Source organism: Nuphar pumila, chromosome 12 (genome assembly GCF_984573655.1).
Source record: "Nuphar pumila chromosome 12, dmNupPumi1.hap1.1, whole genome shotgun sequence".
In the NCBI taxonomy this organism is placed as follows: Eukaryota; Viridiplantae; Streptophyta; class Magnoliopsida; order Nymphaeales; family Nymphaeaceae; genus Nuphar; species Nuphar pumila.
Window position 1 is genome coordinate 7,285,503 of NC_143260.1, and position 130,029 is coordinate 7,415,531.

The following is a 130,029-nucleotide window of genomic DNA, read 5'->3' on the forward strand; positions in this document are numbered from 1 at the left end:
TTTATGAATCACTTCTTGGAGCATTTGAGGATCTACAATTTTCATAAATTTTTGAGGCTCCAGATCATTTTTTCATTCAAAATGTATGATCCAAGTGTTGATTTTTATTTAATCAATCATGCTGAACACATCTCAGGGGTCAGAATTTAAAAAAGAACAACGAAAATCCAATATCATGTTTCATTTAGTACTGTGCCCATTTTGTAGGTTTTCATTTTCACACACACACACACACACACACACATATATATATATATATATATATATATATATATATATATATATATATATATATATATATATATATATATATATAAAGAATCTTGCCAAAGGAACTCTTCCATTGCCGTACTCTACAGAAAGCTATGACCAAGTTTCATGTCTAAACAGATCTGTGCAACGTATTGGGTACCAACAAATTGATTTGAGTTCCATTACCAATGCTAACCTCAGGCCTCTCTTCCATCCATAATTATGCTACCATTATCAATGAGAACCTTTAAGGCCCCATTTGGATAACAGGCTGATAAACCAGTTTTTTTAAAAACTTGGTTTTGATGTTTGATAGTTTTGTTTTTTTTATATTTACACGGAGAAACCACCCTCAGGATCAAATACCTAGCTGTGCTGGCTTGGCCTACTGTACTTACGGTCCATCTCCTGGCAGCGTAAACCTCTGTGGGCTTATTACCCCTGGCCCCTAGGGAGTCACCATGCTTCAGCTTGTGCAAGGGGTGAAGTCCATGAGATTTGAACCTAGACCACCTGCCTAGCAGCCTAGGTCCCAACCCACTATGCCAAACCCCTTTCGAACGACATTTGGCAGTTTAGTAACTTGGTTTTGTGATTTTTATGCCAAAATAATATCCATATTTATAAAAAATATATAATATTATGTCTCATGTTGTATATAATGTTAATTTCCATTTGTATATTATATAACACAAAAATAACATTAATATTAATAGTTATGAAAAATGTATATGATAATGTATACATTATTATATAATATTAATATCATATATTATATAATATACCATAATTATTATATATAATAATATATTATATTACTTAGTTGAGAGAGAGAGAGAGGGAGGGGGTCGATGGGAAAAGGGCTAGCATCCCTTGTTCAACCAGAGAGACACGGAAAGACAGACATAAAGAGACTCCTCTCTGCATGTTCTCCAGTATGAGCTCCAAAATGCTTGTCGACCTCTTGTATTTGTGCAGGGCTCAACTAATATTTTAGTTAGTGTACTCATTTCCATTTCTATATTGACTACAAATAACAGTATTTGGGATGCCTGGGCTTTTTTGGATTATAAGTTGAAGATAGGTATTGATGCTACCAGCTGCTCAATGGAGAGATTAAATCTTAATAGTTGTGTGTAGGGCTGGACAATGGGTGGATTGGGCTGGCCTGACCCATTTAGTGGACGGGCTAGGCCTGGTCGTTGACTGGCCAGGCCTGGTGATGAAGACTGATTGTTGACCAATAGGGTTAGTCCTAGGCCCAGTCCAAGACACGCCTAGGTATGATGCAAAGTCCATGGCCAATCCGTTTTGGCACATGTGCCTAATTCTGACTCGTCCGGCTGAGTTGCAAGTCATTGTATATTGACAACATTTCTCATTCATTTTCTTGAATTCATAGCTCCTTATGAAAATGTGAAAATGCAAAAGAATAGATGAGATCTAAGATGGATTCATTTTCTTAATCACATGACGCGTATATATGTATATATATACCCCAATGAAAAACCCTCCTGCTTTATTCGATTTTTGTTGTTTATTTTTAAATTCTCACCATATAGATGTGATTTATATGAATCAGTTCTTGCAGCATTTGATTACTATGTAGGGATGGCAGTGGACAGGGGGACAACGGGTCCCACCCCGCCTTGCCCCATTTGGATCAGGGATGAAGGCTAAATCTATCCCCGTGCAGGGATGGAGAAGGGAATGGTCTTATGCTTTCCCCCGCCCCGCCCCGCCCCGTCCGCCCCACCCCGTCTCCAATCCTTCAAGGGATGACTATAGACCGAGGGGAAATGGGGCCCCGCCCCGCCTCGCCCCCGTTTGGATGAGGATGGAGGACTTGAAACAGGGATGGAAGCAGGGGTGGAGGTTAAAATCCATCCCCGTGCGGGGATGGAGGTTCGGATTTTGAGACTGGGCGGGGGTGGAGACCTTGTCCCCCCCCCCTATTCCTATGTATAAAAGGGTTTTTATAAGTTTCAAAATCAATGGCCTACAATTTTCATAAAATTTTGAGGCTCCATATATCATTTTTTCTATCCAAAATTCATGATCCAAGTGTCGATTTATAGTAAATTAATCATGCTGAACACACTTGGACAATCAGAATTTTAAAAAAATATATATAAAAAAATTCATTGAGGTTTGGGAGGGTTTTCATTTCCACACACACGTGCGCGCGCACACACACGTGCGCGCGCACACACACGTGCGCGCGCACACACACGTGTATATATATATATATATATATATATATATATATATATAATTGAACATATTAGGCCCCATTTCTAGTTCTGCCCCATAGGTTTTAAGTGTTTTGTCATGTGTTTAGCATGCTCAATTTAGTAGGAATCTACTCCTTGATAATGTTTTTTCGATGAAAATTTTATTTTTCTAAGTCGGGAAAAATTGGTACCTTCATAGGCATTGTTTTTGGGTCACGGGAAAAACCTGTATAAAGGTCAGATTTCGGCTATCCAAAAGCCGCTTTTCACTAAACAAAACCTATAGATCACATCTATCGTGTTAGATGTGAGAAAAAATACTTAAAACTATAATTTTTGAAGGGGCCTAACGAGACCTAATGAAAAAGGAGGCTTAAGGATCGCATTACTATATATATATATACTCCTGCTCCTGAAAAAGAATAAAAAAGAAAAAATGAAGTGGATTAAGATTCCTGCCACAAACTCTGCATCTTTCCATACCAAAGAGAAGGAGCCCTATTCTTGATTGCCTAATCCTCATGTAGCCCTTCTTTTAAAAATATTCTTCCTAAAGTAGCTGTAAATACAAATAATAGAAACTCTCTTATAGCCACTTTTGTATACTCAATGTACTCAATGTATATATATATATATATATATATATATATATATATATATATATATATATATATATATATATATATATATATATATATATATATTGCCAAAGGGACTCTTGGATCGGAAAGTATCTGCCGCAGTCTGGTTTCATAAGCATATATTCTGGGCTTTTCCTCATATCTGTTCGGGTGAAAACCTTGAAAGATTTTTAATTGAGAGTCCCTTTAATAAGAAATACCTGTCACCAATCTGCAACCAATAATGTTGGGTGAATCTTGCTAATATTTATATAAAAAGATTATATATTAATTTAGTATAAAACTGATTTAAAACTATCGATTCAAATTTATCTCTTAGTGTTTAATGTTTCAGATTCATGATATAATCAATTTTAAAAAATTCATAAGACGTACGGATATAAGGCTGGTAAAGCTTACATTTCTATTATTAGTTTATTTTATATTTCAAAACATTTTAAAACCAGTTTCTTTATATTTTTGCAAGAAAATTAATGCAAGACTTATTAATTTCTTACCTTTTTTTAAATTTGTAAGCTCCCGAGATTTTACCAACAAAAACCAACATTTGAAAATCTATTAAAAAAAATTCCTCGGTGAGAAATTACCTTGAATAATACATATGCTTGCAACTTTTGTCATCCTAATGTATGATGTCATAAACAAGAAAAAAACAACTGAGTCATGGTTAGTTTCAACCAACTTTCATACCTCAACACTAAGCTAAGTTGATTTGAGTCATGCACATCAAGTTGTGGGTTTTGTCATGGTAAGAAATAGTCACACTTGGCTTGATTAAATCGGGCAAGGCAGCACTAAGTGTACAGGAGGTCATGTAGACTTGGGTTTGTGCAAAGGCTCTTCGAGTGTGTAGACAGCTATAGATGAAACCAATCTTGTTCTAGAGACAACAATTGTAGCTTCTGCTCAATTTATTTAAGAATTCCCGATTCTTCTTAATTGTGCCAAACTAGAATTGATTGCCTAGCTTCAACTTTCATTGACCATGTACCACCTCCTTCTGCTTTGTAGGAATGCACATATGTAGGATATCTAGTCTCAATCTCCATTGTAAGGATGTCAGGACATATGTGGGCATCATCTTGTTAAATGTAACCAAAATTCATGAAAAACTTTTCTACATGAAACAACACTAAATGCACGATAAAATGTTGCAATTTTATCATGATCTTATTGTTTTACAAATTTGCGCTAACTCAAATATATCAGTGATTGCACTGATATTTCTAATTAAAGTAGTTCATGAAGTTAGCCATCAAGACTGAATGTACCCTTAAAAGCCAAAATTCGATAATTTCCTGTCCATTTTGGATATTTAATAGTTGATCTTTCTGATGGATGGTTATCACCTGTTTTCTATGCTTCATGGCATGCTAACATGATGGATCATCCTTGATATCATATTTCTTTGTATGACATAGAATTTAATGTTCTATCTTGGTCAGAACTGCCACAAAAAATAAAGAATGAAATAATCATTTAAAGTTAAAATGTAACAGTTTACAACATTATGTTCAGCATCAATATTCCCATCAGTGGAATTTAAGATTCTGAAAATAAGTTCCTTGATTCAATAGTTAGCATCATTGCCAGTACATGGACAACAAGGAGCAGATTGCTTTAACTTTAACTGAGTAGAGGATGAAGAGCCTGAAAAAAAGAGAGAAAAAAACATAATGACAATCAGCACAGATGTAAAAGAACCTGATGAAAAGATAAAAATATCAAACTCATGACTAGAACTGCTTCTTTTGTTTGATTTGCATTGGCGAGACCTCATTCTGAGACTTGACAGGTGCTATTTTTGCTGGAGTAGATCGTTCCGATTGAGTGAACAAGATGAATACATGCATAACAAGTGTGATGAGTAGTAGAACAGCTACAACACATGAGATCCCCTTCCACGTAGACAGAAGTGAAGTCCACGCAAAGAAGAAGAAAGCACCAACTAGAAGAATGCATGACCACATAAGAACAACCTGTTTGATCACAAATAACTCAGGAGAGTCACATATAAGGTTCAAAAAAAAGGTTGCAGGTTGCATATTATTCATAATTTAGATAAACAAGATAGGATAATATCATATTCATCTCGGGTCATCCAAGTAACATACTAATAAACACGTGTATATATATATGCATTCAGTCATTCATATATATTTATGTGTGTTTTGTGTGTGCAATTATGTGCATGCATGCATGCTTGCATATGCACACAGTATAGGGGATCATCTGAACTGAGCTATTTCCAGGTAGTCTCCAAGAATGAAGCTCCAACTAGGATTGAACAGTGTGGTAATTTTGATAAAGTATTGTTCATTTAATATCACATACATCACATGTTTAAAGTCATGTTCCTTTTTCCAACTGAGTAGTGATGTTTCTTCCCTTGATGACTATTCATCTTTGCATCAACCTTGGTGCTGTGTTCTTCTCTCATGCTTATATGTTTCTCATTTCATCACTTTGATCAGAACCAAAGTTTTCAGAAGTCGAGAAATTAGACTTATGTGTATAATTGTCCAGATTATTACTTCCATCTGAAAAGAAGCATGTTTGTTCATAGGAACATGTGAAACAAGCTTTCCAAAAAAAAAACATCTATCCATGGCGCAGGAACCTCATTAATTCAGGCAGCACATTGTTTCAGACACATTGACAAACACAGTAAAATAGATGCAGCGTGTCACAAATGGAATAATCTAACTTATCAAATCCTGTCCATTAAAGGACTGAACTCCATATATGATGTATATACTTTAGTTGATTGAGGTGTACTACTACAGTCAACAATTTATATATATATATATATATATATATATATACCAGTCCCTTGAGCAAAAAAATTATAGATGGTCTAGCATTGTCATGTGGAATAAGCTTAAGTTTATTTTTTTTCTGCACTAAAAAGAAGGGTGTGATTTGTAGGGATCTTGTAATGTTTGGATCTTTGAATTTTTCAAGGCTGCAATTACCAATCAAACACTTGGTAACTAGTTTCATCATTAGACTTAGCTAGTGTCTTTGCAGTTGGACATAATGAGATCAGCTAGAGGGATCAAACTTGCATTGCAAGCGACAGGCTATGGTATATTAGGAATTGAATACAAATCATGGCATCTGTCTCTGGGTGAATTTCATTAAATAAACCACGTTGAGCAGGCTAAAGATACCCATTTTTCCAATAAGTGACTGTAGAAAATGTCTTATAGGGCCCATTTCTCAATCTAGATGCAGAGTGATTATCTACTAGACTACTATCACTCCTAAGACATCACAAGGCTGACGTATGTTTGACTCAGTCCTTCTTGGAGGGTTATAGTACTCATATACAACTTTAGCTAAAAAGCATGAAATATGACTCAACCTATTTATGCTTAGTGAAAAAGAGGTCTACGTTCTACTCACTGTAATGTGACTTTTAAAGGATCTATGAGTGCTCTCAAAGGTCATTGGGGAGGAAGACAAGAAACAGCTAAATTTAATCTATATAACTTAAAATGTAATTTTATAATAGAAAAGTCGAAAAAAATGCCAGTTTGTATGATATTTGTCTGTTGGGAGCTTTAAATATTACCAGCAAAGATCTCTTTGGCCGACCTATCACTTGAAGGTTTTGCTCACCGAAAGTATTCTCAGCTGCATGTTTGTCTAATAAAAAATCCTGTTTTATCATAAACAGAAAGAGTTTTCTTAGCATCAGAGAAAGCAATACTAGGATAAAGTGGAGAAGATTAGAATTTCATTGGTACAAGACGATGAAGTATACATGAAATAAATTATTGCACAAAATATTAAACGTTGGGAATTAACTAAAAAATCTACCACATACCTTCTCTACAAATATATCTCTACACCATTGAGCAATTGCAATGTCTGTCTTAGGCAGTTCATCGATTGAGTGTCGTTTGATATGGACATGTATCTAGGAAATTAGAAACAAGAAAGAATAGTCTCAAATAAAGAAATAGAAGCCAAAGATCAACCTTATGTACAAGATCAAGGGGAAAGAATGATCAACCGAGTAGTAAGCCATAGTGTATAAATATGAATATTATCACCTCACTATTATATTAAAAAGGAACCATCTAGTGAAGCAGAAAAAATAGTACTGTACAAGGCCTATAGAAGGATAGCAGTCATTGTATGTTCTGGACATTTATTCACTTTTTTATATTGATAAATTCTGGGCGCTCAGAAAATGTAATATTAATCTTGTGCCATGATAACTCATGTTACTCCATTTAACTGATCATACTTGTATTTCGAACTGTGATCGTTACTTCACCTAGTTTAAGAAGTGATCAAATCTGCTCTGTTGCATCCTTCCATAAGCACACCATGATAGGAGAGGTAACCATCAGTCAGGTTCTTCCTCTATGCTGACATTTCAGCCAAACTATATAATTTTATTAAGCTCTGAATAAGCTCAATATGTGGAAAAATAAAACATCTTCCTCCTAATAAATGAAGTTGTAGTGGGTCAACATTGCAAGCATCAAGCTTTGTTTATAGTAATCCTACACAAATTCAATAACTATTACTATTAATAATATATTTTTTGACAATCTTGGTAGTTTGACAATATGGATATACCCAAAAAAGTGAAACAAAAAAGGGTGTTCAAATATAAGGGTGTTCAAATATAAAAATCAAGATTAGATGGTTTAGCACTAGTTCTCCTAAACATTACAAGTATGCAGGTTGATGGGCCAAGAAATATTTATAAAATCCAAAGGAGAAAACTAAAGAAGTGAGACAGGTAATATATGTTAACAACCACAAAAGCAGCTGTTGGGACATGCAGGTATATAGCATGCTCATGGCCGGCTGGCCTCTTTGAGATTTGAGGCCACCGCCTAGGGCCTCAAATGAAAAAAGAAATGTAGCACTTATATTTCACATGTTGAGGGCCTCCAATGAAACATGGGACGTGCTGAGGGCCTCCAATAAAAAAAAAATGGAGAAATATGGGCCTCCAATGAAATATGCCTAAAGACTCAACTTCTCTTGAGCCGCCCCTGAGCATGCTTTGCAAGAAGGAACAATGATACAAAAGTGACAATGATGATAATGATGTTGCTTCTTACCACAGAATACTGCCTCTTCAAAAGACCGAGCATTGTGGGTACAGGTTGATTTTGGGGAACAGCCACAGTGACATCGTAAATAGCAGGTACGAAAGATCGTAGTATGTTTATTGTTGAAACAAAACCCTGAACTCAATATTAAACATAACAAACCATGTCAAAGAAGAGTGCTTATATAGGCACATTCAGAGAAATGCTTCTGGGGAAGAAAAACAAACATTGCATATTTTGAGCAGCAATACAAAAAGAAAAGAGATTCAAGTGTAGGCTAAAGACAAAATGTCATAAAAATAGTGAAAAATGTTAAAATTTGAAGTATCCTAGTATGAGATAGTCATCCAATATACATAATAAAATCACATGAAGCTTTGCATCCTAACTAATTATGGGAGCAAATCACTGTCTTATGATCATAGTAACAAATATAGTCAATATTTTGAAAATATAGAGATAATATCACTATAAATTCATAAAACTATATTAAAGGCAAAATATCATGATATTTTGAAAATGACAGACATTTATATATATATCATGATAATATCACAATATTATCACGATAATATCAGGATATTATCATGATAACATCACATTACTATCAATTACTTCATACTTTTTTTTATATTTACACGGAGAAACTGCCCTCAAGAACAGAGACCTAGCCGCGTTGGCTCTGCCTGTCTTACTTATGGTCACTGTCCTGGCAGTGTAAAACTTTGTGGGCTTACCCCTTGGCCCCAGGGAGTTGCCACACTTTATCTTGCGCAAGGCGTGACACCCATGAGATTTGAACCTAGACCGCATGCCTAGCAACCTAGGCCCCATCCGATTACACCAAACGCCATCTGGGTTTCTTACTCTTTTTACTTGTTTTCTATATCTTAAGTACGTTTTTCTTCTTTCTTTTATATTTTTTACTTATTTCTTTGATTACATGTGTATTTTATTATCTAAATATGTTATTTTCTTACTTATTTCTGCTATTTTTATATTTTTAAAACATTTTAAGCCCCAATTTTTTTCCCGAGATTTATCAACTAAACTTATATTATCACGAGAAATTGCCTTGCCGAGATATAGCCGAGACCGGTATTTGTGACTATACTTATGATAGAACACCTCCTTAGGGCTTAATAGTTCATATTTTTAATGAACATCACTTTTTTCAACAAACAAAAATATAGAAACATGAGAGTTGCAAAATAATCTAATGTAACAGTAAGAACCAGGGAAATCTAGTAAAAGTTTTAAAGCATAAGCAAATATAGCTTCAACAGGGTATTCAATGAACAGAAAGAAAGCAGACCCTTGTTCGAGGAACTAGAACATTTCTAGGAACTGGTAAGCCTGCAGCCATTGCATATTGTTGAGCAGCTAAAAGCTTGGCCTCTGTGAACCGTGTACCTTCAACAAAAAGAGCTAACCAAAAGGGCTGATGAAAATCTTCTAACTTTTGCAATCCAGACTGCATTGTTGGAAAAGTATACAATAAGAAATTAGTAAATTTTTTGCATATACAGTGTTAAATATATCACCATTTTTCTTGTTCATAGCAAGTAGGTGGCTTATACCTTCAATGTGCTTTCATCCTTAGACCAGCTTCTCTCGAGGAAGACATATTCAGAGAAGAACATTGACCAACCAATGACCTACACATGTCAAACATGCTTAAAGAAACACACATTAGTGGAAACATATGAAAGACTGTGCAACCGAACATGTGATATTTCAATTTAGTTTTAAAAAAAAAATCATGCACATATTATTTTGTTTTTATTATTGCTTCTGCCACCAATACCTCATCTGCTATTAATGTTACTACTGCTACTGCTACTACTACTATGAGATGTACTAATTGCTAATTTTTCCAGTTCTCAGAGTGCACTCCATCTTTTATTGTCATAGCCAAGGTAGGTGGAAACCATTATGAAAAACAGTGATTCAAAAACTTTATGGTTAAATAGACCCATAACTTCCTATGGAAAACAGGACATAGAAGAAGAAATTTTTGAGAAAACAAAAAATTCAAAAGATATGTACTTCAAAGTCAGTATAGAGAATTCCCTCCCCAAACTAAGTACATTCTCTATAAAATGACAAGGAATTATAAACATCAGATAAAAGGGTTACCGGAAGGTATTTTGAAGACTTCTTCATGATAGCAATTGCACTACCAAGACAACCTGAGCGCTGCAATAAGCAGATTCATTCAATAGGTATTGTTACTCGAGAGTCATCCCAAAATTTTTGAAAGCATTAGCATCCAGTGCTGGCCAAAAAAGAACTAAACAATGTGTTTATCTATCTGATAGTGCAAATGCACAGTGCAAGTTAACTATAGAGAATAACTGAGTGAAATTAACCTGGGCTAGAATCCATCCCACAAGCCAATCAACATCACTTCTATGATTACTTATGAGAAGGGCATGCTCCTTTCCTGCAAAAAAGGCTCCATCATACACATCAAACCTGGAACAAATCTCTTTCTCTCTCTCTCTCTCTCTCTCTCTCTCTCTCTCTCACACACACACACACACACACACACACACACACACATACACATGCATGCAGATGCATGGAAGGGCATAGAAGACAATAAAATTTCATTCTCACCCATAGCCTGGAATGTATCATAATCTGCATATAGTTGAACCTGAGAGAACCAAAAAAAAGAAAGATGCTCATTCATCATGAGGATACAATGAATTAAGTTGAGGAACTATTTATTCCATTCTATTCAGTAACCATGAACCAAACACCTACATTTCTATGCTAGTAATCAAAATGCATCTACTTATCAGGCTACAAGCATATTCACAAGGCTTACATAATGAGCAGGTACACCCATACACATGAATAGTTGCACTTAATTTCTAGAATAATAAGACAGAAACACGAGTTTCCAATAATTGTACCAACCAGAGCAGCAAACTGTTCTTGAAAACACAGTACCTTGTGTGAAATGCCGCAGTTACAAGTGTGCAAACTTAGTTAAGGAACTAATAGTGCTGCTGATCTATTTGAGGTATGAGAGACAGACACACACACACACACACACAGAGAGAGAGAGAGAGAGAGAGAGAGAGAGAGAGAGAGAGAGAGAGAGAGAGAGAGAGAGAGACCTTAAACCCTCCCCACCAATCAAAAAGCCATACTACCTCCAACCACAATAACTCCACCACAGATCTATTGATCCTCCTGTGCAAGCTCTTTGAAAACGGGCGAAATAGAACATAGCAAATACCCTGAAACAAATGCAAAGAGAGATAAGCACTTGCATCTCTCTCTCTCTCTCTCTCGAGGAAAAAGAAATCCCAGATCCATACAATTCTCATTTCTTATATAACCATATTCAGAAAACTTTTCTTTTTTTGAAAGAAAACACATTCAGAAAACTTGGATTCAATGAGATAACAAAAACAGAAACCCAGATATTTGACATCAAAGAAGAAGTTCAAAAAACTCTCAACTAAAGTGCATCAATTAGAAAAAAGCCAAGGACAAATAAAAGGAAACATGATCAGGATAAGCAGATTAAACCATTTTCAACAATTCAATAGCTTCAAGTAGAGATAATTCTCTCTCTGTGTGTGTACGTATTAGGTACCTCCATTCCTATAAGAAAGAAAGATGGGGTACCTGTATAAGATTGACAATGAGACCGGAAAGAAGAAAGAGAAGGCCCAATGGAAGGATGACTATGGCTGCAAAAAGAGACATCTCTGCATTAAAGAACACAGAGCTCAGAGATGAACCAACAATTGAACAAAATTGGAAGAAGAAGAAGAAAGACCGAGAGAGAGAGAGAGAGCGCGCGTTGGTTCTTGAATTCTTTTTTGAACGCTGGGCCGCAGATATAGGAAGGGAATGCTCCATGTCCTCTCGTTAACAACCACAACCACACAAGAGAGAGATCACCGCCCCCATTTGTTAACCCCCAACGGCTAACTTTTAAGTGGGTTACCAAACTGCCACCTTTCTCAAGCACAATACCTGCCTTCCTGCCCCACCCACAAACAAGAGTCTCTCACTAAATACCGACCACAATCAGGAATTGAGATACTTCATCTCAACTGCATCCAAGTTGAAAATGGCATAAACTTCCTTGTTGGTATGGTTCTCAAATACTGAACTTGGTCTGGGAAGATTGTGTTTGGTTAAGTTGTTTAGTCAAGTTTAGTGTTTGGATTGTAATATGTACATGTTTGTCATCACATTAATATTGGAATCAAGATCTTGGTCATGTCTAATCTTGGGAGTTTATGAACTTGGTCATGTTTCATGTGATGCCCAGTATACCCTTAATAAGTTTCATGGTTAATAACTTTGTGCTTCACTTGTACGGGATTGCATTTACTGATGCAGAACAAAGGAGATGCAGGTTACTATTATTGAATATGTGTGCCACTCATCCTTGAGATGGATGGCACAATGTGGGTCATCTGACTTAATGAATACCTTGGTATATTCCCTTTTCATTCCTTCCTTTTCTTTTTTTATTAGTAATTCTTTAAATTAACAATGGCCTAGACTGGGTGGGCACCTCAGCACATGCCACCTCGTATCAGACATGTCAAGATGAGCTGGTAACAGATCAGCTAACTTTCTGGATTAAGTTATAATAGCTGTAGATCTATACTTGACCTGACATTTGAATCAATATTTTTCTTAGTAGTTTTCCCATTTTCTTTATTTTGCAACTTCCCATTTTCTTTATTTTGCAACTTCCCATTTCATGGGCATGCCCAAGTAAGTCAAGACTTTACACTCACGAAACAATCTTATGAATTGCCAAAGGAAATTTTAGGTTTAAGGATGATTTCCATATCTGCTGTATGGAAAAAGTGAGACAAAGGAAAACTTCACGGCCACTAATGGTGTCACACTTGGAACATACACCACGGCTAGTTGAGATCCAAATTCAGAGTACCACCATCAACATCATGCTCGAATTCATGGTTTTGTTTGATCTATGTGGATCTCACAACACCATCATCATCAACCGGATTGTGGTTGATATAATCTCTGTGCATCTCAATACCATGATCAAAGTGCATCGCGCCACAGAAAGGGCATATGCGGGGGGGCATCACGTGAAACCGACTAAGTTCATTAATCACAAAATGCGTTTAATTGTAGCATAAGTTGCCAACCAAAAAGCAAACTCACAGGGGTCTGCTTTACCGCCTCCTGTGATTTGGAATCACGTGAGATGAAATCAAATGTGGTTAGAAGTCATATGATTTCAAATAACATATTCAACCGTGATTTAGAATCACATGAGAGTCACTTCAAATGTGATTTCAAATCACATTCCTTCTTTGCTTGAGATTCCAAATCACTTGTTTGGTTATATGTGCAAATGTGATTCATTTTCTCATTTGCATGAAATTTCAAATCACATGTTTGCTTAGTTATTCTCTCATTTGCATGAGATTTTAAATCACATTGGAATGCAACAAAACATATTAAATTCCAACCAATAAGGTAGCATTTGAATCCTCAGATCTGAGATCCAAGGGAATCAGATTCAGTATGGTCCTTACACCAAATTCAAGCTATTCAAATGCTGAATCCTATATCCTCATTGTTTGAGGATTTGAAATTCATTTTTTGGTGTAAATTCATGGATTTTTTTCCACTTTTTTTTTTTTTTGGGGGGGGGGGGGGGGAGGAGGAGGAGGGATAAGCCAATCACGTGACAGCATTTAATGTGACCCGGAGCAATCAATTGGTTGCCGCACTCAAAACGCTGTCACGTGATTGACTGTGGTGTAAAATATTCCTGAATCCCAAAGTGGAAGCACTACAACAAAACATGTCATTATCGACTATATTTATTATCTTTTATATGATTTATAATTGACAATAATATAAATGATGATAAATATCATTGTCAAATGCGTGAGTCTTCTTTTACTGTTGTTTATATTACTACTTTTGATGATAATTATATTTCATCATTTTTATAGAAAATAAATTCGATGATGGATATAGTCAGTATTGTACAATTGACTCTAGGATGTCGTCCGTATATATTACCCTTAAAGCGATGATTTGTAGTAATTAAATTTGATGATAATTATCGCCGATTCTATTTAACATCAATGACAGTTCTTTATTAAAGGTGATGATAATTATCGTCATATTGATATTGAAAATTTATACCCGATAACAAATATCGTCAACTATGTAGTTGAAATCGTTAGCTATTATTTTAAGCTGATGATAAATATCGTCGGTTATATATTAAAGTCGACCATAATTATTGTCAGTTATATATTGAAAAATTATATATGTTCAAATAGCCAATGATAAATATCATTGGTTATATTATTTTAAGCCAATGATAAATATCATCGGCTATATATTAAAGTTGATGATAATTATTGCTAGTTATATATTTAAAAAACATATATTCAAATAGCCAACCTCAGTTATATTAAAAAAACTAATGATATATATCGTCAACATTGATTGATTTTTTTTTTTTTACATATATATATGAGCTCCGAATAGTTTGGGGCTCAAATACAAATTTTAGATTCACCCACCTATTAAAGACAATGAAACAAAACAAACACAATCACAAACATCAAGCAATGAAATCAAACAAACCAAAAGAAATGCATCCCAAGCAATAGGAGAAATTATAAAAGAGGAATTTCAAAAAATGTAGTTGCAATTCCATGACACATGAAATAACTAAATCACAAAAGATATTAAGTTAATTAACCTAAAATACTTGATCATTTGCCAAAGAAGAGAATGCACAATATACTAAGTCATACATCAAAGAAGATCCTCCCTCCCTCCCTCTCATTCCCATGCATTGCTAGTTTATACACAGTGTCTATGTATATATATCAGCAGAAAAGGAGAACAAAGAAAGAAAAATGACATACTAATCCAATATACGATACAAATCCTAGGGAGGGTCTGACTGCTTGAAGTAGCTTTAAGTTTCCCAAATACATGAAGATGGTGATTATGATAAATATGAAGCCAAAAAAAAAGGCATCATAACTTTCTTTTAAGATAGTTTTTCTCCAAACTCCTATTCAACATTAAAAGCCCAATTTAGAAAATAAACCAAAAATAAATAAATAAATAACAACAGTTTCCTTAGAATGGCTTTCAACAACTAGAGAATTTTCTACAACATAATGTACAACAAATTCATGTTCATCAGAAACTTTTGGTTCATCCTCCTGTATAAAAATATAGAAGGATACACAAAAACGAGCAGTAATACATTGATATGTAACTGATGACCAAATTTATAAATCACTATATACCAAGGAGCAGGTACTGTTAAAATCAAGAAAAGCAATCAGAAAATTGCTTTAAGCAACAAAATAATACAAATAGAACAAAGCTGTAACTGCAAAACTCCTCCTAACTTAATTATCCTGACTAACCTTTTAATTTTAAGGTGTTTCCTCCCTAGTCAGATTTGTCATATGGAATTTTATTAGAAAAAAAAAAGATATTTTTGATGTATCTACTGCCCGTCAATCCACCTAAACTATGTTACACAGAGTCTTCGAGTTAGGCCTCACATGTCCAGCATACTACACCAGTAGTTATCTCTCTAGTTATTTCTCTTAAAATCATCATATTTTCTTCTTTTTCTCCTTGATTAAGAATTAATGATACCAAAGCAAAGCAAGGAAACCCTCTAGGGTTGAAGTCCTAATGAAAGGCTGCTATCAAATATGTCTGCAATAATCATATCAAATCATGTGATTATATGAAAGGTTACCCTAACAATCATATGCCCACCAACAAAGAAATTGTGTGATTACACAAGGTTACCTGTAATGCAGAAACAGCAAGGTTGTTTATAATGATAAGCATACTTCTTTAAAAAACCCACAAACTGATATGAAATCATGTGACCATATATGTTGTCGAGATTAATGTATTATTGAGGATGGTAATTTATCATCGCGATATTTAAGGTCATGACGTGTTTTCTTGTAGTGAAGGGAGGTTGGGCTTCCCTTGGCATCATAAGTAAAACATATCACATCAAGTATTTTGAAGTTTATACCGTTCATCTCTGATTGTGTTCCTTACGCATTCGTTATAAGAGTGTATTAGGCTTTGTTTTGAGAGCCTTGCACCGGGATGGAAACGCCATTTCTATGTGCTGGCCAAATATGTTGTGTTAAAAGGTGGTGTTGCCAAAACATGGTGTCGCCAAAATACGTTATTTGGGATGTTGTTGTCAAGAACATCCTCTTGTAAATGGTGTTGAGGTTGCCAACTACATTCTCATATAGTGTTTCTATTACATACAAACGCCTCTGGATTGCCATGCACAAGTTTTTTGATCCAATTTAATGGATTCAACATGTTCAAAATAGTAGAAAACAGCTTTGGATCATATTTTTTTGATGAAAAACATGATTTTTATGACTTGAGAAAGTATCACACATCGTAGGGCATCCCCATGAGTCATAATCAGATAATTCAATAGCTCCCACAATGTAAAACATATAGATGACATTTGTAAAATTAGTTTCATGAAAAACAACCAAAAAAAGTGTTTGTACCTCATGATATATATATATATACAAACCATTCAAATCACTTGCATATATCAATTGGACCAGTGCTTTTTGTCAAATCTGATCATACAAATGCAATCTCCATGGTTGAAAACCTATGAACCAAACCTTGGTTCAAATTTTTTGATGCATGAGAGAGTATTTATTTGCTATAGAAGTTTACACCATGCTAAATGTAATTAATATTTTTTATTTTACTTTGATTCTTTTTAGCATCTAGTATTAAATGAGTTATCATAGCCATTAGATGTTAATAGATAATATGGCTGTGATTGGGAAGTAGGCATTTGGGGAGCATATAATGACCCAGCCTTGAGAGCCAGCCAACTCCTTCATAAAGGTATTAACGCTGGACACCTTGAGAAACAACTATTGGATCAAGGATGGCCCAACAACTCATAATTATGTACTGGGATAATATGGTATACGCACGCACACACACACACACACACACACACACACACACACACACATATATATATATATATATATATATATATATATATATATATATATATATATAATGACCTAAGATCTCATGGTGCATGTAGTTTTGACTCAATCTGACCCAATAAATGAGTTCAACATGGTTGATCTATTAGGGTTCAATCATTGGATTATGTTTCTTTTAACAAAAATTTACTTTTTTTTTGTCATCTGGTGTATTTATATATATATTTTTTTGGATAAGCAAGCAGGGGTTAGGCAAACCCCTACCAATACAAAAGTATAAAAGGAAAATCCAAAATGATTAGACAAAATAAGACAACCTTGATGAAAGCATTATAAATCTGCAAGGCTAGGAAACCATGATGGAGGCTTATCTTTCCAAATCTTATTGACTCCATTGGCAACAAACTTGGCTAGTCTATAAGCTATATAGTTAGACGACTTCGAAACCCATGCACATCTAATAGCAGAAAATTGATGGATAACATTCATAAGAGGTGCTGAAAATATCATACAAGATCCACATCCTTCTATCACATTGTTGAATGCTGTAACTTGTTCAACATTAGAGGATTGGATCTCAACATGGTGATGCAATGGAATTTCATGCAGAATTGAATGCCATAAATGCCATTCTGTCTGAGAATAAGACCCTTGATCGACCATCCAACCAATAGCTAAAAAATGTGCATGACCATCCCTTATGGCAAGTCCCACTTGACACTGGTGATTAAAATGGTGCAGATAATGTTAAGGTGAATATGGATCCATATCAGATCCAAATAGATCCACTAGTTCAGAGTGACATATTGACTCCAACAACTCTGTTGACTCAAGATTCCCAAGAAGATGACTCTCAAAACTAATGGACGTAGTTAATGAAGATAAGGTTAGGGTGGACAGACTCTTGCCTGAAAAAGGCACGCCTAATGAGACCAAGAAGGATAAATTCCTTCCTCAAGAAGCTCCTTCCAAAGATGGGACACCCAATACTAGAAGATTCCAAGATGAGCATGAGTGAAACTCATTAAGAAGACTAAGTCTCCTAGATCCTTGTAACTAAAAATTAATTTAAATGAAACCTCTCATCTCTATTGGGGGTGTAGAGAGATAGAGAGAGAATTCATGGACATAGACCACATTGGTCAAACCATGTTAATCTTGGTGTCCTTGTGTGCGTGTGAAATCAATTTGATAGATAAGAAGATCCAACCAAGAGGAGGAGGATGTCACCTATTAGCATAAAACCATGTGGTGTGGCGAAGACTATTGTTGGGTCACTTTAAAGAAGAAAAAGTACCTGCAAACAAATTATGTTGAGAATGTCAATGACAATCTTCTCCTGGTACTATGCTTCCCTTCAAAGAGTATTTTTGCGCCATTCCCATAGTCCTCTAATAGCTAGTTGAAATGAGACCATCCAAGCACAAAAAGTGTTGTTGCAATAAGAAAATATGGATGTGATCGAGGCACGAAAAAGAGGATTGGACCTGGTTCAACATTAGAGGATTGGACCTCAACCTGGTGATGCAATGGAATTTCATGCAAGATTGAATGCCATAGACGCCATTCTGTCTGAGAATAAGACCCTTGACCGATCACCCAACCAATAGCTAAAAAATATGCATGACCATCCCTTATGGCGAATCCCACTTGACACTGGTGATTAAAAATGATGTAAATAGATATCCACGTCAGATTTTAATGGATCCAAATAGATTCAATGGCTCACGATGACATATTAATTCCAACAACTCAGTTGACTCAAGATTCTCAAGAAGACATGACTCAAAACTAATGAAAAATTGTGAGGTAGCTAATGGAGATAATATTAGGGTGGACAAAACTCCAACACTCCTACCTCAAAAGGCAAGAAGCTCCTTCCAAAGATGGGACAGATAAGCATGACTGTAACTAATTAAGGAGATTAAGTCTCCTAAATCCTTGTAACTAAAAATCTATTTAAAGGAAACCTCTCATCTCTGTTGGTCGTTGGATGTGTAGAGATAGAGAGAGAATTCATGGACGTAGACCACATTGGTTGAACCAAGTTAATCCTGGTGTCCTTGAGTGCGTGTGAGCAAGTGAAATCAATTTGACAGATAAGGAGATCCAAGCTGGAGGAGGAGAAGGATGCCACCTGGTGAAGACTATTGTTGGATCACTTTAAAGAAGAAAAAGTACCTGCAAACAAATTATGTTGAGAATGTCAATGCCAATCTTCTCCTTGGTACTCTCCTTCCCTTGAAAGAGAATATTATTGCGCCATTCCCAGAGTCCTCTAATAGCTAGTTCAAATGAGACCATCCAAGCACAAAAGTGTTGTTTGATAAGAAAATGTGGATGTGATCCAGGCATGAAAAAGAGACTCCAAACTTTGAAAATAAGGTTTGTGCCTTGCAAATAATGATGTAATGTGATCCCATATGGAATTAGCAACGATACAGGTGACAAAGATATGGTCTGTAGTCTCGGAAGCTTTATGATAAAAGCAACATTGAGAGGCCAGAGATGTCCCTAATTGTTGTAACCTGCTACGTGTGAGAAGCTCATGGCCTAACGCCAATCTGGAGTGAGTGCAGCTATCAGTCTGTGGCCTCTTATCCAGATAAAAGAATAATTTGGGTAGCAATAGAGAAATTACTATCGCCATTCCAACATATGGAATCTGCATATCTTGTAACTCCATGCACCTGTTGAAGAACTTGCACAGAAATATTAATACCACAAAGAAAAAGGATGGTAAATTCGAGGTAGAATTGACTGAACTGAGGCCCTGTTTGAAATCTAGAAACTAAAATAGGGCTTAATGCATTTGGCAAAAAGTTGGTCAAACTTCCACCTGGTGGCTGTTTGGAAACTGGTAGCTGGGATGAGAGTTGATACATTTGGGATGGGAAGTGGCATTGTATTTACAGTAAGGCATGGAATTGACAGCTGCCACTTCCCATCCTAGCTACTAGTTTTCAAACAAGGCCAGAGTGAAACCATAGCTGGCGATAGAGTTCACTGTTGAGGGGAGCACCCAACAATAAAGCTATTGGTAAATGTTCAGTCTATGCATGGATCATACCAAAACTCAATTTTCTAATCATCCCCAACCTTCCATAAGGCATTCTCATCAAGTACAAACATGCTTGATTTAATGCTCTTCCAACTATAAGAGCCACATAAATGTAGTTTCTCAAGCCAAATAGATTCCTTAGAAATATATTTGATGTACATTAATTTGGACCATGGATCTTCACTCTTAGATGCCAACTTAGCAAGAGGGATTGTATTGATATCCTGCAACCATCTAATGCCTAAGCCACCTTCAGACCTTTGTCTGCATACATCATCCCATTTCTTGAGATGAATCATGTGCTCTCGATGGCCATTCCATAAAAAAACCTCTCATAATTTTTCCCATATGCATGATAGCCTTATATTGTATACTAAAACACATTATCTAATGTTGAGGAAATGTAGACAAAACATACATAATCAGAATTACTCTACTTGCCATAAAAAAAAAGTGACTTTTCCAGCTTGACAAATGAAGTTGGAATTTATCAATGAGTGGAGCACAAAGGGAAAAATATAATTTTCCTGTGATTGAGATTTAGCCATACTGACTAAAAGACTTGATTTTCTCTCAAAATTGTGCATCAACGCAAGAAAGTTCTCTACTGACTGGACCTTGTTCCGAATAAAGAAAGTGAATCATCAGCATAAAAAGTATGACTCCAGGTGAAGGATATTACAGAGGCAGGAATTATCTGCCGACGTGCCTCAACTCCTTAGAGAAGTCTTGAAAGGTACTGTTCCATGAGCAACAAAAACAGATAAGGAAAAAGAACGTCTCCTTGACGAATGTCCCGAGAACTGAAAAAGATATCTCCAACTTGTTCGTTCACCAACAGAGTCCGAGTTCGGTTGGTATTACTTTCCAAAGGAAAATAGTTCAAAGTTCACACAGAGAAAACGTAGTTAAAAAAAAAATCTTTATTCTTATTCCAATATCTCACTTTCTTTACAATGTTCATCATTCATACCAAAGGAAAATCAATTACATATTATTCAATGACATAAAAAAAAATCTACCAAATGCTCTGCCAAAAAAGAAGAAGTTGATCAAGTTATGTCTCTGCTAGTGTGCCTGCAACCTACAGTTGTAATTAAACATGTGGGTGAGTTTACAACCCAGTAAAAAATAATTATAAACAAATAAACACTTAAACTTACAACTGTAGTGGGCTCTAAGCCCCTAATCTTAGTTTAGTTTTTGACACACTACACAAGTTTGTATATTTTAATTACGTTTCATTAACTTTCTCAAACACTTTCTCACAACAACTACCACTACATTGGCTATACCTGTCATAGTCGTCTATGAGCATAGTCCCGTAGAACACCCTAATTCTACATATTGGCTAGACAATGAACCATACGCTCTCAGTGGTTTCCAGACCATCAGGCACTGCAGTAAACCACCACGGGGACCCCACCAATAGCTAGTCGGGAGGTCAAGCTCTCAATTTCGGTATGGTTTATGCTACATCCTAACAAATATAGTTATCAAACATCCATGGTCCTCCAGAGTCCCAAACCCGGTGTGAGTGTGACCCTAAGTCTTGACTAAGTTCAAAACATTGAACCACATTCTCAAACTCGCAGTTCACTCATTATCTTACGAGTGATGTCGTAAACTGAACACAATGAATCTCATTCTTAAATCTCATGATGACCTTAGGACTCACACACATCCCTCACTAAGCACACAATGATGTAGTGTCTCTACATCATTAAATCACCGGTGACCCACTCTCCATGGTGGTTGCACTTTGGCTATGAACCAGGTAGCCCTTACTGCAGGTCGCCACTTTCGAGATTTAAGGGGTCCTGCATACTGATATCAAAATATTCATTCATACAACATGAATAGAATAAATGAGACTCCAATCTAAACATAATCTCATCACAATGCATGATATTAATAACCAATAAACATGCGTTCACAAATCTAATCTCTTTCTAACATGCATGACACAAACCACAACTAACATGCATATCACAACATACATGTATATGAATTCAACTCAGAATGTCAAGCATAAAATTTTTCTGATGTCATGATCTCACTCAAAGGCTATCATGCTACTCATATTCATTTACAACATTACAATAACATGCAACGTAAAAAATGTTTATTCATATTTAAAATTACTTATAATATCTCTTACCTCAAGCGTGAATACTATGCTTATGATGCAATCGAGTCTCAAGGTGCTCTAACAGTAGGATCTGATCATTACACCAATATATTTGTATCAATGAACAAAACTTCATGCAGAATTACCAAAAATATCCCTCCTTAATTGACTCATGAAACCTTGATTTTTATATCACTAATTTAACTAAAACTAATGGATAAATAGATTTCCCTCTATAATACGAGTCCAACGCACCAAACTTTACTCAATTCAGAGTTTGGGGTGCAAAGTTATGTCCATTTTACCAAAATGGATATCGGGTACTTAAAAGGTAATTTGGTCATTTCAGATTTTAGTATAATTTTATAATTACCCGATCTAGATTCATTTATGATCTGTATCCAATACAGTTCAACTTGATCCAGATCCATTACTCATCTGGGTCTATAACTGTCTGTCTGGATCCATATTTGTCTGATTGGATCCAGAATATTTTGACCGGATCCAGAACAATCTGACTGGATCCAGACAATTTAACTGGATCTAAACTCAGTTCTGATATAGATTCAGGACTGATCCAATCAGATCTAGAGCAATTAGTTTGGACCCAAAACATGTCCAAATCAAACTGGATCTGAACAAATCTGACTGGATCCAGACAATTTAACTGGATCTAAACTCAGTTCTGATATAGATTCAGGACTGATCCAATCAGATCTAGAGCAATTAGTTTGGACCCAAAACATGTTCAACTCAAACTGGATCCGAACAAAGAACCCAGATCCATTTAAACCGAACCAATTCAGTCTGACTTGGGTTGATCCAAACCGGTTCAGCTCAGACCCAATTCGGCCTGAATCAGTTTTCCATGAACCGGGTTGGTCCAAACCGATTCAGCTAGACCCGATTTGGTCTGAATCGGTTCGACCTAAACCGGTTCAACCAACAAATTTTTTTTCTATCTGGATCGGTCTCGGTCTGGGTCGCACCCAGGCCGAACTGTCCACACTTTTTTTTTTGGCTAACTCGGTCTGGGCGTGACCCAGACCGACTGGGCCTCACTTAAAAAGGAACCGAAGGGCAAATCCCTTTTCAGTTATAGAGAGGGGGCGGCCACCCAGCCGACCCTCTCCCCTGCTCCCTTTTGAGCATGGGTCAGCCGCCAGCGCTGGCCAATCGTGATAGAGGGATCGACCACTGGTGTTGGTCGGCCGACCCTCTCTTTCTCTCTAAATCCTCTTTCTTTGTCTTTTTTTTTCCTTTTTTCCTGCATCTCGTCGGCAACAATGGTTGCCAGTCTCTCTCTTTTCCAAAAAAGAAAGCAGATTGAAGAAGAAAAAGAAGATGAAGAAGGTGGAGGAGGGTTTTACCTTGCTGCCCACGCCAGAATCCGGTAAGTCCTCAGAACTTTTTTTTTCTTCACTCTGTTTCTCTCTTCCGTTTTTTCTCTCTCTCTCCCTCTGTCGTTCACTCACTGCGTGGCGGAGGGAGAGGGACTGTGTGAGAGCTTTTATAGCCCTCACGAAGGGTGAGGGATGAGGATAACCCTCACCCTCCTCCCACGAATTTGGGGGTGAGGTTTATCCTTACCTCTTCTGAAAACGCAGTTTCTTTGTTTTTTCTCTTTTTTTTTGTGTATTTGTCAAATCAATCTTGAAAAGAATGCAGCTCCACTACTGCTGATCATTCATCTCAACATTTCTTAAGATGGATAACGCACCCATCTCGAAAAATGCCAAGATGAATAGTTGCCCGGCAGGTGGCTGCACTGCATGCCCACCGTGATGTGCAGTCTTAGAAAAATTCCACGCCTTATCATTGGCACTTTGTTTATTAACATATGAAAACCAAACAATTTTACAATGGCATTCTAAAAATACATGGTGGCAATGCCAGCTGAAAAATTATAAAGAATCTAATTGTTGGCACCCATTACACTTGTTTTCACTTTTATAAGATTATTGTTATCATTATAGATAAAAGAGTCTCTCTCTCAAGAAAAAAGCCCGAAAAGAATCCAAAAACTTATCAGAAAACTGGAATATGTAGGAAATTAAACTGTCCAAAAAATGCATGTTATCAATTATACTACTTTGCAACCAATGGAGGCTCTGCTTGTCTGGTACGAGCATCTAGTGCACGTCACCTTGTGTTGGCACGGTGCAGGTTCAAAACCCAATGGTATAGTTGTATAATTGGCAGGGTCTGCCTAACCCTAGCTTGCCTTCGAAAAAAAAAATCCTACTTTGCAACTGATCACCTCCAACCATCCCAAGCTTTGAGCAACCAAACACCACAACCGCAATCTTATTCCAAGTTTAAATCGTCCAGGCGGGTGGTGTCCCTTGCTGCAAGGTTGAAGCTGGGTGTACTTTTGGGTGGGCAGGGGAGCTCAAGGGTTTTATCGACCAGAGGCCAGTCAATGTGCAGTGGGTGATGAGGGTTTTATCGACCAGAGGCCAGTCAATGTGCGGTCGGTGATGAGGGTTTTCTCCTTGGATTATCCAAAAGAAAAGTTTAAATAGTCCCGACGCTGTCATTCAACTTGATAATAGTTTTGTAAGTCTGAATGCACTTATTATCTATCAAACAGGATAATTCAGGATATTTTCCAAACTTTTCCCATTTTTTTATGGATCAGAGATGCCTTCAAACACTCCCTTGGAAGCACTCTTCCAAATCTAAGCTAATTTCCGAATCATTACTGGTCTAAGCACTGCATTAAAATTTTATGGTGCACCCAAAAAAGATAATCCCAGATTTCAGGATAAGTGGTTTGAAACAGAGATTCCGAATGCGGTTATTTTCCAAGATTATCCAAACATCAGAAAGAGTTCTCCAGCTTCGATATCTTCTCTTCCAGTACACTTCAACCAGTCCCGCCAAAAAAAAAAAAACTCAAAAACAGGAAAGAAGTGGAAAAAAGTGGTCTCATATTAAAACTGCGATTCATCAGCCCATGTATTTGCCAAATTTTTATATAAAAAGTTAAGAAAAATAAAAATTTTGGTAGAAGAAACCGTCCAAGTCGGAATGGTTTCGAATTCTTCGATTTTTTTGGAGGGAATTTTAATCGAGTTTTTTGCCTTCCTCTGATTCAGTTCTGAGCGGCACTGAACATTCGTCTTCTTCGTTCTCCATCGCTCAGAAACCCTAGAATCGAAAAATCCCTCCGTACGGTATCAGAGAAGAAGAAACCCTAAGATTTCGATCCCAATCTCTTTCCTTTTTGGGGATGACCTCGGAAACCCTAATTCCCTAGGGTTTCGGGAAACGTGGCGTCGCCATGACCCGGAGGGTCTTCCAACACCGACAATCGTGGCTCTCCTGCCTCCGGAGGCCGGTGGTCTCGCTCTTCTGCATCGCCCTCGGCGTCGTCGGCATTGTCTTCGGTGCCATAGGCGTGTCGCGGCCGATCTCCGGCTATAGGTGAAAGGAATTCGAGGTCAGGACGGTACGGGTATCGCTGGACGCCGACGATCGGAATTCGGGCGAGCGGAGGGTTGTGGGGACGGAGAGGCGAAAGGTGATGGGGTTCGTCGGGATCCAGACGGGGTTCGGGTCATCCCGGAGGCGGAGGTCGTTGAGGAAGACTTGGATGCCGTCCGATCGCGAGGGGCTTCAACGGTAACCCAATCGCCGATTATGTGATTCAAATTTCGTCATTTCCCTATTTTGTTGTTCATTTCAAACTATTTTTTTTTCGGTTTGGTAGAGAAGCCTCGAAAATTGGATAAATCAGATTCTGGCGGAGTTTCTTCTTATTCTTCTTTCTTTCTTGTTTTCTCGTTTCTTAGATGTTGATTGTTGTAAAACAAAATCGATCAGGCAGCCTGGCAGGTTTCCGGCTTCGTGGAACTGGTGCCATACAGCCCGGATCTGCCTGATTCCGGCCATGGCCGGAAACTAACTGAGGAAAAGGAAGGTTTCTGGCAATGCTCTTTCTTTTTTTCTTTTGCTGAGTTTCAGTTCTCATTTACAGTCCGATCAAATTGAGGTAACAAAGATGGTTCATACACCAATTTACCATGATTTTCGTTCAAGAACGAATGTATAACGCATCATTAATGCGTTGCTTCTCGAACAGAAACCGAAAAGAGTTATTTATTGACGGTGCGGATGGTGCCCTATGAATTTGGTATCAATTTGTAAAGTGTCATTACTTCATTTCGATAAATCTGGTCATGCAGATTGACATTATCATGGTTCATTCACTTTAGAACATAGTTTAAACCAGTACAGCACGGATTGCACCAAAAGCTAACCATAAAAAGTGCTGCTCACGTCCAAATTGTTAGATGAAAAACATGACTTGTACTAAATGGAACATGCTAACCCATCTATGTGGTCTGACTTTTTTCGATAAGTATGCTGGGGGTTTGCCCCCCTTCCATTGCTATAACACTTATGTACAGCCCAAAAATTATATAAAACCGCTTACAAAACAAAATTGGGATCCAGGTATGGATCCCACTCTCTCTCTTTGTCCCTCCACCTAAAATGGTCTCCCATTCTCATGGGCAATAACAAAAGAGTATATATAGGAAGAGCTGGATGGGACAGCGAAATGCTCAAAACCTCGGTGAGCTTCCTAATGTTAACAAAATCAGGGTGTATGGGCTTCCGGCCTTCTTGGATCACCCTTAACCATCCTATCCACTGTCTGTTCGAAGCATAAATAGAGACCGGCCCAAACTGATTCCCAATCTCTCCTAGTAGCTGGTCCAAAAAGCCTGTCTCTGGAAGGAGCAGATGACTTTCGGTTAAAGAGACTCCCGCCTCTATGAAATGACCCTCATGGTCCCAGAGGCCATATGCAATTTTCTGACGCCGACCCCTATGCATTGATGCAATCTGGACGTTCCACCTCTTGACCCCTTCAGGAGGCCAATCTCCTGGTATGATCTGTGTTCGTGCCCAGACTCGGACTATCTATGTGGTCTGAGTTGCTTGAATAGGGGAACTTCCATCCATCCACAGTACACTAACATAGATATATTTCATTTCCTGGCTCTTCTTGCACACACATCATTTATGAGTGAGTATCAACCAATTGGTAATGCGAACATTTGAATCTTACAGGCTTCCTGCATTCCTTGTATTGCACTGGCTGTATGTGTACGAATGCTGTCTTGGTTGGCACTGTTTCGTTAGGATACTCCATGCTTTATAGGAATGGCAGATCCCTCAAAAGTCTGTGTTTCAAGAATACTGATGACAACTTCAATTTATGTTGTTTCTTATTATGCGAAGTTTTGTACTTTGGACACTTTGTAATTACATCGATATTCTTTTATGGTGGGTGTGGTCATCTTCTTGATACTTTGTGGTCCAACTTCTGTGATTGTTTACTTTTCATGGTGATAGGAAGGTCTGTCCTTTCCTGTTTCCTCCTCTCTGATTTCATGAATTCCCCTGCAGTTTGGAAGAAACAACAGGATTGGTGTTCAGGTTTGTGATTGGAAGAACTAGTGATCCAAGGAAAATGTCAGACCTTAGAAAGGAGGTGGAGGTATACGATGACTTCATGCTTTTAGGCATTGAGGAAGGATACAGCAACCTTCCTCACAAAACGTGAGAAACTGTTGACTTCTGCTATTTGGTACTTGTATTATGTTGTTAACATCAACTCTTATGCAAGCTTGTTGTTCTAGGTTAGCTTTTTTCAAGTCTGCTTATGCACTCTATGATGCTGACTTCTATGTTAAAGCTGATGATGACATTTACTTAAGGCCAGGTAATTGGTCCTTGGAACTGCGATTTTGCCTTGTTACTTATATAACCTTACTTCAATATGTAATTTATCTTTGGCCCACTAAAGTGTGCACTCACTGGACCCATATATTATTTCTGTGGCTGTTTTGGCTTGAGGCACGATGGTTATGGTTGGAATAAGCTCAGGCAGCAGAAACCAACCAACTTGGGTTATGCCTGAGCCAGTTTTCCCAGCTGTGAGTGCCTGCATCAAATAGTGGGCTAAAATCAGATTTAGCTTTGAGCTAATAGTTTCTTATCAGGCAATTTTATATTTTTCATGTTTTCAGATCGCCTCTCAGTTCTTTTGGCAAAGGAGCGGTCTCACCCTTTAACTTATTTGGGATGCATGAAACAAGGTGCAGTTTTCACTGATCCAAAAATCAAATGGTAGGATTTCTAATATTCTTGCTATTTGGACTAACACTGTGCAATTGTTTTTTTCTTCTTCTGAAATTAAGATATATTATGAACTTGTTTCTTGTAGGTATGAGCCCTTATCACATTTGCTTGGATCGGAGTATTTTCTTCATGCTTATGGCCCTCTATATGCTCTCTCTGCCAAGGTTGTTGCCAACTTGGTGGCTTTGAGTAACGATAGGTATGTCTGTTCTGCTTTATTCATGTACTCCGTTTGCATATCACAACTAAGGGTCCACATGCAATAATTATCACTTCCCTGTATTTTTTAACTTTAGTGAGTTCAATCCAATCAATATCATTTTTTCCCTGAAGCCTTAGTAGCCTACTGTTGTATGTTGCTAATGTAAGTTTGCTAGGTTTGGTGGCAGGTGGTTGCCTTGTTTATTTTGTAAGTTAAGGTCTGCAAGGAAGGCAATCGTGCAAAGTGCAAATTAAGAAAATGCCAACAAAGTCATAGAAGTGTAACCTGGCAAGAAAGACATTTTCTTCGCTGGACCACTTACCTAAAGCCTTGCCAGCCATCTTCTTCCATTTTCATGTAGTATGCTAGAGTTATATCTGTAACACTACTGGATTGGTGTGGGTTTGAACCCATGACCTCGTTTCTCGGGCAAATATAAACCATTAATAATTGTGTTCACTTCTCCGCTTGGCTTTATTTCCAAATAACCTTATAGACCACTTGCTTGATTCCTTTTTGTGCAAATTGAAGTGCAATGTTTAAGTAAAATTAAGATGCAGCCCTTAGTTAAACTCCTCAATGAAGTTTTTCTCATATGTAATATAAAAATATTCTATGCTAACTTTGGAGAATAACAAAGGAACTCGAAATTAGTGAATTGTGGTCCCCACAGTTCATGGCTAGTTGCAAATTTGCAACGTCTAAAAGTAATACTGTCAGATTTTCTTAAAAATGACAAAAGTAAAAAATAGGGAAAATTTCCCAATCTCCAGTTCCAGAGAGGTATCCCTGTTATACACAAAGAACCCACCAATTTTTCAAGTAAAAACATAGGGTATCTGATGAACCATTTTAGCTTGGATTTGGTTTGCAACCATTATAGATGTTTACTCGACGTAGCCAACTTTGTCAGTGTTGATCAATATGCCACCTTGCCATAAGTTTAAAACATTGTTTTCGAAAAAAAAATTTTGGTGTCGGAGGGGTGGCCTCTTAATTCCTCAGAAGTTATTGTACCTAAGAAATTTTTTAATATGGATTATAATAGTCGTTTCTCATATACCATTATCTTCCTAAAGCATATTTGTTGTCAATCTATATATGTTTAGTTCTCTAATTTTTTGCCTTTGTTATACGTCATCATTTAGGTTGTGTTTGGGAACCTTGCATTTGGATGGGAGAAGCCATTTCCATGCATTGGCAAAAACACAGTTTTGAAAATTTTGATATTGCTAACTCCATGAGCTGTTTGGGACTCTCCTCATTTTCTGGTGGTTTTGTCAATGCAAAGAATTGGTATTGGAAAACAAACAGGCATGGTTATTTGGAGGGATTGGGATGAAACGAAGATGAAAAAAAGGAAAAAAACTACTCATTGAAAGGAGGGACTGTGTTCTCTCTATAAATTCTTCCTGTAAAGTTTAGGAATTAAGGGAGGTGGAGGAGAAAGACAGAAATGGGGAAGACGGAGAGGGATTTGATATATCTATACCTCATCTACGGGATGGAGGAAATAAAATCCCTCATCTTCCTCTTCCTCTCTCTCTGTAAATTCTTCCTATAGGGTTTTGGGGATAAGGGAAGAAAGGAAGCAAGGGAACAATCCTCTTTGTAATTTTGTTGTATAGAGTTTTAGGATTTAAGGGAGGAGGAGGAGGAGGAGGAGGAGACAGGGAGGGATTGGATGCAGCTATACCTCATCTACGAGATGGAGGAAAGACAATCCCTCATCTTCCTCTTCCTCCAAGCCTGCTTCTTCACCCTCCTGCTTCTAGCCTTCTTCAATGACTCTGCCTTTCCTTCCACAACTGGTTCCCCTTCCTTCCCTGGGGGGGTGCTCCGGTTCAACGCCTGTGCTCCTAGCTGTCTGCTTCTTTGTGGCTTCTGCCAGCATTTGGAACTTCAGGGTGGTGCTCCACTTGGAGATGACACAGAGGATGGTGGCGATGGTGGGCAACTGGTCCAGCATCAAGGATGCCCTCGTCTTGGGGTGCGGCTGGGGGATCCAGCTCAACACGATGGCGCTCTAGCTGAAGAAGGCGCGCGTGGTGGGCCTCCACCTGAGCGTTGGACAGGGCGTGCGTCCATGGAATCGGCAAAAACCACCTTCATATTTGGGCATCGATTTTATGCTTTGGGAGGGGTTTTGGAGTTCCCGTAACTCTTCCCATCATCCAAATTTTGTTAAAACAGTGTATCCAAACGTCGGAGTGCATCGGGATTCCGTAACCCGATGCCATGTACTCCAACATGATATTCCCAAACACAGCCTTAGTGGTTAAAAGCTTTTGCATTGTATTGAAAGTATATGTAATATAAAATAGTATAAACATGTGTAAAGTAAGTTTATAAAGTTATTATGTATATAGTAAAGACTTGTTTTTTTATATTTTCTTTTGATCTACTTAAAATGGTCGACCGTTTTTAACATGTAAGAGAGTTATCTCAAAGATTGAGGATAATGAAATAAATGAACTTCGTCTTCTTCTTTGTGTTCCATTTATGAAGCCGTAACCCTAACGCAGCTTCCAGTTTTCACACATTGAACAATCTTTAGACGTGTGTTTTTAATGATCTTCTACTTTGCCATCCACACATGCATGACTCTATACAAATGACAGTATATGCAACAGAATACGCCACTTGTAAAAGCTCCTGACAACAACCTACTTTTCTTCAGTTATATTTCTGGTGCTTATCAATGTGCAACATATTTGTTCTCTTGGATGTGTTATGCTTTAAACCTCATACATGCACGGTTACAAGTTTTAAATAAGAGCAGACAAGGATAAGTGTTGTATTCTTGCAACAGAAGATTGATTTTGTGATGGACTGAAGAAAATCACAAAAAAAAAAGTTATCAAATTTTTTTGGCTAGTTTAATAACATCAAGTTGTCAATACATGCCAAAAGAAAAAGAAAAGGAAATTTTTTTGGATAATCAAAGAGAAGGAAAAAACTTAACCTCAAAATTTGTAGCAGAAAAAAGTGGGCTTGGTAATTTTGGGTTCTTCTTGATTGGTAAATTTTGTTTTCCTGTTCTTGCCAATTTTGTGTTCTTGTAGAGGAGACTTTCACATCCATGTGTGGCTTTTTGTTCTTGGTAATTTTGGGTCCTTCTTCTTACTTGGTAAATTTTGTTTTCCTGTTCTTGGCATTTTTGTGTTCTTGTAGAGAAGAGACTTTCACATCCATGTGTGAAAACTTGTTTTAGTAAGAAGAAAAACTGAACTTTCTAATTCTATCATCATTTGCATGGTTTTGGGATATTGGCTTCTCTAGAGCGTTATATGTGGCTTTGCCTTATTATACTGTGCCTGTTACGATGAAGTTTTTCTTTTTATGCTTTTTAGTTGGAGGGTGTTCAGTAACGAGGATGTCACTGTTGGTGCATGGATGCTTGCAATGAATGTCAGCCATGAGCGCCATATGGCACTGTGTGAGAAAACTTGCTCACCCTCCTTCATTGCTATTTCGAATATTCCAAAGTGTTCAGGTTAGTTCTTTTACTGGAACTCTTTCTCAAACAGTTAGCAAGTATTAATCTCTCTCTAAATAATCGTCTTTCTAAATAAGATCTTTGCTCTCTCTCTCTCTCTCTCTCTCTCTCTCTCTCTCTCTCTCTCTCTCTCTCTATATATATATATATATATATATATATATATATATATATATATATATATATATATATATATATATATATATATATATATATATATATATAAGAAATCTGCGGATTAGCGACATACGCTATCCGATGATAATCCATCGCAAATCTATTTAGCAACGGATTGACGGCGGCTTAGCGATGGATAGCGTCCCTCACAATTTCCTGATCATTAATTAGCATCAAAACTGATCTGTTGCTACTTTTGTCGCTATTTCACGATGGATTAACGAATGTCATGATCCGTCGCTAATTCATTGTTAAATAAGGACTGATTTGGTTTTGCGACAGATATGTATCCGTCGATAATCCGTCGCTAACATTTTATGATGGATACATTTTCGTCGCTAAATTTCATCGCCCATTTAATGACAGCTTAGCGACGGATTACATTCTATCGCAAAACATCGGTTGATTCAATTTTTAAGACAAATTAATATTAGTTCTTATTTTGTTGCTAAATTCACGACGAATATTAGCGACGGATAATATCCGTTGCTAATCCATCACAAACAAAAAAAAAATTATTTGAAATATAAATATCGAGATTTTTTTTTTTCGTTATACAATTTATATAACCTGTGTATCAAAAACAAAATACACATAAAAAAGACATATACAAAGCAGGTGAAACAAATTTAGCATAAGCTATAAGTGAAACAAATTTAACAACTCACTATAATCCTCGTCAAGTTCTAATTAGTTACAAGTGAACATATACAAAGAGTTTCGTTTGAAACAACAAGTACGTGAAACAAATTCAACAGATGAATCTAATCATTGCCAAGATTTGGAGCATCATCATCTTCATTGTCTCGATCTGCTCCTTCATCCATGCCTCAATCAGCTCCTCTACGCTGATCATCTCCAGCATCCTACAAGAGAACCAAAATGTTAGTATTGATAAACAAAATATAATGAAATAAATCATATGCAATGCACCTAATCTAAGGAAATCAAAGTAACATGGCTGAATGACACATATATTAGCAATAAAGTGAAGAACATTAACATAATTCAGATATGTGTTCTAAGGCTGACAAAAAAAATACATCGTGATTCAATCATGCATAGTGATTCAAGCATGCATATATGGTTTATAAGGCTGTCAAATAAATGTTTTATGTATCACACTCATGCATATATGTGTTATAAGGTAGTAAAAAAACTTTCATAGTGATTCAAGCATGCATATATGTGTTATAAGGTAGTAAAAAAACTTTCATAGTAATTCAATCATGCATATATGTGCTATAAGGCAGTCAAAAAACTTTCATAGTGATGAAATTATGCTTATATGTGTTCTAAGGTTGTCAAAAAACTTTCATAGTAATTCAACCATGCATATATGAGTTATAAGGCAGTAAAAAAACTTTCATAGTGATGAAATCGTGCTTATATATGTTCTAAGTTTGTCAAAAAACTTTCATAGTAATTCAATCATGCATATATGTGTTATAAGGCAGTAAAAAAACTTTCATAGTGATGAAACCATGTTTATATGTATTCTAAGGTTGTCATAAAACTTGCATAGTAATTCAATCATGCATATATGTGTTATAAGGCAGTGAAAAAACTTTCATAGTGATGAAATCATGCATATATATGTTATAAGGCAGTAAAAAAACTTTCATAGTGATGAAATCATGCATATATATGTTCTAAGGTTGTCAAAAAACTTTCATAGTAATTCAATCACGCATATATGTGTTATAAGGCAGTAAAAAATCTTTCATAGTGATGAAATCATGCTTATATGTGTTCTAAGGTTGTCAAAAAACTTTCATAATAATTCAATCATGCATATATGTGTTATAAGGCAGTAAAAAAACTTTCATAGTTATATGTGTTATAAGGCAGTCAAAAAACTTTCATAGTGATGAAATTATGCTTATATGAGTTCTAAGGTTGTAAAAAAACTTTCATAGTAATTCAGTCATGCATATATGTGTTATAAGGCAGTCAAAAAACTTTCATAGTGATGAAATCATGCTTATATGAGTTCTAAGGTTGTCAAAAAACTTTCATAGTAATTCAATCATGCATATATGTGTTATAAGGCAGTCAAAAAACTTTCATAGTGATGAAATCATGCTTATATGTGTTCTAAGGTTGTAAAAAAACTTTCATAGTAATTCAATCATGCATATATATGTTATAAGGCAGTAAAAAAACTTTCATAGTGATGAAATTATGATTATATGTGTTCTAAGGTTGTCAAAAAACTTTCATAGTAATTCAACCATGCATATATGTATTATAAGGCAGTCAAAAAACTTTCATAGTGATGAAAACATGCTTATATGTGTTCTAAGGTTGTCAAAAAACTTTCATAGTAATTCAATCATGTATATATGTGTTATAAGGCAGTCAAAAAATTTTCATAGTGATGAAACCATGTTTATATGTATTATAAGGTTGTCATAAAACTTGCATAGTAATTCAATCATGCATATATGTGTTATAAGGCAGTGAAAAAACTTTCATAGTGATGAAATCATGTATATATATGTTATAAGGCAGTCAAAAAACTTTCATAGTGATGAAATCATGCTTATATGTATTCTAAGGTTGTCAAAAAACTTTCATAGTAATTCAATCATGCATATATGTGTTATAAAGCAGTAAAAAATCTTTCATAGTGATGAAATCATGCTTATATGTGTTCTAAGGTTGTCAAAAAACTTTTATAGTAATTCAATCATGCATATATGTGTTATACGACAGTAAAAAAACTTTCATAGTGATGAAATCATGCTTATATATGTTCTAAAGTTGTTAATAAACATTCATAGTAATTCAATCATGCATATACGTGTTATAAGGCAGTCAAAAAACTTTCATAGTGATGAAATCATGCTTATATGAGTTCTAAGGTTGTCAAAAAACTTTCATAGTAATTCAATCATGCATATATGTGTTATAAGGCAGTCAAAAAACTTTCATAGTGATGAAATCATGCATACATGTGTTCTAATGGTAGCAATAAAAATTCATAGTGATTCAATCATTCATACCTGACGGGCACCAAAGCTCATGTTGAATGCAAACGAAGTTTCCCTGTCCCGAAAAAAGTTGCACAACTCATTATGGACAAGGTTGGGAATGACTTCATGTAAAAAATCACTCATTGTGTCTTAAAGAAGCTGGCAGACACCATCCCAAGAAACAACAGGGTCAATCAGACAGTGGGAGTTGATGCTTGTGGGAGAACTCTGAGAGCCCTAACTGCAAGAGGCAACGACTAGTGTGGTGTTCATTTTATTCCCAAACCTGAACACACGACCCTTTTTGGGTTCACCGGTTGCAGTCACCCATACTGCAGGATCAAAAGGCGGATGCTGAGTAGAGTCATCGCCATATCACTCTACCATTTGTTGCTCGCATGACTCTTACAAAATAATGATTACAGTAGGAATTAATAATTAAAAATTACAATATTTATGATAATGTAATTCATGGTAACTTGTATATTATAATGTTTATTAATACAATAAATACATACCGTTGTCGTTCTCGCCTCCTGTGATACGAACTCTCACGTGCTCTTACGTTTATGTGTTTCAACAAACACATCCTTGTAAGGCACAATTCCTCGACCACTGGGTGCTCGACCACTGTGACCTTCATGAACCATATTCTAACAAATAAAAATGTTATTTGGATCAGTTACATAACTTTTGATCTTAGCATGGACATGACATATGCATGAAATGTAAAAATTTAAAGGTCCTACATGAATCAGTTTTATAACTATGCATGAATTATGCATGTACGTGCTAAGTATGCATGGAATGTAACATGATATGCAATTCCATGAACATGGATACATAATCAAATAAAAAATAACTTTATGCAAGCATGAATACAGTCAAATCAAATATTGCAATACATTCAAATCATTCATATCACAACAATGTCAAACATGTACCTATAACAAACACACTCTAATATCCCGCTAACTACTATCATGACTAACATGGACTTTGAGCTACAAAAATAAGAGCACATGAGAAAGTGATGTGGTATGTATTACAAAATATATTTCACTAGCTCGAGTATTCTTCCTCATCACTTGTTTTACTTTTATATTCTTCTTCCTCTTTGTCTTCTTCTTCATTGGGCGCCCATCCACTTGGTATATTATTTAGATCACATTCTTTCATACGTGTGCCATCGGACAATGAAGATGTGACATGCAAACCATGTGTGACATCGTGACCCTAAGAGAAGTCATACATATCATCTGATTGATAGTAATCACCCTCTTCAGCAATCTTGTCTTCTTGTAACTGATCATACTCGGGGTATAGTTTAGACTTCACCTTGCAAACCGCCCACCATTCATTTCTATCTGACTTCCTTGTATTCAGATATGAAATATAGTATACTTGTTGAGCTTGCGAGACTAATATGAATGATTCATATGTTCCAAACCTTAATTTATGATTCACCTTCACAATGCCTGAGGCTTTATCGACTCTTGTTGCTGTGGGATCAAACCAATGACACTTAAATAAAGTTATCGTGTTATTTATGCCTAAGTAAGTCAACTCCACTATTTCTTCAATAACACCGTAGTAGTCAAGTTCATTTGCACCATAACTGCTACCCTTGACACACACACCACTATTCAACTTTGACTTGTTTATACTGTAGTCTTTTGTATGGAATCAATAACCATTTACGATCTATCCATTGTAACATTGCATAACTTTAGTCAGACCATTTTGTAAATCACATATTCCTTGATCATTAACATCACCATGGCGGACCTACAAGCATAAACAATGATTGTAATCATGACCAATTAAGTAAGATATTATTGTTTACACGAAAAGAATGCATGTCATCGTCCTTACCAACTCTTTGAACCATGCCCCAAACTTGTTTTTACGTTCTTTATGTACTTCTGAATTAGTGAAACGTAGAAGTTCTCTTCGCAACTCCAGATCAAATCGTTTGCACATAACAAATATTTATATTACCATACCATATACGCACGTATAAAACTTAGTGTTACATATTAAGTATACTTACTCGATGTAGGGGTCGATCGCTGAGCAATTAAAAAGAATATAGATTTGTGTTGCGTCTTGCTCTCGATCTTCCAAGAGTCATGACCGGCAATTACCAAAGGCATGCCCAAGTGGTTTAAATATCGATAGTTTGTCAACCACAGTAAATTGTTTTCCATCATCATTACGAGGTGGGCAAGTGTAACATGTTGGAATGTGAGGTTCAAAGTACATAGATGAGAATTTTGAAATCTCTTTTAAAATGTACGCCTCACAGATTGAACCCTCCACTCTTGCTTTATTCCGAACATTTTTTTGAGGTCAAATATGCATCTGTCAACAATATATATCTCGTAATACAATAAATTCTCAATAGAATTAGAGAGAAAAATATAAATAAAAATATACCTTTCAAATGGGTACATCCACCGCTATTGCACATGATCACTAACCCTAAGTTCATATGGCAAATGTATAATCACATGTTCCATAACATCGAAAAATGCTGGCAGAAATATCTTCTCTAGCTGATAAATAGTAGTGACAACAGAATCCTCAAGATTCTTTACCTCAGTTACTATAACTTCTGATGCACATAATGTTCTAAAAAATCTACTCAACTCGGATAATACCCCTCATATAGGTTTGTCTAACATATCATGGAATACTAGGGGAATCAACCGTTGCATAATGACATGACAATCATGGCTCTTCAACCCATATAATTGTCCATCGTCTATCTTCACAGCCCGAGCAATGTTAGAGACATATCAATCTGGAAATCTCAACTGTCTCAACCACTAACATACCTGTTTTACTTGATTTGGTTGAAGCACGTACCTTGCCTTTGGTTTCAGTACTTTGCCATTGTACTCTTGGAGTTTCAATTCTGGTCTTTTACATATTACTTTTAAATCCATATGAGCCTTCGTATTATCCTTCATTTTCTCTTTGATATTCATTACCGTATTGAATACATTATCAAACACATTTTTCTCCACATGCATGACATCGAAATTATGTTGTATGAGTAAGGTTGACCAATATGGTACTTCCCAAAATATAGATTTTTTGTCCAATTGTGATCCTTCCCAAATCCAAGGAAGGGCGTTGGACTACGGGCATTTGTCAATCCATATGAAAAGTATCATAAATGTCTTAAAATCTCTATGCCAGACAACCGTGTAGGTGGACCTTCTATTTCAGTTGTGCATGCTCGAAACACATTTCTTTGTCGTCGGAACGGATGGTCGCTGGGTAGAAATCGACGATGACAATCAAACCAGCATAGCTTCATTCCATGCGTCAATCTAAAAGATTTTTTATCCTCCATGCAGTACGAACATGCCAACCTCATATGTGTGCTCCAACAAGATAACATACCATACGCAGGAAAGTCACTAATTGTCCATAGAATAACAACCTTCATACTGAAGTTTTGTTTTTTGTGGGCATCGTACGTTAGAACACCGTCATCCCATAGTATTTTCAGTTCATCAATCAATGACGTTAAATATACATCAAGATTTTGGCCCAGAGAGGTCAGACCAGGGATCAATAGAGACAAGAAAAGATTTTGACGCTTCATACACAAGCTTAGAGGAATGTTGTATGGGGTGACAAATACTGGCCAACACGAGTACGAGGTTGATCTACCCCCAAATGGATTAAATTTATCTCTATATAAACCTAGCCTAACATTTCTCACTTCCATTGCGAAGGTCTGATGAGTACGATCAAAGTGCTTCCAAGCTTCTGCGTCAACAAGATGCGTGATCTTGTCTTCATCATGTTGAACTTTATTTTAATGTCATCTCATGTGTTTAGCAGTTCTCAAAAACATACAATCATTGCAATCTAGGGGTGAGAGCGAAGAGCGGAGTGACTTGTATGACACTTCTTTTGACCTCGTATTAGCATTGTCTCTTGTCTTTGGTTTAAACCGAGGATGCCCACATGATGGACATGATCTGTTATTTTCTTGATCTTTGAAATACAACATACAGTGATTTAGACAAACATCTATCTTTTGATACCCAATACCTAGAGCACTGACCATAACCTTCGCACGATAGAAATTTTATGGTAATTTCTCATCTTTGGGCAAAATAGTCTTCATAATAGAGTACAGACGGTCAAAACATGATTGACTCAAATTATACTCGGACTTAAGTTCAGTAATTGAAGAACTGCAGACAAGATAGTGTGACTCTCGCAACCATTCCACAGTGGCTCATCAGCATCTCTAAGTAAGTTATAAAATTTACTAGCTGCATCGTTTGCTTCTTCTTCCTCTACCCCAGTTAGTACATCACTAGGACCCATAGCAGAACCCAGTTCTGGTCCTGCGACATCAAATATCAAATCCACATATGGATTATCATGCATCACATCCACTCGTACGTCAAAATTATCCCAAAATTCTTCACCATGAAACGTCCAATTCGGATAACTACTCACAAAACCCTTCCTGTATAGGTGATGTCTAACGCCATGAGGTTCTACAAATCGATTGTTCTTACACATCGTGCAGGGGCACCTGATCCGATCGATGAGATCCACTGTACTGATACTTGTCGTTGCAAATTCAATAAAACTGTCAACACCATCCATATATTCAAGCGATACCTCATTATCAATTATCCTACGATACATCCATTCATGGTTTGTAGCCATTTTATCCTATAATGTTAGGGATATTATCTTCACCAGTTAAAAGATAATCATAATAATACGTCGATGAAAAAAATATCAAATTTATCATGCATTGTTGGTGGATATATATATATATATATATATATATATATATATATATATATATATATATATATATATATATATCACAAAGATATTTAGAAAGATGAAATCATATTTATAAACATGATACATTCAATTTAAGCATGTTTTCATAATACAATTTCACATGGAGAGCATAATTAATTCGAAAATAACTTCATGCAAGCATGAATACAGTCACGTCAAACATTATAATATATTCAATCATTCATATCATAATAATGTCAAACATGTACCTGCAGCAAACACACTCCAATATCCCACTAACTACTACCATGGACTCCGAACTACAAAAATAAGAGCACTTCTATTTTCATACATTCAAATCATGCTCAGCATGATCTCCGAACTCCAACAAAGCAGTCTTAGATATCCACAACTAAGTGAGTGTGTGAACAAGAAAGTGTTGCATCCAAGAAAATAAATAACATGCGATGCGCTTGCATCACTTACTCACTACGGTATTTACCCGATTTGCATTACTTTTGCCTTTGCATTTTTTTCTTATTTCTTTTTGCATTGCATTTTTAACCGCATGTGATGCTTAACACTAAGCATCGTGTAACTAGCTCAGTTATGTACCTGCAATGCACATTTATATACGGCAGGGGCAACGCTCCGCCACCGCCTGACAGAGAGAGAGAGAGAGAGAGAGAGAAAGAGAGAGAGAGAGAGAGGCGGTATACCTACAGACTCACCAGTGAAGGGTATCCGGCCATGGGTCGGCTGCAGAGCAATGCTATCGAAACAAGAGGACGACCGACGACAAGGTCACCGACGTGGGTCAAGGGAGAAGAGAGCGATTGAGGCTATCGAAGAGGGAGGAAGACGAGAGGGGGAGGAAGAAGTGGAGGTCAGCGAGGGAGGGTCGCAGGTGGGGGGGACTTCGATGGCTGTCGGCCGGAGGCTGGAGGTATGACGGGAGAGGATAGAGGGCGAAGAGGGCGGCAGTGAGAAGGGAGGCGCAGTCGGGGAGAGAGAGGAGGAAGGCAGGTTCGCCCCTTTATGGCCTATTAAGTGCACGACGAGGCTTCCGGAGAGGGAGGAAGAAGTAGAGGTCGGCGAGGGAGGGTCGCAGGTGGGGTGGGGGGACTCCCACAGTATCCAGTCGGAGGCTAGAGGTTGGACGGGAGAGGAGAGAGGGCAAAGAGGGACAAGGGCAGAGAGGGTGGGCCGGACGCAGGGGACGAGGTCTCCGGAGGGCGTCGTCGGTGGGTCATCGGAGAGCGGTTGTGGAGATGGCGAGCAGCGCGGCGGCAGGGGGCGGAAGAAGAGGAGGTCGGCGGGCGGCGATGGCACACGACGATGGGCGACAGGCGACGATGGTTGACAGATGCACATGATGGTCGGCGGATGAAACAGAAAGAGAAAGAAAGTGGCTCGCATTAGGGTTTTACGGGAGAAATTAGCGACGGAAAAATTCTGTCTGAAAATTCATCGCCAATTAGTGACTAAGTCACGACAGAAAAATTCTGTCGCTCATCTGTCACGAAGCTAAGACGGAGTTTGAGACAGAATTTTTTCGTCGCTAATTAGCGACGAATTTTGAGACAGAATTGTTCTGTCGCTAAGTCCGTCCCTAATTCCAATTTTAAGGACGACTCATTTTCTCTAGCTAATCTGTCGCAAATTTGCGACGGATTATTTCCGTCTCAAATTTTCGTCGCTAATTAACGTTTTTCTTGCAGTGCTCTCTCTCTCTATATATAGTGATTCTTGTAGTTTTTATCAGATTCATAAAAGATTCCATGTTTGTGAGCAGTTTCTGTCGATGCTAGTACTTCTAAATATTTCAAAAACTGTTTGTTGAGTGCCAACCACCAAGTACTACATGCTTGGTGCTTTATAGTCGTCCTTCACATGTTGTTACATCTCCTGTGAAACTGGGAGCATGCAGAGTCACCTAGGCCGTCATGGCAGCACTTAAAATCCTTGAACAGGTTGACAAGGTGTTTCTTGTGCTTCTTTTCACAGTTGGACACCTCATAAATTAGCAAATTTGATGATTTTGCTATTTTCGAAGTATGTACTACTAGAGCCCCAACAGAGGTGCTCACCTGGGCAGCACACTGCAGTAAGGTCATCTGGGTTTCGCACTCATCTCGGCCGTGGCCAATATCTGGGTTTTCCATTGGCCTAGCCATAAAAGAATAGTTTGAAGAACTACTAGAAGCCTTAAATGGCGATGAGGCCTAGTTCTTATTATAGGGATCTTTTGGGGCTACTGCAAAAGTGTGGTAGATGGAAAGTTATCTGAAAATGGTGGAACGAATCTGTGATTGATTGACCCTTTTAGAGTCGGACATCCTCATGATCGATCTTAAATGTATTGCTTGGTGATTTTTCATCATAATTTTGCCCCAATTACGTAATCTTTTTCCTTTTTTGATTAAAAAAAAGCATCCCTAGTAGGAGCTTCTGAGTCTCTTGACACGTTCTTAGCTCATTCAACCCATGTGTTTAGATCATTGATATTAGAAATTTGGGTATGACATTTCTTTCGTACAGGGCTCTGCAATCCAGAAGAACAAGTACTGGCCCTTCACCAGATGGACATTTGTTCGGGAACTCCAACGACTAGCTGATTTATGACACCATCAAAGGAAGAGTTAAACTCCATGTCTAAGAATTTCCTGCTCTGTAAGATGAATTCGCAGCTATCCGATACAATTCATTCCTTTAGAGTTTTGTATACTGCTTTCTTCTGTTTTTTCTGCTATTAATTATATATTTACTGGACCATTGGGCATCCGTAGGGGGTGCTGATGGGAATGAAATGCAAGGATGCTATTATTTTAATGTGGAAAATACCATTGTTTTTTGTTCTGCACTTTCTGCACAATATTCCCACCATGAGATATTGAAAATCTGCGAGATTTTCGAAGGCTGTGTAAGGCGCAATATTGAAATGAGTTTTTTGAAATTAAGCATATTTGAAATATAAAAAACATGTGCTTGATGAAGATAAAAATGTTTGCAACCGATACTTCTTAATGTATCAAATTATAATATTTTTCATTGAAGCTTTGTTTGTGAGCTCTGCACAGGCAGGAGTTTGTCAAATTGGTAGTCAATTTTTAGGTGATTAAATAAAGGTGCAAAATTTTAAATAAACCCCTTAAGTCCCTAAATGCCTCTAGCACCCTTCACTTAAATAGCTCATTTATGACGATTTGGACCAGCTCCTTCCAGTCTATGACTCCTAGCCCGATTTCCAGCCCAGAACATAGCCAAAAGGTTGTGGGGATCGAGTATGGGGTGCTCTATGAGGTAAATAGAACTATTTACTTAGTCTAGGTTAATAATTCTAATTTAAAATTTACTTTTGTGTGTGTATTCTAAAAACAGCTAGGTTGATTATGATAGACATCGTCTAGACGTGGTCGTTTGGGTGGAGTCTACTTCTTTAACGAGAAAGCCGTGAGAGAGACTTCTATGGACAACAAATAAAAGAGATGATGTTGATAATTTTAGAGTACGGGAGTAGGGAATAACTGCCTACTCCTATCCACATCCACCACCAGCATACTGGGCTTCTGAAGGTTTTTTTTTTATTGTTTTTCTCAAATCTGACCATACAGGTGTTTAGATGTGTTTTACATGCTTGATTTTATAAAAATAGATTCTTAGATTGTCCGATTCATGTATATAGGTTTTATAAAGTCGAATAATAGACAGTCTAAAATTTTCATAAATATTCAAGCTTAAAAATTAACATTGTTTCATTGAAAAAAAATGATCTAAGTATCGTTTTCTAGCAATAGTCTATGTTGAACACATCTGAGTGGTCAGATTTGTGAAAAACACTCCAAAAACCCCTGTTCGCTCAAGGTAGGCACCTCCTTCTCACTCTGAATAATTAAAAGTACTAACTGAAATTGAGATTGAGAGAAAGATCCATGTTAAAAACAAGAATATGAGCAGAAGGGTTTTGTCACCAAGGACTTAGCAAAATTGCAAGGGCAGTTACAAAATAAGGCTTGTAAGAAATTTCTCATGAAAACTATACAGAGTTTTGTCATTTGCAAAATTAGCCCCCCAAAATTTATATCCCACCCGTCAGTTATTTTCATTTGCTACTTTCCACAAAAAATGAAAAGCAACATGCATTTAAAGAACCTTACTGACCTGCTGTCACCATGTACTGGATTTGAAAACACAACGGAACCGTGGACATAACTGAAATTTGAAGAAAATAAAAAAGCAGAAGAAATTCACATGTCAGATCATTTTCATTGAAGGACAAACTGTTAGGAAACCTACAATCAGGGTTGGTAAACTAACCGAGCAGCTCGTGACTCGGCTTGGTTCACAAACTCGTTCGTGATTGGTTCGTATGACTGGTGAGCCAAGCCACAAGCAGCTCATTTAGCTTAAACAAGTTGATCCCAAAGGCTCGGCTCGGGAGAGCTTGTATTGATAAAGAATATATATTTTTATGTATAATATATATTTTAAGTGTAATATATAAAAAAACAATGCATAAAATATATCTAAAAAGAAAAGGATAATGAAAAATATATACATAAAATATGAACTATTGAGAAATAAACATATTCTGAGTGTAATATATGAAAATATATATTCCATGTATAAATAACACGACTATAAATGAACACGAGCCAAGCCACGAGCTCAATCCACTGGTAAACGAGCCAAGCCCAAACATGCCCCGTTCAGTTCGAGCCGCCCTAGCTACAACTCTTTGGCACAAGAAAGAAAATACAGGAGATGAGTGAATCAATCAAGAACTCTAGATTTGACATTCATAATGCAGGTTTCAAAATCCAAAAAAAATAATTTCATGCCCACCTTACGGAGTTAATCATGGTTAGAAGGATGAACAGTGATAGCCTGAGTGGCAGAGGCATGGAAGAAGGTGTTGTGCCTTTAACTGCTAGGCTCAGTAAGAGCTTAGGTGTCAGTGACCCCACCAGAAGTTTACCTCACGGGAGGTGGGTCCACTAAGTGACCTGATTCTCGATGATGATTCCTCATTATAAAAAATAATAATAATAATAATAATAATAATAATAATAAAACCAACACCATAGCTGATATATGGATATGACACCCTCTGTCACATGATCAGTCTCTAGATAATTTTTTTATGCAGATGCATTACGAGTCCTCTCCCTAAGATTGGTTCTAATAAACACTTGCCTAACTAACCAAATTACTAAAGAAGTATGGGAACTGAGGCTAAGCCCATGCCCTAACTTGGACGAGCTCGTGCAGTTCCACAGTCCACTCATACACTCCAAGTATGTACCATCCATTTTCATGGCCAAGACAGGCCAGTTTCAAGTTTGCCCAGTGCAGTTCTTCTGATAATCCATCAGCTCACAAAAGCACCCAATGCAAAAAATTTAACGGGCTAACCATACATATATATTAGTGAGTTGATAGCCCCCATTAAGCATGCCAAGGGTGATCTTATAAATAACAGAACAAGACTACATCAGCACTAATCCATTCGACAACAGTGTCCACCTCAAAGTGTTCCTTTCCAAGCTCAAAGTCCGAACTAGCACAAATTCTCTTCCTAGATTATAGTACTTTGACTACTTTACCATCAGCACTAATCCATTCAACAACAGTGTTCACCTCAAAGTGTTCCTTCCCAAGCTCAAAGTCCGAACTAAGAATAAATTATCTTCCTAGATTATAGTACTTTGACTACTTTCCCCAGAACAACACACAAACACATGCTCAACCATTGTTTAGCTTGATTGCCGCAGCTCTGGCCTTACAAAGTCTGCATCAGCAGTAACAGAGATGTCAACGGTCGGCCTCAGCTGAGCACAGACCTCTATGGCACCATGTACGGGATCAGACAAGAAGTTGCTAAGAAGGTCCTGGTTGATTGGTGAATCCTTGTCCACAGCCACAAATGCCTGCAAAATAAAACCAATCAGATTTTCTTGGGGTGAGGGGTGTGGTGTTTAGGGAATCTTGGAGAGAGGGAGATGAGCTCAAGTTCAGCTTTACTGCATAGCCAGAAAAACTGGGTTCATCTCATGCCCAGTCCCAGTTAGAACCTAATGGTCCAATCAATTTTCTGTACAATAAAGGCAAAATGTTTGTACCTGCCTCTACTCGACGGCAGATCAGGTGCAACACTGCAACCACATTGCACACTTTAACGTGCTGCTGCACCTGATCTGCCCCACATCTTCTCTTGGGCCCCACAGCTGGAAGGCTCATGGAGGGCAGTCAGGTGCAGCAGCACACTAAAGTGTGCAATGTGATTGCACCTGCGCCGGCTTCCTCTTACTCCTAGGAATGAAAATGAACTGGCAGACACCTTTGATGACTGACCACAGTTGGCCAGGTTTGATCCAAACATTTAAGCCTAATGGATGAGCCCTTCCTTCCACCTACTTTCTAGACATTCTATGCTCAGGCCTTGTGTTGCACAACTGAAACCTGAAGGCCTGAGCTACCTGCCTGGTTGATCCCACAGGTGAGGTCATCATTGATTCTGGGCCTGGACCAGATTCAATCATTGAGCAGGCCTTAGCCATGCTACAGTACAACTGGGTCATAAGAATAATACTAATAAAAAGAAGCGAGATGGAAACAAATTTGCAGCAGAAGATACCTGCTGGGTGAGTATGTAATCAAAACGAGGAGCCCATTTTCTTGACCCCAGTCGTGCTGTTGTCGAACAGTTATCAACCATGAACGAGACTCCACGGGCATGCATGAATGGGTTCAGAGAATCCACAGCTTCAATCAGACTCTCATTGATGATCTCTGAGTACGAGTGTCCCTTCTTTCTTAGCACTTCAATCTGCATCAACCGCCACAAAGATCAGTAACCATATCAAACTTGTTATAATTGTAATAGGCAACAGTAAACTCCCCGTGAGATATCAAAAGGAAACAACAATAACCACTCCCAATACAAACATGTATGCATAGACACACATACATCTCTTTGCATATAGTCAAAATGTCTTCAAATTTTTTTCCGTTTTTTGTTCTTTTTCTAAAAATTCAACTCGGCTTTGCTGAGCAAAATGATTATGAAATATTCCTAGAGACTCCCTAGACTCCCTTGTGGAGAATACCTAGAGAATGCAGCTCTCTCTCCTCTCTCACAGACACACACATGCATTCACCATCACAACAACAGAGGTAAATAGACATGCAAAAGAAATAAAAAACAACAAAGAAAAGTGTAAATATTTTCTACATCTGTGGAAACTTCATAGAAAGACTTTCTAACAGTTTCCCATAAAGTGATTGCATCCACGTTGTTGAAATTTGCAATTCAAGCCCCCAATCTTCAGATGTAGTGCATATGTGCACCAGAACCTTTCCAAAAATCTGCTATAACATTTTTTATTTCAAAATCCCACTTCTGTACACATGGCACCACTCCATCATAGGCTCTGAAGCCACACTGTCAACACTTGCAAATGGAGGTTGGCACTGAATTAAATCTAGACTTCATAACACATTTTTTAGGTACGGATTAGAATTCAATTGACACCTGAATTAGTTTAGCACAAAATGCTTGTTGGAGCAGCATTGCTGACTGACAATTTTGGGAAGAATCATCCAGTAAAGATAAAACGAAAGAAAGGATGCATCACCTGAGCCATCATGAGAGCAACATAGACACCTGCAGTGAATGGATGCAATAGACCCAAGTCACCAGATGGTCTGACTGAGCGGACTCGCTCCCCAACTTTCCACATCCGAGTCTGATCGATTTTGCCCATGGGAAAAGCTGGTAGCCCATCCTTTTCCTGTTGAAGACAAATGCTTCATCAAAGATCATAAAGAAAAATTCCAAGACCTTATGAAGACACTAATTTATATAGAATATATAAACTTTGAGAGCAAAAACCTAGACTGTACTGTTATAGACTTATAGGTTGCATAGGATGACATACGGTATACCTAAAACAAATTTTTAAAACAATTTGCAACTATCTTGGAAAAATTTAACATGCTAACTTACCTCCAAACTAATCTAACTAAATCTAGAAAGAGGAAGGATATTACAATGATAATCAAAATTACACCTTTCCATGATCAACAAGATGTTCTTTCACCATATTTATGTGGTTTAGAAAACACCCATACAGATAATATAATCCCACCCAAAAATGATGGAACATTTTTTCCACAGAAAGACGCAAACTACACACACAGAGAAATAGCTAAAAATTGTGAAGTTCCACACTGTCTAATGAAAAATAAATTTAGCAAGCAGGAGAATGGACATACAAAAAAGCGGCGACCAGCCAAGACGACACTACGGATCTCATTGCCGCAAGCAACATCTTCATAGCACTCGTACAATATGTCCATACAGGGGTAGTAAGATGCACTGTATGCAGCTTCAAATTCCTTTTTGCCTTCTTCGCTGAGAGAATTGTATACAGCCAGCATACCCTATTCAACAAAGAAGTATTCATAAAAAGTAAATCCACTACACCATGGTGTATTTAAAAACCAGTAACCCAACTGGAACTCTGGCATCAGATTGATTGGGATCAGCTTTCTAGCATGTATAATTCAGCACTAAGTCTGGAAACAGACAACTTTGAGACATGAAGCTGATATACAACGCAATTGTAGACTTCTAATTAACCACACCAGACTCCAAATACATCATCCAATTTAGACAAAAGAGTAAAAGGGTATTAGCTTCAGAAGGAAGACCCACCTTTGTTGAGATGGTCTTTGATATTATTCCAGTGATGCCCTCAACTGTGTTCTTGTAAGCCAGTTCTTCGCTCATCCCATTCTCAGTGTATCTTCTAAACAATGACTCAACAATTCCATGAACAGCTCCAAGTAATATCCCTATAATAGGTAACAGTCAGACACCAAAACACGGAAACTGGCAGAAAATAATATCTATGATTAAAACCATACCTCGCTCCCCAAAAATGTCACTTTTGTACTCCTGCTCCAAAGTAGTGGCAAAAGTAAATGGCGATCCAAGTGCTACCGACCATCCCAATGCAACATCTGTTGCTCTGCCATCAACATCCTGAAGAATAAACAGCAAAACAGAAGTTCTACTATGGGTCAAGTAATCAATTTTGTACATATGTCTGACCTGTGTGTGTTGAGAGAGAGAGAGAGAGACCTGATGAACTGCAAAACTGGAATTGATCCCAGCACCATTTATCTCCTTTCCCTGAACATACAGCCTCCTTACAGATGGCCCCATTCCCTTTGGGCATACAGCAATCACACTCATGTTCTTTGGAAAATCCAGTCCCAGTGACTGTAAATGTCCAAGCAGAAACCCATGTGAAAGCCCAAGAATACTGTTTGGCTTCATGTGAGAGAATATTTTCTCATAATTATCCGCCTGCAAAATAAAACATCTACTAAGCAAATGCATCCAGAATTAGATCATTAGATGGATCAAATTTCAAAATGTACATGTCAATGTAGGACTTGAATAGATCTTAAGTTGGGATCTGTGTTGGAATGTTTGGCCATTCAAATAGATTTCATGGGCTGAGATGCACCTATCCCAACATCATTGAAGATGCTGTAGCAAAGAGCTGAACTTGTGATGAGATGGTTTGTCAGTCCTTGAGCAATAAAAACTACAGAGTAAACTCCATTTTACAAAGAAAACTAAATTAGGATACACGGGAAACCTTTCAATGCTTCACAGGCTTAAATCCAAAATATACAGAGGTCAAACATGATAGCAGGACCTTTGCAGTCACAGCGTTTAACAGAGGGACCTTGCTTTGGATTCATGTATCTGTGTGGGTGCATGTGTGGGTACGGGGATAGGTGAGTGGGTGGTTGTGCACCTCCATGTGCATGTGCACATGTTAGTCTTGTATTGGCACAGTTGCAGTGAAAAGTGATACTTTTTGCATGATCTACTAACCTGAGCTGCATCTGAGATCAATAATAATAAGAGATCACTGCCTGAAACAGTTTCCCAGATATCACCAAGGGTTCCATTTTCTTCTGTAAACCCAGCAGCACGTGCCTCAGCAAAAGAATGGGATCCTTTCCGCAATCCAATCTGCATTAGTGATAAAAATAAAGAGATCAATTGACATGCTCATCAGAGAAAAGATACAAAAAGACTTTCACAAATCCAAACAAACTACAAATTCAACAATAAAATGCAAACCCGTATAGTTGATTCACTACCATGACCATAAGCTCATGACACCCAGATCTTATTACATGAAAACATATGCTTATTGACAAGGGATTCGAACATACAAACTAATTTTGAAGTGTCTCTGAATGAGAGACCATACCACAGATATTTTATTAAGGCCACCACCAATAAAAATTACATTTAACTTGTACTGAAAATGAGAACTAGCACCAAATATATTCTATCAACATGTGTGTCCTGCGTCAACATGACATGGCACTAAACACACCACAAACTTCATGAACGCATTCAACACCCTATACCTAACTTTATCTATTTCCTTTTATGATCTTCATCACTTATTTTGTATTCAATTCCATGCTTTTCCTTTTAGAAATTATCATCGATTATATCACATTTCAATCTTAAATTTAGATTTATTGTTTAAAGTCTTAAATATAATGGTTTAGAATTATTGTTCAAGAATTTGCACTTAATATTTATGCTTTATTGCTTTCTATGTAGTCAAAAGCGCTAGGCTTTGCCTAGTCGGTAGACCCCTAAAAAGACTAGTCTAGGACTAGGTGGGACTAGTCGGTACCCCAATTAAAATATAAAAATGTATACAAAATATACATAAAAATATATTTAATTCTTTTACTAATAAGATTTTTTCATTACACGAGTACAAAATTATACATGCTTTCATAAAATATATTAATATACATAACCAAAATATACATATATATAATTGTACACACACAAATATATATATATATATATATATATATATATATATATATATTCAATTATTCATAACATATTCAGTATAATCAACAAAATATGCTTTCAACCTTTCACAGAAACACAATAACACATGCATATATAATAACATATTACATAATTCATAGTACTGAACATGCTTTCAGGATTTTATAGAAAAATTCATCAGAAACAAAGTAACATACATATAAAAAACATAATCAATTAAAATTAACTGTGCATGCTTTCAATGTTTCACAGAAAAAACCCCAAAAGCAAAGTAGCACACACACACACACATATATATGTAAATATAATAACTAAGCATGTTTTTGAGATTTCAAAGAACAAATCATATAAACACACACACACACATATAAGAATAATAAACGACTAAACTTGCCGTCATGCCTAGGCGGAGGAAGCTTAGTTGTCGACTAGGCGCCTTAGTCGGTGCCTAGTCGGCAAAATTGGTACCTTTTATGGTACCCACCTAGGAATTGCAAAGCTTAGGCATTTTACTTACACCTAGACCGACTAAGCGGACTAGTCGAGGCTTTTGACTACATAAATTGGTTTAGATAAAGAATTTTGAATGTGTGTGTGTGTGTGTGTGAAATGTATGGTCATGTCCCACTGTCCTAGTTTTAGACCACTTAAGCTACTGTCTTAGATGAGTACCTAGATTGGTGCTTCTAGTCATTAAGGGCATGGTTGATGCAAAGTGATGGCCGTGATTTGAGATAACGTGACCGCAAATCACGCACGTCGAAACAAACTTTGGACGCAGCGGTCATTCTTTCCGCACGTCCACCGCATCTTAGGAATTGGATTTCACCACTCAACCTCCACCCCTTGTTACGAAAAGATCAGGACGGGGGAACCACAAGTTAAAAAAAAAGTCGAAACATCTTACCCCTTGACATTTCTCTCTCACTACCTCTCTACCCCGACCCCGAAACTCTCCTCATCCCTCCCCTCACACTCTCTCATTGTTACGCGCATCCCTCTAGTGAGCCTCTCTCCAGTGTTGTTACCAGCATCCTTTCGGCGATCCTCTGCCCTAGGCTGCGAGCGTCCTTTTGACGATCCTTTGCCATCTTTGAGCTTTCCTCCTCTGTACGTATCTCTATCTCTGTGTTGTTGTAGGATTAAGGTGCTCTCCCTTCCTCTCTCTTTGTATCATGGATAGAGTTAACCCTAATATGATTGGGGTTAGGGTTTACTGGGGACGATTTTTTGTTGAATATGCTTAGGGCATTTTGCATTTTAAACCCTATTTTTGCAATCTATTGAGGGAATGCATGATAAATCCAATAGTGTATTTTCGAGTATGCTTAGATTTTAGGGATTTTGTATCTTCAACCTTGTTTTTGTATTTTTTTTAGTGAATGCATTCTAAAGGCAATTATTTTGTTTGGATATGCCTAGATGTTGTGGTTTTTATATTTTAACCCCCGCATTTGCAATTTTTGGGTGAATTCATGCTAAATCCGTTTCTTTCGGTTTGGGATAGACTTAGATGTTAAGGGTTTTGTATTTTAATCCTTGTCTTTGTAATTTTTTTAGTGAATGCATGATAAATCTATTTATTTTGTTTTTGATATGCTTAGATGTTATTTGTATTTGAATCCGTGTTTTTGCAATTTTTGAGAGAATGCCTTAGATGTTAGGGGTTTTATTTTGTTTATGATATAGCTGGATAAGTGGCAGGCAATGGATCTTAGTTCGAACTGAATTGGAGGGTAAACAAAATGCATTGTTTTGTTGTTTCATCACAAACAAGCAGTGTTTGGATAGCATTGTTTTATTGTTTCATCACAAACAATCGGTGTTTGGGTAATATTGTTTTTATCATTCCATCATGAACAAGAAGTATTTAGGTACAAATATTAGCTATGATATCTGAATATTTGTTCTCATTTTGTTGTGCTTTTATTAGGAAGATGCTTGAAGATTTCCATATCGATCAACTAGACGAAATGGTAAAGATCATGTGGTCTAGACTTTTAATCAATTTCAGGAATTCCCTTATTGAAATGAAAGTTGATACAACTGCAAAAAAACCTCACTAAAATACAAACGAGACAATTTGTTACATAATTCTTAAACGTGTTTACATCCAAACTACTTTGTAAAAACAATATTCAAAGTTAAAAACTGACATATCAATAATGAGGGATGCATAATGAAATCTTTGTGATCCATTAATTGAATGAATGAATGTGTATGTATGTTAAGTCAAGTTGTAATTGGATTATAACCAACTCCTTTATTATTCTCTATGACAATTTTTAATGATGCATCATTCACGATTTCATTGTCTTTGTTAATGTTACGACAAAAATATACTTGTGAATGCAAATTGTTCAGTATAGCAAATGTTGTAATGAGTGAAGTACAATAAGTGTAGGCTAGCCAGACTGAAAAAATACAATAAAGTACATCCCAAGTGGATTACTTATTTGACTGCATGTTAGATCAGTCTCAAATAGTCGAAATGAAATGTTCAGAGGGTTTAAAAGACAAGGCCATGAGGGTGGTCAAATAAAGGAGATGTGGGGGCCAAATTCACCTTGAAAAAAATCAAGAACACGTTAAAGTGTGTCAGACCCAACTTAACAGTAATAAACCAAATATTGAACACTTCGGGGTTTGTATGTAACTCAAAAATGAACATGCATGTGGCAGATATTGAAATATGGACTGAATGTTTGAGAAAAAACCTAACATGGAAAAATTATCAGAAACCAAAAAAATAGAGATATTATGAACATGTGGAGATTTATGGGAAATCAACACCTAAAGACACTTATAGGACCATCCAATTGAAAGTGCCACTGCCACCTCCTATCGAACATGGCATAGAGGAATTTAACTCATCATCACAAGCTTTAAGTGATGAGACACCCATGAGTAGCCCACCACCTAGCATGCCCTCATCTTCCAACAAGCTTTCAATTTAAGAAAAGAGCAGAATTTGCAGTGATGATCAAATCGTGGATATGCTAGGTAGTATTTCTACGTATGTGAAGACCATCAACGATGAATCCCTGTAGAAAATTGCAACACAATGTAATGTCGTATTAAAAGAAATGTTGAATAATGGTAAGATTACTTGTCTCACATGCATGAGAGAATTAGACTTACTGTTAGCCCCTGAGAATGCAGCTCTTTTCCTGAGCATAGATCCAAATTGTCGGGTCGAATGGTTGGACTATAAATTGTCTCTCAATGTTTAGGTATGCATTTGCACAAGTCATCACTTAAATATAAGTCTTCTTGATTATGTTTTATTCATATTTATGTTGATTGTTTAATATTATCATTGTATTAAATGTTCAATATTGCTTTTGTGCAAGTTAAATTAAATGATTCTCAATTGAAATATTGCATATTATAACAATGTTAAATGTTCAAATGTTGTATGTTATCATGGTGTTAAATATTCAATAGTTTCATATATACTTCTTAAATTTTGTACATGTTATTCATGTTTATTGCAAGATTATATCTGTGTATGCAAAAGTATAATGACTCCCCAACAAAAACTTGTTTACTTACTAACTATGGTGGTGTTGATCATTTTCCTACGTAATTTAAAAATGTCACATTGGGCAATATTTCATGATTCTTTACCTATGTCAAATAGGTGCGGGTGCGGCACTCTATAAAAACTTGGGTGCGGGGGTGTAGGGAGGGTGTATATATATATATATATATATATATATATATATATATATATATATATATATAACAGTTTTAAGTTAATACTCCGTGCATATGTGTGCATTTATGTATTTATATATAATATAGATACAAATTATATATATATATAAACCTTAACCAAGTCCAATTTTATCTATATTATATATAAATACATAAATGCACACATATACATGGAGTATTAACTTAAAACTATTAAAAATTATATATATATATTCTAATATAAACATTTATGTATATATATATATATATCACTCAGGTTAAAATTGTTCATGTGATATACATAATACATAACTTTAGATTAGAAAATAACCCAGATGTTGAATAATTCACAATTGACAACGATAATGATATCATACTTGAACCTAAATCTGAGGAGGAAAATTTCACACAATTAGTTAATCGTGGTAGCAACAAGAATATGAGAGATGTAATAACAACTCAAATATGGAATTATTGGCCACACAGTAAGTATATTTAATGACTTTATTACTTGTTACATAAGTTTCATGATTACAATTGCATGATTAACAAAAGTGTTTTATATGTACTTGATTGATAACATTATATGTTTAACTTATATTTTTGCATTGAAGAGCCGAGACGATGACGCCTCATTGTAGATATTATGTTGTATTCGAGCGGAGGGCTAGAGGCATCTACGACTCTTAGGAGACACATCAACCATAAGTTTTCAGATATAGTGGGGGCACTGTACAGATTGTTCACCAGCTTTGAAGAAGTTGATAGCCGGTTGCAGGAGTAAATAGCGAAGACAAGGTGGGTGCAACAGCGAGAGGTGCACCAAGGAGCGAATACACGATGTTTGAGGGGATGCTGCATTTTTTTGCCGTGTTACTCTTCCTAGTTTTCGGCTTTTTCTAGTATCTTGATGTAGTTTCATGCTGGAGTGATGCACACTTTTTGGGGCTTGAGCGGGTGGTTGACATACTATGATACTCTCTCACATATTGTTGTTATATTGCTTCATTCATAACATTTTGGATTTACGTATATTGTGATACTCTTTTGTATACTTGATTTTGAATATATGAATGCATATATTTGCAGATTTATTTTGGATTGAACGCCATGAATAAATGAATAAATATGTCACATAGACAAGGCTAAATGTCCCATGCACATGTGTCGACACGGCCCGACACAGGGATGGGTATCGGGTGCGGCACGAGTACATGTTGGGCCCGGATCGAGTCTGGTCCAACCTGGACCCAACCCAAAATCCAAAAATTCTCTACTTTTTTTTTGTTTCGCAAAACCCTCAAAAGAATAAAGAGCGGAGGAGGAAGGAGAAGGAAAAAAGAGAGAGAAAGAAAGGCACAATACCTTATACCCTTCTTCTTCCTCTGCTCCTCCACCTTCTTCATCCAATCAACAGAGAGAGAGAGAGAGGCAGTGGGACAAACCCCCTTCCCCTTTTCATTTTATTGTACCCCTCAGAAGAAGAAGAAAAAGCGAAGGAGAAAAAGGAAGAAGGAAGAGAGAGAGAGAGAGAGAGAGGCACCATACCTTCTACCCTCCTTCCTCTGTTATTTTGTCTTCTTCATCCAATCAATAGAGGGAGCGAGAGAAGGGAGGGGGAAGGCCAAAACCCCCTCACCTTTTCTTTTTATCGTAACCCCTCCACCCCACCCCTCCCTTGTTTACCTCTTTTACCTTCTTTTCTTACCTACAACCCCCCTCTTTTATTCAAAATGCCATCCGACAACATTTTTTACTAAAATTTGTCCCTTTTTACTAAAAACTACATTGGGCATTTGGACCTACAAACCATTACATGGATCTTGCATTGGACCCACAAAGTATATATATAGTCGTGTCCTTGTGCCCACGTTTTTTAAAATTAATGTATCATACCTTCGTACCCACACTCGTACCTATGTGACAGATGAATAAATGATATTCTCTTATATACTTGATTATATGGGCAAGTTTATTTTTTAATGGATGAAATGAATTATTGTATAAGTAGATTCATTTTTTAATGGATGAAATGAATTATTGTATTAGCAGGTTCATTTTTGAATGGATGGAATGAATGATTGTATGAGCAGGTCATTTTTTAATGAATGAAAACTGAGATTATATGAGCAGATTCATTTTTTAATGGATGAAATGAATGATTGTATGAGCATGTTCGTTTTTTAATGAATGAAAACTGAGATTATGAGCAAGTTCATTTTTTAATGGATGAAATGAATTATTGTATGAGTAGGTTCACTTTTTAATGGATGGAAAAAATGATTATATGAGCAGGTTCATTTTTTAATGAATGAAATGAATAATTGTATGAGCAAGTTTATTTTTGAGACATCCAGAAACATTTCAAATTCTACAAGAACTTCATTAAAAAAATTTAGCCTTCAAATGAAAGATGTGATAGGATGCTACATATTCAACATAACGGAGGAGGAAAAAAATTTGTGTGATGCCTTATCAAACAAAATGCTCTCACCAAGCAATATAAGATGATAGTGACTTCCTCCAAGAATAAGATATTTTACCTTGACCACAATATCTGAATTTGCCACAGCAAGTGAATCCCTCAAGTTCTGAGCTTGAGCAGGGCCCTATAGGAAACCCAATAATAAAGCAGGAAAATTATCAGTTTATATGCAAGATTAGAGAAATTCAAGATTTGAAAAGAACAAATCACACAGAAGCAGAGAGAAAGATGACTTATGACAGTTTGGCCACATAAATATTAAAAAATAAACAGCATTAAATGCCAAAAGCAGATCTTTAAATATAAAATACTAACAAAAAGGATAAATTTAAGGAGAGGCATGGATGTAGTCATGTAACAGTATTTGGAGGCAAGCATGTAAAATGCCATTGATTGGTTAAAGAAATAGAATTTCCAGAATCAATCAACAAGAGCACATGCCCGTACTATGATACTGTACAAAAACGCTAATTTAGGGAATGCAATGACTAGGCATCCTGCAGAGAACCCACAGGCATTTCAGAGCTATGCTTTTACAACTCTCCCCTTTGCTGCAAGCCCATTGTATGGTCCAATTTTCACCAGGAGGGACGTGATAGAAGAACATGACATATCAAGGCATCAAGATCAGGCATTCCAGAAACATCAAAAGCAAAAGCAGCCAAAGGTGCACCATTGCACTCACGCACATACAGTCCAGTATTTAAGACAGAGCAAGCATTTACAATTCCTTGGTGCAACTGGAAAGCTGGTTAATCATTAACTTATTGTAGACAAATTTTTCACATTGCTTTCCCGACATCTCAATCCAATACCCAAAGCAAATGCACAGTCTCCCAATTACCACACAAAACAGAATCCTGAATGAAGGGATTAATCTGCGCCATTGCAGACTGAGCAACAAAAACACCTTTACGAAAATATAGCACTAGGAAGAAATTTCTCATTATGAATTCCCTTACAACCTAACCTCCCGAGGCTTAATAAAACTATCCTATCCTATCCTAACTCATATCTTTCTTAACCCATAACTTAGATCTATAAATTTTATGGCTCAATCCCAAGTAAAAGAACATAGTAATGACAGCACCAATATAATTATCAAGAACAAACCAAGGAGATTAGTTTACCTGAGAACCCCATCCAATTACTCCAATCTGCTTAATTCCCTTGAATGCCTCGGGAAGCAGCTTGAAAAGATCCCTCCCTCCTCTCACAATATACTGTAAAAAAGAGGGGAAAAGGAATATAAAATTACAAATAGTGCATTAAAAAATAGAAAAAAAAGCTATCACACATACAGATAGATTGGATATCTAAAAGAAAATAAAGAGCAATATCAAAATAGAGAGACCAAGATCACTGATAACCCTACTTCAGATTAGAACATAAACTCTAAGAACGATCATGAGTATTGTCGCAACGCGCTCTCTGAAACAATTTAAAGTTAATAAGACAAAAACAGCCAGCGAAAACAAAAGATTAGACGATCATGAAGATAAAAGGCTGAAAATATCAGAAAAGAAGAAAAAAGAATTATTTTACTATAAGAGGAAAACACGACCAACCGACGATCAGATATCGATCAAAGACAAAAATCCAAAACTAAAAAAAGGAGAGAGAGAGAGAACCCTTAAAAGAACAAGCGCAATTTCAACTCGATAAGCAATATTATAGCCAACCCACATTCGGAGATCCATCAAAGAGAAAAACCCAAATTAAAAAACGAAGAAAAAATCAGAATTGGAAGACCATAAAAAAAAACAGATAACCATCGACAAAACGCACATTTGACAACGAGAAGTAAGAAAATGAGACCAACCAACATCCAGAAATCCATCAAAAACGAGAACTCAAAAGAGAAAACCCACCAAAGAAAGGGGGGAAATACGATAGACCAACCTCATCCTCGCCGGAAAGGGTGATCTTCTCCTTCTTGAAGACGGAGGTCTCGAAATCGAGAACTTTATCGTGTTTCACGGCCGGCACGGTGACCATCTGAGCTCCGAGAGCTCCCTTTCCCGCTCTCCTCTTCCATGTCTCCCGGAGGAGCTGCGTCTGAGAGGAGAGAGAAACAGAGGACGAGAGATAGACCGCTTTCAGAGGCTGATTAAGAGCGGTCTTTACATCACGAAGACGTGAAGAGGCAAAAGAGGAAGAAGGAATGAGAGTGGCGGAGAGGGAGGCTGCCGTCATCGCTAGTTGGCTCCTACTACACGCAGATGGAGAGAGAGGCTCAGTTGTGTGGGTTTTGGTGCTTATAAGAATCTCTCTCTCTCTCTCAATATTGTTTTTTTTTTTTTTGCGATGGTTATTTTAGTTTTTGGGTTCGGTCTGTTCTGTTGGTCTTTGTTCTGGCAAATGACAAAGAGTGAGTTTGAAATTTCAGATATTTCGTTAAGGGAGCGTAATTAAAAGAGGCCAGTTGTGGACGCTAGGGTTTCTAACTGTGTTTATTGAGTCGTCAAAGCAGTAAGCCAACACGCCCATGGAAATTGATTTCTGTGAACAATTAGTGAGCTTCACGAAAGATAAAGGCTTGAAATTTTTGCTGCCACCTTAAGTTTGACAAAGTTTTCTCCCCAAATTATCCTCCCCTTCTTTTTGAAGAAAAAAATCTACAGATAGCCCCTGTTTGTAACTTGGCATGGGTGTTTTTTTTCTTCATCTTGGTTAATGCTTAGAATTGCTAAAGCAGGTAAACAGATACAAAGCACCTATATTGTTTGTATTGCAATATATAATTTACCATCTTGTGAAACTTGGATCAAGCAGGCTCGGCCAACATTTCTGTACAACTGAGAAAGTGACCAAACTTTTTTTATATTTACACGAAGAAACCGCCTCCAAGATCAGAGACCTACCCATGCTGGTTCTACCTGTTGTAATTAGGTGTGTCAAGGGGTCGGGTTTGGTTAAGATCCAGGTGAAATCAAACTTGGGCCCAATTTTCGAGTATGGTATCGGGTCTGGAGCTGAGTCTAACCAGATTCATTATAAGAAAAACCATACCCGGACCCGATAAGAACTACATGAAACAGATCTGGATCATACCTGATTAAATCATATTTTTTTATCATTTTTACATTAAAAATTTGCGGGTCTTAATCGAAACTCAGGTCGGGTCTGGACCCAAATCTAATCGGATCCACTATAAAAAAGCCATACTCGGACCTGATAAGAACTACATGAAACAGACCCAGAGCATACCCAGTAAAATTATTTTTTTATCATTTTTACATTAAAATTTTGCGGGTCTTAATCGAAACTCAGGTCGGGTCTGGACCCAAATCTAATCGGATCCACTATAAAAAAACCATACTCGGACCTGATAAGAACTACATGAAACAGACCCAGAGCATACCCAGTAAAATTATTTTTTTATCATTTTCACATTGAAAATTTGTGGGTCTTAATCGAAACTCGGGTCGGGTCCGAGTCTGGCATAAAATTTCACAAACTATACCGTGTCCATGTATTAATCTAACCTTTGGGTCTAGACCCAGGTCATAATCGGGGTCCTATTATTTATAACCATATCTGGATCCTATAGAGTTTGGTTCGGGTTGGATCCGGGTAAACCCGACCCATTGTCACTCTTAGCTATACTTACAGTCACTGTCCTGACAGTGTAAAACTCACATGGACTTATCCCTTGCCCCTAGGGAATCACAAGGGTCCACTATGTTAATCGGGACAAATCGTGAATATCACACCAAATCGATAGGATGTCACGAGCCCGAATTCCCCAAAGGTTATCCCTTGCTGCAAGGGAAAAGTTGAGTGTACTCCCTGAGGCAGTGGTTCGCAAAAAAAAAAAAAATTGAAGAAAGTGCCTTAAGGCTGCTGATCAATTTATGGCATTAGAACCACCGAGGTGGTATCCCATGTGGTAAGCGGGTCCTGTGCCAAGCTGAAGGCCCAGTTTCGAATCCCTCTGCCACATGGGGCTTAAGAGATATCTGGTAGGGGTCTGCCTAAACCCAGCTTGCCTATCAAAAAACAAATTTAGCGCATTAGAAGTCCCAATTCCATATGATGGGAAGTTGCCAGGACTCAAGTATCGTCCAACTATTATCCCGCAGCGTGGCTTAGGTAAGTCTGATTCGCTGCTAACTGGAGCTGAGTTAGTGGAACTTTTATCCCAGCCGCAATCGACAATAACAATGCTAAAAAATGCCTCACAAGAAGATGATTCTTCACATTGTCCAAAAGAATGGAGAGTGCCTATAGTCATTGAACTCCCAGCCATCAGATATCAATACAAGCTCACTATGACAACCAAGAACACACTGCATGCTATCAGCTAGACAATTAGTTCATGGGTTTGGTTTGGCCTTCTGGGATAGCGTGCCACTGGAATCATTAATGTGGAAATGTGCATTCTTTGAGCTGGATAAATTGTATCTTTGGTGTGGAAATTCAACTCTGGAAGCAGGCATTACCATCGATAGGCTGGTGGTTATCTTAGAGGCAACCCATGATCCATATCTGAGTCAAAACATTGGGCCCAACCAATATCAAAACATGACCGGACCCATTCACACAGTAATTAGTTTATAGAAAAAATGACTACGCTTTATTATATGAAAAACTGCAACTGGAGTGTTGTGCAATCGTACAATGCCATTTCGGTTGAAGGGAAAGTTTTATAGGATGAGTATTAAGCCCACTTTACTATATGGTACAAAATGTAACTGAGATGCATATGCTTAGATGGATGTGTGAAAATACAATAAAAGATAAGATTCGGAACAAGGAGATATGTAAGAAGGTAGGCGTTGCACCCATTGAAAATAAGATGAGAGAGAATCGTTTGAAGTGGTTTAGACATATTCGGCGAAGGCCTAATGATGCTCCGATTAGAAAGAATGGAGAAATGACAAAATATATTAGTTAAAAGAGGTCGGAGTAAGCCTAGGAAGACTTAGATGGAGATAATAGGAAAGGATATGAATGCTTTGAACCTCACCGAGGACATGGCATTGGATATAAATGATTGGAGGAGAAGGATTCATGTGGAAGACCCAGAATGATTTTCTTTGTTGGTTCATATTGCCGACCCCAATTGTTGTAAAAAATGACTACGACAAATATAATGTGTTATACCAAATGCCCTAAAATTTCTGAAATCCACCCACTGCCCAAAACCGCAAACAGAAAATTTTTTAAGACCTTTTTGACCTTTCGCAGAAGCGAACCTCATGAAGTTCAGGCGATATATATATATATATATATATATAAACTGAGGGATAGGCCAGACACGAACCTAGAAATGCCATGCTACAACTCGAAATGAATAGTGGTGTTGCACTAAGCAAAGGGGAGGCATACATTTTTGGTTTGCACGATCCTTGATCTTCCAAGAGGAGAAGACCATCTTAGGCCTTAGCCATAAATGAATCGTGCATCAGACCCCACTCGACATGCAACAACAAAAATGGTGGTCCACTTCGGAGCAATACAACAAGACAGTTCACCACCCTCGCAGTTAATTAAAAAGAGTAACTGCGAGTGGGGCACTAACATGGTTTTTGAGAATGAGCTGGATTCCTCTTAGCGTGCGACTCCTTGGAGATCAATCTCATGCTATCTCCATATATCTACGGTTGAAAATGCTGAGTTTACCAGAACGCCAAGCAAAAATATAGCAGGCCCATCATAGAATAATACCTTGGGCTTTGATGCTTCAGTATCATTTTCTGAAGCAGAAGTCTCGCTTGCAAATGCCAAAACCATCCAAGGAAAAACTGCGTTGATATCAGAATAATCTGGCATAAAGCACTCTGTGCAATAAGGCATGAATTATACAAAGGCCATTTCCATTAATTTAGGAGAAAAGAAAAAATCCACCCCTTCATCGCCCCAAGTAGGAAAAGAAGAGGAAAAAAAGCCCAACAAAATCGGGTTTTTCAGAAAGCAAAGAAATGCAAGAGGGCGCAGCAAGAGACCTATTCCTATCTTCTCTACACAAGCTATCAAATTACAGATCATAGTTAACGAGTACCAGATATTGATTAGCACATGTGGTGGCACAAGCTTACCCGAGCGAACAAAAATTTCTCCTCTTTACCGCGGCCTCTTCTGCAATCTAAAAATCTCCGAATAAAAAGCTAAAGAGCACTTCCCAGAACTTGCACCGAACGATCTTTATCATCAGTATCCACCCATATGTGGCATTCCGAATACGGGCATGGGTCCGGGCATGGGTGGCATTCCCATTCCAACCATTGGTGGTGGCGGCACTTGAAATCCTGCTCCCATACCAGGCATAGGTGGTGCAGGCAATGCAAGTGGGAGGAGCTGTGCATACATGTTCTGCATGGCGATAACATTGCCAAGTTAATTTGTCATTTAATAGCAAAACGAAAAGTTTGCCTCCTAAAAATAGCAGCACTAATATCAAATGAAAGGATTTCAAAAGACAGGCTCCAAAGCATTCTTTTGTCAGCTCGTTGGTCAAATTGGAATGAGCTGAGCCAATTTACCTGCTGAGCTACCATCTCCTGCTCCTCTTTCACTTTACTTTTTACTTCTTCCAGTGCTTCCAGCTTGTCCTTAACTAGCTCATCTACTTTGCTGGTGTACTCACGAACGAACTGCAGTTTATATAACATAGCACAAACACTGACCAAAAGAAACAATTGAAAGGTCCAGGTAAAATACAATCTCAAAAAGAACGAGAAATTCTTACCTGTAGGAGATATGGGAAAGTGAAATCAATCATGTTATTCATCCAGGCAAGCTCAAGAGCAACGTCAGGCCGAATCAAGTCATAACATATAAACAAGCATGAAGCAAAGCATTCCTTCTTCCCCTGCAGATCAAATACTTACATCACCTTTTCATGAAAAATCAAATGAAATGATTTAGGAAACAAAAGGTCTAGTTCAACTAGGTGGCCAGCATTATGACCAAGAAAGGTTTGCAGAAACTAATGACTCAGGAAGGTCCGCAATAGTTTGCAAATTCAAGAAAAATAATATGACAAATCCAATATCAAGCCATAAGTCAAAGCAAAGGATCCTTCAATAGGCTAATTGGAAAGGGTCAAAAGACTCAAAAGAGTCAAAACACAAAAAAGCCTTGAAGGCAGGTTGAAGTTTTAGATGTACATCAGGTTTATGAGTCCAAGTTACAGATCTAAACAGCAAGTTCTCTCCCAATAATAGCACAAAAGTAATTGGCTGATCATAACATAAAGTCAGTTTACAATCTTCACCGGTATATACCTTCTCAATGAAGTAAACCAGCAACTCTTCAGCCAGCTCACGGTTCCCAGACTGAGAACATGTCTCCATTGCATCCTTGTAGAGGTTATCCTTCTTAGAAAGTGCAACTGATTGCTGCCATCTGCCAGCCTTCTTATATATGTATGCCGCAATTCTCCGCATCTCAAGAAGCTCATGTTTCTCAACCTGTTCATAAAGAGGCTGAATGACCAATGGAACACTAGAAAATAAACCAAAAGGTGGTGAGAAAGAAGTATATTATCAACCTTCTGAGCAAGGCCAATTTGATCAAAGTTATCATGCATATCAATTGATTCGCGTAATCGGTCATAATCCTCCTCTTCAACATAGATCCCATTCAGAGCTTCATTTACTGCAGCAACATTGTTGCTTTGTACAGCAACCATGTATGGCTTAACAAGATGCAAGTGTCCTGCCTGTTATTGATGCCAAGGTAACATCATAAATCAACATGCATCAGAAAACCTCACTACCAGAGTCTAAGTAGATTGCACAGAAGTGGTGTATTCAGTGACGTGGGTGAAACATGTGAGCATTTGAAAGATGAATTGAAATATGATTCAAGCAGACAACCTCAGACCTCAGGCAACTCAATTAGAGCACCCAAGGCAAATCTGGCAGTGTTGGAATTCAAACACTGCTGGTAGTCATATTAAACCAAATGAGTTGAAAATAAGCAAATTTGAGACCCCTACACCACCTCCAACAAGTCATTAAATTTTTTCAGACTGAGAAAACAAACTTATCTAAGAATAGTTGGACCCAAACAGCTATCCAGTTGACTCAAGTCCATAAACTCACTTGACTTTGCAACATCTTGGATGTGTCTGAGTCCATGCAAAAACAGGAGATCTCTCACGGTTGAAACCATCAAGTCATTAAACATCCTCAGTTCCTAAACATAAATAAGAGATTTAATATCATACCTTTCGCATTATATCAACCACACGTGTGTGATCCACCTTAAGAGCAAGGACATGGAGAAGATCATTTATTAGGTCAGGATGCTCCTGCAAGTAAAAGTGCACCGCCTTGTAGTACAGCTCCACATTAGCCACCTTGACAGCCACATCTTTGAATTGCATATGATCCCAGGCTTCAGGTGAATGATTCATAATAGTTGTGGCAGCATTGTCAAACTCATCATACTGGATATACAAGTAAGTAAGTTCTTCCCAGTGCTGCTGCTCATCACACACGCGGATAAGCTTTGGAATGTTAAGCCGTGTGGAGAACAACTTAATGTGCTCCATAAGTTTATCTGGGCGATATCTTGCATACAAGATACCCAATTCTGTGAAAATACCCATATGTGCTCGCTCCAAACCAAGACCGCTCTCCATAAGGCTGATAAGCTCATCAAAGCACCCTCTATTCTGATAATAATCGCTAACTTCTTCCAAGTCATCAACCTGAGTTTGTTCATGTGACAGATGACATAAGGAATCATCAGCGTTATTATTTACTAAAGCCATCAAGCAAAAGCATGAAAAGTGCTGAAACAGATCTTAGCAAAGATATTAAGAGACCAAAACATGAAAATGTTGGATTAGCAAAGATATTACCAGACCAAAACATGGAAGTGTTGGATTATTTATGGATTCATCAAAATGAAAAACAAATGGATGGCTGGAGTGAAGAGATTGAATAAAGCATTTGACCACTCACCTGTATAATAATGTTGAGACCACATATTTGTGCTAAGCGGAACTCCTCGGCATCAACACAAGCAAAGCAAACCTCCTTCCAAGTCTTTGAACTGTTAGCTTTACGAGCTGCATCAACAGCACCTTGAAACTGTCTCAATTTTACAAGAGTACTGGCAAGTTTTGCCCAGTTTGAGATATATGAGAATATGATCTTAGCAGCTTCGTATAAAGCTTCATCATATAGGCGGTCCCCCACGGTTTGAAGAATAGCAACATTTGGTGAAAGAATGAATTCTTCAATATCTCCAAGCCTGTCAATCTTTGCATAAGCATATATGAGCTCACCATCCACCTTGGGCTCTTTTGTCTTTTGCCTCACCATGATGAGGTACTTGACCAAATCATGGTATGCATTCACTTCTTCTGCTGCCCTAATCACGTCCAGGAACTCAGTAGCATCATCAGCACGTATAAATGATTCAATGGCATCACTTACAAGCCCCTCCCTGAGTTGTGCTTTAGCTACTTGGCTCCAAACAGCATCCTCTTCAACACGGAATGCAAACTCAACTGCACGATCTATGCTTTGAATATTATCCAGCAGTACATTCACTGCCTGTACATTCAGGCTGAATTTCTTAAAGATAGCAAAGGCTTCTTCATATAGCTCTGCTTCAACAGCAAGCTCACCGACAGCAGGGCCATCAAAATTATCTAAGCGGTTAACATAGTCCATGACCCGGGATTTGTCAGCCCTAATAGCTGTAAGGATCAACAAATTCTGCAGGTTGGAGTTTCCACTAAATGCAGAATTCTGGAGAACTATCTTCTCAAGAAGCTCAATGAGCTCATGAGGGAGGTCAGCAGTCATAAATGCTTTTACTGCTGCAGACACTTGCTCTGGGCTCTTGCTCTCCGGTAAAGCAGTCGACACCACTTGATCAATAAGCTGGCGCCTGTACTCATTGTCAGGGTTAAGAACTTTGTCCCATAGCTCTGGTTCCATCCTCTCCACGACATATCTAGATTAGAGATACAAATGTTAACAGCATGGATCGGGGGAAGTGGGAGTTCTCATGTAAGAACACTGGATTGAGTAAAATCAAACAGGTGCAGTTGCATACCTCGCCTGCAGCTTGAAAAGAGAATTTTTGTTTGTGACATTTATAAGTTCATCATCACATTGACCACGCCTATAAGCAACAACAGCAAGAGTTGGATCCCTCTTCTCACAATATTTACCAACAACACGTGAATCATAGTAAGGATTAGTAGTGAGGAAGTGTTCTGGATTGTTGTTACTATCAATAATGATTTTTCCAAGAGCATTATGAACATGAACATCCTGGCTGCCTTCATTTACTAGATGCTCTAAGAACTGCGAAAGTAAACGGAGGCGATTCCTAACATTAAAAAGAAAAAGAAAAATTAGTAACACTGCTATAACCAAATAGATGCAAGAATATATTGTCAATCCACAAAGAATGTGGAGAGCATATGGATATTTCAAATGCATACGAAATTGCACACATATGAAAGTACATGCATTCACATTCTTGAATGAGAGAGAGAGAGGGGTGGAACAGTACTAAGAAGTCACCTCTTCTCACACTCAGCCACAAGTGGCTCAACAGGAAGAAGAGAACGAACAGAAAGAATAAGGCCTTTGATGAAATCTTCAGGACACTCATCATCTAAAAGCTGGCCAACAACTAAAGGAGCATTCCCAGGATTGACCTGTGAAGGAAATGTGATGATTATAATTCCACCAAATAATAAATTCATGTGCCATAGTAATCAAAATAAATAAACGGCCATTAGCAAGGACAGGCAAACAAGCATTGGCACTCGCGAACAACAGTATCTGAGTTCATTTTTCAACACAGTCAAGCTTGACCAATATGTCCATAAGTAAAGCTTGAAATCAATTCTCAACCCCATAGAGAAGCAGGGTGAGCATCACAACCATCAATACGCTAGTCATTGATAACCAAGCAAAGCCAGAAGCCAGAGAGTCAGTGCCCTTCAACAAGCATGACACTTTCTCTTCAAGTTTCCAGCCGTCATCACACAAAACAAGTTGGAAAACACTTTTCTGGAAGGGCGTGCACCCAATCATAAATCTCAGGGCTAGTTTCTATAGGTGACGGCGGACAGCAATCTGGAATGTCAAGGGATGGGGCACTCATGTGTGTGCAAGCATGTGTATGCGCGTGTTTCTGTCCTTTACCTCCTGTTGGCTACCACTTGAAAAAAATAGTAATAGTTCAAAATTTGCAAATCAGCATTGGGCTGTTACACAGCTTAACCTGGCAATCTACAACTTGACCCGACTCAAATAATTACAGTTTTACACCACTTATAGCAGCCCAATTAAGACTAAATGACAATAATCTATCAGATAATGAATTCAGTCAAAGGAGATGCTCAAAAGTAAGAAGTTACTGAAGGAACAAAATGAAGCTATACTACCAATCACCTATAGGATTAGGTTCAACAAGCAATTTTCATTTCAGTATGCATAAACGAGTAAAGAGCACTGCAGACAGAAGGAAGCATGAAGAATATAGTGAAATGCCATAAGGTTCTTACTTTCTGCACATAACCTTCAACATATCGCAGCATGTTGTTTGAGTACAAGTAGTGAGTAAGATCAGGTACAAAACCAAAACGATCACAGACATTTATCAGAGGCCGTGCATCTGGAAGCTTGGCTTCCATTAAAAAGTTCTTTGTCTTCTCTGGATCATAGAAATTAGACTCCCTTGTGACACGCTCTACCTCCTTAATTTGACCTGTTTTAGCTGCTGCTTCTATGTACTTGAAATGTATTACAGGATCCTCACTACATGATGACAGCAAAAAAAATTCAGGATAGCATACATAAACATGCACAAGAAATTATAACAAATGACTAAATTATATTTCAGAAAACAAGGTAAGCTTTTCATATGCTAAACCATAACAATCAAGATACCTGGAGCTCAAAAATGAGCCCAGAAAAAAGTAAAGCCCTTCATAGGATTTGAACTGCTCGAAGAGTTTAATGCATGCATCAACCCCTAGCTGCTCCGAGTATTCTTTCGCCGCCTGTAGAAACATTTGCCATATTCAGCAACTGATATCTACGAGACAATCATCCCAACATATTGTAAGTGCATTTACCTGAACAATTATCTGAAGATTGCCTCTAAGGTTAACCAGTAGAAGGTCTTTCATGCATTCTAAAGCCCACTCTCGAGAAAGTGTACCAAAAAACTCAACTAATGCCTGAAAAGAAACAAAATATTACTAAATATGACAACATTTTCCTTCTTCCAAAAAGAAAAAATAACAAAGATACAAACCTGAGGCTCAATAGCATGTGTGTTCACGATCACTCGCTTAATGTCAGGTAGATCAGTATAGTGCTTCAAAGGAGACAAAGAAAATAAGCACATATCCAAAGTGCAGATATTCAAGAGAAATTTCATGAAATTTTTTACAGCATAATACAACAATCAGCCACAACCTTGCTCTATAGCACCATCAAATCAGCTCAGGCTTAAGATTTGTGCAAGAATTAGAAGAAATGATCAAATTGCCACTGGTATTTTATATCAAGCTTCTTAGTTGAATGCCTTCACATTGTCTCCAACTCTTGCAAAATCCTTTTTTTTTCATCTCAAAATACTATCAAATAAAGGTCGCAATCTTACCTGAAGGGCTCGCATATAGAGGCCAGCTTTTTCACATAGTTGTGCAATCCGAGGACGATCATAGTGACTGAACATTCCATTTGCCAATATGGCATCAGCCACATTTGGAAATGTGACCAGATTGATCTCCAAAACCTACAAACCAACTGATCTTAGTGGACAAGAGTAACAAAATGAATATATCCAACCCACAGCCAGCCAACAATTTTACCTTTGTTTGGAGATAGGCATGTTCTGGCAAGTTTGGCTTCAGGACATCCAACAAAAATGCAGTTGCTTCTCGTATCATATTTCTCTGCAAGAAAAGACAAACTATCAGGACAAAGTCTGAGAGGTGTAACAGTATCTAAATCTAGAGAGAGAGAGATTCAACAAACCTGAAGGAAGAGATCAGTAATTGTGTTGTAATCAACTGGGCAACCCCCCTCCATCTGGGACATCATGAGTGCAAAATTGACAGCACCCTGTGGCCATGGATAGCCACAAATTTGAGTAACGTGAAAAACAATGAAATAATAGGTGATTCCACCAACAATAGTTCAATATAAGAATGTAAATTATCTTTTCACAAGTATGGAAATGCAAGAGGAAACCATCATACAAGCAGTTAAAACAGAATTTAAACAAAAACACGAGGACAATACCTGAGGGTCCGATCTCAAAATAGTTTGCAAAAGGAAGAGATAGTCAGGAGTATAACCAACCTGGGTCAAGAAAATATACATAGTAAGAAATCAGATAATTGAAAAATAAACTTTTTCCCCATGGATATCAATAAAAAGAAAAACAATGGAACAAAAGATAATTCTGAACCTAGTCATAGAAAGAAAGACAATAAACAAAAAAGCAAGATGGCACTTACTTGTTTTGAGTAAATAAGTATCTTATCAAATTCTCTTCGCTCAGCAAAAGCTGCGACAACTTTGGGGGTGGCCCTTGCTTTAATATAAATTTTCAGTGCGAGATCATTGTCCACAGTCTAATTAGATTGAAAAAAGAAAAATCAGTATATAAACCTGGTATATAATATAAAATTATATCATAAGCAAGATCACCTATCTAGAACTGCTTCAAAATTGATGAATCCTCCACACTTATTGCAGAAAACAAAAACGAAGTCAATCATCCACTCATAATTTCCAGAAACCAATTTAAACCATTTCTTTCCATGCAGAAGACCTAAGACCATCACAATGATTCAATCATGCAGCTTATAACAACCAAATTGCAGCCTGCATGAGTACAATTTCCAGAAGCATATTATACCTTTAGTTGAAAATATATATATATATATATATATATATATATATATATATATATATATATATATAATTGCAATGTTAGTCTTGGCATTGCTAGAAGACACCATCTCATACTAAATAACCTTCCAAAAAGAGAAAAGAACCCAAACGCATGCCACATGCACTTTATAATCAATACAAGGCTGCAAAAAATTGATAGTATAGTGTAACTTGATTGTCTGTAATGAAGAGACAGATGCATGACCCTTTGAAAATAGTACTCAGCTTGGTTTGTAACCAAACGAGACAAAATGGTTCCACCTATATAACATGCACCTCATAGCTAGTCACAACATTCAATTAGATTCTGTATGCAGAAGAAACAAATATAAGACACTGAAAATTACAGCACCAAACAATTTCTAGCACCGAAAGAATATAATATAGTTCTACCTTTACAAGGTCCCCCAGCTCTTCACTGCATTCAAGCTTGTCCTCAGCCAACCAATTTTCTAGAAGATTCTTCTTATTCTGATTCACAACCAAGCGTGATAACTCCAGTGACTCGAATGCATTAAGCTTCCCTTTAGTCAATAATGTGCCAAAGTACTGCAACAGTGGCGGAGTTTGTCCAGCTTGCACAGGAACACTCTACAGTAAAAAAGAAATAGCAGCAAGCAGCTTAGACAACCAATAAAATGCATGATAACCACAGCACAAGAAAATCATTAACTCATTATAAAGCAAACTTGCAGACCGACAGGAAAACTGCATTAAGACATTAATTCCAAAATTATGCATGTCAAGAGTATTCAATGACAGCTCTAATATCCAACAATTTGAAGAGCTAGTTCAATATTCAGTTTAACCAGAATCAACAAACCAGCCCTTATGCAATTTTAAAACAGTAAGCGTCAAAAGAAACTTACACAACTTCCCAAAAGATATCTAGCATGATACCTGAAACTTTGCTACGGTATCTGGAGTACGAAGAATTCCCTGAGGAGATTCAGCAGCAAGCTCAGCAGCCTCCTTATACTTTGTTTGAGAAAATAGCTCCTGAAATCGCTGAACGACCTGCATCAGAAATAAAACCATTAATATCAACACGATTTGCATCTTTATGAAGAAAAAAACCAGAAAAGAAATAGATCATCTGTGATTAGATTCTCTTTTCAAATGCTTCAGTATCTTTATTAGGATCCAGACCAGAATACTATTTGGACAAACACCTTTGATCCAGTTAGGGGTAGATTAAATCCTTTATTTTGGAGGGAAAAGGAAAGGTCAATCAAACAAAAAATACCATGGGTATTTTAGTAATTATATTTAAAATTGAAAGTGGTTTTTGACCTTAAAAGGTAAGGTCATATTCACAAAAATGCCACCACTTTTTAGGGTGTTTTAGTAAATTTGCAATTTTTTGATGATTCAGTTTGAAATCATTCATGTTTATATATAAATCATTACACAAAGAAATATGGAACAAAATACTAGTATTTTATTGATTTTTAGGGTGTGTTTGATGGCACCAACAAATACTCCCACTGGAGTATTTGTCACTTTCTAGTGGGGGCCCCACCAGTATGCTAACAACCACAAAATATATCATTCCATGTTTTTTGGTAAGCCAAGAGACTATTTCTCCCCGATTTTCCTCCGAGATAAATAGTCAGGGAGAAATTATAGGCACAATCAAACTCACCCTTAGTTTCTCACATGTCATGCCACTAGTTTCACACGCAGTTCTACAGTTTAAAGCTCAAACATCTCCCTGACCTCAACATTGGCAATCATATCTAGAAAATATTGAATTCAGCCAATGGCCACAACTGGAAGCCATGGAAATTGGAGCTAAAAATAAAGCATTTTTCTCTCCAAAGCAGAAAAAAAAGGTGTTTTGGCCACTTGTTGACTGCCTTGAAGGTGATCTTACAGAAACAAAGCATGCAAAGTAATCAAAGAGTTTAGTGGCTTTCAGCAGTGATGCTGTAAGACAACAGAACCAAACAAACCATGAAGCTACAATTGCACCGAAGCATCAATATAAGATAATTTCACATAATAAAATATGGGACAAAAGGGATTGATTTACCTACAAGGTTGTGGGCTAGCAATATAAAATTACAGCCAGACACTGTACGTTTACAGAAAATGAGTAAAGTGATCATAGATATCCCAAAGGAGATATTGTGATATGTTGCTGAAAGGGAAAGTAAAATTCAACAAACAGGTTTTCAAAAACATAAGGGTTGGTAATTATCAGATATAAGCAGTAAGTATCTTGGAAAAAGAAAATAAACAGTCTGATGAACATTTAGAAAGAGGTTTTAGCTAGATGAGGGAAAAGGAAAATGAGTACTAGTAGAGCTTTGAAAACATAATATAAGACGCAAAGAAGATTATGGACCTCTTGCACGAGACTTTGGGTTGAGCTGGTAGATTATGGGCATTGGTAAGACTGCCATAACCTCTTGTATGAAACTACAGAACAAGCTACAAGATTATCAATAAACCCAAATGGAATTGTGATGGCATTGAATCATTGTAATGCAACATGCCTAGTATAGGAAAAAAAAACAATTACCTATCATGTGTAGGAAGGGAAGAACTCACCAAATTTTCTGCTCCTGGCAGGTTTCCCCTCTTTGCGAGGTTTACAGCTAGCTCCAAATTGTTCAACTGTAAATTATTCAGATAAGCAACTGTTGCAACATCAACTTTTGTTTAAGAAACATAACTGTTTGCATCAAAACTCACCTGACCACTGATAAAAGGAATAATCGTTGCCTCATTAACAGTTGCAAGTAATACTTGCCCTCTCCTATTCACAGCATAAAAACCTCCAACCGACGAGGCTTCTGCTGTCAAAAATATTGGATCTGGACTAATTCGATTTCTGTAAACTGCAGCAGCAGTCTCAAGATCATACACGAAAAGAAGTCCAAGCTTTGTAACCACGTAGATCAAACTATATTTATGTGATATCTGCAGAACAGAGGTCACAGTTAAACACCAATTCTAACCCAGCACAGAAACAACCGAAAAATGAACAGGTATTTCACTATTTCACCTGCATGGAGACTGGGAAGTCATCAGCAAAGTCAGGAGGAAAGAAAAGGTCAGCTTGCTTCTTTGTGAAGCCAGGTTTTCCTGATATTAAAAAAAAAAAACACTAGTCAGCTACAGAGAAACAAATGGGGCAGAAGCCCCTAATAAAGAAAAGGAAACATTATAGTTAATCCAAAATCAAACCTTGCTGAGCCCCAAGTTCAATAACATGCAACTTTGAAGTAATCTGCCCTGCATTCATTGTCTTTGAGGCAAAGCAAATAAGAATGGATGGGTTTTCATGCCCAACAACCTGCAAAACAAATGAAGGACTTCACGATATGGACATTGGGCAAGATGCAAAATTTCCTCATAGAGAAGGAAAAAAACAATGAATTTTAGCTAAACAGGAACTCACTTTAAAAGATGCAAAGGCTGCAGCATGCGCCTCCAGAGCTTGACTACGCTGTTGGTCTACAGAAAAGAGTTGCATGTTCCCCTTAACAAGTTGAGGCCTCTGTAGAATATAACACACATGCCATAAGCATTGCTCCAAGGTTATTTGCAATAACTAAATAAGTCTTAATCAGTCAACCATAACACATGGCACATTAATCATGGAGAATACCAGTAATGCCAAGGACAAGCATGTTTTTTTAGATATATTAATCCAGCTACTTTACTGTATTCTTTAACAGTTTTATGAAATGCACTTCATGCATGCAGCTGCCGCTTCAACAAAGATTGCTCTTAATGCTTTGAATGCTAACAGTGGAAAAGTTCTTCCTTTTGTTTATTTCATAAGAAAGAGGGCCAAAAGGTAGTGAACTTTCAGTATCTTATCGAGTCAAGAGTGCCTTTACCTCTATGTTCAAAAATGCAAAACCAACTCTTGCCTTGGATAAAGTGAGAGTGGGTTTATATCTGTATTGACTTCCAAACTCAAGCAGCCCAATTGTTTTAATTAGTTATTATAGGGGCAAAAGTAGTCCATTGTACGTCAACACTTGGATAGTCAAATCATTTAACAATGACAGTTTAAGGACTAGTAACCAAGTTGGAAAAGCAAATCAAAAGCTCAGAACAACTATAAAGAAAAAGACTTGAGTCGAGAATTGCTAATTTGGACCTAGTAAATAGCTGACTCCATCATATTTATCAGACTCAACTGTCTGTTTAAGACGAAGACAAGTCAATGAAATTCCAATAAAACCAAGACCATTAATACCTTTTTAATTGGGAATTTTCCAAAGTGTAGTTTGCTTTGTGAAAACTCAGATAATTTAGTCTAGAACTTTGATGCCGCGGCAAGTCATCCAAACATTGAGTTTAACCACATCTTCAGACAACTCAAACTATTGACTAGCAATAAACCAAGTTTGAGTTATTCCTAAGTCTTTAAAACATATATACAATCTTATGTCATGAAAAGGGGCATATGTGAAGGCAGGGAAAGGTGTGACAAGGTCCCCACACACCAAGAATAAAGAATTACAGTAATACCAAGAAATAAAGAGCAAAAAAATGGCTTAGCAACTAGCAAAGATTGGATTTGGCTAGCATATTAGAAAAAAAAAATGTTTAGCCACCAGCTAGGCAGTGAAAATATCAAGCAATTGGAAATTACAATAATGGAATAGCAGTTGAAACCACATTGGCTAAAGTCAGGACCTATAACACACACAGCAGAGAGCTTATTGGTAAACTATGTCACATGGGTGCGGGGATTCGGCACTTCCAAAAAAATTGGGTGCAGGGGTGCAGCAGGGGCAAAAATGTATATATATATATATATATATATATATATATATATATAGTGTATATGTATGAATGTATGGTAGCTGTTAAGGTCCATGACATTTATGCATGTTAGCACGTTCACCACAATTTTATGCCCCTAACAAATTTAAAAATTGATATGGTGATTAGGTGTATTAATTGTCACAATTATGGACATTTTAGTAATTTTTATTAGAAAAACATATTAATAATTGTGCATTTTGAATGCACAGCTAATAAGTGTGTAACTTATTTTTACACAAAATTGCAAAAATAGCTACTGGTGTCCATTAATGCATGGAACCACCAAGTCATTTTTAAATTTCAAGGGTGTATTTTATGGTCATGTGTTAACACCTACAGATGGCTATGGAAGTCAACACACTTATTAACTTCCTAGACTGATCCCTCTTCATGAGAAGCCTTTTGTTTTATGTTTGCAGAGGCATTGATTTTTTTTAGATGTATATCTGAATGTGTGTGCCCAACTTGCTTTTTACCATTTTTTTATCTTATATGGTTGTCCCCAAAGATGAAAGTGATGAGTTGTGGAGCCTGATTCATTGTTTTTGCCCTTGCAGGAAGGGGGGCCCGGGGGCTCCCCCCGGCACGGGTCCCGCTATGCGGTCAGCGGGCGGGGGGTCAGGGTGGGCCAGGGGGGTTATAGGGGTGCAGCGCCCCCCCCCCCCCTCCAAAGATTTTTTTTTAAATTCCGCAGTCCATTTCATAGGGAAAATTTTATTTTATTTTTTTTAAAATCCAAAAAAAATGGACCAAAATGACCCTGGGTGCGGTCAATGCACCCGGTGCCGCACCCGCGTCAACGCGGGTGCGGCACCCTGCTAGCCGAATCCCTGTTACATAGTTGGTAAAGTGATTTTAGGCGTTATATCAGAAGACACAAATGGACAACAAAAATACACAAATTCCATTAGATAGGCGTACCTCCGGTGCACCAGGAGCAATTCCAATTAGGACAAGCCACTTTTCAGAGGGATCACATCGATAGTTGATTATTTGATTGTTGGATAAATTTGCTGTTCGTTCAAACATCTTTACGGGCTCTGACTCACCTGCAGCAAGTCAGCACATAATAGACAAAACATGAAAATCCTTGAAGAAATTTCTTCTACACAAGGACTGTCTACTGTATATTTGAACTCAAGAATTCCAGTAGTTGAGCTATCATGCAAGAAATACAATATCTATTCTGACCTTCTGTTGACCAGTGATATACTGATGTTTGAGTAACCAATCCCAACATCTTTGGAGTGATCCACTTCCAGAAGACAACCTATAGTGAATAACAGAAATGAACAAGTGATTAAAATTAATAATGGCCGTAGGTAACAATTTGAGAACTCGGTATAATTTAGCAGTGGAAACCACAGATACCTGTTCAGGCATCTGATGAGATTTGATTTTAGCCTTCAACTCAATATTGAATATCTGGAGGTGATCCTGAGTACTTCCCGGTATTTGAGCTTCAAATCAGAATAAGATCTATAAGCAATCTAGTAATTTCACAACAAAGAAATCAATAAGCACATAACTAAATCAGGATTTGCATCTAAGACAAATACATGCAGTTTAAGTTTGAATGCCCTTTTTCTAACTGTTATGAAAATCAATAATGATTTGGGGCCATCATCAGTTCAGATCATAATCATTTATGATTTAACCCAAGTATTATGAGCAATCATTTTAGAGGAAGCATGCCAAAATTAAGTTTTGACTTCATAAGTTGAACTTATATGGACTACTCAACAGTTAAGCCAGCACAGCTCTCATAAGTGTCATCATTGCAAAAAAACCAGATCCACCAGTTTAGGCTCACTTTGATGACTTAAATAATAATAAAGTAGCTCTGAAGACCATAAAAACACATCAACTAGCTCCAGCTCACTCAGTTAGACTTCAATAATAGGAGACTAGGTCTCGCATCTATATTGGGATAAAAGTGCCACAAAAATATGCAATACATGAAAAATCTAGGTGCAGGAAAGGGATGCACAAGAAAAATCCAGTGCAAAAATTAAGGTTAATGGTATCAGAGACAAAAAATAATGGCGTTGATGACAATATATAATCAACAATAATAGAAAAATATAAGTGGAATTCCAACAAAAAAAACGAAAACCATCACCAAGAACATCCACTATCTTAAGCACCAAGCAGAGAATGAAGACCCATCAACTTCACAACACTGGAATTAAAAACATAAGTTTTGACCAAGATATTTCATTTCATACAAGAACTACCAGCAAAAGAGATATCTCCATGTAACACAAAATCAACATGTAACTGGGGAAGACAGAATTGCCAAAACTGATTATCAATCTGAGACTGAACTCAATGGTTGTATTATATACAGTCACCCAAGTCAGCAGGAAAGGAGAGATGATCATGACAATATTCAGTTGAAAAACCTACCACTCATAACCAGAGTAACAAAAGAAGATTGGGTGCAACCCCTGCAGCATCAGGCCCTCTAACATGTCAACCATGGTCGTCCAACAATCCCTAGACTAAACACAATAAAGACATAAGAGAAATCCCTATGCGGTTGTAAAATAAATATTGTTTATTCCATAATCCATTTCTAAATAACGTTAAAATACTGAATCCAAGAGCACCGATGTCACATGTACGCAGTCATCCATTCATTCAAACAAATAGACATTATGATGATTCTTATAAGGAAAGAAGCTCCACCCACCCTAAAATTCTAAATGTGTAACTAGGTGAATCGCGGTACCATGCCAATAGGTTCTACAAGTTAATTCACCATTTTTTTTGCATTGATCTCCTCCAATATGCTCAAAACAATAATAATTGGAAAATATAGATAACCCAGGTATTTAAAAAATAATGAAAAATAAGCCCATCTTGTGCTTAAATGCTTCCTACTTTCATTAATTGTAATGAGTTGATCCCCAACAACAACAACAACTACGCCTTCATCCCAAAACAATTGGGGTCGGCAATAACTTGTGCCTTCAATGATTTCTTCAACACCAATCTTGTTATATTTTCGTTATCCACTCTCTATGTGCATGACAATGGAAAAATCCATGATAAGAAAAAACCTTTGTTACAAACAACATACCCAACCACAAAAATTCTCAATTCTGATTATCCACAAAATGCCAAAAAAACTGCACAATTCCACCATAACACAAAACCAAATAATTTGTCATCACACAGACAGAACAGTGTGCCTTTCCATATCCCTCTCTATTTCCCTATCCACCTCTTCCATAAAAATAGCTGAAAACTGCTCAGAAAATCCGAAGTTTCTAACACTAATGACCACATCTCGACAGTCATCAGCAAGCTCTGCAAACCTGCTACACAGGTTTTGATGACTTCCCGGGAGCATATCTTTCATGTTAAACAAAACGGAAGGAATCCTACGAAATGTAAACATATTTTCCAAGGAAGACAGGACTTCTTCTGAGCTAGATGGCACGTAATACCTAACAAATCACTGAAGTGAACACCAAAATGCTAAAAGAATTGAGAGTCCAGGCAACTTTACAATTAGAATTCTTAGTCGCAAGAAAATGACCATTACTATGAGCACGAATTGCTATGCATAAAAAACGCTAATATGCGATGATACACAAGCCAGACGTCTGATGCTTTGAAAACAACAAACACTGTGAGGTAAACATAATCACCTTTCAGAGCCAATATTCTGGTATTTGGATTCATCAATGCTGAATCGGCAGTGATAGGCCTCCTCAGTGGTTGCATAGGCATATTCATATCAATGATAATGACACTGTTCTGCGGAGAGGTTTCTCGCACACAGATGTACTTGTCCGATTCCATCGTCACATGTGTAAATGTGATAAACTGGGGATTGATCCCGAGGCTTGGTAACTGAAAATAAAACATGACTCATTAACAAAAAAAAGTAGTATGCCGGGATCAGATTAAATTCTTGCCGTATTTCCAAATAAAAACGGTATTGTCGCAAAAAAATTATTTTTTAAAATTATGCATGATGTCAATGCCATCAACGAAAAACAACCAACAACTGAATTATGTAATATAAACTTAAACCGTCATCCCAATTTTTGGTACCGCATTGTCACCAACAAAAAAAAGATATTAATTCAAAAGGAAAATTACACGTGCAGATAGTATGTGGCATGGAATTGCATAAATCTGTTTTCTGGTTCAAACAACAGAAATGAAATGCCCTTCTCATCGCAAAGGACCTGTATCTCGTGATCCATAAACAAAAATGGGCAAAATATTACGCTTTTAAACGAAATTTCTTCCACAACACAAGGTTTTACCATGATCCCGGCATACGGCAACGAAGAGCACGATACTGAAATAGATCTATTAAAGTAACGCACGTACCAAGACCATTAAATCGAGTTAGTTTTATTAAGAAAACAGCAGAACCAATACAATTCACAATGAAAGTCTAAAGCCCTAGATCTTTAAGCACTAAACCAACCGACGGAACCACTCCAACGGATCAAACAACAAGCGATCAGGTCGACCGAATCAGGCTAAAAAAAAATGAAACCAATAATCCTTAAATCCAAAAACAAAAACATGAATTCGACCGAAGGGATCCCGAAATCCACTATATCGTCGAGCGAGCAAAGATCTGCGGAACGAGATCGCTAGAAGAGACGATTACCGTGAGAGCCTCCTTCATGGAGATCGGCGCGTTGGCGGCCGCCATGGCTGCACAATTCGAGATCGGGTACACGGAATTGGGCGATAGAAACCCTCGAAGGTTTCCGAGGGATGGAAATTCGAAGCCCTAGATCGGCAATCTAGGGCCCGTAAATCGGGAGGACGCAGAAAGGAGAGGGACGTGAAGAGATCCACGAGACGACGATCGCCGGCATTTCCTCTTCAATGGAATTGACGCGAGATCCGGGAGGGAAGAGAAGAGAAAGAATGCACCGAGTTTTTGCCCTTTTTCTTTTTTTTTCGGTGGCTGCGCGCGTGCTGGTCAGTTGCGTACGTGGGAAGCTTCATCTTCACTACCCTATTCGAATCGGTTTTAGCAGTTCCGTTTTTTTTTTTGTGTTGGCCCGTACGTGACAAGTCGGGTTCTCCGAAAATTGTGATATGACATCACTGTATTCGCGTCGACACTCAAGGGTAAACCGTAGGGATGGCAGTGGACTGGAGGGACAACGGGCCTGCCCCGCTTACCTTTGTTTGGACTAGGGATGGAGGACATGAAATAGAGATGGAGATAGGGATGAAAGTTAAAAATCAGACCCGATGGAGGCAGAGATAGACCTGCCCCATTAGTAAAATAACTAAATTACCTTTAAAGATGAAAGTGGACCGAAAAGAAATGGGGTCCCGCCCCGCCTTGCCCCATTTAAACTGACGATGGAGTGGGGATGGAGGCAGAGATGAAAGTTAAAATCAAAACAGCTGCAGGGATGAAGGGCGAAATTCTGAGACAGAGCTGGGGGTGGAGACCTTGTCCCCCCTCCCCACCACACAGCCCCACCCGGGTCCACTGCCATCCCTAGTAAGCCGGACAAGTTTTATGCTTTCAGGACAGTGATTGTGATGACGCCGGTTAGGTCTCTAATCTTGAAGCTGTATAAATAACAAAATTCTATAAATGTATTTTAGATATTATTATTGTTGTCTTGAAAATCTAGATTTTTTTTTGTAATGTAGAATAACATAGATAATATATAAAATAAACAATAATATAGATGGTACTAATTTTTGGCACAATACCAAAACTAGTGGCAAACTAAAAAAATATAACAAACATGGTCAATTTACTTTTTTTCTTTATAGTTTTGCTCTTTTATAACCTGAAAAATCAAGCACTTAATTTGGTCAAAATCATGGTGATTGATTTTTTCAGGGGAAGGCAACAAATTACATGGCGCCTGAATTTTTCTTAAGACAACTTATACAAGTGCCTTGATTGCATGTGTTTAATTTTTCAGACGACAAATGGTAAAAATCGTCAATAAAAACAATTGCCCAAATTTATCATATTTTATAATGTACGACCACTCAAAAGTTGGTGCCATCGTCGTCTTTTGAGTATAATGCATATGACAACAACAACAACTACGCCTTCATCCCAAAACAATTGGGGTCAGCGATATGAACCAAAAAAGAAATTCATTTTGGGTCTTCCACATGAATCCTTTTCCTCCAATCATGTCTATCCAATGTCATGTCCTCGGTGAGGTTCAAAGCATTCATATTCTTTCCTATCATCTCCATCCAAGTCTTCCTAGGCCTACCCCGACCTCTTTTAACTAATATATTTTCCCATTTCTCCAACCTTCTAACTGGAGCATTATTAGGCCTTCGCCGAATATGTTCAAACCACCGTAAACGATTCTCTCGCATCTTATTTTCAATGGGTGCAACCCCTACCTTCTTACGAAAAGTATAATGCATATGAAATGTAAATAAATTGCAGATGCTAAGAAAATATGTTATTGTCGGATTTATATTGTGATCAACCGTGATTTTTAGTATGGGCAACATTTTGAAAACATTGTGTGTTTTGCGTATTATATTGGTTGCGTATGTACCATATGTGTGTGACATCACAAGTGGTGGATTGCTACTGAAGAGAGAAACTCTCGTAGGAAAAGAAAGTTTTACCTACGAGAGTTTTTGATATGAGAAGTTTTTCAGAAAAAATAGTTTTTCCCTAGAGAGTAAATGTGAAAAAAATAAGAGAGAGGAGGAGGAGTGGTGGTGGTGGTTCGTGATGGTGGTGAGATGTGTAGTGAGGAGCATAAAAATAAATGTCCTCTTTGTAGGATACGTTTTTCCACCCTTTTCATGTAGGAATGTTTCCTATCAAAAAGTGCACTTTGTAGAAAATCTCTCTCAGCAAAAAAGTCTCTCGTTTGGAAGAGTCAAAAAATTTATACTATTTTTTTTTTCATTTTTGATCACTTTTCTTATATCTTTGTCGCTTCCAAACTTGCTCAGCCTATATGCATCGTATCCAGAAAATCGATATGCTTCACCCTTAAACCGGTTATTTTTTAATAAATGCAAAAAAAAATACTAAAAATGTTATTTTAATAGTTTTAACATGTATCACGTTACGATTGACACGTAATATTTTTTGTGATTTTTTACCTATACAGAACGATTCACTTGAGTATCCGTATAGGCAGATACATCTGAATCGGTGGCCCAACGATTCAGGGTCGATACCGATACTGACAACAATGATTTTTACTCCTTTACCTCACTACTGTTCAACAAAATGATAATATGAACGGTAATTTGTATTCTGCCTATAAGTTGTAGACCTTTTTCTCGTGGAATTAGAATTATTAAATCCATGTGGTTCTTAGTTTTTTTTTTTTGTTTTGGGCTTTGAAGGAAAGTCTTCTATCCATGTTGAAACTTGAGGTATGAGTTCTAGCTGAAATTTTATATCAGAACCAGGCCCGAACCTTGCTTCTATTAATACCCCTAAATTTTTAATATAAAAATGATAAAAATCAATTTTTATAGGGTATGATCTAGGTTTGGTTTATGTAGTTCTTATTGGGTCCGAATATGGTTTCTCTTATGGTGGGTCCGATTAGACTCGGGTCCGAACCGGTTTTGCCTGCCATTCTTACAATCACTGTCCTGGCAGTGTAGAACTCTGCAGGCTTACCCCTTGCCCTCGCGTTTTGGCTTGCACAAAGGGTAACACCCATAAGATTTGAACCTAAACCACCTGACTAGCACCCTAAGTCTCATCCCACTATACCAAACTCCTTTGGGGCCAAAGTTAATTACTTGAAAAAATTACTTTTAATTAACTAGCATAAATTCAAACGTGTCTTTTTCATAATTACCAAAACTTGTTACATGGAGCATGCTTTGAAAAGGAAATTTTTTTTCCCTTCTTTGAAAAAAAAGCTTTGAAAAATCTTCTTTCGAAATATGAAAAGCTCGATTCTCTTTAATCGAAGTTCCACTTCCTTCACTTCTTCTTGCTTTTCCTTCGCTTTTTATGTTTTTATATTAAAAATAATAACATTTTTATAACAATCTTGTATGATAATTTTATATGGTCTTATACTTGTGTTCAAGTCACTTTTTTTTATTTGCTTTTGCTTGCACTTCATATTGTTTCCTATATGTATCTTTTTCATTTTCTATGCACTTTCACAATTGTTTTACAATCGTTATGCTTTGTACTACTTTTTTGACACTTTACCTTTCACTTTCGCTTCATGCATCACTTCTAGTATCTATTTCATTTCTTAGCAATCAGTGACAAAAAATAAAAAAACAGCCAAATCTTGGCAACCAAAGATAGCAATAAAATATATATATATATATATATATATAATGTTTTTTCAGTAAAATATTTGTAATAAAAAATGAATTAAAATATAAAAAATTTAAAATAAAAACATATGTTTTTAATGATAAATAGCCAATAAAAACATAAATATTATGTTTAAAACACGATATTCGTGATTCTGATGAAAAAATAATGAGAAATTGAAAATATAGCGAGAACTTTCTGTTTTTAACTTTCAAGTAAGTTTTCACGATATTTTTGAAAATCTCGCAAGATTTGTCACTATGACAACTATGGTGGTCTTTCGCTTGATGCTAAAACTTCAAGCGTATTTACCGGTTGGTAGGAGCTGTCAGTGCACGTCTACTTGTTGTGGGACGTTGCAGGTTCAAAACCTGCGGGGGTCAGCCTAACGGTAGGGATGGCAATGGACCGAGGAGAAACAAGGATGGTGGCGGTTATGGAGGTTAAAATCCAAACCCATGCAAGAATGAAGGCGAAAATAGAGAGCAGGATTTTGAGACGGGGCGGGTGTGGAGACCTTGTCCCCCGCCCCTGTCCCGATCCACTGCCATCCTTAGCCTAACCCCAGCATGCCTTTATTTTTGTTGAAATTTTCCTCAGGACACTCTCTTTCGAAGGGAAAAAAGAAAAAGAAAATTTCCCTTGCAAAGTAGCAAAATGTTTTGAGGTGGGGCCTCTCCCTCTCCAGCCTTAACAACACTACGCTCTTCTGTGAGAGCTCAAGGGTTCATCTCCGGTAGGAGCAGCCATCACCGCCGCCGGCGACTGTCTCTCTCTGGAAGACGGTGACGTCCGGCGAGTCGGATCTATCTCCTGCAAGGCGGTGATCGGCTGGGCGTTCTGCGAGGAAGGGCAAGCAAGGCAACTGCATTGGCCGACTGGTACTCTCTCTCTCTCTCTCTCTGAGGAAGGGGAGGAAGTAGGTGACGGGCATTGTGGCCATTAATATCTCTATATTAAGGTTTTTTTCTTGATAGGGTTTCTTGGGCTTTCTGAATCTTCTCTCGGGGGTTTGAGCGTTCTGAATTTTCTGAATCCTTTTTATTTTGGGGCGTTCTGTTTCTCTGCTAATATGGGCTCTTTTGGTTTGTTCTGATTTCGGGGTTTTTGTTTATCTGCTAATTTGGGCCTTTTTGTTTTTATGATTTTTGGGATTTTTGTAAAAACTATGGAGATTACATATCTGGCTATTTGCAGTCCAATTATCAAAATAATCCGACGTGTACGTGTTTGGATAACCTGGAAAGGACCAGCGTTTGAATTCCCTCAAGTCAGGTGACTACCTCTTTGCAATGCTTCTTAATCCAAACGCAGATGTTCCCTTGTTCCCAAAATCAAACGCCTCAAATTCTCACGAAATGGTCTGAGAGAAAGAGCTCAAGCAGTAAACCTTAGAATTGCACCACTTTCCACCATTTTCAGCTGCACCCATGAGATAGGAAATGGAGGTCGAGGAGATCGAATCCATCCTCGAGAAGATCTGGGATCTCCACGATAAGATCAGCGACGCCATTCACTCGGTCACGAAGGCCCATTTCCTCAACTCCACGAAGCCCCAGGAGAAGCCCACGAAGGACCAGAACGGGTTCGTCTTCATGAAGGAATGCCTCACCGAGAAGGACCAGTTCTCGGAGGCGAGGAGCCTGAATGCCATACGAACTGCCCTCGAGAACCTCGAAGATCAACTCGAGTTCTACCATGTAACTTTTCCCTCTCGTTTACCCATTCGTCAATTTCCTTTTTTCTCATTGGTTTGCAGATTTTTTGCTCAAAATGACGTTTCAAGAGTTCGCATTTTTCATCGTTGCTTTTACACGACGTTGGGAGAAAATTGCGCCATGATTCATTAATTCAGTAAATTTAGTGTGTTTATGGATTGTCGGGGGGAAATCGCACCGCTATTCAAGAATTCAGTAATTGTTTTGCACCATGATTCAAGACATCAAGGGTTCAGTAATTTTATCGTTGGATTTCATGCATTGATGGTAACATCCCATTAGAATTGTTCAAGAATGTGATAAAATTACAATGATGTGGTGGTATTGAAGTGGATGTAGTCCCTGTGGCCGGGTCTTTACAGAAAATTGAATCTGTCAACTTTATATATAAATGTTTATATATGTATGGAGAATAGAGGAAAGAAAAGAGTCTAAACCCTTTATAGATTATGAGTTCCTATCAGATTAATGCACCATGTATTTATGCATGAATTTGTTGCTTCACTACCTCAAAGGCAGATCGCAGTAGCAGCGGGATGTCCCAAGTGTCTTGTCGACCATTCGGGTCGACCTTGCCCTCGTGACACTGGGGGATGTCTCTATTGTGGCAATATGGGCCACTATATAAAGGATTGCTGGAAAAAGCCGTTGGATTATCAAAGGAGAAACGCACCAGGAACATCACAGCGAGTTCTGCAGAGGCAGCCTCAACAACATCAGCCACAACAACCACATAAGCAGAGGCAAGGCAACCAAAAATCTATCGCAGGACGTGCTTACGCAGCAACAGTGAAACAAGTGACCAAAGGCGAGTTGGTCCAATGTACTATTCCAGTTGCTGGTCATGCAACTTTTACGTTATTTGATTGTGGTGCTTCGCATTCCTTTATATCTGTCAGATTTGCTAGAACATTGCCTTTGACCGTAGAGTCTTTGAATTACCCGTTGGAGGTTCGTACTTTGACAGGTGATCAGTCATTTTGTAATTCTTATATTCCGAGCATCGAGGTGTCGGTGGCAGGGCAGAACTTGTCAGCTGACGTAATCCTGCTAGATATGACTAAGTTCGACGTCATTTTAGGCATGGATTGGTTGTTCGAGTATCATGCACAAGTCCTCTGTAGAGAAGGCAAGGTAGTCTTATTCCCGCCTAATCATACTGTTCTAGAGATCAAGCTTTCTCGATCGTTGCGAGATAGCCGTTTGATTTATGCTTTCAAAGCCCAGAAGTATTTGCGAAATGGGGATACTGCATTTCTGGTCAGTATTACCCCAGTTGAGCCTGAGTTAGTTTCGATTGAAGACTTGGACGTGGTTCGGGAGTTCCCCAATGTGTTCTCTGAGGAATTGCTCGGATTGCCTCTGAAATGAGAGATTGAGTTTTGTATCGAGTTATTCCTGGAACTACTCCTATTTCTAAGGCACCATATCGTATGGCTCCGGTAGAGCTTGAAGAGTTGAAGCGACAGTTAGAAGAACTTTTGGAACAAGGTTTTATTCGACCCAGTGCATCCTCCTGGGGTGCACCAATGTTGTTCGTAAAGAAGAAAGATGAATCCTTGAGGTTGTGCATTGACTATAGGATGCTCAACCAAGCGATGATTAAGAATAAATACCTGTTACCTAGGATCGAAGACCTTTCGATCAGTTGCAGAGGGCAAAGATTTTCTCTAAGATTGACCTCAGGTCAGGTTATCATCAACTTCGTATTAGAAATGAAGATATTGCAAAGACAACTTTTTCGAACGAGATATGAGTTATACGAGTTCGTGGTGAGGTGATGCCTTTTGGCCTCACAAATGCACCAACTGCATTCATGGATTTGATCATCCAGAAGATCCATTGGAGAAACAATTCTTAATCAATGTCAAAGGTCTGAATCCCCGAGACGCTTTAGCCCGCATGACAGGATGCAAGTCTTGGCCATTGATCGAGGACAATGTAAATGAATATGTGAACCTGTTCGAAATCTACAGTCAGTATGGGGCATTTTTGAAAGTCAGTTCCTTATCTCGAACAGCTCGAGAGAGAATCTAGCATGCGGTGGTCTTATGCACAGTGGGATTGACTCTCTTTCCAGACGGATAGAATTACATGGATATCAGGATATGAGAGATAAAATGAGTACTATGTGAATGAAGCAAACCAATCTTATCAGAAGTACAATATGTAGATATAATTATTTTTGTTAGTTAGGTGTAGCCTGGGTAACATAAAGTTGTCACAAACAAGTTAGGAATACCAGATGGTTATATACCCTCAAGTCAATTATTTTCATTTCCATTATGTAATAGATGTTGAACTTTCCTTCTCTAGTGAGGTTTTCAAGATTCATAATGGGTCGCTGATACTTTGTCTTCGCCCTAATTCTTTTAATTTTTGGTAATTTCACATTTTCTTAAGCTTTGATATAATATTTGCATGTATGTAATAGTTATGCTTCCTAGTTTCTAATTCTTGGCTTTTGCTACCATTGCTACCATGCACCTTGTCCGGGTCTTGGTGCCTTCCCTTCTCCCTTCTACCACTTGGTGGATCTGATCAACTGATCTTCCCTTATGTTGCCATTAACTGAAAATAACAAAACGTTGAATCCTATTTGCCATCAGACTTGAATTTCATCTCTTGTTAGGTTAGTTTGAGGATTCTTAGGTACCCTCGTGGCACTAGCATGAAGTGTTTCTGATCCCAAATGTGAGACCTAAGATATCCTGTATAAACCTAGCTATGGCTGCCTTTTTCTTTCTAAACCTTTTTGTGAATTCATTGGAGGCCTTATGCTTCCTTTGCCCTGTATGCATGCTTTCTGCAGTGTACGTTTGTTTATCTTTTTGTCCTTTATGTGCATTTCTATCATTTTCTATGTTGTTTTGTTTATACTTTAATTTCTTTTTGTTTAAGGGAATTTTGACATTTGCCCTTATTAATATACATGCCATATAGTTTAGGTGCTCGTTTTACAAGTTAATGAGTCAGTACCTATTCACTTTCTCTTGTGCATTGGCACTACCCCTGAGTTACCAGAATTTTCTTAAATAGGTGGGAAGTCTGCTTCCCGGAAACTCGCTTCGGAAGCGCTATACTTCTCGCTTTTGAAACTTGATGAAAATATCGATTCTCCCACACTTCTCCTATGCTTTCCACACACTTGATCTATTATTCTTGTATGTTCTCTCATTCTACTTTTCATGTTTTTTATGTGTTTCCTCTCACACTTTTCACTCACTTCCATGTGTTTTCTCTAAATTAGCAGTCATCATTTTTAGATTTTGTTAAAAATTTAATTCTTACACTAAAATATCATGAGATGAAATTTAAGAATACTTACTTTTACTTCAATTTTTTTCTGTGTTCCATTTTGATTCTCATTCAATTCTTATATATTGTTTTTTTATTCTTCGCTTCCCGCTTCTTATACATTTTTAAATGCATTGCTTCCCGTATTTTTTCCCGCTTTCGCTTCCTAGTTTGGCAACCTTGGTACTACCTTTTATTATTCTTTGCCTAGCAAGGGGATAATATTAATGCATATTTACTTATTGCACTGTTCCAATCCACTTAGAAGTTTTTTAAGCTCTTTAAAAACTGATCAGTTGATCACCCTCAAATGTTTCTAGTATATTAAATATATATATTTTTAAAGCAACTAGTTTAGCTGGTTGCAGGCCTCATACTTCTAGTAATCAAACATTTTTTTTATGTATATTGATCTCATTAACGTTTCCTATTTCTTGGATGTTGAGGAACCATGGTTTGTCTAATTTGAATGTGGAACGATGCAAAGAAAATTGTTTCACATTCACTGGCAGATAAGAATGATAGCTTAGAGAAATTGCTTGTCAGTGTTAATCATCTTTAATTTTTAGGTGCTAGATCTGTATTTATGTTCTTCATTGTGTATGCCAATGATGATTTGATGGGTCTAGCTAATTGTATTTGTGTAAGAGGAAAACAACTGCAAGACTTAACATTTTGGATAAGTTTCTAGATATAGCAAGAATTGTCAAGGATAGCAGTCATTTTTTCAATGGATCAAGTTGTGAGCTATTTGCCAAATGCTGATGTCTTTGAGAGAAAAATCCTTTCTGGTGAAGCACATGCATATGTGGATTTGACTTTATGTATTTGATCAGGTTTCTCTATGCCTATGTAACAAAGTCTCTATGGTTCTGCTTGGTCATTAGGTTGCATAACCTAGAAAACTTTTTTTCTTTAAACCACCATGCGACAATGATATAATTGGTTTAGATAGTTTCTTTGTCTTATTTCTTTGTTAGACTGTACAATCACAGCAACGAGCTGAGAGAGACGCTGCAATAGCACAACTTCAGCAAAGTCGTCTTATTCTGGCTATGAGGCTTGCAGATTATCATGGCAAGAAGTACTCGGTCATTGAAGAAGCCTTAGCATTCGTTGGCAGTGCCAGCGAAAATTTTGTTGTCCCAGAGGATCTAACAAGAAGCCATATGAGCAAGAATATGGAAGCCCTTAGATCAAAGGGGTCAAATTTTCTCATGCAAATGCTTGCCTCGAGTTTTGATTTTGCCAAAAAGTCGCTAAAGTTTGAGACAGTTGCTGGGTTAATTGGCAATGCAACCTTGATTGCTGTTAGCATGATTGCTGTGCTACAATTGCACCAGTTGGCATTCAAGAGTGGCTTTCTGCTTGATGATTCACGGATTTCAGAAGATACTTCTCTTAGGAACACGGACAGGAAGGTGCTTTCTCATGAATATCGTGGGAAAAAATTAGATGTACTGTTAGCCAGAGGCTGATGTTTTTTTTCACTCAACAATTTCTCTATATGAATCTGTCTGATGGTTGTTGTTCTTTGATTTTCTATGTTTTAGCATTGTGTGTTTGACAACCTTGTGTCTTGAACTCAACCTGACTTGGGAAGTCAGATTGGGTTACAGGGCTGAGATTTGGCCAACATGGCTTGTGCCTGTGCCTGCTGGTCTTTATTTGGTTTGCTGGGTCACATTTGATTTGGAGTCATGAATCATAATAACATGGGGTTCCTTGTGATTCTGATTCTCATAAATGAGAAAGCAACTCATATTTGTCAAGGCAAACGAGAGTCTGTTTTTCACCGCTAATTTTCTGATGTTTGTTTAGCCTATGCCAATGAGATTCCTTTCTCATGTGCATGAGAGTCCAAATCTCATGAGACTCTACCAAACATGCCCTAAATGTTCGAGTAAATTATAAAAAAATGACTGTCATTGGCATAAGCACCCAACTTTTGGATATGACCAGCTTTCTGCCTTTTTTTTATGCGTTTTGGATACTAACCTAGTGCATGGATTTATTTTCTTGCCCTTCGTTAGTAAAACAATCCTGTATTCTTTCATTAATAGAATAAATTTGAAGGACGGTTTGATAATTTTATTAGCTTTATCGACTGATGGATTATAGGACCAGATGAAAAACCCAAGCTGCTGAATATATAGCAGAAAAATTAGGTGGTTCATAGTAAGTTCACTGATTTTTGTAGTTCATTTAAAGTTTTTATTTGTTGATTTCTTTTGTTTTTACTGGTTTGCCTGAGTCTGTAAATGAATCTAGAAGCTTAGAAACTAGTCAACAATTCGACAACACGTAGAGCCAATTCTATATTTCAAAGAATTCTGATCTTACCTGGTTACAGATGTTAAGCAATATGATATTATTGTGAGCAAATTCGGAGATACCAAAGCTGGAATTATTTGTGCAATATGAAAAAGAATTCCCAACTTAAGGCTTGAATGCTTAAAGGGAAAAATGGTCGGGGAGAGTTTTATTATGGTTGGTGGCTTCGAGTTTCTAAAATACTTGGTGCTGATGGGCTGTCTTCAATTCACTCTCGTGTCTTGTGTCCTTTTGTCGTATCCTTGTGACAGCCGATGGGTCAGAAAGCCATCGCTGCACCATCTCCACAAATTTCAAGGGCAAACAAGGTGCAATCACATTGCTCACTTAGAGTGTGCCGCCACACCTGGCCGCCCGCCATCTCTTGGGACCAGTCTGTCAGCTGTGAAGCCTAATAGAAGATGGAGGGCAGATCAGGTGCAGCGGCACACTAAAATGTGCAATGTATACACTTTATCTGCCGACACCAATTTCTGGCTTTGCCACAACCAATAAAAAAAAGCTTGGTTTGACCTCTGACTTTTTTTTTTTTGATCTCAGGGCACCTTCTGTTCTTTCCTTCTAGAATCACTTTCTCAGGTTCCTTGAGAAAGTGATTCTAAAATCACTAAAATCTCAGGAGCAGCCGAACATGAGATTTCAGTCACCTGCGATTTCGATTCTCATGGGTTGCCTTGTGATTTCAAATCATTCTGATTCTAAATCACACCCATGAATGTTTCACGGCTCTGCTGCAATGGCTATTAAAGGAAAAAACAGGTAACATTGTTTTTTCAAGTGGTTGAGATAGCAGGGGGAGGGGTGAGCTCCACTAGGAACAATACAGCTGAAGGGTGGAGGGGGATGAGTTCGCTGGAATGGATTTCTTTATACGAATTACATGAGAGAATGGAATTATGGATCCATCAATCCAAACCCATGATCCAGGATCCATTAAATATAATCCATGCTCATTAAATCCAAAAAAAAAACATTGATCCAATCCATGATCCCTTAGATCTAATTCATAATCCAAGTTTTTAAAACATGAAAAAATAAATCCATGTCACAATAACCGAACAAAAGAAAATGAATCACATTTGTATGAGATTTGTTCCTTCAAGCCAACCGAGCATGAGAATCGCTTTCTCATGAGATTTCAAATCAAATGATTTAGAACTTCATGAGAATCACTTTCTCATGAGATTCTAAATTACATGAAAAAAGAGCAGCCGAACATACCCTTACTCGTCTTTACTTTCCTACCAGCCTTTTCCTTTTTGATAGCCAAGCTGGGGGATTGCACCTACATTTTAGGGCACTTATTTTGGATGCTGATAGTTTTCAAACCCAGTGACTCGTTACTTGGTTAGTTCATGATTGACCCTTGACTCGGCGGGGTGTTTTTATATTTTATATAAAATATATAAGGTATGCATATTTTATAATATGTTATTAATATATTATATATAAAATACATTGTATGATATTTTGTAATGTGTTTAATGTATACTTTTATTAATATATGTATAACCTTTTTTTTATGTATAATATCCATATTATTTATATTATATTTCATATAATATTTGTAATTATATACAATATATGTATATATATGACTCGGTCCAGTCATGAGCTTACTTATCTGAGTCACGCTAAAACTCGGCTGACTCAGCCTAGTTTTGTTCATTTCTGGGTCATACACTCGTTTGACCCAGTAAGTGACCAAGTCGAACTGAATCAACCGCGTTTTTAAACGTTAGCAACTCAAATTCCATGCATTTTTATGAGATGAAGATAAAAATCAAAATAAAAAAATAAATTATTTTGATGACGAAGAACCTTCCAGGTCATTTAATGGGTCTGTACCCTTACTAAGTAAACCCGAGGTGAGTCTGCCGGTCCCCCAGCCTTACAGGGACCCACCTCAAGAAAGCAACAGGTATTCTCCAATCTCGCAGAACTCAATTCCACTCCAACCTTGGAAGCCCTTCGGGAGATCCCTGCTGGCCAGGTATTCTCAAGCTGCGGCAAGGTCAAGCTTTCTGCTAGTTTGTGTTGATCATTGTTTCAAGTCACAAACCATGTCCCCAAGGGGTTTGGCGCAGTGGAAGGGCCCTTAGCCACTACACCGGTGGTCAGGGTTCCATTCCCACGAGTGTCAGCTCCTTGCATTAACGAGGGCAAGGATAAGCCTTCCTCACCCGAAGCTGGGCAACTCTCTATGGGGCAAGGGATGTGCCACGGGTTTATGGTAGGCTTAGCCAGCACGACTAGGTCTCTGATTTCGAGGGTGGTTTCCCCGACCTGCATGAAAAAAAATCATACAAACCATGGACTTAGCTTCAATACAGCCAGGTGCAGCCATCTTAACCTGAATACAAGTATGATGTCTTTTAAGGCTTTAAGCTCTGCATCCAATTCAAAGACATGCTCACATGCATTCAGTTACGAAAAATAGTGTTTAACCAAAATCAGGTTCACGCATTTCCTTGAAAGATCTGGTTGTATTTTTATTACATTCAGAGAATTAATCTCCAGTAATTGCTCGAGAAAAAAAGAAAAAACAAAAACAAAGTTGATACCCACAATTAAATACATTTGCTAATTGGTTACAACAAAAACCCCACACAAAGAAAAGGAAGGAAAAAATTTCAAAAAATGCTATAGATCAGTTACCAAACAAAGAAATAATACTCTCAAAGCTTCACACAACACTCCATCTGTTGCTGAATATGCAAAAACGTAGAATGACCAACAAATCATTGCGGTGCTTGTCCCACTGCTGAGTGCATAAAGCGCCTTTCTTTTTTCCTTTTCAAACCTGTATCAGATGCAAAACTTTGTGACAAACCAATAAAAAATTGTCCTATTATGGCTAACCAAGTATAAAAAACAACCATCATCCCCTTCCATGTAAAACATCCATAGGATTGCTCCAAATTTTCTGTGCTCTTCCTCTATTTGCAGAATTCATAAAAGATTGACCACCTTTTTGATGACCAACATTTGTTTTGTGCATCATTTTAAGCACCTTCCTGGGTTGTTGGCTTCTTTGTTGCAGTTGCAATGCTAAAAGCATCCCAGCCGCAGCTACTCCAAGACTCAGTATCACTCCAGCAGCCTTCTGCAACTTTAGTGGCTTCTTCATGATCTGGAAAGAATAGTTGATGAAAGATGCAAATCCTTTCAAAGGGCTTGTGCCATGACTAATATGGTTCGGCGAAGACATATTTTTGCTGTAGGAGAATGATTCGTTTGAATGTAGGTTGGCAGATTTATCTTTTGCTCTTGCAAACTCAAGTGCCTCTTGGATCACAGGCCAATCTTTTCCATTATGGTCTACAAGCCTTTTAACAAGTAATTGCCGGCTCTGTTCCAACCGTACAAAAGCTGCACATCTTTCTACATGTTGCTGAGATTGCAATATCTGAAAATCATGAAAATTTTGATACATTAGTGATTTGAAGTGAGAAGTTCACTATATCATGGACCGTGGAAAATTAAGAGATATTTTCATGGTGAAAACATGAGAAATGAGACAGTTGATTGGACAGAAGGCGTGAGAGGGGTGAGGTGGCTGGTTTAGTGGTGAAGATAATTTTCCAGTCGTCTTGACTTGTAATGTTACAGATAGCATATGGGTACCTTGGCGTCCTTCATGGGAATTTGCCATTCCATTATGAAGCAAGCTTAATGAAGTGTTCTGGTCATAGGTTTTCTTGAAGTGTGAATTTGTTCATCTTTGAATCTGAAGATTGGGCACAGGAAGAAGGTATTTGTATCCCTACTAAGATCACTAGTTTTGTTCTTAGGATGAAAATGAGATGCAGTCCAACTGCTTCTGTGAAGTATGAGGGAGGGGCACCACTGTGTTTTCTTTTATGTTGAAGATGCAACATGCCATTATAAAGTGTCAGTACTTTGGAATATAGCTCTTCACATACAGCCTCTTAATGCCAAAATTGAGTTTGAGACAGAGTTCCTTCAGAATAGATAATTGAAGCTGCAGTTATGAAGGGAATGCATGACTCAATCAGGGTTCACTATGGCATCAATCTGAAAGCTATGGTGTAACGATGTCTTGGCATTCATGATACGAGAATTTTTTTTGTTTGGGAACAAGATTAAGAAAGATACTTAGGAAACATAAGCAATTGGAAAATCAGTTTTGAAAATTTCTTCTAGTCATGTAACTTCCAAAACAAGAAGCTAATATTGGAAAAACAGATATTGGCTGATTGAGCTTGATCAGAAGCAGCACATCCACATTTCATCAAAAGTGAAATGGAAATTGGAATAAGAGTGGTATGATATGTAGAAATAATAGGTTACTTGTGTGGTTTTACCGATATCTCTATAGGCTTTAAAACATCCTAGAAGTGTATGTCTAAGTTGTAGTAGTGGCAGCCTCCATGGTGAGTCTTAGAAGAATTGGAGGGGTCATAAATCATGGGTTCCCAGAAGGGCATCATAAAACATGGATTTCCAGAGCTCTCTCTCTCTCTCTCTCCACAGGAGAGATGATTATATGCAAACAAATGAACTGTCCTTTTTCAAACCTGCTCCCATCTCGAGTCAAAAGATAGAGCTACAGAAACTGCACGGGTCGATATGTGCAGCGCCTAGTATCCATTGTTTACAGTTGAGATTACTGGGATATCCAATCTCATTCGCTTAATTTCAGAAACTAAATGTTTTCTGCACTCGTAGGAACAGCATCAACACTACTGCATTGAGGAGACCATCTCTAACAATTTCAATTACAATTGAGTTCGTTTCACAAATCGGAGAATCCCGAATTGAGTTCCACTCAAATTCTTTGAGGAATCTTTTCCTTTTTGTGTTTCTGGCCACAAATTTTAGGTAGAAACCAATGGAGAAATACGACAAGCAAAGCCGACCCCATACGCAGATGGGACAATATTTCTCCTCATTTTTCTGGTCATTAACTGGAAAATCATTCTCAAGACAGCTCATTTCTCTCTCTCTCTCTAAAATGTGCTCGGCATTTATCAAATTTACAATCTAATAGAAAACCGTTTTTTTCCCTATCGATCGAAAAGCTCACTATTCTCAACAGCTGCAACCAACCAACTTGGTGATTAACACATGCCCAAAATATCAATACATGAATTGAACAGATAGAAGACTAAAAATTTGGAAAACATGTCAGAAATCAAATCAAATAGAGCGAATCAGAAACTCATAACGAATTGAATTAACGAATCGACTTTATGAACCAAACAAAAAAGAACAAAAGGAAACCAACGAAATCCAACATTTCAATGGGCTGTTTAAGAGATATCTCAAACAAAAAAATATCACATAAGAGATCCCACCAACATAAAACGCAGCTACGACCAATTCAGGCGAATTGAAAATGTCAAACCAAAGCATCAGAATCCCTTCAAGTCAGACTCGAACTCGGAATTGTACAGATTGCTATTCTCAAGCCCCAAGTCGAGTCATGGTCTATAGAATTCAATCAAAACTAACCTCCAAGAATCGAAGCCACTCTTCGAAGACCTGCAGAGAGTCTCTGATTGCCATCAAATTCCTAATTTCAACATGTGGGCAGGCCGAGAATCCACCATGTAGACGCCTTCCATGATCTTGGGCACAGGAATACGACGCTTCTTCGGTTCTGTGTGGGCAACAAGAAGATGGGCATTGCTCGGATGCGTCTCTAATGGTAGCCTCGAGTTTTCCAAGCAATACCCGGGATTCCTCAATGGTAGAATTGAGGTTCTCCACACCCATATGAAGATTTTCGGGCCGAGAGAAGATAGAGAGAGTTAGGTTTTAGTTTTTTTTTCAATCTGTTGACAGCGGAAGCGCGTAACCACCAACCAGTGAATTTATATAAGTGGAACCCTCATAGCTACTCTTTTGATTACACTGATGAGCAAAAACTAACTTTTTTGAATACAAGAATTAGCATATATATATATATATATATATATATATATATATATATATATATATATATAGAGAGAGAGAGAGAGAGAGAGAGAGAGAGAGTTACTAAAATATGAAAACTAGAAATATGCGCATTTTCAACACTTTTTTTTTTCAAGTCCGACTATGTGGATGTGCTTAGCATGGTGAATTTGCTGAGAATCAACCATTGGATCGTTTTTATGAAAAAATGAGATTTTTGAATGCTTTAATATTTATAAAGATTATGAGCCATTGATTTTAAGCTTAAAAAATCTTATTTATGCATCAAAATAGGATGATTCAAGAGCATGTTCTTATAAAAAGAAGCATGCAGATCGCATCTGTACGGTTAGATTCAAGAGAGAAAAGAACAAAAAAATCATGGTTAAGACATTAGTTATCACATTTTCAGTTCTCATATATATATATATATATATATATATATATATATATATATATATATATATATATATATATATATATATATATATAGGCCTATTTCCACCTAATAGAAACTTCAAAATTTTGAAATTTAATTGCTTTTTTAGTGGATCACACCCAAATAGATATGATTTATAATCATTATTTAGTGAAAAACAAGTTTTGGATCATGTGATTATGGTATACATATAGATCTTCAAAAACCAACTACTCACCATGTACTAATTTTGTATGATTTAATTTTAACATAATTTGATTCTGCAAAAACAAGATTCTTATCAAAGGAACTGTGCTAAGTACATCTATAAGATTTATAAGATTTGATTGAGAAGATGCACCCTACAACTATGATTTCTAGTAGGTGGAAGTGGGTGCTCCCAAAACACAGTAACATTATATATATATATATATATATATATATATATATATATATATATATATATATATATATATATATATATATATATATATATATATATACTCAGAAGTGAAAATATCAGAACTAATGTATAAACCGTGATTTTCATAGCTATTTCGTTCTTTCTCTTTAATCTAACCCTGATGTGATCTACATGCTTGGTTTGATAAGAACCCACTCTTGAATCATCCAATTTTAATGCATAATTTTTTTTAAGGCTTTAAAATCAATGACTCATAATCTTCATAAATAATCAAGCATTCAAAACTCACATTTTTCATAAAAAATACAGGATCCAATGGTTGATTCCTAGCAAATTCATCATGCCAATCACATCCACACGGTTGAATTTGCAAAAAAAGTGTCAAAAATACATAGTTCATACTTGGTTCATATATTTCTAGTTAACTTATTCTAGTGATCCTTTATATATATATATAGGGTGGGTTAATATTTAGTGCTATTGAAGACACCAAATTATATGAAACTATTGGTCTGAAAATCGTAGGTTTTGAATTTTTTTGTAAATTAAATCTTATAGATGTGATCAACAATGTTTGTTTAGTGGAAAATGAGTTTTGAATATGATTATGATACATAAACAAGTTTTTTAAGGACTTTAAAAATTGACGATAATCATATTTTTGAATCGAAATAACACTATCCAAAGTTTGATTCTTAGCAAACCAACTTTCATGAACACATCTATGTGATCAGATTGAGTTAATAAAGTTCCAGCTCAATAGTTTCATATAATTTGGTACCTTCAATAGCACCAAACATTAACCCTATATATATGTAATTCATTTGAAAAATCAACTGGACTTAATGTGATGTTTCACAAGGATGGTGTTCTTCCGGATTTTGAGAGACGCCCAGCTCAGTTCTGATTTTTTTTTTTCTAATCAGTATGCATGAATATTAATCTGTTGAATTTGAGGAATATCATGTCATCTACTTAAAGAATTGTGTTTGCTTTTTAATCTTTTCCGAAGTGACAATTAGATCGTTAAACAAGGTTAACTTTCAAGAGTTTGGTCATTTCAAGAGACGCAGTGGGTGACAAAATGGCCAGGAAAAGGAAATCTCTTTATTTAGATGGAAGCAAAAGGTGACATTTCTTTAATTTTCAAAAATGAATGGACAGGAATAATCTTTTCTTTTCTCCTTTTTCCTTTGAGAGACACAAGCTGGAAGCTGGAGTTGGGCAAAAACCTCTGCCTGTTAATTAATGATCAATTAAATAATTGGTTACAACTCATATGAGTGAGGCCCCAATTTTAGTATAGTGTACACATTTCCAAGTCATATTAGATCCAGTTTGAAGGCCCCACTCTTGTAGTTATTTTAGAAGGAACCAATTTCCACTGAAGTTATACCCTTTTTATTTAAAAGGGTTAAGGTAAGGATATTTGGGGCAATGCATCCCTTGTGAAAAGAGAGCCTTAAAAGTTGCAAGTCTCTCAAAGGAGAGCAGGTTGTATGTTCCCCCTGGAACACGGGGCCGCGTGTTCGCGGGTCCGAATGAGTGCCACGTTCAGTTTGGGTGTGTATGAAGGAATATTGCAGATCCCAAGATATTCCTCCGGACCCCCCAAACATGCGGCCCCGCTGGGGGAACATACAACCTGCTCGCCTCTCAAAGAGAAGACTTTGGTGGACTTTTCATTTTGGAATCCTTTCTTTTGTCTTGTGCCCATGTGCCCATGTGCCCCAACCTAGGATTTTTTTTGTTGTTGTTGATAATCTAAGAAAAAACCTTTCATCACTGACTGCACATTGGCTGGCCTCCTGTTGATAAAACCCTTTGAGGTCCTCTCGGCCAATAGAGAGTTCCACACAATTTTGACCTTGTGGAAAGGGACGCCACCTTAGGGTTTCAAACTTATGACATCTCATCAACTTGATGACATTCACAAATTGCCATACCAGATGGAGTTGAGATCAAATGAGTGGCTAAGTGCCATGGCTATGTGACACTAGCCAATCACATGACAGCATTGCATGGGGCCCGCAGCTACATAGTGCAGGACCCACATGAAATCCTTTCATGTGATTGCCATTGTCAAATAGGCATGGCACTTAGCGGCTTTCTGGATCCCTGCTGCTCTACTGCAGGCGTTTGTTTTGTTCATATATCCAAACACAGCACACAAAAAAGTGATAATTAGTTTACAAAGTTCCTTGCCCCTCAAATGCTTCCTGCTTTTTCTTGGTAAACAATATTTAATTGGATAACAACTCCAATGCTTTACAAAAGAACATTATTCAAGACTGACTTCATGGCCATTGAGGTAAATTCGGTGACAGATAGAAAATACGATTAAAAAATACATGTACTTTTTGTGAAGGAAACGATTCCACTTTTTTTTTTTTTTTAAATTAACAAATGTTAACAGAGTACAGAGAATCTAGGTTTGGGTCAGTGCATCTTGATCTGTTAAACAGTATTTATCAGTTTATAGGTTTCAGGTTCAATTATTGTTCAAATTCTGTAGGTGTTTTTTTTTATATTCAATAAGGGGAAACACCAGTTCAAGTGGTGGGCTCTAAGAGCAATTGACTGCGAATTGTATGACCTAACCTTAGGCAGTTAAAAATAATGTGGCATTACAAAATAAAGACAGGTAAAAGTTGTTAAAAATAATTATTAACTACGATTTAATAAAAAAATCATATCTAATAATGAGTTATTAGACTTTTAACTATGACCTTTTGATTTTTAACAAAGACTTCAGCCATATTTAAATAATGGCATATGATGCACTTTTGTAACAAGAAAGCCATAGATTGTTGTTTTCAAATATTCACTACGGCTTTAGACCTTAGATCGTAGTCTGCCAAATTTTTTGCCTAGTGGGTAAGAAAAACACCTCTCCCTTCACAGGCTATCCTTTCTCCCTTTCTTTCTCCTCTCCCTTTCACTTCTTTGTTGAAGGTAAAAGGTTCGATTTGCCTGTAATTTTTGGTGATTTTTAGGGTTTCATGTTCATTTGTTCGTGATTTAGGATTTTTTTGCATTTCAGGGTTTTGATTGAAAATTTAAGGTTGTGCTTGGCAGAAATGTAGAGGAATTAGAATGATGTTGGTGTTTGATTTCATTATAGATGCAGGTTCTTCTAGTATCATGTGGAAAGACCACAATTGTTTGATTAGAATTTGCTTTGTATGCTTGCTCTGATTCAAGAACCTCGGATGAGGTAGCAACTACATTTTTATTTTTTTTGTTTTAAGTGTACTTTTGTCTCTTCTTGATTGTTTTGATATTTGAACTGTGTTCAGGGAGATGAGAATTTGTCTGATAATCACAAAAAATATTTTTAGCATAAATGAGAAAAAAGGTTTAAAGATGCTGTCTTGTTGAATGAAAAAGGAGTGTTGACACTGTTTTGTTAACTTGCTACAGTTAATGCTGCTTTGACTTGCTTATAAAAGTTGTATCAAAGCTTGTGTGGAACTTAACATCTTTTTTGTTTGATTGTGAGTTTTTAGACTATTTGTTGTGTTTGTGTATAGACATTGGTATTCATTCATGAAGCAAGTATGCATAGTTTGGTTTGTGGTTTTGATGATGGTTGGTTTCGTTGGCAACTGTTTCCTGAGTATCATGTGAAGTCTACAGCGACTCTTTATAACTCAAGTTTTTTCCTGACCTGTGAAATGCTGAAGAAACTAAGACTCCAGGAAGGCTTCATGCAAAAGCTATATGCATGCTTATGGTTGTTACACTTCCTTAGTGCTCTATGTTAATAACACAAGGTCCAGAAGTTTATACTTAATAATGTTGATACTTATGAATCAATATAGCCTAGTCCTCTAGATATATGGATTTTAGAATATTTATGTGTATATATGCCATCATCTCCATTGCTGCTCTGTGGACTTGTTAAAGAAGATTGACGACTTGGGTTTAAGGTTTTCTGTGCCTTTTATTCTGCAGGCATATGCAGCTTTTGTTCTTAATTTCACCTGAAATTTTAACACCATACTTGGATGGCATTCTTAGCAAATTGCTTGTCCTTCTGCAGGTAATTTACGTTATTGGTTTTGAGATGTATGTTTGTTTAGTAGTTGATTTTCTGCACCTTCCATCTTCATGTATGCTGATCAATGTGGTTTAAGTGGTTATAATACATCATGACAATGATGATGGTGACTATGAAGCTGGCAATGATAAGAGAGATGTTGGGTTCAGGCCTGGTTTTCCCCTGAGCCTGACAAGCTCCACCTGTGAAAACAATGATCACACATAGAGGTGGAATCCACTGTACTTTTAAATTTCAATTGCTCTGAAATTCTGAATATAGAGATGGAATCCATGTTCATGTGTTGGTTCAATGATGCAGAAGTGTGACACTATAATTGCTGATGCTTTGTGAGAAATAAATTGTGGTGAAGTCCAAGATTTTCATGTGTTCTTTCTGCAGATTTTGACAGAAATGCAGAATGATCTACTGCCCAATTTTGTTCTGTGCAATACTACCCAGAGATTTGTACGGTTAAGGAAGCCTCATCATCCTCAGAAATCACAGATACCTCTGGTGAAGCTCAGTTTCTACTGTCAAAATCTGTAAACGATTTCAAGGTCTGGTTACCTGTAAATGCTATATTTGTTGGGATGCTTATTACAAGCCTTTTTAGGTATCAAGTCTAATTTGTGCCCATTTCTTCTCGCACAATGGTCTCATATTTTTTGCTTCCACAATTTTTTCTATTCTTTGATTCACTTACGTCTGTTTAGGTTTTGTTTCATTTATTTCTGTATGCTCTTGTTAGACCAACTGAGCAGTTTTGTTTTTGAAATAACCATTACTATTATTAGTTTAAATTGTATCCAGGCTATTTTTGAGGTTACTTAAATGGTAAAATGTGATGTCTTGTTAACAAATGCAAAGTTACAATGAGATGTCAATGTTGAAGATTATGAATGCAAACAGAGAAATAATGAATGGATTAGATTACAACTGCGCATGTAAAAAAAAAAAAACACTACTGTCATTAACTATGGCCCCCTGACCGTACCCTTTGGTGCCGTAGTTAATAGTTTGTCATTACCTTATCAGTATCCTCATTTACTACAGTTATTGGTCGTAGTTAAAACTTATTTACTACAATTTTTTTAGCATTAACTATAGCCCGTAGCCGTAGTTAATAGTACGAAATTTTGTAGCGGCTAGTATTTGTATCAACCTTGTATTAGGTGAATCGGTCAATACCTATACTCAAGTGAATCATTCTGAATTGGCCAAAAAATAATTAAAATTTTTTACTTATCAATCATAATGTGACGTGTTAAAACCATTAAAATAATATTTAAAATTAATTTTAAGTATTTTATATATTTTATTAAAAAATAGCCGATTCAAGGGTGAAGCATATCAATTTTCTACCTACACACTGATACTGACAACATTGGTTAAAAATCTCCAGCCACCCTTTTTGCCCGCTAAAGAACCTGCTGCTTTGGCCTGAAGGCAAGGGACACACATCTGGTGTGCCAAACTCTTAACATCTTTCATCTCGAACACCTTAAGCTGACCCACCTTGCCGGATGTGGAAAGCCTGTGTAGGCTTCAAATCTTATATATTTTTTTTTTGAAAAGCAAACTGGGGTTAGTCCGACCCCACCAGTTATTATTCAATCATACCACTGGGGTTTTGAACCGAGATGTGCACTGACAGCTCCTACCAACCATGTGGAGCTTCAAATCATATAGTTATATGGCAACAATTAGGTCAAACTTGTTATATTAAGTCATGATAGATCCTGCAAAGACGAGCCACAAGATTATTATTGTCGAAAAGTTTTTGATAGGCATGCAAAGAGATAACCTCCACCTATTTGGACTCGAGACCCCTTAACACCTAATCATCCAGCTATTTCATTCTAACTTTTAACATTGCAGAATTTTAATCAATAAACTGATAAAACTCAGTCTAACCCGGAGTTACTAGACTAGGAAGCAAAAATGGAAAAAGAAACGAGAAGCGGAAGCCAAGAGTGATATTTTAAAATTTATAAGAAGTGAGAAGCGAGAAATCAATTTTAAAAAAATTTAAGAATAAAAAGGAAGTGATATGAGATCAAGTGGAAAGCAAAATAATAATCCAAAGAGAAGAGAATAAAAACTAAAATAAAGTTGACTATTATTAAATTTTGTGATTTTATAGTGTAAGAATTAAATTCTTCTCAAAATATAAAAATGACAGTTGTCAAATTGAAGAAAGTATATAAGTGAGTGAGAAGCGAAAAAGGAAGCACATTAAAAACATGAAAATAAACGTGGGAGAAGCACATAGAAATCATGTAGGCAAACAAAAAAAAAGCCTGAAAAACATAGGAGAAGTGTAGGAAAATCAAGATTTCTATCAAGTTCAGGAAGCAAGGAGTTTTGTGCTTTCGAGAAGCACACTTTCCACTTATCTATGAAGCTTTCGATAACTCTGGTCTAACCTCAACCTGTCTATCCAAAAAGAAAAAAAGTAAAACAAAAAGCACACAAGTCAAGTCTCTTACTAGAGGCGTGGCTTTAAGGGCACGTTTGGAAGAGAAAAAACTCTCATAAGATTTTTTTTTTGCCTATGAAAGTTTTTGACATGAGAAGTTTTTCAAAAGAAAGTTTTTCACTTGTTTGTGTAGCATGAGAAAAACAGAGTGAAAAAATGAGAGAGAGAAAGTGGATGGTGGTGGTAATGGTGAGATGGTGGTAAGATGAGTGGTGGGGAGTGTAAAAAATAAATTTTCTCTTGGTAAGAAAGATTCCTCCATGGAGGGTGAGAAATGTTTCTTATCAAAAAGTATACTTTTTAGAAAAACTCTCTCAGCCAAAAAGTCTCTCATTTGAAAGGGTAAAAAAAAAATTAGTACAAAATTTTCATTTTGCATCACTTTTCCTGCATCTTTCTTGCTTCCAAACGTGCCCCAAAAGAGACCAAACCCCTACAACATTTTAAAAGTTCTAAGAAAATAACCTATCAGATTTAGGGATGTAAACAGGTTTGATTTAGTCATTATTGAGCCTTACCTAATTGAATCTGGCATAATTGGATTCAAATTTTGATTTGGAGATGGATGGGTTCAGGCAAAATAGAATCCAAATTCGATTAACTTAAAATCTGATATTTACAAAAACAGATTTGGATGCAAAACTCAGAACTGGATCGATCTGAATTAGGCTACCAAATCGCATTAATTGAATTTGGATTTGGGTCAGATGTTGAATTTCATCTGACCCGCTTACATCCCTAATCATATTAGATTGACATGAAGGGTGACAGATACTAAAAAAAAGGAAATGGTTTTCTTGTTAAAGAGAGAAACTCTGAGCAGGGTATGACAATTTTTGAAAATTTCAGTTTTTAATGGTTGGATTATAATTTTTTTGATAAGGAAAAATTTGAAAGCCTTGGATCTCAGATCAGAGGATCTAAGGCGCGTGGGGCTTGTGTTGTGGTGCGGGCCCCAGGCCAAGATTCGGGGCAATGATGAAGGGGGATCTCAATCCAAGATTTGAGATCCCTGATATAAAGAGAAATAAGGGGCAGATCCATGGATCTGAGAATGGTGGGGGTGGGATCCATTCCCAGATCCTGGGATTTCCCTCAAATTTGAGATCGGAGGGATTCAAATGCACCCTAATAACATCTGTTTCTAAAGGTCCAACCACCATTTTCTCACAAATTGAAGACCATTCATTTTATTTGATGAGAATAATGAACAAATTTTCTTTACAAGTATCCAAAAAACTGATCTAATTGAAGAATCCATCAATGTTATAAAATTTCATAAAAGGTACCTCAATCAACAAAAGTGGGCAGGGAAAGCACCATTCAAATACTGAGGTGCAAACCCGTTTCAGCTCATGCTTGATCCAACATTGTATTCCAATTTCGAAAATTGAGTCCAGTTTCTGGATCTGGATCTGATTCAAATGTCACAATAGGTTCTCCGGTCTGGTCTAACTTGGATATCTTTGTCACTGAATCTGGTGAAAATCAAATACTGTTAGTTTTACGTGAGAAAATGTAAATGTGATGTGATTCTAACCTGGGTCTGCTGACCACACCAGTTCTCCTAATTTCAGAGCCGGTTCCAACAAGAACCATACATGTATGTTATGATTCGTAACGAGATTTGGACATATACTGCTCATATCCGAAAATGTGGGTTGTATCTTTTTTTGACCTGGGTTGGACCTCGGATCCATGGTAATGAAGTAAGCAACATATATTCAAATTCTATTTTTGTGAATTAAGACGAAGTCAGATGACCTTAGGTATAAGAAAACAATAATACATTGATGACATTTTCCAAATTCGTGCAGGGGTGAAAATATAATTTTCCTACTTTTTAAATATGAGGGGGCCTTTGTTTCAGCCCAAATCGTGAGGAGGTCCATTTTCATGTGAAAGTCAGCCTCTTCTCCCCTTGAGGTGAAACGAACACCAAAGTAGGAAAAAGATTCCGATGTTCCGGACCGCTATGTTTTCACCTTTTTGTTGTGACACTGGGCCCACATATTAAAATGTACTGACCCAGTTTTCACATGAAAACTGGGTCACACCCTTGTTTTGCAAGAAATGACCCTTTTTTTTTTATTTATCTGTTGAATATTTTTTTCATAAAACATGAATTGAAACATGACCCGAGTTGGACATGCAAACCGAATGAGACCAAAGCCTTAAGGGGGCATTTGCATGTCACAGAATTGGGTACTGCGGCACCCCTTTCCGTGGATTCATCTGCCGCGGAAATGGAATTGGAAACCGTTTTCGCGGAAAACCCACGTCCTGCTTGTAAAATGGCATGACCATAGAGGATTTTTGGCGGAAACGGCCCTTTCCACCATTTGTGTTGTCCTGTCAATGCATTTTCGTGAAAACAGTCCACTTTCCGTGACAGACAAACGCCCCCTAAGTGAACCATTGAGTCTCATTGGTGGTGATAAAAGATTCAATTCCCTTTTCAATTCCAATGAGATAGAATGTGGGTTGAACACTCTTGCGCCTACTTGATCATGTAGTAATGAAACTGATATATGAATAATGAATTAGCGATTATCACACAACAATCCATACCATTTTTAACTCTATTAAATACCATCTTATTCCTGTTTTTGAGCATCATAAACTACTAAAAAACTGCTGCCCTTAATGCAGAGTATGCAAACGGTTTGAACTCCCATGAAACATTTTTCTCGTGTATATAGGTGAGATTTTTATAAATCTCGCGATATTTATCACAGATTCCGAGGTAATCTTTTTTTTTTTTCGAAAGAAGAGATCCGAGGTAATCAAACGCACCCTAAAGTTGCCCGTTACATTGATCCAAGTTAGATAGGTTTTGGGTAATTTACAAAAAAAAAAAAAACAGCCAAAGCTTATCAGCAATTCATAAAAGGTGACTTAATATTTTAATAATTACATCTGGCTGCCTACTTTTTTAGTTTCTAACTATCTCAAAGACATCCTTGGCCCTAAAATCATTCAATTACCTTGTTTAGGCAAAAGAAAAAAGAAAACTTAGATACAATGGGCTATGCTTATTTGTTTAGAGTGACTTGTGGGCATACTAAGTTGATGGGATGTCACATGCTCGAAACCCATGGATGGTGGTTATTGCCGTGAAGTCAAAGATGGGTGTACTCCCTGGTGGGCATAGAGACCTCAAGGGTTTTACCAACAGGAGACTTGCCAATGTGTGGTCCTTGATGGCTTTTTTCCTTATCCCGGCCAAAAGAAAAGTTAGTGCAAGTCACCTTGTGTTGGGACGTTGCAAGTTCGAATCCCGATGCCATATGGTTGTATAACTGGTAAGGGTCTGCCTAACCCCAGCTTTCTCTGTCGGAAAAAAAAAAAACAGGTAAAAAATGTAATTTTATACCTGAGGCAAAGTAATTGAAATGTCTTAAAATTAGTGATGCAAACGGTTTGAACTCCGATGGAAGAAAAGGTAAAAGACTAATCTGAACCCAATTAGCTAATTGGATATATGATATATGTCATCAGGTTGGATAATATGTTGGATTCAGATTTGGTTTAGTTTGCGTATCAAATCCGACTAACTGGGTCCGAGTTGAGTCGGATATTGGATCTAAATCTGCATCATTGAGACCCGTAATTCAGAATTTTAGATAAAGCAGGCTGTTGTATGTAATAACCTAAACGGTGTGCTGCTTTACGTAAATGTCTGATGAGTTAGGACGCTTTTGTAAAATATTTTTAGATTTTTATTCAAACCAAGGCCCTATTGATCATTTAATACCTATAACGGTTGAATTCTCAAACCGTCAGTGGTTGTCCTCCTTTCCCCACCATCCAAATGCTCACCCCCAAGTATGGAAATGCGCCCTATTATTAGGCCGTTTCCACCGTTTCTTGCCGCGTTTCATCCTCTCATCTCCCACCCACCTCGGAAAATCAACAAGAGAAACTATCCCCACAGAAAGAAGGGAAGAAATTGGGGGAAAAAAAGAAGAAAATTTCATTCTTTTTGCTGATTTTCCCTTTTTCTTCCCTCTCTCAAACATGCCTTGAACGATGCAAGGTTGACAGCCCTTCTTCTGGATGGTAGGAGTACAAGAAACTGTCATTTTTCCTACCAAGAAGGAAAAAAACAAGAAAAAAGAAGATATTTATGCCTTGCTCTGTTTTCAGCCTGAATTTCCCTTTGAGATCTTCCTAGCCGGTCCTTAGTCCTTACCACGAAAACCCATGTTTTGCTTTAGCTGTTCTTTTCGAAGAAACAGCAGAATCTTCGATCGGAAAGAGAGTCATAGCGATGCATAGAATTTGTTTAGTGTTCATTCTTTATGTGTTTGCCTTCGCTTTTGAAGGATTGGATGCTGGGGAGCAGGGGAATTATGTTCCAGTTGATACCATTCTTCTGAATTGTGGCTCTTCTGATGAAGGGGCTGATTCCGACGGGCGGAAATGGAAAGGCGATGTAGGATCCAAGATTGCCCTGTCATCGGATAACAGCATTCCGGTGAATGCCCAATACCAGGACCCCTCCCTTCCATCCACTGTGCCGTACATGTCAGCCCGGATCTTCAATGCCGAATCCACTTACACATTTCCGGTGATGCCGGGTCCGCATTGGGTCCGTCTCCATTTCTACCCTTCTTCATACAGCAACCTTGCTGCATCTGATGCTTTCTTCTCTGTAACTGCTGGCCAATTCACTCTCCTTCATAACTTCAGCGCTGCGATTACTGCTCAAGCTCTCACTCAGGCCTATATTATCAAAGAGTTCTCTGTGAATTGTACGAGTACGTCCTTGAACATTACCTTCACCCCTTTTGCAGACCATAAATCCGCATATGCTTTTGCCAATGGCATCGAGATCATCTCCATGCCAGATATTTACTTAGGCAATGCTATTCAGCTTGTCGGTTTCACCGATCAAACAATTGACATCAGCTCTGACTCCCTGCAAATGATGTACCGGCTGAATGTTGGAGGTCAGTTCATATCAGCAGCTCAGGACTCTAGTCTCACCAGAACTTGGTATGTAGAATTAGTAAATAGTTACCTACCATCTACTATATTATATATCTTAGTATATACTTGAAAACAAAAGTGGAATTGGTGAAAGACCTTTTAAAATTTGTCTTATGTAGGTCACTTCTTTTTTTTTAATTTGAGAAATGTGATAATGCAACCTATGATGCTTTCTGCAAGACAACAATCTAATTCATGTTTAAATTGTGGGTATTATCCGAACTTGCATATGCGCTGATGTTATATAGCATCATGCTACCTATATTTTGTTTCCATACTGCAGGCTTGTTACAGAATGCATCTTCTTGTTGTTGATGAAAAATTGTTTGTAATTTCCTCAAAACAGGTATGATGACACGCCTTATCTTTATGGTGCTGGAATTGGTATCACAACTGCTGCTAATAAAAAAGTGAGTATACAATACCCAACAGATATGCCGGAATATACAGCTCCAGTCGATGTTTACTCGACGGCACGGTCGATGGGTCCTGATCCTAAGGTCAATCAGAACTACAATTTGACATGGACATTTCAAGTGGACAAGAATTTCACATACATAATCAGGCTACATTTCTGTGAACTTCAGTATGATGAGGTAAACCAGAGGGTCTTTCATATATACATAAACAATCAAATTGCTCAAGAAAGCGTCGATGTCATAGCATGGACATCAACAAAAGATGTTCCTACCCACAAAGACTATGCTGTTATGGTTTCTGGAGAGGATTCCTTGTGGGTAGCCCTTCACCCTTCCAACGACACACGGCCAGAGTATTTCGATGCAATTCTTAACGGACTAGAGATCTTTAAAGTGAATGATTCCACCGGAAACCTGGCTGGACCCAATCCCATTCCATCCCCTTTGATAGCTGATCCTCTTGAAGACTCAAGCACACCACCTGCTGGGAATTCTGGAAAGAATCTCCATGTGATTGGTGGTGCAGCTGGAACTGCTGCTGTATTGGGTGCCATTGCCGTCTGTGCTGTTGTCTATTACAGGAAGAAAAAGGAAAACATGACCAATCATTGCATGGAAACAGGGTCTCCATGGCTTCCCCTTTATGGAGGAAATTCCCACACAATGGGAAGCAAATCCACTATCTCTGGCAGGAGCTGCACCAGCAGTCATGTCTCAACCATGGCGGCGAACCTCTGCCGGCACTTTACGTTTCAAGAGATCAAGCAGGGAACCAAAAATTTCAATGAATCATTGGTATTGGGAGTTGGTGGATTTGGAAAGGTTTACGTGGGAGAAGTCGATGGTGGTACCAAGGTGGCTATTAAAAGAGCCAATCCTTCATCAGAGCAGGGCGTGCATGAATTCCAAACAGAGATAGAAATGCTCTCAAAATTGAGACACAGGCATCTTGTTTCTCTGATCGGGTATTGTGAGGATAACAATGAAATGATTTTGGTTTATGATTACATGGCACAAGGGACACTAAGGGAACATCTCTATAAAACTAATAATCCCCCACTTTCATGGAAGCAAAGGTTAGAAATATGTATAGGAGCAGCTAGAGGGCTGCATTATCTCCACACAGGTGCAAAATATACAATTATCCACAGAGATGTGAAGACTACTAATATTCTTTTGGATGACAAGTTTGTAGCAAAAGTTTCTGACTTTGGTTTGTCTAAAACTGGGCCTGAACTTGATCAAACTCATGTGAGCACTGTGGTGAAAGGAAGTTTTGGCTATCTTGATCCTGAGTATTTCAGGAGACAGCAATTGACTGATAAATCTGATGTTTACTCATTTGGGGTTGTTCTCTTTGAAGTTTTGTGTGCTAGGCCAGCTTTGAATCCTAGCCTTCCTAAAGAGCAGGTCAGCCTTGCAGATTGGGCCTTGCACTGCCAGAAGAAAGGGGTCCTAGAGGATATCATTGATCCACATTTGAAGGGGAAGATCCATCCTAAATGTTTGAAGAAATTTACGGAGACCGCACATAAATGCCTTTCTGATCACGGTGTCGACCGGCCAGCAATGGGCGACGTTCTTTGGAACCTTGAGTTTGCTTTGCAGTTGCAGGAGAGCTCAGAAGAGGGAAAATTGAATGCAACAGAGATAAACCGAGTTCCTGCTCTTCCTAATGACCTGAATTCAGATGGTGGTCTTGGAGGCATGCCCATGTTGGATGACGATTCCAGCACTTTAACCTCCAGCGCTGTCTTCTCGCAGCTCATTCATCCAAAGGGGAGGTAAGGCCTATTCATCTGCCGATTTTTTTTGGCTCATCGCAAAAGCATTATTCACCAGCAATCCTGTTGAAGATCATAGCTCCAACTTTTAGAAATAAGTTCACATTTTTTTGTCTCAAAATTTCACCAAGGATTAGCCTTTGTACTCTTTTTACTTCTTTGTGTCTTGCTTGAACATGGAACAAGATCCTTCAATTGTATTTAGTCACCTTCTATTGTTTCTGTAATGTCTTTAATGATATTGGTGCTAGTAGCCTATCTTAGTGATATTAGCAATTTGTATAGAATGAAAAGAGACAGTTATCCATGAATATCAAAATGTTGATACTGCTAGAGATGAGGCTACCAATTGTACCCACATTGCATTGATGGTCCATGCCTAGGCTGCTTATACTTCAAAATGACAGGCTTGACTAAACAAACAGGAATTCTGAGTAACTAAAGAATTGCTCAGGACTTTTCTAGTCTAATAAAAGATGCAAAGTTCCCCATTGCACCAAAATTTGCTTTAGAACTAGTCTAAAATTTTCTTTCGAAGTAAAAAAATTAGTTAGGAATGGGTTGCATCAGGCTGTTGAAAGAAGGGAGTCTACAACATTTGCTTTCTGATTTTATTGGAATTGAACGTTTACGGTTGAGAATCATGGAAGTGATTTCTTTTTTCATTAGACATGGATATTGCACTTAAAAACTGGTTCAAACTCATGGTCAGATGCAGCAATCTGATCTTGCATGATGTTGGTTTCATTAGTATCACAGCAGCAAAATATGGTGTTTTGCAACTCAGGAATGTTTGATCATGTTCCTAAGTTTTTCTGGCGGTCACCAAATCACAATGCTTTAGAATTTTAAGAAAAGGTGCGGTTACACAGCATCTGTAAGGATGAAAAATGTGTAAAATTTCCAAGGAAAAGATCGAGGGTTTCTCATGTGTACAATGTCACCGAGAATTCTGAGAAATAACAAAAAACTTGCGGTGACTTGTTGAAAAACTTGCGGTGACTAGTGGGAAACCTGGTTCAGGTCACATGGGAAACCTACTTGCTTTATATGAGAATTTTGTTTTCCTTATTTGGGAAACATGTTTCTGCACATTTTTCTTAAATATATATATATATATCACTCTCTCTCTCTCTCTCTCTCTCTCTCTCTCTCTCTCTATATATATATATATATATATATATTGCCAGCAATGTCACAAGGACACGGGTAAAAGGACACGAGACACACCATTTTTGTACAACTTTTTATTAAAAATAGTATACAAAGGGACACGACGGGGGGGGGCGCAAGTTGAAGAATCCCTGTGACATAGCTTGCTAGCAGACCTAAGTCAAGTTTTTTTTCCATGAAAGACCCAAGTCAAGTTCAACCTATTCATCCCATCCCACATAAAACACATTGTCTCAACTAGCTAGATCGGCCTTGACCCACACTAACCCAACCCAAATCCATACCCGCCAATGCCGGACCTGGCCTACACCAATGAAAACTGTACCAATATCCCACTTCTAGACCATAATGCCCCGGTTCAACATGGTCAGATCCAAAATCAACCTAGGTCTACCCTCACTAGCACCATGTCCAATTTAAGCATGCAAATGGATAGGATACAGTCCAGATCTGAAATGCAAACACTGGACCTAAATCCAAGTTTAGAATGATATCTAATGACATAGGGATGAATGCGGATAATAACTATATGTGCTAGTACCGGATGCAGCGAAAATTAAAACATTAAAAACAAGCTTTTTACATGTAAAAGTTCCAATGAATATAGATCTGACTTAACATACAGATCCAAATCAAATGCAAATTAGCACCTTAGTTTAAGTATTCATACCTGGAAATAGCATTGAAGATTTGGATCGGATATCTGTCCATACCCGATCCATTTACAGTGCTCCATGTCCAATATGGATGCTAAAGGGTACGATATGGGTCAGAACATACTTAAACCCGACACTATCTGGAGCTGAATTTTGAAACATGGGTTTGATTCTGAATTCAGATCCGACTCATCTCATAATACGACTCTTGATTCAGAATAGTTCTATTCCGAGTACCCGTGATACTGAATCCCATAAAAATGAATAGGAATTACTGTTTTTTAATGTGAAAAATGCAAATTAATTGAATTAGACCTGATTTTGACCCACATCTGACCATATTCAATATTCCATTCAAGACCTGGATCTGAAAAGCTACAAACATGTATGCTCCAAATCTGACCCGTATCCAGAAACCCAGGTCCAATCAACTTGGTTGGGGACTCTGACTGTTTGCCCCCCTGTGTCAAATCTGTCCAAACTCAACCAACCAAACCACGTGAATAGCACAACCAAAACAGGATTTCCCATACCCATTTAGCTTGACCAGACCCGATGCATATTACCAAGGTCCAACCTGACCCACCTTGACACAGACCTGATCCACATCACATGGTGCTTTGAATCAAATCAGTTGTGTAGCGTTAGCTATCAAATCCATTAATGAACCAACTGAGCCCTATATGCACAGTCCGAGTCCATACAAGTACCAGTCCCAAAATCGGACACTTACCCGCCCTAACCCGATCCACGTATCCTACTTTTCATCTTTCTTTCTCATTTTTAGAACAGGTTAAGCCAAAACCGATCCGAATATCTGACTTTTCAATCCGATGTTAGACACGCTAGTTTGGTCCTGAGGACACGACACGGTAGGAAGAGACGCAATGTTGCGTGCTATAACCTGATATCATTTATCTATTTTAATCAATTTTGTATTATATTATTCGTAAATTTGTTTTATATGAATAAATTATTAGTAATGTACTTTTATGTCTCCGATATTAATTAAGTACATGTTCTTGTGTTCTGCTTTTCCTCAAAATCACGCGTTTTAGTTTTGAGTCTGCAGTTCCGTACCCATGCCCCGTGTCCGTATCCATGTGACGTACGAAGAGAAAGGTGGCGATCTTTTCAAGCATCTTTGTTTGTGAAAAGATCAGGTGCAATATGATTGCACAAATATTTGTGCATTAAGCACGTGATCACCCTTCATCTTGGGAACAGGGTCTGTCAGGTATGGGACCCCAGACCTGATGGGATGCTTAATGCACAAATTTTATATTGCACCCGATGCGGACTCTCTTTCTTTGGCCCGTCAATCTTGCCTTGATCCGTACCGTCAGATCCAATCATATCAAGACAGATCAGCAAATATGACACGTGTCACAAGGACATATGATGCAGCTCCCAAAAGGCACGGCCTGCTTGCTGCAACTGCAAGTATTTAAACTGTCCTCCTTTCACGAGAGAAACCCCATATCACCATCCCCACAAGTAAGGTATGGGCCCAAATTAGATGCTCCTCGTGATAGAGACAAATGGGCCCACAAGGTAGTTGTGCAGTTTAAAGAGGGGTAGGGACAATTTTTTTGATATTTACACGGAGAAACCGCCCTAAGGAACACAGACCTAGCCGTGCCTGCGTGCAGGGATGGCAGTGGACGGGGGCGGAGGTGGGGGACATGGTCTCGACTCCCCCCCCCCCCATCTCAAAATCCCATCCACCATCCCTGCACGAGTTTTGATTTTAGCCTCCATCTCTTTTTCATGTCTTTCGTCCTCAGTACAAACGGGACGAGGCAGGGCAGGGCCTCGTTTCCCCTCGGTCCATTGCCATCCTTAAAGTTGGGGATGGGACGGGGCAAGGTGGGGATCGGGATGGGTACAGGGCAGGATGGGGGAAAGCGTAAGTCCATTCCCACATGAGTTTTGATTTTAACCTCCATCCCGGACTCATGTCCTCCATCCCCGGTCCAAACGGGTGAGGTGGGGGCGGGGCCCCATTTCCCCTTGGTTCACTGCCATCCCTACCTGCGTGCTTACTATCGCTGTCCTGCTAGCCTAAAATTTTTGGGGCTTACCCCTTGCCCCCCAAGGGAGTTGCCATACTTGAGTGGGGAAAAGCTCTGCAGCTTTGGGTATCTTTATCTGTTAGAAGTGGGCCCGCCAATGGGTAGGACCCGAGCTGGATCGGACCTGCTCAACATCCTATAGAGTACAGACCGGACTTAAGCATGGGGACTCAAATAGTTCGGATCCAGAACAGCTAAATACATGTGAATTCGGTTCGGAATCGGATCCCAAACATCCAAAAATTTGCAAAACTTCCGTCCTGAAACGATTTGCATGTTTGCATCTCTACTTAGGCAGGACCAAATTCGGATTGCAAGTATGGATGTCAAGAACCATACAACAACAACAACAACTACGCCTTCATCCCAAAACAATTGGGGTCGGCGATATGAACCAAAAAAAGAAAATCATTTCGGGTCTTCCACATGAATCCTTCTCCTCCAATCATTTCTATCCAATGCCATGTCCTCGGTGAGGTTCAAAGCATTCATATCCTTTCCTATCATCTCCATCCATGTCTTCCTAGGCCTACCCCGACCTCTTTTAACTAATATATTTTTCCATTTCTCCATCCTTCTAACTGAAGCATCATTAGGCCTTCGCCGAATATGTCCAAACCACCGTAAACGATTCTCTCTCATCTTTCAAAAATCATTCTTTTTTGCTTCTTGCTCAATGAAAGAAGAAAAGATCCTACTGCGCGGCCTGATTGGCAAATCCAACCTAGCAAAGTAGGTCTAGGTTCTCGAGCTGCCCGATTCACCTAGACCTTGAAGGCTCTGTTTGGGAGCCTTGAATTGGGAGTGTGTTGTGGTTTCCACCAATACTCTCATGCTCTCTGCTGTTTGAGAGCGGTGATGTTACCAAAACACTATATTGGGGAATGGAGTTTGCAACCAAACACCACATTTCAACACTCACAGGTTGATGTTTTTGGCAATTCCATCCTCAACATCACATTTTCGCAACTCCATTTTTTTGCAACGAATGGAAATGGTGTTTCCATCTCAATTTGCCCCTCCCAAACAAAGCCTAAAAATTGTTATATAAACATGATTTTGAGGTTGAAGTTAGTACCACATCAAATATAGCATCCGACTGCCAACAAAATTCAAAAGCTACATGAAGAAACAAAGTCCCTTGTCTTTTTTTTTCTGTAGGAAAAAAGTACTTTTGTGAAAACCGGTTCACTAAGTGAATCGGTTATGATTGAACTGTTTCTGGATCTGGCCATTTTAAAGAATGCTTTTATTTAATTTTATCTACTAAAAATACCTTTTTTAAAAAACATATAAATGAATTGATTCAAGGTAAAATCAGTAATTTAGCAAAAAAAAATAGATTTTTATTTTATTTCATTAAGGGGTTGGTTCAATTTTAGTTAGCAGATTCAAACCGATTCACATCGATTATTATAACATTGGCTCAAATAATTGTTCTCTGACCCGGGCTAGGCTAGGCTAGGCTCCATTGAATGAGTGTTTACCTCTGCCCAAATCCGAACCTATTTTATTTCAATGATGAGTAGGTCTGGAAAACGAAACGAGCACCTTGTGACTCGGATCGGTTGGCTCGTCATGAACCCGTTCATGATTGGTTTGTATAAATGGCGAGGAGAGCCGCAAGCAGCTTCTTTAGCTTAAGCAAGTTGAGCCCAACTGGTGTTTGGCTAGGGTCGGCTCGAGAGAGATTGAAGAGATAATATATATATATATATATATATATATATATATATATATATATATATATATATATATATATATATATATATATATATATATATATAAAGAAGGATGAATGAAAAATATGTACATAACCCCTAGCTAGCTCAAACTGTTAAACTTACGATCACTGTCCTGGCAGCGTAAAACTACGTGGGCTTAACCCTTGCTTCCAGAGAGTCACCATGCTTCGGAGTCCACTCCTAGTTGGAATACTAAGAATTTGTTTATGTGATTGTGTGTTAGGACTGTTAATAGGATATCCGACCTTATCGGACCCTTTCCGGGGAGGTCAGGACTTAAATCTTTGATTTATGGGGCGTTTCTGTATCTCAAATCCCTAATCTAAGATCTCCTGTTTGTGTAATGGCCAGATCTGGTGTGGGCCCCATGCCATAATCGACCTCGAACATGCCGAGGCCCCCGGAGTGTCCAGAGTGTCAGCGGGTCCACAACTATCCGATGCAATCGATCTTGACGGAGCAGCCAGGTGGGATGCCTTCCATCCACATGGACATCTGGATACGGCATTGTCTGTGATGATGTGGTCCAGAACCAATTAATTTTGTTTGCTCATGTTCATGTTCCATGGCAATCTCCAATAGGATATGGACCCACCTGCATTTTATTTACCCATTGTCATTTTCCAATTTGTGTTCCTTTTCGAATTTTGGTGCAGCAGATCATAACTTTCCAAAATATCCTAGAAAAGAGAGTTTGGTGGTCATGTGCTCTTATTAGGATCAATTTCGTTTTTGTGCAAATGATGTGGCATTCTAATGATGACATGGACCCCACGTGGATTTTCTTTCCCGACCACGTAGATATATATAATAATAATAATAAGTTTTTTTGGTGTACAAGTGATTGAAATGATCAAAATGTATCAACATTTTTTAAAATACAAGACTACTTTTTTTAAGATAGAATATATATAGAGAAAAGCATATGGTCAAAGTAAAAACATTTTTAAAATAGTAAACAAAAGTACAATTCACAAAATTGAATTTGAAAAGTAAAAGTGACATCTTTGGTCTCAAAAGTTGGTCATGAATTTAGAAAACTTCACTGTTTTAAAGATTTTTTTTTTTGGTTATTTGAATTAGGTGAATGTCATTAACCTTAGTATAAATAGTTTAAAGTTTGTGTGTCAATAACCATGCTTAAATCTCATAATTTTATCATAAATTTACAAAAAATGATATAATCCAAAAAATATAGTAATTTCAAAACATAATCTATATTGAAAAAGGGTGGTGACGCTAAATACCCACCCTTACCCTTAAATCCCCAATGGCGGAGCTGCAGATAGAGAGACACATGCAAGTGCGTGCATACACACATTTGTGTCCACCCTAATTTGGATTTCTTATATATATGCACACATGCACGCTCATGCACGCACACACACACACACATCTGTGCCCACCTTAATTTGGATTTCAGGATCCGCCTCTGATTGAAAATACCAAGTTTTTGTCACTATATTAACACATTATTAACATGATGTTTATATTATATATTTTTTATATTTTAATGTTTTTCATATCTTTATATATTTTTATATATTATAAAAGTTAAATGTGGCATTATTTCTCAACAAATAAAAATTCCTATTTATTGACAGATTTTCCTTTACAGTTTGTGACTATGGTTGTAGCCAAGTCAACCTAGACTAAAGTACAGCCTTTACCCCAAAAATAATTGGTCACTTTTGGAATTCCATTGGATTCCTCATTAGTCCTTTTTTTTTACACTTTTTCAAAATTACTGCAGTGAAAAAGCGAACAGATTGGTAGAAATTGGCATGCAAACACCCTAAATGCATGGTTGCTAAAGGATTGGATACAGGCCAGAATATGATTGAGATCTGGATCCAAATCCACACCCTAACAAGAGTCGATGAAGCTAACACAAATGGATTTGGATCTGAATTTTATAGCACAGTATGAGTGCATTTAATTGGTCAATTAATTGATCTGGATCTGGGCATAGATCTGATCGAACATTTTTTATCCAAACTTGGAAAAAGTTTGATTAGATAATTAGATAAGTCTGAATCTGGCCCAGAAAAACACATTCAGATCTCAATTTAAGATCCATTTATGATAATATGATGTTGGATTAGATAAGAGGTTTCACCAAACCTCATCCATTTACAATTTTTTTTCTTTGATAATAAGGGAAAACTACTGTTATGGTTTGGACTAAAGGTGGGCAACAGGCAGGGTGGCTCGATCAAGTTGATCCGGCCCATCATGGATCGGGTTTGGGCTAAGGCTTTAGGCCTGGACAGAAACCCAGTCCGTTATATATGTGGACCGGGCCTGGGCTGGCCTGGCTCGGCCCGATGTGCCTAAGTTATTTATTATTTTTAAATAATATAAAATTTTTAAAAATTGACTATTGCATATTAACTTGATAACTATTCCTATTTACCTAATTAGTTAATTTTATGAAAACTAAAAAGATAATTAATTGGGTGCATGAGAAGTTAAGAACTTATTAATTATTACTATTTACAAATGAATTTGGGTTGGGTTGGATTGGACCCAGCCCGCTTCACATTGACCCGTTGAGTCAATGGATAGAGCTATGGGCTGCTCTTCAAACATGAGCCTGTTAAGAACTGGGTCAAAACCCAGCCTGTTAGTAAACGGGCTGGGTCACACTTAAAGCGCGACGGGCTGAGCTTTAAATGGGCCCGGGCAGGCCCGATCGATGCCTACTACTAGATTGGATGTCCCGATACGAATCAAAGGTGCCATGCCATGCTTCGATATTGTTTGCGGTATGACTCCACGAATACTCCCCATTGCATTTTCACCGGGACAGACTTACAGACCAAATTCAACACCCCTTTAACGTGTTGATAATGTGATAAAGTTTCTCTTCTTGTAACTTCGATGATGATAGACTGGTTGTTGTACACCAAATTCAAAATCTTGGTCCCAAGAACTACATTCCCTGTCCCTTATATCACAAGGGCCCGCTCACCAACCTGCTGTCAAAAACTGTCCTGAACAGTCCCTGATCGTCTAACTCATCCTCTACCTATTTCTATACAAACTATATACACTAATTTTGATCCAGCCGAGGGGAGAGAGCTGAGATCTACCCCTCGACCATATCCGGAGTTAAAATTAATAATAGACATGTTAAACACTCATATGGTTGCGATGCAATGGCGTGATTTTGAAAAATATTTAGAACTTGTTATCTAGCTGTTGTCAAACCAGTGTCTGAACCACATATTGTCCATATTGTCCAGGGTGGGCACTGAAATCTCTAATGAGGGGTTTGGGCTCACCCAAATGTCGTGCCTCTCTCAGCCTTCCCTCTTTCCCATTTAATGTTAAATACAACTAGTTTAATATATATATATATATATATATAGAGAGAGAGAGAGAGAGAGAGAGATATGCATGCACGCACACAAACACATTTGTGCCGACCCTAATTTGAATTTCTGGCTCCGCCACTTTGTCAAACCATCATGGATCACTCCCTCCCTTGATCATTTCATCTCCTAAAAAATGGTTCCATTTTAATGGACCAGATCTTGCAAATGATAATTTGAAAGGATACCAACTAACTACAATTCAACTTGTCCTGAAAACAGTGTTTACCCATTTGACTACACATCCACTTCACCACTTGGGATAGATTTTCTGTCAAACATCCTGTTGACTCGGTACCATAGACCTCTGACCAATGTTGTCAGTATCGGTGCATATAGGCATGTATCGCGGTGGATACATAATACGCATCACCCTTGAATTTGAATTGGATATTTTTAATAAATATAAAAAAATTAGATTTTAATGATTTTTAAAATATTATTTTAATAATTTTAACATGTGTCGCATTTTGATTGATACATAACATTTTTTTATTGTTTTTTGGTCGATACGATTCACGTATCGGCCCATACAGCTGAATCGTTGGCCAAACTATTTAGGGCCGATACCGATACTGACAACATTGCCTCTCTCCATAGAACATCGAAAAAACAGGTGGTTAGAGTTTTTCTAAAAAAAAAATACTTTGTTTATTTTTTAAAGAATGGTCCTCGATGAGAGCAAAACATTCGTTTTTACTCATTTTTTGCAAATTAAACCTTGTTTTATTTTTTCTGTAAAATGATCCTTTCGCGAGTGCAGAAACAACAATTTGCCTGCCCTTAAATGGCTATTAACTTAAAAGGACTAATTTGCAAGGGTTAACGAAAATGCAGGAGCCAATTTGCAAAATCTCATAAGAGAGGGATTATTTTGTAAAAACTCCAATAAACCCTAAACTATTTTTGGAGAAAAAAAAAACAAGAGTTTTCCTTTGAAACTTTAAACTTGTTTGCCCTCCTACTAGATGCAGTTCAACACATAGCATTTATCAAATATGATTTGTCTCATCTAACATGGAGTTGATACTTACCCATGAAAAGGTAAAAACTATGAGCCTTTTTCAGCTAAGATTGTCCTAAAACATTTGGAACCAATCAATCTTGGAGCTCGCAAATGATCTTCTTCAATTTTCACACAAAAGAAAGAATCGTTCCTTATGGTGTGTAGCCTGATTTCTACTTTTTTTAAGTTATGAGGTTATCCTTCTTTATTGAAAGAAGTTTGATAACCCCACCACAAAGCTATAAGTTCACGAGTTGGCGATCGATGGCCCGGATGATGGGTGCATGGAAACTAAGTGGGCACTACACCTACCTTAGAAGTCTTATCGGAGGCATCACAGTGAGACTCACGAAAAAGCCTGAACTCCTGAACGTAGTTAATATCTGGTCAGGAACAACAGCCAACGGTAAGCGCCCACTTGTTCTCCATGCAAGTTGTCCACCACCTCACGCACCTCGTTCCACTAAAAAAAAACTTTAAGGGTGTTTTCGTCATTTCATCTCAGTTTCCCCCCCACCTCACCGAGAGTAAATGTGGAGGGAGCCCACCTCACTTTTCGAACTAAAAAATCAGCACGTTTCCGAAAAATACCCCTGCACCAGAAGTGAAGGACGGAAAGGCCCCGTTTTGATGGCCCCCGGTCCAATGACCTGGTTACACGTTGAAGTATAATGTGGGCCACATCCGAAAAGGGTAGTTTCGTCATTTATGTAAATCGGGAGGCACTCATTCTCACGTGACTAGCATTGGTTCAGGAGAGCTGGCAATTGGTGGAGACCGCAATTGCCAAACCACGTTAAGGGTAAATTGGTCATTTTGTGAGCACATGTACAAAGATCCACCTAAGTCAACAAGGTCGGGTTCGGTCAATGAACCAGTTACCAGGTTTGGTCTAAATACCCCATGGTCCAGTGACACCGGATAGGCACGGACCCATCCTGCTTGTAGGTATGGACCTGGCTCCAATGTGTTCGAGATGGGTTTCTGATCGATCCAGTTTGCAAAAAGATTCAGAAAATCAGCCTGAACTGAATCGAATCGGCTCATGAACAGGACAATTTAAAATTTTGATTTTTATTAAAATAAAATATTAAAAAATAAAAAAAAAAATTTATAAAAAACGCAACATCGACCAATCCCTGCTGCATCAGAACGATTTGGTGTGATACAGCTGACTCAAATAAAAGTGGGCTGATTTTTCTTAAACCCTTAAATAAACCTTAGAATCAAATATAATTTGGGGCCTATTCTATTTGAATCAGACAATTCAGTCCAATCCTATTTGATTCTTACCCCTTGGTTTGGGCACTCGCTTAGCTTGATCGCAGTGCAAGCTCAATCCATCTCAGGACAAACATGACGGCAATAAATTTTTTTGTTCAAGCTTTTTTGTTAAGGTCCATGTCTCATTACTACCATGATCCAATTAAGCTAAACGGGTTGAGTTGCATTTGGTAGCACTACCCGTGCATTTTAGGTATGCAAATGGGTTGGGTATCAAAAGTAAAACATGGGTTCAACCCATATTAACAAATCCTGGTAATATAGATCCTAATCTCGGTGTGAACTGGAATAAACAATTGGATCCGACTCTACATCAGGTTCTCATAGGAATGTAGATGGGTCAGACACAGTTCGGATCTAAGCAATACTGAAATCTACTTAATAAATTGATCTTGCCTAATTGGATTTGGATTCAGATTCAAAGTCCGATGGAGAAAATTAATATTGAATCCAAATCTGATTAGCTAATAGCATGTTTGATATGTAATGGGGCTGTCTGATTATCCGTCAAATTAGGATTTGCTTCGGACCCAAAAGTCGATTCAGATGCAAAGTAACATACCAAGTTTGAATCCGATTATTCATCGGATGCTACACTTTGAATGATTGGATTTGGATCTGGTCCAATATCTGATCCAATCCTGATCCGCTGACATCCCTAGATTATAACCCTTTTTTTATAACTTTTTCACGAATCAATGTATCGTCAGCCATTCTCAATGGCTTCCAAGTCAAATTATAACATGATCGAAAGATCCAATTTGAAATTCGAAAATACCGTAATCCAGAACCCATACTTTAAAATTCGAATTCAGTATCGGATGAAGCTTGTCCGACCCACATCCAGTCCATTTTCATCCCATGGTTAGATGCCAACCTTCCTTAAATAAAAACGGCATCAACATAGCTCACCAGGGCTCACCTCATCTTTGCATTTTCACAGAGAAAGCTGTTGTTAGGCAGACTCCTATCGGTCATACAACCATATACCATCGGGATTCGAGCTTGCAACTTCCCAACACAATGTAACATTGGTAGGGCTCCACCGACTTATAAATATCACCAAGTTGATGAAATGGGCTAAAACCCACAGGTGGTAACATTCACAAACTGCAAGGTTCAAGTTGTGTGTACTGGTTGAGTACAGAGAACCTTTAAGGGTTTTACCGATTGGATTGGAGGTCTGTTAATGTGCGATCGGTGACATTTTTTATTTTTTATTTTTATGGTCGAAGAAAAAACAAATAACATGAACCAAATTTGGAAGAATAAAAGGGGGTTTTACCATTGAGATTTGAAGTTGCAACGTCCTAACATAAGGTGACGTGAACTGATTGCTCCTGCCAAACAAGCTAAACCCCCCAAACCACCAGGGTTAGTAGGACTCCACTCATCTGGTTGGGGCGACTGCTGAACATCAGCAAGTTGATGAGACATAATGAGCTAAAACCCACAGGTGGCATCTTTACCGCATGTACTGGTTGAGTACAGATAACCTCAAGGGTTTTACCGATCGGAGGCCTGTTAATGTTGGGGTTCGGTGGCAGGGTTTTTATTTTATGGCCGAGTAAAAAACAAAAAAACATGAACTTAATTTGGAAGAATAGAAGGGGAAAGACAAAGCCAACTGCAGACCACCGGAGCCTAGAGCCCACCAACCCCACACCAGTGGGCTCGGCGCCACTTCCGTTGTCTGTTCTCCGCCCTTCGAATCCCGAGCCCAACCCAAAAAAACAAATCTCCCACCCGACCCGAGAAAAATTTCTTCCCCGTTTTGCCCCCTTACACTGAAAAAAAATATATCTCTAATCGAACGGTCAGGCCTCGACGATCTTGCAGACGGGGCCCACCAGGCCACACCTTCGCACGTGCGGAGCATCGGCCGTTATCGCAACTGTATCAAATACGTGCGTACGGCGGAGATGGACGCATGGAAGAAGGGGTCAAAAATCGGGAGGACCGTACGCTTTCAAAAAGTGACCGCACGCCAATTGCAGGAGGGCCGTTCGATCTGCCACCACGGATGAGATACGTGTCAAAAAGCGAGAGGGCCGTGAGGCGCAATAATAACGACAAATAAATTCCGTTTGAGGGAAAGCGGATTCCCGGGATTCGGTCCGACGAATCGGGTGGCAATTCGGACGCCTCGGGTTGGAAGCAGATACGGTTCGATCCGGCGTTTGAAAGGCCGAGTGGAAATTGCGGGTGGGTTTCGAACCCCGGAGATCGCGTCCTCAAGATATGGTTTTTCACCAGGGTGACATGTATCAACGATTTCCTAAAAATATTGGGAAAGTGCAGTTTCACATCAGTTGTAACTGCGCAACAATAAGGTGTTCTCCAATATGATAATGTTTAGAATTCAGACGAACGTATCGCACTTTTTGTGATAAGGTTTATGCTTTTATTTTCGGATCTCTGTTGAGAAAACAATCGATCTTCTATTTATTAGAAGGTACAATCAGTTGTTTCGAACTTGGTTTGCAACAAAACCCCAAGTCCTTGACCATCAGGAAGTACACCCAGCTTCGGCATTGAGGCAAGGGACTCGCATCCCGGGTTTTGAACTCATGACAGCCTTCTTGAGCTGCCTCGGACCCAATTGGCAACTATCTAATTGAGGTTTTGAACATTTGCTGCCATGATTTTAAATGTTAGGGATGCGAATGGGTCAGATTCAGGATGAAGGTTTCGCGAATCAAGTGACAAAACATGATAAACACATTGTCAGCAGCATAGTTGGAAGATAATTCGTGTCCGACTATGAGTTTCTAATAGATGTGCTAATTCTTGCCTGGTGTGCAGAGGGACCTCAAGAGTTTTATGGCGGGAGGTTAGCCAAGGTGCGGTCGGTGATGGAGGTTTTTTTTTTTTCTTGAATTATAAAAAAAAAGCATAAAAAAATATGAGAAAAAAGGCAATGATGTAAACAAATCTTCTTACACTCGATGGAGACTCAACAACTTATATCACTCTAGATATTAAATACATATTTTCGCAGGAAAAAAAAAAGAAAAAAACTAAAATTGAAGAGGATAAACGAAACGACAAGAACAAAAAATAAATAAATAAAAAGAGAAGGCAAAAGGAGGAGGGAAGGAAGAAGACTCGTTGTATTCTGTCGAGTCGCAACAAAAACCGCCGACTCGAATCGTCGTGGATACGATTCGATCAGCCACTTTAGACGGACGCCCGAGGGGTGGCGAGGAAAGCGTCGGACGCGAAGAAATCGGCGATCTCGAATGAGCACTTGTCGACGATGCAGTCGGTCCACGGCGAGGGCATCGGTGACCACAACTCCTCTTCGGTGGGAGCCAGCGGGCACCCCAGGAGGGCCCCACCGAACTCCTCGCCGTCGAACCCGCCGAAGAGCCCGCCCTCGTCACCGGTGGCGAAGTCGAAGAACCCCCCCGGAGAGAACGGAAAGTCCAGTGCGAAGGCATCGCCGGAATCTGCCCAGGTCCGGCCGCCGTCGACCTCCTCTCTCTTCGCTGGTTTCGGCTCTTCGGAGGAGTTGCAGCACCGGAGCACCGAAGTCGGGGAGGAGAGGTCCATGAGCTCCTCCCCCGAGTCGTATCCCGATACGCTCGTCGGATTCGTCTCTGGATCGGGTTTTGCAGGCGACGGCTCTGTGGTTGTGTTGTTGTTGGTGGTAGCCGTCGTTTTGATGGTGGTGGTGAAGTTGGTCATCGCGTCGGGGCCGCGGAGTTGGATAGCGGCGTTGTCGTAGACCTTGGCGGCCTCTTCGGCCGTGTCGTATGTGCCGAGCCAGAGGCGGACACGGCGAGACGGGTCGCGGATCTCCGCCGCCCACTTCCCCCACGGCCGCTGCCGGACGCCCCGGAACTTCGGCCCAGTCGAGGAGTCGCCGGCCTTAGGCCGCCTCCTCGCCTTCGATTCCGACTGCCTGCTGTTCTTCTTCTTCCCGCCTGCGACGCCCGAGGCGAAGACTGCTCCGACGGTGGTGGTGCTGGTTGCGGAGGAAGAGCACGACGTCTGAATGTCGATCTCGTGGACGTAGCGCTTCACCCTGTGGTGGCCGTGGGAGAACCACTCGTCCTCGTCGCTGGACGAGTCCGTCGCATCCGCGTCGGTGAAGATGAGGCGGACGAGCTTCGGGGCGATGGTGTCCGTCGGACTCCGGCGGTCTCCGGCGGAGTTCCTCGCCCTCGAGGGCGTCGACCTCGCCACCTTCTTGGACCTCGTCCGGTGCTCGGTGTACTTAATCGGAGTGAAAATCGAGCAATCCATATTTTTTCTCGAGAGTGCTTCAGATTGAGGAGGCTTCCCCCACTCGCATTGCTCGAAAATCCTTATTTTTTCCTGAACCCCACCAAGAAAGAGAGTGAAAAAGATGAATAAGTAAACAAATAAACAATATGGAAACGGGAAAACTCACAAAGTAAAATCGGAAAAGAAAACCTCTCTCTCTCTCTGGGGTTTTGGGGATAAAACAAAATATGGGGAGTCTTGTTTTCTGCAAATTCCTAAAGGGGATAAGTAGAAGATCCTAATGGATCGGCCGGTCGGGTTTAGAAAAGGATAAAGGATGACAGAGACGTTACGAATACAGTTAGGGACGAAACCCGAAATGGAAGAAGGGAAACAAAAAGAATGAGGAAAACAAAAGAAAGAAGTGAAAATGGACCAAGAAACTCGTAACTCCGACCACATTTAGGAAGAGTTCGGCAGGTTTTCCGCCGGAAACAGTACGTCCAGCCACGTTGGTCATTCAGACATCTGCATGCTTCAACCACAGACTCCCCTTGGTTTAACGGAATGGAATACAATCACTCTGGGAAGGTAAAAAGACTTGCCAAAATGGCAGATGCTACCCTAAAAAGAGTATAAACGAAGGAAGAAGATTCATCGTTTTGGGTAGCGAGCAGAGAACAAACGTCCAGAGATGGTTAGCGAGGACAAGGACTAAAGTGGACTCAGTAAGCGAGTCAGGTACTAAAGAGCCTTCGAGAATCGATATTCGTACTGGTTACCTGGTTGCGCGCAGAAGACGTAGACGAACCAAATGAGGGTTCGGAGAGAGAGTACGGAAAGGAGTTGCTGTTTTGAAAAAAAAAACAAAGGGAAAACAGCGGAAACGTCGCTGGCCGAGGGAGAAGATAGAAACAAGAAGGAATTTCCTGCGGAAACGGTAAAAATGGAACTTCTCCAAAGAGAGAGAGAGAGAGAGATAGAGAGATTTCCGGCGGGTTTTTTTCCGGGGGAAAGGATTCTCGTTTTACCTGCTCGTTGGGAAGCACAGCGACCCAGTTGCCAAACAAAGGGAGGAAACTCTTTAGGCAACGGAGCTCTCGGGCGGAAGAAGGAAGATAAATCCTTTTCCGTGGAAAGTTTCGGGAGGGGATAAAAAGAAAATCCCCGAGTTCTTTTACAGTTCAAACACGAAGCAAACAGAACATCTCAAAGAGTCCACAAAAAGCAGAAAAGTTTCAGTTGGGAGGGAAGCAGTGAGCGAAGGGATGGGGAGCTCTCCTTTATAGGATTCCAAGCGTTCCGACACTCTCATCCTGACGGATTTACCCCTACACAAAATCCAAAAAACGCACCTGCTTTAAACTCAGGACATTTAACGCACTAGGACTGTATCCGTCATTTATGGCAAGAAATCCGTTTCCCTCCCTTGAATTCTTAAATGACGCTTATGTCCCTTCCATAGTACTCGTCACGAAGCCGTCCGAGGACATGAAGGTCATAAGTGATGTAGTTAAGGGTAAGAGAGAGGTACACAGAAAATGACCATTTTGCCTTTCTTCGGGAGGAGGCCGTTAAACGAGCCGCCGCTTACGGGGATGACCTGTGAGCTGCTCACCACGTGTCAAGTGCAGTCGAGATCTCTGGCGGTTAGGTGGCCAATGGATAGCCACCGATCGTGGTGAGTCAGACGGTGTATGAGGGGGACTCGCCTCGTGTGCCGTGCCAGCTAGGCACGGCCCCGCTCACGTGCGGGTGAGGGCGGCCGGATGCCGTTAAATATGACGGTCAAATCGTCGGTTCGGGCAACACGTCAGAGTGCCTTTGACAGTTTGACGGATAAATCGTAAATTAGGCAAAATATTTTTTACCGTTTTGAGAACCACCTTTCCGAGAACACCCTCCAACATTTCGAAATTGACATAAAAGTCCCCATTTCCCGCATCAAAAAACATCAACTATACGTTTCCTAAATTGAGAAGTCGAAGGTTTCATGAGGGTATTTCCGTCGTTTAATTGTTCGGTCGATGACGAGAGATTGCGGGTTGGTCATTGTTAGCATTATTTAGGGGTGGTTTAGTAATATGATAATTAAATGTTTAATTTTGTGCTTTTTTTTTTTTTACTGTTGGGGTCACTTTTTTGGGGGTGTTTTTTTACAGCTGGGTTCTGAGTCGGTGCGCGCCTCGATCAACTCGAGAGACCACCGAGTTCGTTTGTACGTCGCGCACATGCGGCCAGGCCCATTCTTTTTTCCCTTTTGGGACTGTCAGCCTTTTTCTTCAATGACGAAAATACCCATCGCCGCCTCTGTCAGGGTCGAATATGACTCTCG

At 38.1% G+C, this 130,029-nt stretch overlaps 7 protein-coding genes and 1 pseudogene across 7 annotated transcripts; 3 read left to right on the top strand and 5 right to left on the bottom strand.

The window, feature by feature from the left end:
• Positions 1-4,640: 4,640 nt before the first annotated feature.
• LOC149819831 (1-acyl-sn-glycerol-3-phosphate acyltransferase PLS1-like) lies at positions 4,641-12,037 on the bottom strand. Its single transcript, XM_089983085.1, has 13 exons — positions 12,011-12,037; positions 11,857-11,939; positions 11,340-11,462; positions 10,831-10,870; positions 10,581-10,654; positions 10,348-10,407; positions 9,789-9,866; positions 9,524-9,682; positions 8,218-8,343; positions 6,960-7,052; positions 6,705-6,791; positions 4,903-5,106; positions 4,641-4,777 (listed from the first exon to the last, which is right to left on the bottom strand). The coding sequence occupies exons 2-13, from the start codon at positions 11,935-11,937 to the stop codon at positions 4,754-4,756; spliced, it is 1,149 nt and encodes a 382-aa protein (XP_089839211.1). The 5' UTR covers positions 11,938-11,939; positions 12,011-12,037; the 3' UTR covers positions 4,641-4,753.
• Positions 12,038-25,724: 13,687 nt separating this feature from the next.
• LOC149819832 (putative beta-1,3-galactosyltransferase 14) lies at positions 25,725-42,911 on the top strand. Its single transcript, XM_089983507.1, has 8 exons — positions 25,725-25,843; positions 25,889-26,065; positions 27,860-28,012; positions 28,093-28,175; positions 28,483-28,582; positions 28,680-28,793; positions 32,150-32,292; positions 42,786-42,911. Exons 1-8 carry the CDS (start codon positions 25,725-25,727, stop codon positions 42,860-42,862), a joined length of 966 nt encoding a protein of 321 aa, XP_089839633.1. The 3' UTR covers positions 42,863-42,911.
• Positions 42,912-45,692: 2,781 nt separating this feature from the next.
• LOC149819833 (ketol-acid reductoisomerase, chloroplastic-like) lies at positions 45,693-59,621 on the bottom strand. The gene is made up of 11 exons (XM_089983639.1): positions 59,243-59,621; positions 58,471-58,563; positions 57,399-57,464; positions 50,161-50,301; positions 49,393-49,620; positions 49,176-49,293; positions 48,964-49,103; positions 48,522-48,689; positions 47,882-48,037; positions 46,882-47,073; positions 45,693-46,174 (listed from the first exon to the last, which is right to left on the bottom strand). Exons 1-11 carry the CDS (start codon positions 59,534-59,536, stop codon positions 46,001-46,003), a joined length of 1,770 nt encoding a protein of 589 aa, XP_089839765.1. The 5' UTR covers positions 59,537-59,621; the 3' UTR covers positions 45,693-46,000.
• A 3,015-nt stretch (positions 59,622-62,636) lies between these two features.
• LOC149819834 (clathrin heavy chain 2-like) lies at positions 62,637-80,997 on the bottom strand. Its single transcript, XM_089983640.1, has 30 exons — positions 80,678-80,997; positions 79,695-79,899; positions 77,407-77,495; positions 77,227-77,305; positions 76,957-77,084; positions 74,651-74,749; positions 74,437-74,545; positions 74,255-74,334; positions 73,942-74,169; positions 73,798-73,863; positions 72,142-72,258; positions 71,635-71,832; positions 70,803-70,919; positions 70,585-70,644; positions 70,318-70,404; positions 70,152-70,235; positions 69,941-70,075; positions 69,590-69,652; positions 69,408-69,512; positions 69,220-69,332; positions 68,835-69,087; positions 67,843-67,979; positions 67,367-67,645; positions 66,262-67,264; positions 65,520-66,005; positions 64,839-65,009; positions 64,573-64,758; positions 64,035-64,157; positions 63,829-63,939; positions 62,637-63,658 (listed from the first exon to the last, which is right to left on the bottom strand). Exons 1-30 carry the CDS (start codon positions 80,720-80,722, stop codon positions 63,497-63,499), a joined length of 5,118 nt encoding a protein of 1,705 aa, XP_089839766.1. The 5' UTR covers positions 80,723-80,997; the 3' UTR covers positions 62,637-63,496.
• A 3,933-nt stretch (positions 80,998-84,930) lies between these two features.
• Positions 84,931-90,879, top strand: LOC149819835 (plastid division protein PDV1-like). Its single transcript, XM_089982886.1, has 4 exons — positions 84,931-85,212; positions 85,529-85,606; positions 85,754-86,031; positions 90,327-90,879. The coding sequence occupies exons 3-4, from the start codon at positions 85,774-85,776 to the stop codon at positions 90,822-90,824; spliced, it is 756 nt and encodes a 251-aa protein (XP_089839012.1). The 5' UTR covers positions 84,931-85,212; positions 85,529-85,606; positions 85,754-85,773; the 3' UTR covers positions 90,825-90,879.
• Positions 90,880-94,122: 3,243 nt separating this feature from the next.
• On the bottom strand, positions 94,123-97,492 carry LOC149819836 (plastid division protein PDV1-like). The gene is made up of 2 exons (XM_089983323.1): positions 97,159-97,492; positions 94,123-95,089 (listed from the first exon to the last, which is right to left on the bottom strand). Exons 1-2 carry the CDS (start codon positions 97,420-97,422, stop codon positions 94,562-94,564), a joined length of 792 nt encoding a protein of 263 aa, XP_089839449.1. The 5' UTR covers positions 97,423-97,492; the 3' UTR covers positions 94,123-94,561.
• Positions 97,493-109,241: 11,749 nt separating this feature from the next.
• On the top strand, positions 109,242-112,170 carry LOC149819837 (receptor-like protein kinase FERONIA pseudogene; annotated as a pseudogene).
• A 14,492-nt stretch (positions 112,171-126,662) lies between these two features.
• On the bottom strand, positions 126,663-127,733 carry LOC149819838 (ethylene-responsive transcription factor CRF3-like). The gene has a single exon (XM_089983508.1). The coding sequence runs from the start codon at positions 127,731-127,733 to the stop codon at positions 126,663-126,665; it is 1,071 nt and encodes a 356-aa protein (XP_089839634.1).
• Positions 127,734-130,029: the final 2,296 nt, after the last annotated feature.

Coding starts and splice junctions, on each gene's coding strand:
- LOC149819835 (XM_089982886.1), top strand. CDS start 85,774: ATGGAGGTCGAGGAGATCGAATCCATCCTCGAGAAGATCTGGGATCTC. Junction 86,032..90,326: donor ATCAACTCGAGTTCTACCAT/GTAACTTTTCCC, acceptor TTTCTTTGTTAG/ACTGTACAATCACAGCAACG.
- LOC149819834 (XM_089983640.1), bottom strand. CDS start 80,722: ATGGCGGCCGCCAACGCGCCGATCTCCATGAAGGAGGCTCTCACG. Junction 70,405..70,584: donor TTTTGAGATCGGACCCTCAG/GTATTGTCCTCG, acceptor CCATGGCCACAG/GGTGCTGTCAATTTTGCACT. Junction 66,006..66,261: donor GTCTCAACATTATTATACAG/GTGAGTGGTCAA, acceptor GAACAAACTCAG/GTTGATGACTTGGAAGAAGT.
- LOC149819836 (XM_089983323.1), bottom strand. CDS start 97,422: ATGGGTGTGGAGAACCTCAATTCTACCATTGAGGAATCCCGGGTATTG. Junction 95,090..97,158: donor AGTGGCTTCGATTCTTGGAG/GTTAGTTTTGAT, acceptor CATGATTTTCAG/ATATTGCAATCTCAGCAACA.
- LOC149819831 (XM_089983085.1), bottom strand. CDS start 11,937: ATGTCTCTTTTTGCAGCCATAGTCATCCTTCCATTGGGCCTTCTCTTT. Junction 6,792..6,959: donor GAGATATATTTGTAGAGAAG/GTATGTGGTAGA, acceptor ATGATAAAACAG/GATTTTTTATTAGACAAACA. Junction 5,107..6,704: donor GGCCAAAGAGATCTTTGCTG/GTAATATTTAAA, acceptor GTGATCAAACAG/GTTGTTCTTATGTGGTCATG.
- LOC149819832 (XM_089983507.1), top strand. CDS start 25,725: ATGACCCGGAGGGTCTTCCAACACCGACAATCGTGGCTCTCCTGCCTC. Junction 25,844..25,888: donor GTCTTCGGTGCCATAGGCGT/GTCGCGGCCGAT, acceptor ATTCGAGGTCAG/GACGGTACGGGTATCGCTGG. Junction 26,066..27,859: donor GATCGCGAGGGGCTTCAACG/GTAACCCAATCG, acceptor ATTCCCCTGCAG/TTTGGAAGAAACAACAGGAT.
- LOC149819833 (XM_089983639.1), bottom strand. CDS start 59,536: ATGACGGCAGCCTCCCTCTCCGCCACTCTCATTCCTTCTTCCTCTTTT. Junction 58,564..59,242: donor CCCTTTCCGGCGAGGATGAG/GTTGGTCTATCG, acceptor TCTTTTTTACAG/TATATTGTGAGAGGAGGGAG. Junction 49,104..49,175: donor TGACATTTTTGGGGAGCGAG/GTATGGTTTTAA, acceptor TACCTATTATAG/GGATATTACTTGGAGCTGTT.
- LOC149819838 (XM_089983508.1), bottom strand. CDS start 127,733: ATGGATTGCTCGATTTTCACTCCGATTAAGTACACCGAGCACCGGACG.